The 144,179-nt window shown below is 41.2% G+C and overlaps 2 protein-coding genes across 3 annotated transcripts; one reads left to right on the top strand and one right to left on the bottom strand.

Moving 5' to 3' along the window:
• Positions 1-53,052: 53,052 nt before the first annotated feature.
• On the bottom strand, positions 53,053-71,074 carry cmpk1 (cytidine/uridine monophosphate kinase 1). The gene is made up of 6 exons (XM_033028554.1): positions 70,792-71,074; positions 60,400-60,546; positions 58,111-58,263; positions 56,175-56,251; positions 55,939-56,035; positions 53,053-55,183 (listed from the first exon to the last, which is right to left on the bottom strand). The coding sequence occupies exons 1-6, from the start codon at positions 70,909-70,911 to the stop codon at positions 55,127-55,129; spliced, it is 651 nt and encodes a 216-aa protein (XP_032884445.1). The 5' UTR covers positions 70,912-71,074; the 3' UTR covers positions 53,053-55,126.
• Positions 71,058-122,550, top strand: stil (STIL centriolar assembly protein). 2 transcript variants are annotated; one of them, XM_033028553.1, is made up of 18 exons: positions 71,058-71,170; positions 74,175-74,241; positions 90,402-90,486; positions 90,582-90,689; positions 93,338-93,453; positions 95,241-95,428; positions 97,742-97,989; positions 100,080-100,163; positions 100,926-101,012; positions 105,520-105,670; positions 107,096-107,205; positions 109,379-109,493; positions 110,138-111,229; positions 113,148-113,325; positions 116,310-116,502; positions 117,838-118,027; positions 120,207-120,457; positions 120,735-122,550. In XM_033028553.1, the coding sequence occupies exons 3-18, from the start codon at positions 90,446-90,448 to the stop codon at positions 121,507-121,509; spliced, it is 3,927 nt and encodes a 1,308-aa protein (XP_032884444.1). In that variant the 5' UTR covers positions 71,058-71,170; positions 74,175-74,241; positions 90,402-90,445; the 3' UTR covers positions 121,510-122,550. The 2 variants fall into 2 exon arrangements, with proteins under 2 accessions (XP_032884444.1, XP_032884443.1); XM_033028552.1 differs by lacking the exons at positions 71,058-71,170; positions 74,175-74,241 and adding an exon at positions 81,720-81,922.
• Positions 122,551-144,179: the final 21,629 nt, after the last annotated feature.

Genomic DNA, 144,179 nt, shown 5'->3' with positions numbered 1-144,179 from the left:
CCTCATATCTTCTTTTAGCTTTTCTAATTTCTTTCTTAAGATTCTCAATGCATCATTCTGGTAAACCTCCTCTGCACCCTTTCCAAAGCCTCCCCAACCTTCCTGTAATGGGGCGACCAGAACTGCATACAATACTCCAACTGTGGCCTAACCAAAATCCTATAAAGCCGCATCATGGCTTCCTGAAACTTGCACTCAATGCCCCAACTTATGAAAGCAAACATACCATATGACTTCTTTACCTCTCTATCTACCTGTGTTGCCATTTTCAGGGAGCTATGGCCCCATGACCCCTCTGTAATTCAATGCCATTAAGGTCATGCCATTAATTGTATATTTTCCCCTTACATTTGACCTCACACTTGCTCGGATTAAACTCTTCTGCTATTTCTCCACCCAATTCTGGAGCTAACCTACACAATACACAATACACAATACACAATACAATTTATTTGTCACTTGAACCTCATAGAGGCTCAAATGAAATGTTGTTTCTGCAGTCATACACACATGAAAAAAAAGACCCAAGACACAACACAATTTACACAGACATCCATCACAGCGCATCTCCTCCTCGCTGTGATGGAAGGCAAAAAAACTTATCTCTCCCCTGCACTCCCCATTCCCCTCCCGATGTCAGAGTCAAAGAGTCAAAGCCCCCGGCGGGCGATGGCAATTGTCCCGCGGACATTAAAGCCACGCCGGGCAATGATGTAAGGCCCCGCTCCAGGCACTCCACGACCCCGCTACTCGGGCGGGAGAAGTCGCCGTTGCAGAAGCCTCGAAAAGCGGTCTCCCACCAGGGACCCGCGGGCTCCCGATATTACTGTCTGCCAGACCTGCGGTAAGCCTCCGAATCTCCGGGGGTCGGGTCGCAGCAGCGCGCCACCACAGCTCCACCCGCTCCGGAATCGGCCAGCTCCATGATGGTGAGTAGCTCCGCAGCTCCGTGACTGGAGCCCCAGGCCGTTCCTGCTGGAGGCCGCTCCACGTTGCAGCCCCAACGACAACGGAGACCCGACAGGGAAAAGGTCGGGTTCTCCGTGCAGGGGAAAGATTTTAAAAGTTTCCCCCCCCCCCCCCCCCCCCCCCCCACACACACACACATACCCCATCAAAAAAATAATAAAAACTACATTAAAACGGGATAAAAAATAACAAAAAGACAGACGGACTGCAGAGGCCGCTGCGACGTGAGTCGTGCCGCCCACCTATATCCCACTGTATACTTTGACAGCCTTCCTCACAATCCGGGACCCCAGCAATCAAAGTATCATCTGCAAACTCACTAACCAAACCATCCACATTTTGGTCCAAGTCATTTATACATCACAAACAGCAAAGGTCCCAGTACAGAACACAGTCGAACTAATGACCGACACAAAAAGCTGGAACTGGAGTAACTCAGCGGGATATTCCTCTCTCCAGAGATGCTGCCTGTCCTGCTGAGTTACTCCAGATTTTTGTGTCTATCTTCGGTTTAAACCAGTATCTGCAGTTCCTTCTTACACACACCCTGTAGAACTATACTGTTCACAGACCTCCAGCCTGAATATTGTTCCTTCCACCACAACCCTGTCTTCTATGAACGATACAGTTATGAATCCATTCAACCAGATCATTGTTAGTCATGTACATGTAAATCTTGTGTATCAGTCTCCCATTGCGACTTATTCCAATGTCTTACTAAAATCCATGTAAACAGCATCCCCATCCTATCCTCTTTGTTAACTCCTCAAATAACTCAATCAAGTTAGGAAGACACAAGTTGCCATCTACAAAGCCATGCTGACTGTTCCTAATTAACTCGATCTCTTCCAAATGGAAGTGAATCCTATCCCAAAGATTTATCTCCAATAGCTTCCCTACTACTGATGAAAGGCTCATCAGCTAACAACTCCCTGGATTCACTCTACGTACAAAGGAACAGCATTAGCTACTCTCCAGTCCTCCAGGACATTGACTGTGTCTGAAGAAAGTGCAGAACTTTGTCAAGTTGCAGAACTTTAACAAGATCCTGCAACCTCCTCACTTGCCTCTCTCAATAAGCTGGGATAGATCTCATCAGGTCCCGGAGATTAAACCACCTTAAAGCTCTTCAAGAACACCCACACCTTCATCTTAATGACAACCTGTCCTTGCATATTAGTATTCTCCACACTGATCTCACTGTCCTCCTTGGTAAGAACAGATGCAGAGTGTCTGTTTAGTAATTCACCTACATCCCCAGAATCTAAGTGGAAATTCCCTCCTTTATCTTTGACTAACCCTACCTTCTCCCTGGTTACCCTCTCATTTTCCAACACAAGGTCTGGAAGACTCCATTCTCAGGTTGGACTCCACATACTGTTTTAAGAAACTTTGTTGGTTACACCTTGCAAATTCTGCTCCATCTAAGCCATTGGAACCGAGCAAATCCCAGTCAGTATTGTGGAAGTTAAAGCCACCCACTAAGACAATCCTGTTGCTTTGGCATCTTTCTATAGTCTGTCTACATATCTGTTCCTCGATCTTCTGCTTGCTATTGGGGGGCCTATAGCAAAATTCCATTCGAGTGCTTTCACATTTCTTATTTCTAAGCTCTACCCATACCGCCTCAGCAGACGAGCCCTCTATTATGTGCTCTCTGAGTGCCGCTGTGACCGGACCAGTAACGCAACCCCTCCACCTCTTTTGCCCCCCACTCGATCACGTCTGAAACATCAAAACCTCTAAACATGGACCTGCCAGTCATGTCCCTCCTAATGTTTCCGCAATGGCCACAACATCATAGTCCCAAGCACCTATCCAGGCTCTGAGTCCACAATACTCCTTGCATTGAAATAAACACACCAGCTCATCAGAATCACTATATTCCTTCACATCTCCCTGCCCTACCTGTGAGACTTACTGGTCCCAACCTCTACCCTCTCATTACTCCTTCCCATTTCTGACCTATCACTCTGGTTCCCACTCCCTAGCCTCTCTAGTTTAAACCCTCCTGAGCCAAACAAGCATCTGCTTTTTAAATGTCCCTCCTTCCGTTGAAAAACTCATTTTTCACAAATAATTATTTCTCTCAACTTTCCCCCCGATTTTTCAAAATGGCTTTCTCTCCTCTCAAAATGGTTGCTCACCAAATCTCTCTTTGACTTAGAAGCATAGATAGGGAAGACTGTCAGAATCTTTTTCACAGGGTGGAAATGTCAAGGATTAACAGGCATATTTTAAGGAAAGAGGGACAAAGCTTAAAGGAGAAATATGGGACAAGGTTTTTAAACAGAGAGTGGTGGGTGCCTGGAAATTGCTTCAAGGGGTGATGGGAATGTGGGGATATGGATCATGTGTAGGCGGAGTGGATTAGTTTAATTTGACATCATGTTTGACACAGACATTGTGGCTGAAGGGCCTGTGCTGAACTGTTCTATGTTCTATCTAGAAGACATACTGTAGGTTAAGATGAAAGGGAAACAAATTATAATGGACCCAAGGGGCAACCTTTTCACACAGAAGGTGGCATGTATGGAACATGTTGCCAGAGGAAGTCCCATATGTCCTTGGGACTCCTTTCAAATATGTTAAATATATCTCAGCTGATAATGCACATGTGAGAATTTCATAAATATGGGTTCAAGTGTCAACCCAAAAGCATGAAATACTTCATTTAGGCTGACACTCGTGTACATTAGCAAGTGAGTGCTGTGCTGCTGGAGAGGCTGTTTTCAGGTCAGTTATTAAACTGAGGGTAGTTGGATATAAAAGAGATTATCCGGCTACTGATGCATTCCTGCATGTGGGACTTGATTGCCATGTTTCTAACATTACAACAAGGTCTAGAGTTCAAACATATTTCATGGCTGTAGAAAGTTAAGATGTTGAAGGCTATGAAAAGCTCTATGTCTTTTTATTCTGGGTGAAGGCTTTCAGATTAATCCCATGCTTTTAAGGAGCAATATGCCAATGGGGACACAACGGTTCAGCAATACATGAAAAGGCCAGGCTTCACCTCAAGGCCCATATTGTCAGCGGGTATCAAGCAAATGCAAACATACCAAAGTGGAGTAGCACAAAGCAAATCTCCGCCACAGCATCTGGAATGCAGAAGAATATGAGAAATCGACAAAGTCAGCAAATTAAGTTCATACAAACAGCATGAAAGACCAGTAAGGCCATCGAGCCTGCTCCCCACGGTGATGGCTGAGTATCACAACTAAATACTTCTTCCCTTCCTTCTCAGAAAATTATAGAAATGACTTAATTGTTTAATTTACCTCACCAGAATAGAAACACTGAGCCACAGCTTTCTGTGGGTTTCATGTATTGGGACAGTCAATGTTTAGTGCAATGCTCAGCACCAGAAGCTTTGTACCTAGTGCATCCAGTTTAGACCTGCTCCAGCATCATTTCTTTCACAGGCAATCATTCTTCCTGTGCTCATCAATCTTTTGCAGATTAAATACTTTATTGATCAATAATCAGCAAAATGAGAGCTACTGCTCTCACAGCCATGTCCCTTCATGGTCCTTCCCATCAGACACACACTTTGATCTCCTCAACCAAGGGCAAAAGGTAGATTAAGGGCATAATAAGATTTTATTGCTCTTGCCCCATGTGCTTCTTGAGCTCAGAGTTAGGATTATATATGCAGAGGAAAGAAACAATGGAGATTTCTGCTGATCCATTAAAATCAGTGCTTTGGTAATAATGGATTTGCCCTACTCTGGCTCAAATGAAGCATCAAGAGAACTTGTAATGCCAGCATCATTCCATTTATTATTCTATATATATTATCAGCATTTGTTTTAGATTCTTTCATTTATTTGTTTTTCAGGGTGGGGGCATTGCTGACAAGGCCAACGTTTATTGCCATCACTAAATGCCCTTAATGAGGATGGGCTGCAAGGACACTTCAGAGGACAATTAGAATTCAATCACACTGCTCTGGATCTGCAGGAGTCACAAAGCAGGCAGACTCTAGGAAAGGATGAAGATATCTCAGCACAAGATGAAGTCCTCCATCAAAAAAGCTTGTTTAACAAAAAATCATATATTTCTATTTCAAATACTCAGCTCATGGTTTTTCTCTCTCCGCTCCACATTCCATCACCTTCCTTTTAATTGTGAAAGCTAGGTGGAAAGATATCACTTTAATTCAAAACATCACAAAGTAATAGATTTGATAAAAACTGGAGAATTCAATTGTTTTGGGTTATACACTACCCAAGCAGAATATGAGGTGCTGTTCCTGTAGTTTGCATGTGGCTTCATTCCAGCAATGGAGGAGGCCGTGGACAGATAGGTCAGAATGCGAATGGTAAGAGGAGATAAAATAGTTAGAAAACTGGTTATCCAGCAGATCCCCCTTCCATTCCATTTATATTCCATCCTCTGGCTTCATAATTTGCAGCTTTTCAATCCTTATCTCACACCTTATGTCTTTTTATCTCTGGGCTTTCTCCAACCATCTGTCTATACCCTCCCCCCACCACCCCCTCACCTGTATCCCTCCTCTTTTCAAGCTTTCTTCTCCCCCTTCCACAATCAGTTTGAAGAAGGGTCCCAACTCAAAATGACACCAATGCATGCTCTGCCGAGATGCTGCCTGACCATCGAGCTACCTCAGCATTTTATGCCTTTTGTGTAAACCAGCATCTGCATTTCCTTGTTTCTACAACGCAATGGACAATGTGTGTACGAATATCAAGTATATAAAGTCAAATATTCATTACGTTGAAAATCAACAAAAGGAAAAATTGTTAATTACTCTGCATCAATATATTACATTTTGAACAGTTCATTGTGGAAAAACAAAATATTATCAACCAATAAAGTCACCACATTTTTTCTTTCAGTGTTACTTTGTGATATTACTGTCCTAATTATGAAATTACTGAGCTAATTATTAGCAAATTATGAAGTGTCACCAGTAACCATTTCTTATGCACTGTTTTAACCAGCCAACGGTTTTGCCAATTTAGTTTAACTATACCTTGACAAAATTTTCATAATCAATGAAACTAATTAAAATCAGATATTGGACAAATTGTTGCAAATCAGGCATGTCCAGACTAAGCAGTCATGTAATTAGTTTTGTTTAGAAATACAGCATGGAAACAGGCCCTTCGGCCCACTGAGTCCACGCCGACCAAAGATCACCCTTTCACACTAGTTCTATATTACCCCACTTTCTTCACACATAAGGGACATTTTGTTTTACTGAGGTCAATTAACCTACAAACCTGCACGCATTTGGGATGTGGGAGGAAGCCTGAACACCTGGAGGTTCCCACATGGTTACAGAGAGAAGATGCAAACTCCATACAGACAGCACCCAAGGTCAGGATCGTGTCTGGGCCTCTGACATTGTGAGGCAGCATCTCTACCAGCTGCACCACTATGTTACACAACAATTATAAACATGTCTTTAGATCTGCACAGAATTCTTGTGTCATCTGTTGAATTTTCTGTGTCCAAAACTCAGTTTTCGGCATAATCTCCATCATCAATAACAAAAACTCGATGAGAGACTTTTAGATAAGAACATAAACATACAGGGAAGAAAAGGATATGGACCAAGTGCGGGCAGATTAGATTAGTTTATCTTGTCATTATGTTTGACACAGACATTGTGGATCAAGGAGCCTATTCCTGTGCAGTACTTATCTGTATTTTATGTTCATGGTAGGGAATAAGATATCTTAGTTTTCATTGACAATGTCTCTTAAAATAGAATGAGCTTTTTATTCAACTATTCAACTTGATAAGGTGCTAAACAGATAGGAGCCAATGGTATTAAAATTATTACTTGATAGATTGGCTGTCTGGCTGAAGGCAAAAGAGTAGGAATAAAGGGGACCTTTTCTGGTTGAATACAGGTGACTAGAGGTATTCCATAGTCGTTGGTGTTGGGTCCACTACTCTTCACATTACATGTTAATGATCTAGATGATGGAATTGATGGCGTTGTGGCTAGGTTTGCAGATGATAGGTGGAGGGGCAGTTAGTATTGAGGGAGCAGGGAATCTGCAGAAGAACTTGAACAGATTTGGAGAGTAGGCAAAGAAGTGGCAAATAGAATACAGCGTAGCAAAGTATACGGTCATGCACTTTGGTGAAGGAATAAAGGCGGAGTCTACTTTCTAATAGAAAGGAGAGAGAAATTCAGAAATTGGAGGTACAAAGGGACTTGGGAGTGCTGGTGCAGGATTCCCAAAAGATTAATTTGCAGATTGAGTCGGTGGTAAGGAAGGCAAATACTAACATTCATTTTGAGAGAACTAGAATATAAAAGCAAGGATGTAATATGAGACTTTATAAGGCCACATTTGGAATCTTGTGAGCAGTTTTGGCTCCACATCTGAAGAAGGATGTGCTGGCATTGGAGCGGGTCCAGAGGATGTTTACGAGAATGATCCTGGGAATCATTGGGTTAACGTATGAGGAGCGTTTGATGGCTCTCGGCCTGTACTCACTGGAGTTTAGAAGGATGAGGTGGGAATCTCAATGAAACCAAATAATGAATGGCTTAGATCGGGTGGATGTGGACAGGATGTTCCCAATAGGGGAAAATCAGATTGCACAGGCTCAGAATAAAAGGATGTACCTTTAGAATGAAGATAAGGAGGAATTTAGCCAAAGGGTGGTGAATCTGTGGAATTCATTACTATAGACAGTGGTGGAGGCTAAGACATTGGCTGTTTTAAAGCAGAGATCGATAGGTTCTTGATTAGTAAGGCTATCAAAGGTTACGGGGAGGAGAATAGGGTTGGTAGGGAAAAATATATCAGTCATGATCGAATGGAAGAGTAGACTCGATGGGGCATAATTTTATTCTATTGTCTGTGGTGTTATTCCGTAGAATATTAGTTTATTAATCAATTTTAAGTAGTTTATTTCAAAGTTGCGTTCATTGACATAAATGATTTGCACAGAAATTCTTAAAGTAAGTATTTGTGTTGAATGATCCCCACATATCAATCTTTGTTTGTGAATTTCATAAGCATTTCAACTCTCAAGACTTAATTTGTAACCATACTATAATCTTTACAATAGATTTTGCTTTCTTTTTTTTCCCTTGTACATTAATCATTGTATTATAGGTAGACAAAAATGCTGGTGAAACTCAACGGGTGAGGTAGCATCTATGGGGACAAAAATGCTGGAGAAACTCAGCAGGTGAGGCAGCATCTATGGGGAGAATAAAAGGATATACTTAATCATTATATTATGTTCGTTTGCATTGTAGGGACATTCCTGCGCTGCGAATACTCAAGGTAAAAGAAAACAAAATATGATTATAAACATGCAATCATTCTCAGTGGTTCTGCATGGTGACTTCAAGTTTCAGCTTCGTACTCACTATTAACAGAGCGTTGTTTTATTACCAAAGAAAAATCTCCGTACATAAGAATCTACCTGTGATGATATGTAGATCAGCTGCTTCAATTCATTTGAAATATTTTGCTGGAAGATTGTTTTAAAATATAATCTTAGCAACGCTGTTTTTTTAATTACTTCTGCCTTTAATACATTGCAAATATGGCACTTAAAATAAATACTGCAGAGTATATTGAAATTATTAATTACAATTCAGACTGTGGCACGAGACTGTGGCCATCTCTGTCTAACCAGCTCCATCAGCACTGAGGTGGGTCCGGTTAAAAATAATCTCAGTTAATCCCTATTCTCTGGTGGATAACTCCTAGGACGCCCGTTTGTAAAGGAAAACAGGTTTGGAAGCTTTAACATATTCAGCATGTCATTCACCTTTAAGTGCTCTGTTGACTCAGCTCCCCATATTTTATCTTAACTGTGATTGTCATTTGTCAGCTGTCATATATCGTGAGCAGTTTTTTTCAAGTACAGTGAATATCAGACATGTCATTTTGTAAGAAGATGGTGCTTCTAATCCTTCCTTATTTACCATAGAGCATCTTTTCAATGTATGCAAAAAATGCCAAATAAGATTTGTAAATTAAGTGACTGCCACACTGGGTTCATCATGATCTACCACATTGCTAAAGTTAGTTTTGAAATTTGTATTATAGCATTTTATTTATAATTATTTAAAATAAATGTGTTTTCTTTGGCAGAATTATAACACAATGGATTAGTTCGTTAGGGTACGGTAATTCCTCACATTTTAAACTCATTTTCACCATGAAAAAAGCAACTAATTTACAAAGGAACACGAGTGAAGGAAGTTCAATCTCCAGACTGAAAAGTAAAGGAAATAATTGAAAAGAAGCTCAACCCATTTATGTTCTAGCTATTGGGTAAATAATGGCGTGGATAAGGGACATCTGAGTCTATTTTGTTCAAGAAAACCTGCAGAGGAAAACCCGTACAAAACTGGAATTAGAAATAAAGTAAAATTTATGTTCAGATTACTAGGAATTATACAATTTAAAATGGCATATGAAGCTATCTTGTTTCGATGGAGAATCTTCTACAATAATGAAACTAAATGACAATGCTGCAGCTTCACTCATTGTAATCATCTCTGCAGGAACTACCTTCTGAGTCTTCAATCAAAGCAGGTTTATCAAAACATTTATTCATAAACTGAGAGAAGTCTATTTCGTTAAACTTCAGTCGCTGCACGGAATTAAAATCCAATCAATCTTACAATACTTGCTAAACTGATTGCAAAAACTAAGATAAAGGGTAAATGGAGAAATTTAGACAAGTGGGGTAACTCAAAGATGACCTGACTGGAGAGTTTTCAACTGGAATGCACTGAGGGCTATTCTAGCTAATTTTGTCAACTGATATTTTTTTAATACCAGTATACATGCTGCATTCAAAGTCTTCCATTATGCCAACTACAGGGAAAGTATTTAATTAAAGAAACTGTTTTAACAAATTTTGCATGTAGTTTATTTTCTGGTAATGATGGCATGTTAAATATTAATTTTCTTTTTCTGATTACTTGTTTGCACTTAAGTTATTCCATTCACATTATTCACATGCAGCTAATACTAAGCTTAATCTGAACAAGATCAATTTGTGGATCTATCCAGCATTGGTGACCCGGTTGCATTTTCAAAATGAATATAACAGTGACAGTGGGAACATAGGAATTTTTGTCATTCAAATGTTAATATTTTTAGTTTTATGGATACAGTGTGGAAACAGGTCCTTCAACCCACTTAGTCAATATTGACCATGAATGCCTGTACACTAGTTCTATGTTCTCCCAGTTTTGCATCCTACACACTAGGAGCAATTTACAGAAGACAACTAACCTACAAAACTGCACGTTGTTGGAGTGTGGGAGGAAACCGGAGCACCCGGAGAAACCCCAGATGGTCATATGTAAAACGTACAAACTCTGCACAGACAGCACCCAAGATCAGGATCGAACCTGATCCAGGTCTCCGGAGCTGTAAGGCGCAAATCTACCACTGTACCACTCTGCGCCACGGAACACTGGAACGCCTTCCAAGAAAATGGAAGGTGAGTTTGCGGACCACTCTCCTTCGCATTCCACTGCCGCCATCTTGGAATAGTCTCTTGTGTGTCCAGTATCCAGGTATTACTTATTAATAATGAACGAGGTCTGAACTAGGAATTTATTTTTATCATTGGTACACAGGCCAACACAAATGTTTACAACCTTAGCGTCTTTACGTCAATTTTATATTATGTTCAGTAAATTAGGAAACACTTAGCAAAGGGAAAACCAAAATTAAGACTTGGGTTACATGAACATTACCACATTCCTACGCAGATTACTTGCTGCCAGTATTTTCTATTTTTATTTAAGCTTCCTTCTTAATGAGCGTTGGGGTAATGCATGTTATCTCAAATTGGCACTATTCATTCTAAAGCCCAAGAGAACAAAATATATACCTGTAGGATTCTTAGCAGGAAACCACAATCCACACCACATATCCACATCACTGAAATCGTACAAGGCCAAAAGAAGAAGAATACATGGGATGTTTTTGGTTTGTTCACAGGTAACTTATTGCAGAAACGATCAGGACAAAGGTTAATAACCATGACAGAAATGGGAAACTGAATGTCATTGTGAACTTTTTCACCCTGAAGGGGTAAAAATCAACTTCCTACCTGTCAAGTCTACTAAAGGTAATGGGGCTAGCTGTTGGTTAATTTTCTTGGAAAGCAGTCTTTTCTTATTAGGCACGGTCACAGTCTGATAAGAGGTACGAAGGAAATTTAACTCGCCTTAACAAAAGCTTGTGCACATACAGAAGCTTAAGCATGGTGACTTTTCCAAGATTAAAAGATTAATGCATGCTTTACACATGAACAATAAATGCCTGGGAATGATTGTGTCTAATTGAGTTGTTGAGAAAGCATGGTAAACCATGCTGGAAAACAAAGGGCTTTTTGAGCGTCAATTATTGACTGGAAGAATGTGTTCCAAAATATCAGTTAATGTCCAAATGCGTATCATTTCAAATTTATGTTTTATTATGATTTTGGTCAGTTTTGAATTGACAGAAAACTCATGCAGACATGATTTTGATCCATGATGGTGTTAATCTGAGAAATCTAACAGTATATTGCAATGTGTTGAATTATTTTGAAAGGTAAGCGGAAGAATACGTGGAATTGCAGAAGATGGTTTAAAAAAAAAGACATAACGTCTGAAGAAGGGTCCCGACCCAAAGCGTCACCTATCCATGTTCTCCAGAGATGCTGTCTGACGCGCTGAGTTACTCCAGCATTTTGTGTTTTTTCCTGCTTACTGCGAAATTTGTCTCAAGTTTATTCCGTTGCATTAAGCATTCCACAGGTTTAAATGCAGTGGATATTGTGGAGGATTTCACTTTCAAAACACAAAAGGTAATTTTTTTTTAATGATCCATTCAAACATAGAACAAATCTAACTAATGTTTATGTTGAAATATTTCACATTAATAATTGGATTCTCAAATTCAAAAATAAAATAATTGTGATATCAAGGAATATTGCATCATGTACTATAAGGAATACTGAGCAGAGGATGGTGATATGGAAAACCATGTGTGTGATATTGATAGTAATGACAATCACCTCTCTTGAAAGACTGCGAAGATCGGTGGGAATTTGGGTTGGCTACTCAACCTAGTCACTGGTAGACATCGACATTTTTCACAAAGTTGTTCATAACTTGATATGTACTCAGTCTCGGAGGAGATTTGATGTGAGGGAGTGTGTTGTTGGAGTGACCTTTTGAGATTAGGGTGCAGTAACATAGAGTTTTTGATTGCCTGCCTCCAAAGGTCAAATCTGATGATTGCCATTCTGCCCTGCACTACATCAATCTGCATGTGGATGTAACAATTACATCAGAAGCCTGCAGATAATGATATTAACAAGAACCCCTATGTTTTAAAAGTTTTATTTAATTTACAAATTCCTGGCACCACTGCAAGTATAATACCAATTCATCTACCTTTTAATTTAGAATGAAGTTCAAAGTTCTCAATTCTTACCAAAGTGGATCTATTTAACCTAATAAAAGGATTTGGGGGCACTCTTTTTAGTTTATTTTACCTGAGCTACTTATCATATCAGGTATCTTTCTGTGACGTACTGGATCACCTTTTGACAATTTCAAGGTATTCTTAGAGATAGACCACGCATGCAAACAGTTTATGCCCATTCTAACAACACCCACATCTGTGTCAACGGACAGTGGTACACTTTCACCTGTCACAACTGCAGATCCAAGAACATTACTGAAAGATTATCAAGAGATAATGCTGTTGGGAAACCTCATTGTGCACACCATGGCCCTCACATTCCCTTAAATTACAAAAGATACTGCACATCAACAGTATTTAATTGGCTGAAAATCACTTTAGAATATCTTTTCATCATATGCATGCAATTACTTCCCATTTCATGTGATTTGCTGACGACTTTAGATTTATTTATAAAATTAAATATGTCTAATTTATAGTAAACTTGTGTGTACACTTGAGATCACGCAATGACAATGCTTTATGTAAAATGTTCATGACTAAAACATTCTCCTTAAACTTCACAAGACAAAAGGTGGGTTATGGCCACTCATACATTCTAAAAAGCAGCATGGCATGGTTGCACAGCAGTAAAGATACTGCCTTGCAGTACCAGAGACCCAGGGTCGATCCTGACGGGAAGCTCCAGTTTCCTCCCGCATTCCAAAGATGTACAAGTTTGTAGGTATAAACATAAATTATCCCAAGTGTTGGACTGCAGGATTGCTGGTTGGTGTGGACTCGATGGGCCGAAGGGCCTGTTTCCACACTGTATCTCTAAACTAAACTAAACTATGCACAAAGGGTGATTGGGAGAAAGTCATTTTATTGAAAGTGTCACTCATTGATCCTTGATGTAAATTTCAACTTGGATCACTCCTGGGCTTCGGAGTGTGCAGGTGTTTGGCTTAGATTTATGAGGAAGATGTTGATATGTTTCTGCAGTAAATGCCAAGGTTACCAGTCAAAGTCTCTTTAACAGGATCATCACTGCTAAGAATTCTTAAGATCAGAGCAACCATCATTTTTATCCTTTGATGATTGTTCTGTATTACCACTCGAGGATGAGCAACATAAAACATCATCTCCCCTCAGATGTAAAAAATAGTTGAATGATACCTTATCAATCGAGGAAGCAATTTCCTTTGCAAGATAAGAGGCTGGATAATTTTATAGAGTGCCAATTTCCCGAAGGTCTGGCCAGGCTATAGATTTTGCATTTGTTAGCACTCAGATGAAATGTTCTCAATTTGAAAATCTCATTGCATTAACAATTCCATTTACTCCTTCCCCATGTGTTCTGCTAATTTTCCTTCAGAGGGCTCAATGCAATAATTTCTAAAAAGAGAATCAAGTTTGATCCAATACCATCCACTACTGAATGATGCATGGAACATCTAATGATACCCTCCCTCACTCTCTGGTAGAATTGAACAATGATCAATAATATAAGAAAGTATTAGACAGTAAGCAAGGAACATCCCTTAACTGACAACACAATGGCAGGCAGTTGTTCATCAACTACAGCTCAGCATTCAATACTTGCATCCCCTCCAAACCAACAGACACAGCAAACTGGATTTCTGCTCATTTCTATGTAATTGGAACCTCAGCTTCCTCTTCAGCGAACCACGGTCAGTATGAATTGACAACATTTTCTCCTTGATAACTATCACCAAAGGACCACCTCAAGGGAGTATGCTCTGTTCCTGCTGTACTCGCTCTATATTTATGAGTATAACCAGACAGAGCCTTGACGCCATCTTTACATTTTCCAACAAAACCGCCATTGTTGGATGAATAAAGGATAATAATGAATCAGAGTACAGAGGGAGATTAATAATCTGACTGCATGGTGCCATAGCAACAAACTTATTTAATTCAGGAAGGGAAAGCTAGGGATCCACGGACCTGTCTTCATCGATGGGACAAAGGTGGAGAGAATAACAGCTCCAAGTTCCTGGGCTTGCCTACTGTACCTCTGAAGATCTGTCCTGGGCCCAGCACATTGTTGCAATTGCAAAATAAAGCTAATCAATGCCTCTACTTCCTTAGAAGATTGAGGAGATTCTTCAGTACGTCAATGAATGCTCGATTAAACTTCGACAAGTAGGGAGCATCCTGACTGGTTAGATTACAGCCTGGTTCAGCAATTTGAAAACCCAGGAACGAAGGAGACTACAGAGCATGGTAGACATTTCCCAGTCCGTCACAGGCATAGACCTCCAAACCATCAATGGGATCAATAGGAATTCAGTGATGATAGTCCCATTGAACGTGAGGGAGCTGGATTTTCTCTCGTTCGAAATCGTCATTGTGGCGCAGCAGTAGAGTTGCTGACTTACAGCGCCAGAGACCCGGGTTCAATCCAGACTAAGAGCTATGTCTGCATGGAGTTTGTACGTTCTCCCTGTGAGTTTTCTCCGAGTGCTACGGTTTCCTGCCACATTCCAATGACATGCAGGTTTGTAGGTTATTCGGCCTCTGTAAAATTGTCCCTAGTGTGCAGGATACAACTAGTGTATGGTTGTTCATTAGTCAATGCAGACTCTGTGGGTTGACGGGCGTTTCCACACCATCTCTAAAGCAAATTAATATCTCCTCACTTGTGTGGCGCGAATGTTTCTTGCTACCAGTGATGGAAATGGGGGGTAAGCAGGGGTACGGCATTCCCCTAGTTTTCAATTTCCAGCTCGGGTTTAATGAGTACTGCAGAAAGATTCGAGCCGTTTCTCACTTTATTCAACTCAGACGAAAACGATTTGTTAACTGCCACTGTTAGCATTTGTTAACAGCCAGTAGTTAACAGTAGTTATACAATGAGTCATCAATACATCGATCCACATTCCTCAGTAAATGTAATTGTGTTTTAACACCGTGTTCCTTTGAATAAAATTCAAGGGAGAATTTCTTAAACTCACTGTCAGGGCTACCGGATCGCAAGCATGGGCCAAGGTAAAGTCACGTTATTTTATTATTCCACGTTATTTTATTTGCCTCCCTGCCTCTCTGCCTCCGTGCCTCTCCCCCGCTCTCCACTACATTCTCCGCTCTCTCCCCCACTCTCTCCCCCGCTCTCCGCTCTCCCCCCGGCTCTCCGCTCTCCCCCCCGCTCTCCGTGCTCCCCCCCGCTCTCCGCTCTCCCCCCCCCCACGCTCTCCTCTCCTCCTCCCCCCCCCTCTCCCTCTCCCCCCCGCTCCCGCTCTCCCCGCTCTCCGCTCTCACCCCCCCGATCCTCCGCTCGCCCCCCCTCTCCTCCGCTCTCCCCCCCCCGCTCTCCTCTCTCCCCCTCTCCCTCCCCTCGCTCTCCCCCTCTCCCTCTCTCCCCCCCCCGCTCCTCGCCTCCCCCCCCCTCTCTCCCTGCTCCCCCCCCCCTCTCCCGCCGCCTCCCCCCCCTCCGCGCTCCCCCCCTCGCTCCTCCCCGCCTCTCCGCTCCCCGCATCTCCTCTCTCTCTCCCCCGCTCTCCGCGCTCCCCCCCGCTCTCCCCCCCCCCCCCCCCCCCCCCCCCCCCCCCCCCCCCCCCCCCCCCCCCCCCCCCCCCCCCCCCCCCCCCCCCCCCCCCCCCCCCCCCCCCCCCCCCCCCCCCCCCCCCCCCCCCCCCCCCCCCCCCCCCCCCCCCCCCCCCCCCCCCCCCCCCCCCCTCCCCCCCCCCCCCCCCCCCCCCCCCCCCCCCCCCCCCCCCCCCCCCCCCCCCCCCCCCCCCCCCCCCCCCCCCCCCCCCCCCCCCCCCCCCCCCCCCCCCCCCCCCCCCCCCCCCACCCCGCCCCCCCCCCCCCCCCCCCCCCCCCCCCCCCCCCCCCCCCCCCCCCCCCCCCCCCCCCCCCCCCCCCCCCCCCCCCCCCCCCCCCCCCCCCCCCCCCCCCCCCCCCCCCCCCCCCCCCCCCCCCCCCCCCCCCCCCCCCCCCCCCCCCCGCGCTCCCCCCGCTCTCCGCGCTTCCCCCCGCTCTCCGCTCTCTCCCCCGCTCTCCGCGCCCCCCCCCCCCGCTCCCCCCCCCCGCTCTCCGCTCTCCCCCCCGCTCTCCGCTCTCCCCCCCGCTCTCCGCTCTCCCCCCCCGCTCTCCGCTCTCCCCCCGCTCTCCGCTCTCCCCCCCGCTCTCCGCTCTCTCCCCCGCTCTCCGCTCTCCCCCCCGCTCTCCGCTCTCTCCCCCGCTCTCCGCTCTCTCCCCCGCTCTCCGCGCTCCCCCCAGCTCTCCGCGCTCTCCCCCGCTCTGCCCGCTCTCGAAAATGCGATGATGTATTTTGGTAGGTATTTTGGAGAAAGGAGATGCATAAGATGTGCACATTTAAAAAATTAGGGTTCAGATATACAAACCTTCAAAAGTAAATGAAATGCTACATTTTCAAATGGGAAATAATGCTTAAGAAGCTAATAAAAAACTTGTATAAATCATTGGTTGTGCCATAGTTAGAATATTGTGTTCAATTTTTCTGGAACTATATTTCCTTCAGCTAACAAAAATAATGAATAATTAGTCTGTTAGTCAATTAGTTAATGGTGCAGTAACACTTGGCCAACAGTCACCGTTGAATGGTATTCGATATACTAGTTAAGAGGGAGAAGGATGAGTCAGAAAACAAGGCTCTAAATTTAAGTAAACTTTGGGAAAGTGAGGCAGAAGTGTAGACTATGCAGAGCATTGACAAACAATGTGAAATGTTCCAAGATCTTCTTGGTAATAGACCTATTTTGAATTGAATTGAAATTATTTGTCATTCAAAAATGAATGAAAAGAAATGAATGTTATCCCTAACAACTAAGTTCAGGTAGACGGTAACATGGATAAGGGAGAGCCAGCGGATGTAGTGTACCTGGACTTTCAGAAAACCTTTGATAAGGTCCCACACAGGAGATTGGATAAAATCCCAGAAATGGGCCAAATCGGAGCACATGGTATTGGGGGTAGGGTATTGACATGGATAGAAAATTGGTTGGCAGACAGGAAACAAAGAGTAGGAATTAACGGTTCCCTTTCAGAATGGCAGATAATGACTAGTGGGGTGCCTCAAGGCTCGGTGCTGGGACCGCAGCTATTCACAATATTTATTAATGATTTAGATGCAGGATTTAAAAATAACATTAGCAAATTTGCAGATGACACAAAGCTGGATGGCAGTGTGAACTGTGAAGTGGATGCTATGAGGATGCAGGGTGACTTGGATCGGTTGGGTGAGTGGGAAAATGCATGGCAGATGCAGTATAATGTGGATAAATGTGAGGTTATCCACTTTAGTGGCAAGAACAAGAGACAAATTATCATCTGAATGGCAGGTAGACACAATGCTGGAGTAACTCAGCGGGTCAAGCAGCATCTCGGGGCAAAGGAATGGGTGATGTTTCGGGTCGAGACCCTTCTTCTGTATGGTGTCACATTAGGAAAAGGGGAAGTGCAACGAGACCTGGATGTACTTGTACATCAGTTACTGAAAGTAAGCATGCAAGAAACAGCAGGCAGTGAAGAAAACTAATGGCATGTTGGCCTTCATAATGATAGGATTTGATTATAGGAGCAAAGAGATCCTTCTGCAGTTGTGCAGTTCCCTGGTGAGACCACACCTGGAGTATTGTGTGCAGTTTTGGTCTCCTAATTTGAGGAAGGACATTCTTGCTATTGAGGGAGTGCAGCGTAGGTTCACGAGGTTAATTCCCGGGATGGCAGAAATGTCATAGGATGAAAGAATGGAATGACTGGGCTTGTATCCACTGGAATTTAGAAGGACATGAGGGGATCTTATAGAAACATAAAATTATTAAAGGATTGGACACGCTAGATGCAGGAAACATGTTCCCGATATTGGAGGAGTCCAGAACCAAGGGCCACAGTTTAGTAATATGGGATAGGCCATTTAGAACTGAGATGAGGAAAAATCTTCTCACCCAGAGTGTTGTGAATTTATGGAATGATCTGCCTCAGAAGGTAGTGGAGGCCGACTCATTGGATGCATTCAAAATAAAGTTAGATAGAGCTCTTAGGGCTAGTGGAATCAAGGGATATGGGGAGAAGGCAGGAATGGGGTACTGATTGTGGATGATCAGCCATGAACACATTGAATGGCTCGAAGGGCCGAATGGCCTACTCCTGCACCTATTTTCTATGTATCTATGTAAAATGCTGGAATAACTCAACGGAATAGGCAGCATCTCTGGAGAGACAAATGAGTGACGTTTCGGATCGAGACCCTTTTTCATACTGATGTCAGGGATGAGTGGGACAGAGATAGAATGCAGTTGGAGATAGTAAGACTGGTGGGAGAACTGGGAAGGGGGAGGGGATGGAGAGAGAGGGAAAGCAAGGGCTATTTGAAGTTAGAGAAGTCAATGTTCATACCGCTGGGGTGTAAGCTACCCAAGCGAAATATGAGGTGCTGTTCCTCCAATTTGCACTGGGCCTCACTCTGACAATGGAGGAGGCCCAGGATAGAAAGGTCAGATTGGGAATGGGAGGGGAATGTCGTGAATTCACAGCTTTATCCTGCGCTACTTAATCCAAGGGCGAGCGAACGAGCAGACAGACGGCCGAAAGCAACGATCATAGAGCGGAATAGATGACATTTCGGGTCGAGACCCTTCCTCAGACTGAGTCAGGGGAAAGGGGAAAGGGAGCGGAGTGGGCGGCGCCGACTTCAACATCGGGAGCCTGGGAGCTCCAAACCGGCGCGGCCTTGTCGGCTTCGGAAGCCGCGGTCTCCAGCTAGATAGCGGCCGTTCCAGGTGGCCCAGCCGCTGAGAGGACTCTCCCGACGCCGGGGCATGACCACCCGGTGAGAACGGCCAGGAACATCGGGCCTCCGTAGAGGCAATTGCGGTGGCCTCAATAGGCCTGACTTTGGGGTGAACTTGGGATAGGGACTGGACATTGTGCCTTCCCCCACAGTGGTGTCCATTGTGGGGGGATGATTTTTTGTCTGTAAGGTAATCCTGTTAGTCTTTGTCCAAGATGGCTGCCGTGAAGGGAGAGTGGACGCTGACGTGCTTTAGCTGCCGCTGCTCTCTCTTCACATTGTGTTTTTGATTTTTGTTTTTGGACTAAATTCTGTTTTTAATTTGTGTTTCTGTGATGTCTTTATTATTTATTTTATTCTGATTATATGTTTATATTTCCTGTTAACCTATGTAAGGTGTCCTTGAGATGTCTGAAAGGCGCCCAATAAATAAAATGTATTATTATTATTATTACTAAGGACAAATGAATGCCTATATCTCCCGTTTCCCTTTCCCTTGACTCTCAGCCCCCCCCCCCCCCCCCCCCCCCCCCCCTCCTTCCTTCCAATCTCAGCCTCACGGACCATAGAGTACCCCTAGTTCCTAAAACCCATTTCCATCACTGCTTGCTACCTAAAAGCCGCGGCATGGATATTGACATTCAAGCCTCCTGTGACTAAATATCTGCCTTTGGGGTTCCATTGGAGTCCCGCTGGAGTTACTGTATAACATGAAATGGATTCAATGACTGGGGAACTTTGGACACTTCTGTTCCTAATTTTTTTTTACACTTTTGAAAAGCTCCTATTTTTTTCAAATTTATTACATGTTATTCTTGTATTCGTTCAGGTATATGGAACAATAGCATTGCAGGCCAATTTAAAATATATGCCTTCCATCATCTGAGTTTTGTCATGCATCATCTAAACAAAATATGTTTGTTACTGTTTTAGCTGTGTAAAGAGGACTCCATTCAGAATTATGCCTGATCTCTGGCAGCCTGGCAGTAAATAGCAGCAAGTGAAAATTAGGAGATTTTTTTTGACAGACTAAATTGAAAGACAATCCACGAAAGACACAACAAATAATTGTTGACTATTAGGAATGCCTCGACAAAACTTCTTAAACAGACCTTTTTTAACATAATTTATGCCAGAGCAGGAATTTTTTTTTTACAAATATGGAGCATATCAAATATGTGCTGAGTATCTTTCAATATTAGTTGAGATGCATTTCTGATTATTTTCCTGGAGGCATGTCTAACTCAAGGATTATACAGATCTCTCTGTGACATTTTCAAATTGCCAGACTAATAGCTGTCACAGCATATCACATCAGACTGTAAAGGGCTTATAGTTGTCAAAGATAACATAAGTCTCACTGATACTTCATTCCTATTGTTCATGAGAATAGTGCAGAAAGGATGGACTATTGCAAATATCAAAGTAACTGGACATTTGTTTTCATCATATACTTTATGATAGGTATGACTAACAATACTCTGTGTTTGGAGTGCATTGGTCTCCTGCATTACTAGGTGGTCCTAGGTTGGGCTCACCTTGAAATGAAGGAAGAAAGCATTACATAGTGTGGCAGTCACTTCAGAGTCAGGGTCAGTGATCCATAGATTTTTTTGTCTGATTTGTCTGTTGATAAGAATTCTAACTTACATACCAGACATCTAGATAAAGCATCTGATAGAGCCTAATGTGGTGTCACTTTGATTTTCCACCAAACAGGCAATCACTATGGTGAATGAAAGGATTTAAAAAAGATGTTTAAGTTTTATCTCATTTCTGCACTATTATACTGCAGAACATGTGTTGGAATAATAAAATATATATTCATTAGCCAATCAATATCTAAATATAAATGGCATTACACTGAAACTTATGAGTTTTAACGATGTGATTTAGATTTTTTTTGTAGTGTCCCTTTTTTTAGTGTATCTCACACATACAAGTAAAAATCAAGTACCCCGGCTTGCCCCGAATAATAGTGCTTTGGTCAACACCCTTGAAAACTTTGCATTTTCTTAGTAGAGACTGAATATCAGATACAATTCTGGGGCAAATGGGGCAAAATATGAGGAAAATCCCTCCCTGATATCTTTTGAGATTCAGAGCGGATCCAAAAACCACTCAAACTAATGCATAGAAAACAAACTTCATAAATGCCATAGATCTATTAGCAATTCTGATCAATATTTTGTACATTTTACATCTTGTAGAAGATGATCCTTACCCCAGTCAAGATCAGGTCCAAAGAGTTACCATTCGCCACATAAATCATAGATTCACTATTCCCTCATATACGACCCATTTCCAAATATCTAACCGAGTTCAGTCTTCACAAGATTATGACCTCTGGTCCTTCCTAAACTATTTTTCTTAAACAAACTATCCACAGAAACCCCATCCCCACTCCAATTTTTGGCTTTTGCATTGTTCCAATGTAATCTCACACAAACTTGAGGAATAGTACCTCATTTTCTGTCAACGCCCACAGGACTCAATATTGAATTTAATGATTTCAAAAAGTTAACCTTTCCATTTAGTATCAGAACTGACCATTTCTGATGTAAGGATCTCAATCTGCAACATTAACTCATTTATTCTCCCTCCAGGCGTGTTGGGTAGCTGATGGGTATTTCCAGTATTCCTTTCTATTCTATCCATTTAATTCTTATATAGCCCGAGAAGGTTTTTGATTTCCAGTTTATGTGAACTGCCATTCTGCTTTCATTCCCCCGTAACCTAACCACCTTGCTGCAATGTGTCATGCAGCTAATTAAACGGAGCATGCAAACATTAATCTTTACATAATGGATCATGTGGACTACTGCTTTGACTTGGCACAGCTAAAATTTTGTGACATGGTCATGAAGATTTGAAATGGCCTTTTTTTGTGAACTGCCACTCTGTTTTTGTCTATTTTTACCATTTTTATTTTCTTCTTGTTTTCTCCTGCAAGTTTTGTGTTCAGTCTGATTTTCACAGGGATCAGGCACTTGTTTTGTCCCTCCTCTCCCACAAATGTTGGTCTCTATGTCCCTCCTCATTAAAGAGCCCTTGGTTTTAGTTCATCTATATTTCCCTCTTGTGGAAATGTACTTGAAATACCTCAATTTTAAAGTCAACCATTGTAATTGTTCCTGTCAATCCCTGGTTACAATTTAATCTGCCTAGTCTTCTTTTTATCCCACAGAAGTTAGCTGTCTTCCAATTTTGAACTTCTACTTTGCATTATTCTTAGCATCAATATTTCCTGATTATTCACGAATTGCAAGCCATAGGTGTCACAGGCCTCATCATGATCTTATAACAATGCTGCTCCTTCCTTTATAATCAAATCCAACTGAATAATTATAATTAATGTCTTGTTACATATATCATACTTTAGTTCTAACTCAGAAAACTGTAAAGCTCATCAACTAATTGATTACCACGTCACTATGTTGGTCGATCAGATTTGTTTTCTCCTCATACTGATGCTGCCCGATCTGTTGATATTTCAAGCATTTTTGACGACCAGCATCTGCGCTAGTAACAATGCTAAGGAAGGGCCAGTGAAAGGACACTGAAGTTGTACATTAAAGAAAGTAAACACCTCTGTATTCTCCCTTACTTTCTATTCAAAATCTTACTTACGTACTTACTGTTCAAAAGTTCACGATAAAGAATTACATCTCTAAACCTCAGCTGCCATGCTTATATTTCTTTTCACTTTATCATCATAAAGAATGTATGGAAACTATTGAAAAGCCAAATTGTAACGTATTTTCCAGCCAGGTTCATAAGTGCCATGTCAGTGCTGTCAGAGAGGATAAAAAGCCTGAAAGTGCACTCTCATGGCCAGAGCTTCATGCCTGTTGAGTGCACAGTGAAGCAGGCAATGGTTTGAACTAAGTACACATTCGAACCCTATAATCAAACATAGTTAGGAACTTGTAGACCAGGAAGAGAGCTGCAAGAACACTTTATGGAAAGTAACACATCAGTGATATTCTGAGCCTCATTACAATCTCTAAAGGAGAGTATTGAAAGGTAAGGTTTTATTCTGTACGAATGGGCCAAGTTTGATCTTTGCAAGACTATCACAGATGCTAAGAAAGAATTCCGAAACAGGTTAGAGGCTCAAATCAATCAAGCGGATGCCATCTATGGCAGGGCCTGAATAACATCGCAGGCTGTTAGCCGAAATCAGCCATGATCTCTAGCAATGACACATCTCAGCTGGATGAGCTCAATACCTTTTAAGCACTTTCTGAACAGGCAAACAAAGCTCCTTTTAGGTGCAGGTCCCATCCCCCGCCAGTGTTGTTCCGAACAGCTCAGTGGCGGAAGTTGGGTGTGCTTTCACAAAGGTAAACTCTTGGAAAGCCGTCAGCTCAGAGTCCATGAACAGGTTCTGAAACTACACACCAATAAACTGGCTACTGTTTTTGCCTGCATCTCAATGTTTAACTTCAAAAGTCTATTATCCTCGACTGCTTCAAGGAAACCTTTCCAGTCCTGAAGCAAAATGAAGCGACCTATCTCAATCACTACCACCCAGCAGCTCAATTATCAACCATAACGAAGTGCTTTAAAAGTTTAGCAATTAAGTTGTTTAAGATGGTTTCAAAGCTTGGACCCAGGATCATTAGCAAACAAGATACTGTTTGAAAGTATTCCCTTTTAAAAGTCAAGATACAAAACCCTCAAACAGTAATTATTTTCCATAATTCTTAATCATTGTTCAAATGCAACAAAAACATAAATTTGGCTTAAGACATAGTCATTGGGTCATAGAGTCATACAGCACAGAAATAGGCTCTTCTGCCCAATCTGGCTAAAAGTGTGCATTTACCCTATATCTACTCCCCTCATGATCTAATGCACCTCTAAATCACGCCTCATGCTCCAAGCTACAAGAAATAAAATCCTAGCCTGCCCAACTTCTCCCTGTAGCTCAGTCAGGCACTCAAGTCCTGACAACATCCTCGTAAAATCTTATCTGCACTCTTTCCAGCTTAACGACATCCTTCCTATAGCAGGTGACCAAAACCAGACACAATATTGCAAACATGGCCTCACCAGAATTTTGTACACTGTAAAATAAAATTCCAACTTCCAAACTCAATATCCTGACTGACTGACCAATATACCTAAAGTCTTCTTGAACACCCTATCTAACTCTGACGCCACTTCCTTGGAACTATGTGCAGTACCTGCACTTCTGCTGTTTTGGTCTCCTAATCTGAGGAAAGACATTCGTGCCATAGAGGGAGTACAGAGAAGGTTCACCAGACTGATTCCTGGGATGTCAGGACTTTCATATGAAGAAAGACTGGATAGACTCGGCTTGTACTCGCTAGAATTTAGAAGATTGAGGGGGGATCTTATAGAAACTTACAAAATTCTTATGGGGTTGGACAGGCTAGATGCAGGAAGGTTGTTCCCGATGTTGGGGAAGTCCAGAACAAGGGGTCACAGTTTAAGGATAAGGGGAAAATCTTTTAGGACCGAGATGAGAAAAACATTTTTCACTCTCTGCCACAGAAGGTAATTGAGGCCAGTTCATTGGCTATATTTCAATTCAATTCAATTCAATTCAACTTTAATGTCATTGCACAGATACAAGTATGGGTACAACGAAATGCAGTTTAGCGTCAGTCCGTAGTAATAGTGCAATATAGAAATAAAAATACAGAATAAGCAAACAATGTGGACGGAGAGACTGGAGAAATCTATCGGCGGGACTCCGAGTTCAACAATGTGATAGTGTTGTTGTAGAAGCTGTTCCTCATCCTACTAGTACGAGACCTGAGGCTCCTGTACCGCCTCCCTGATGGGAGGAGGGCAAACAGTCCATGGTTGGGGTGGGAGGGGTCTTTGATGATCTTCCCGGCCCGTCTCAGACACCGTTTTCGGTGGAGGGCATCCATGGCAGGGAGCGGGGCACCGATGATGTACTGAGCGTTTTTCACCACCCTTTGTAGTGCCTTCCTGTCCGCTACGGTGCAACTGCTGTACCATACCGTGAAGCAGGTGGTCAGGTTGCTTTCGATGGTACAGTGGTAAAAGTTAGTCAGGATCTGGGGGGACAGGTGAGCTTTCTTGAGCCTCCTCAGGAAGTAAAGGCGCTGCTGCGCCTTTTTGATCAGCTTGGAGGTGTTGAGGGACCAGGACAGATCCTCCGAGATGTGTATCCCGAGGAATTTGTAGTTGGAGACGCGCTCCACCTCAGTCCCGTTTATATGGATGGGGGTATGTCTGCCCCCTCTGTTCATCCTGAAGTCAACAATAATTTCCTTAGTCTTCTTGGAGTTGAGGACGAGGTTATTGTTGGCACACCAGGTTGTCAGGTGCTGGACCTCCTCCCTGTAGGCTGACTCGTCGTTGTCACTGATCAGTCCTACCACCGTGGTGTCGTCGGCAAATTTAATGATGGCGTTGGAGCCATTCTTAGGGATGCAGTCATGGGTGAAGAGGGAGTAGAGGAGAGGGCTGAGCACACAGCCCTGTGGCACGCCGGTGTTCAGTGTTCTAGTGGAGGAGGTGAGGTTGTTGACCCTAACAGACTGTGGTCTGTTGGTGAGGAAATCCAGTGTCCAATTGCAGAGGGAGGTGGAGATGCCAAGTCCACTGAGTTTGGTGATCAAGCTAGCGGGGATGACAGTGTTAAAGGCAGAGCTGAAATCAATGAACAGCATCCTGATGTAGGTGTTATTGCTGTCCAGGTGGGTCAGGGCAGAGTGTAGGGCCGCCGATATGGCATCCTCTGTAGACCTGTTGGTCCGGTAGGCAAACTGATGGGGGTCCAGTGTGGGGGGGAGGCTGGCTTTGAGGTGAGCCAAGATCAGCCGCTCAAAGCACTTTGCAATGACAGGGGTGAGTGCCACTGGGCGGACGTCATTGAGACTCCCTGTAGCTGATTGTTTGGGCACTGGCACGATGGTTGATGTCTTGAGGCAAGTGGGGACAACACCCTGGGCCAGTGACAGATTGAAAATGTCAGTGAAGACCACCGACTGCATCGATTTAAGAGGGAGTTAGATGTGGCCCTTGTGGCTAAAGGGATCAGGGGGTATGGAGAGAAGGCAGGTACAGGATACTGAGTTGGATGATCAGCCATGATCATATTGAATGGCGGTGCAGGCTCGAAGGGCCGAATGGCCTACTCCTGCACCTATTTTCTATGTTTCTATGTTTCTAGATCCTTCTACGTACGGTATAACACTACCCAGGATCCTGCCATTCACTGTGAAGGTCCTACCCTGGTCTGACCAGTGACCAATGAAATGCCTCGCACATATGTACATTAAATTGCATTAACCATTCCTCGGCCCACTTGCTCAACTGATCAAGATCCTGCCGTAATTTTTGATAACATATAATTTTGTGTAATTTTGTAATTTTTAATTTTGTAATTTTCTTCGCTATGAACAATACCATCAACTTTAGTGTCATCTGCAAACTTACTAATTGTGTCTTCTACACTCATCTAAATCATTGATATACACCACAATTTCCCTGAGGCATGTCACTAATCACACGCCTTCAATCCGAAAAACAACCTTGTACCATCATACTCTGCTTCCATGCATGAAGATGATTCTCTATCCAGTTAGTTAGCTCTCCCTGGATCCCATCTGATCTAAACTTCCAGAGCAGCCTACAATTGGTTCCTTATTAAATGCCTTGCTGAAGTCCATATAGACAATGTCTACGACTTTGCCTTCAACCTTTTTGGTTACTTCTTCGGTAATTTAGTAATTACATTAATACCAAAGAAATTGGTTGATATATTTCACAATTTCACAAAGTTTTATGTACATGCAACAATCAAGCAACATAAAAATATTTAAACCCAATGTTTCATTGCTTTAATTTGTATGTACAACTTGGTGTTGCATTTGGTATGTACAAATTCTGCTGTGCTGCAGCAAGCAAGAATTTCATTGTCCTATCTGGGACACATGACTATAAAACTCTCTTGACTTGACTTGACTTGACTTGTCTTGATGCTACAGAGTGTGGGAATAAAAATATAATATTGTGAACATTTTTGAAAGTCATTTGGAGGTGATACAGGCTACAGCTTAGTCAAAGCAATGGGCATTAAAATGTTTGCAAGTTGGAGAAACATGTGCAAACCTTGAATCAATTGATTGGGTCACCAAGAGCTCATGGAGATTGACATGTGAAAACATCTTGGAAAGTTTGGGATGGGAGTGTGTAGAAATGTGTTGAATTAAGACAGAAAGCAAACTTCTGAAAAGTAATATCATGTAATATAAAATTATAAGAAGTCAAACAACTTAAAAATGAAAATCACACTCAATCTATTGGCTTTCAATTTAAGACTACTTTCATTGCATTATAATGCAATTTAATTTAAACCTCCGTCTATTCTTCCTAAAGAATTGTTGAAATCCATTGGGGCTCCCATCAGATGGTAGATTTCATAAGTTAACAAGAACTTCATTGATCCATGTCTGGAGCTTGCTGTTTCTTCCACACAACTGTGTCTTTCATTAAAAACTTTGAGTGACTATAATGATTTCATGTGACCCAAGATGTGTCCTAAAATAATCTAATGACCTAATGCTCAATACTGGTAGTTCAATTTTTATTACGCAAAGCACGCAGGCAGCATTCAAAAGCTTAAAGGATTTTAGAAAGTGATGACAGATAGTGCTAGAGAAAGAAACAGTATGAGGCGACAATGTAAGTCCTCATAGAAATATTTGAACTTCAGGTGTATGCTAGAAATATTGTCAATAAAGGTCAACACAACAGTCAAAGCATCACGATGTCTACTGTTTAGAAAAACACTGGTATTCATGGTGTGAGCTATATAATTTGCATGTATATCATGTTAACCCCCCAAAATTTATTTAATTATGACAACTTTTATTATAAGGCCTTGGAATTCACCTTCGTAAATAAAAATAGCATTTTGTTTTTTTGTTCTGGAAACAATTGCAGGACACGTTCACAGTCATATTCTCAGTCAAACCAATGTCAGTTTGACTTATTAGAACTCAACTTAGCTTGAGAAAATATTAGGGAATTAATAGACTGTCAGTCCTCACTCATTTGGTAAACAAAGTTACATTTATTTATCGTCATGTACTGTATACCGAAGTACAGTGAAAAGCCTTTTATTGCATGCTAACCAGTCAACAGAAACACTATACATGATCACAATCGAGCCATCCACAGTGTACAGATTCATGATAAAAGGAATAACATTTAGCGCGAGATAAAGTCCAGTAAAGTCAGATTAAAGATAGTCTGTGGGACTCCAATGAGCTATGTAGCAGCACACGACTGCTCTCTAGGTTGATAGGGTGGCTCAGTTGCCCGATTACAGCTGGGAAAAAAACTGCCTCTGAATCTGGAGGTGTGCGTTTTTACACTTCTGTGTCTTTTGCCTGATGGGGGAGGGGAGAAGAGGGAGTGACCGGGGTAGACTCTTCCTTGATTATGCTGGTGGTTTTGCCGAGGCAGCGTAAAGTGTAGATGTAGTCAATGGACGGGAAGTTGGTTTGTGTGATGGTCTGGGCTGCACCTACAGTACTCTGCAATTTCATGTGATCTTGGATGGAGCTGTACCCAAACCATGCTGTGATGCATCCTGATATAATGCTTTCTATGGCACATCGGTAGATGTTAGTGAAAGTTGTTGGGGACATGCCGAACTTCCTAATCCTTCTAAGGAAGTAGAGGGGTTGATGTGCTTTCTTGGCCAGTGCTTCAATATGGCTAGTCCAGGACAAGTTGCTGGTGATATCCATCAGTTTGAAGTTTCAGTTTCCCAGGATTCTGAGGCAAGTGGGACTTTCAACAATAGCAAAAGGAAACCATCCAAAGATGAAAAGAACTGATTTTAACTTTCTTACAGGCAATGACGTGTGTGTCTTTGTGTGTGTATATATCGCGGCCGGCGATGAGACTGAGAGAGAGAGAGAGAGAGAGAGAGAGAGAGAGAGAGACACACACCCACACACCCACACACCCACACACCCACACACCCACACACCCACACACACACACACACACACACACACACACACACACACACACACACACACACACACACACACACACACACACACACACCCACAAGGGCCATATCTAACTCCCTCTTAAATAGAGCCAATGAACTGGCCTCAACTACATTCTGTGGCAGAAAAATCCAGAGATTCACCACTCTCTGTGTAAAAAATGTTTTTCTCATCTCAGTCCTAAAAGATTTCCCCTTTATCCTTAAACTGTGACCCCTTGTTCTGGACTTCCCCAACATCGGGAACAATCTTCCTGCATCTAGCCTGTCCAACCCCTTAAGAATTTTGTAAGTTTCTTTAAGATCCCCCCTCAATCTTCTAAATTCTAGCGAGTACAAGCCGAGTCTATCCAGACTTTCTTCATATGAAAGTCCAGTCTTTCTAACATATTTACATCAGTCTTTATCAAGGAAGATGATGTCTCTGCAAAGAAAGATGTAGCTGAGATTTTAGACAGGCTAAAAATTGATAAAAGAGAGATTCTAGAAATGCTCGAGCTCGATGTCAATGTCAGGGTGCGTGCGCCCCTCCCCTCCCACCGGCTCTCTCGGGTAAATAGCGGGAGCGGGAAAGAGGCGGTGATTAGTCGAGGTGCGGATTAGGTGTGAGGTGGAGTTTAGTCGTGAGATGGGAGGTTTAGTTAATTTGAGGTGGGGTTAAGGTGTGAGGTAAGTTTATTTGAGGGGCAAGGTTTAGTGAGCTACGGTTTAGTCGAGCAAGGTTTAGGTGTGAGGAGAAGTTTGGTAGTGAGGTATCGTCGAGGCGAGGGGTTTAATGCGGCAAGGGGTTTAGTTGAGGTGTAGGTGTGCAGGTGAGGGGAAGTGAGCGTAAGTGAGGTGAGGAGAAGTGGATGTCTGCGCTCAGGAAGGGAGACCGAGGTGCTGCTGAAGGAGACGAACCACGGCTTTCTGTGGCAGAGAATTCAACAAATTCACAACTCTGGGTGAAAAAGTGTTTCCTCATCTCAGTGCTAGGCAGAGACACTTCAGGTAGCATATATTTTGTAAAGATTTTTTTAGCTGTACGAGGCCATTTGTTGAAACATATAAGATTATTAAGGGTTCGGACACACTAGAGGTAGAAAACATGTTCCTGATGTTGGGGGGAGTCCAGAACCAGGGACCACAGTTTAAAAATAAGGTGTAGGCCATTTAGAACGGAGATGAGGAAATACTTTTTCAAAAAGAGAGTTGTGAATCTGTGGAATTCTCTGCCTCAGAAGGCAGTGGAGGCCAATTCTCTGGAGGCTTTCAAGAGAGAGATAGATAGAGCTCTTATAGATAGTGGAGTCAAGGGCTATGGGGAGAAGGCAGGAATGGGGTACTGATTGTGGATGATCAGCCATGATCAGAGTGAATGGTGGTGCTGGCTCGAAGGGCCGAATGGCATACTCCTGCACCTATTGTCTATTTTCTATTTCAATGAAATATATATTTTTTGGGGTTATTTTACTGTTTATAATTTAGAAAAATTCTAAGCTTCTGTTATGTAAACTACCAACAGAAAGCTTGAGAATTACTTTAACTTTCAGCGTTGCCCCCTGAACCCCAACCGGGGCGCTGCCCCTGGAACCCGCCAGGGGCCTAGCCAGCCTTCTGGACCCTGGCCAATACTTCCTACTTTTTTCTGGAGGTGAAAATCATGCTTAGTCCACATTGCTTAAAAATTTTGGGTCTACTGTATGAGAAGGGGTTTTAATAAAATATATTAATAATATAGTGTAATTCAATACAAAATAATAGTTTAAATAAAAATTTAAATATTATTAAAGTATCATGTAGGCTAGCCGTGAATGAAAAAACGTTCAAATTAAGGATGTTTCATTCTAAATATATTTAATAAAAAATTATTATAAATAATTAAAAAAAACTATTAACATTTATGACAGAAATTAAAATTTGTGGTGATCTGCCATGGAACAACCCCTTTGAAGAAGATAACATTGGTTACCCAAACCTCGTTGCTGGTTGCGAAGGGGTCCCCATAACAGTTCAAGCTTCAGGACCCCAAAAATGTAGGTCCGCCACTGCTTTTGGGCAGAAGGGCTCATTGACATATCTCACAAACAAGCACCAAGACCTTGTTCCATGGTGCAGAAGTACATATTGATACAGCTTGATACAGCCACCACAAAAGCTCTTTGGGGAATGACCATAGTCGAGGATCCAATCTCCAATAAGGACTTGGCCCTATGCACCAGTCTCTCATTCACCTGATGAGTGTTTAAGGGGGAAACAGGGGTGGCATTGATGTATTGATGCAGAATATGCATTTAATTGATGCTACAATGACAGGGAAAATATTTAAAATGAATGTATTTACTGGATATAATATGAATAAAGTGCATGCTTAGAAAAAGTGTATCTTTGTCAAACTGGGGTTTCAAAGGTGCTGCTGTTTTGAGGAAAATTACATTTCCATACATTCGTTATCAACAGTGATAAAGTTTAGTAATATATTATTTGAAATGTGCCAAAATCTTGGTTATAGTAGTGTAACAGTGTTGCCTGCAGTGTTAACCCTGCAGTGTTAATTATTATATTATGCTGAATCATACAGACATTTTCTGTCAAGATTATACTCGAGAATAAAATATGAGGTCTTACACTAAAATTAAAAGTTCCTGACAGACCAAGTAAGAATATTTCAACCATCTTCATTTATCAATCAGTCAAACGTTACTTCTCATTAAAGTTCTTTTTAGGGATGTCTATCAGAAACCTTTTTATTTCTATTCATTCCTTTATATAGTGTATATGTGGTTTTGATTTCCATGATGCACTACGTTGAGACCAGGTATCTGTTCATTAAATGTTTAGCATTCATTTCACTTAAAGAACAAGACATGGTTCCAATGCAGCCTTTGTTGATTTTAATTCTTGTGTGGGGGTTTTGCTGAAGTTAATAAGGTGTATCTTTTTACAATATCTTCTGTGAAAGGTCACTTGAGAAACTAAATTTGTTCACTATGTGACATCTTACCTTCTCTGTAAAGGGCAAATATCACTTTGAATATGTCTTCAAAGGTCACAACAAAAAATCTACTCTATCTTGAATTAATTACCTGCTAAATTTAATAGTGGGGCTGTGTCATTGTGCAAGCATGTATCACAACCCTTTAACATTGACAGTGGTTCTCTAGTTTTACCTTACAGCTTAAAGTTAAATAATGCAAATTTCCATACGGCAAGTGCAATATAATATTGTTTGTAAATTCAACAACTGTACCAAACAGATGAACATTTTAAATGTACAAAACTTTTTTTCATATCCTATTAGACTACTTTTGATGTGTTTTCTTTTAAGTAGCGATGTTACAATACTTACCTTCAGCGGCGCTGCAGTTCTGACACTGGCCGTGCGCGCGACTTTGGCGCCTTTGGGGGGGGGGGCGGGATTAAAATGCCATTTTGTACTGCCTATCAAGGCAGACTTCCTCGGGCTGCTAGCTGCTGAAGAATAATCGATCCGCCTCCCGTTCGTGCTATATGTATATATATTTTTTAATCACTGGACAATTTAATATTTGGATTAAAATAAAAAGTGACTTCGAATGCCCTCAACGCCTACAACGTGACGGATCGCAAGAACGGGACGAAACAAAGTGTAAGTCGTTTATTTTACATATAATCTTGTTTCTTGGGATGGCTTTAATCTAATTTTACATTGCGAAAATGTGATTTGGGCCTCATACGAACCAGCAGTGATTTTCCTGCCGATATGGGTTCAAATTCACCGCAAATGCAACGTTCCAATGGATTGAGTTCCAGAACCAAAATTATTAAAATGCCAAATTTGTTTTGAGATAAGCCGTCTAAATTGTCTATATTTTGTGTTATTGTCTCTCTCCATGATCATTATTTTTAAACTAAATATTCACAACAGTTTGAGTCACATGTATTGTGCAAAAAAACAATAATTTGATTATATTTTGGGTGGATGTTTCTAGATTAATTTATGGGAATTAAGCATTAAATTCCTTCCATCTGGGATATAAATTCATGACTGAGATTTAAAAATCATATTATATTGTGAATTCTTGTGTGAATGGGATTAGTTTGTTATTTGGATACTTAGGCTATTTAAAAAAATTATCCTTTTCTTAAGAAATGGAATCTACAGGACATTGTTAATGGGAAAGTAGTGGGCAGAAAGGCATGTCATGTGTGGTTTGAAGAGTAAAAACCTGTAGTTTACAATGCCAAAATTGAAAAGTTGAGGAAAAACAAGGTGTACAGAGTTGTTTATTGGTTACAATCTGAGGAGTATGATGATGCTACTGATTATGATATGCCAATGTACCAGCTAGCAACTGATCTTCTCCATAAAGACTTGGTCTATTGCTAGAAATTGTAATCTGTTACGGACTTACAGCATATTATACAATAATATTAAAGTTCTGATCTTGAGAATATCACATTTTTGAATTTTCAAGGCAGTCTGGGTGTTTATTACTATTTCCATCACAACGGTCAATTTTGTAATTAGCTACAATTAGGTAATTAACTAATTATATGCTTTAATTTCAGGTAATCCAAGTAAGATGTTTTATATTTGTTTCAGAATATAATAACTGAAAATTTCATTCAGTTCTCTTAATATGGGCTTTTGACTGTCCTCGATCACAGCTTTTGTGTTAATTCAATGGAAAAGCAATAGGGAACAAGATGCTAATTTCCGAGTATGAAAATGGCCATAACTTTTTTTAATACTGAAGATATGAAAGTGAATTAGGTGTCAAATTAAACTTCTTTTTATGCTTTATCTGATTAGATAAATTGCAGACTTGATTTTTAAAATCTCAAAATTTTGTAACATTGCTATTTTAAGTAGAGAATTTTGAAAAGAATAATCAAGAAAGGTTGTTATCACATTGAGGCAAGAAGGGTGAATGAAAACATACAGTTAAAATGAAGGTAGTAATACTTATTCTGTCACTCTTCAATTTATTTGTTTGGATTTTCTAATTGGCGTATTTTAACCAGGACTAACCAATCTTTTTATTTTCCAGAGTGAGATTGATTAAAATCGATTTCTTTCTATTAATTAGAAATGAATTGGAATAACGTATAAAGGCACGAAGGAAAAAAATCAACATGAAGAAAATATTTTTTTCTTAGTATTGTGTGAAGAAGATTGTTGCTATTATATTTTCTAGTAGTCTTTTCCCCAACTGTGATATTTAGGCAGACTTCAACTAATAGTTTAGAAAAGAAGTTCAATTTTTAATAGACAATAGACAATAGGTGCAGGAGTAGGCCATTCGGCCCTTCGAGCCAGCACCGCCATTCAATGTGATCATGGCTGATCATCCCCAATCAGTACCCCGTTCCTGACGAGCCTGCTGAGCCTTGCATTGTGGCTTGGTTCGGCAACTTGAGTGCCCAGGTGATTAAGAGACTACAAAAAGTAGTAAACACTGCCCAGTCCATCATCGGCTCTGACCTTCCTTCCATCGAGGGGATTTATCGCAGTCGCTGCCTCAAAAAGGCTGGCAGTATCATCAAAGACCCACACCATCCTGGCCACACACTCATCTCCCTGCTACCTTCAGGTAGAAGGTACAGGAGCCTGAAGACTGCAACGACCAGGTTCAGGAATAGCTACTTCCCCACAGCCATCAGCCTATTAAACCTGACTCGGACAAAACTCTGAACATTAATAACCCATTATTTGTTATTTGCACTTTATCAGTTAATTTATTCATGTGTTTTGTAGTCAATGCCTATTATGTTCTGAAGCAAAGCAAGAATTTCATTCTCCCACATGACAATAAACTCTCTTGAACTCTTGAACTTGACTTCTCCCTATATTACCTGACTCTGCTATCTTTAAGAGCCCTATCTAGCTCTCTCTTGAAAGTATCCCGAGAACCGGCCTCTGAGGCAGAGAATTCCACATACTCTCTGTGAGAAAAAGTGTTTCCTCGTCTCCGCTCTAAATGGCTTACCACTTATTCATAAACTGTGGCCCCTGGTTCTGGACTCCCCCAACATCGGGAACATGTTTCCTGCCTCTAGCTTGCCCAAACCCTTAATGATCTTATATGTTTCAATAAGATCCCCTCTCATCCTTCTAAACTCCAGAGTATACAAGCCCAGCCCCTCCATTCTCTCAGCATATGACAGTCAGGCCATCCCGGAAATTAACCTTGTAAAACTCCCTCAATAGCAAGAATGTCCTTCCTCAAATTAGGGGACCAAAACTGCACTAATCTCACACTTCAAAAAGGAAAACCATATTGTCTGATAAATAGCCTCCCGATCTTCATGGGAATACACAGCTATGCTTACAATTAGATCAACAACGATCTTGTTATATAACAATGCAGGCTCAAGGGGCCGAATGACCACCTCTAGGTCTTAATTCTTACGTTCATAGCAGCTAACACATTCTGGAAAAGAGCTTTGGAGCTCCATTAGACTGCAAGTACCTTCTCCTCATGTCTTATGTCAATTTGCAGCACTCTACCACCCCACCTATCCAGCCTGCTCAAATTGGATCTTAGCTTTACATTGAGTGTAGTTGAACATTAGCTCTGCGATAAATGCAAAAAGCTGGTGACTCAATGGGTCTGGCAGCTTCTCTGGAGAAAAGGAATAGGTGACGTTTCGGGTCTAGACCCTTCTTCAGACTGAGAATATGGGGATAGAGAAACATGAGACGTAGAAGGTACATGGAACAAATGATTGAAAGATATGCAAAAAGCAACTGTAATTGAGCCCACAATGGTCCATTGTTGGCTGCGGGGAAGATGATAATGAATGATGCAAACAGTAAAACTCACCAGGACAACAATGAGGGAGGGGTGGGATGGAGAGAGAGGGGATGCAAGTGTTACTTGAAGTTAGAGAAATCAAGATTAATACCACTGGGTTGTAAGCTGCCCAAGCGAAATATGAGATGCTTTGGAAAGAAGTTGAAAGTGAATTTCTGTGGACATAAATTCCACCGTTTTATGTAAAAATCTCTGCTACATTTGCCAAAATTTAAAGTGGCCACACAGGAGAAGCTGCAAGGAGGTTCAGTTGCTTCCAACAACCTATAAAATGGCTTCGAAAATAGGCTGAGTTATACTCATCTTCCAGTAGAAGATGTATAATAGAACAAAATTGAGTGAGACCTTTAGGCAATCAAATCATACTTTAGTGAGGCTCAATGCAACCAGTGTTCCACACCTCATCCTGGATATTAGTTAGAATGAATAAGACTATTTACCTCAAAGGAGCGAGTTGCCATCACAATAACCTTGACAATTACTGCCAGGCTCACTCAACTTTGTCTCACCACAGGGCATGCCTGAGGGCCACTGCTGACATCACTGTTGGACCTCATTAGAATGGAGGACATCATCTGCAAAGATTGCAGTTCTCTCCGCTCTGACATGCAAGTTAAACATCTTGGTAATCTTGTAGCCAAAAGCAGACACACTTCTCTTCTGAAATGTTGACAATATGTATTATTGAGAGTTGCTACATGGTAAAAATGGCACAGAATGTTAATATAAATCTATAGCTCATTTCCAGAATGTTCTGCAATCTCCCTTCCTAGAATGTAATGTTTTTATTTTACAAGGAAGCTGTTCGAATTTAGTGAGCTGCTGCTTCCTTCAAATTCTCATGAATTGTCTTCTGCTTGAAAAAAATCATAAAAGGCCTATTATGCTTGAATTTCCTGGTGTGAATCTATATATGGTTTACCTTTAACACAGTGTTAATATTATTTTCATCAAATCATAACTCAAAAGATGAGCCTTAACTGTGGGTTGTGATGTAAATGGAGCCCATCTCAGTTGGACTTTGTTGATTTGGAACTTCACATCTGTAAATTGTACACTTGAATTTCCAAATAATATCTCGATACAGGTAATCCCAGGCCTGGATATGCAGAGTTCCTCATGGCAGCAACCTTGGACCCACCATCTTCAGCTGTTTCATCAGTGACCTGCTTTGCATGATAAGATCACAAGTGGGAAAGTTTATCGATGATAGGACAATTCAATTTCATTTGCAACTCAACAGCAGATTATACAGTCTGAAGAAGGGTTTCGGCCCGAAATGTTACCTATTTCCTTCGCTCCATAGATGCTGCTGCACCCGCTGAGTTTCTCCAGCATTTTTGTGTACCAGCAGATTATACAATCCCTGACTGCTTGAACGAGACATGGACAATATGAAAGCAATGCAAAATAAGTATCAGGGCAACATTTGTGCCACAAATGCATCAGGCAAATACCACGTCAAATAAGAATGAGTCTAACTGATATTTCTTTACATTCAATGGTATTATCATTATCAATTCCACCGTCAGCAACATCCTGGGCATAGCCACTGACCAGAAATTCAACTGGATCAGTCACATAAATGCTGTGGCTACAAGAGCAGATTAGAAACTGGGTATCTTGCAGTAAATGACTCAGCTTCTGACACCCAAAATCTTCCGTTATTTACAAGATACATCAAGTTTCTTCACTTGCTTGCAAGCTCCAACTATGCACAAGAAGCTCATTTGATTATTTGTGTCAGCGATTAACTTGATTGACACATCTTCCTCCATCCTATTTTCAAATTCAGAATTAGTTTATTGTCATATACACCAGGGTTTAGGGTTATTATTGTCATATGTAATAAGGTACAGTGAAAAGCTTTGCTACTCAATCCATATCAAATCAGATAATATTATACATAAATGCAATTAAGCCAAACTCAAGTACAATAGGTAGAGTGAAGGGAAAGATGCAGAGTGCAGAATATATTCTCAGCATTCTATTGCAACAATTCCATAGACAAAGTCCAATGTTCGCAATGAGTTTGATCCTGAGGCCGCGGTCTACGGAGTTTCTAGCCGCGGGAGCGGCGTGGACTTACCATCTGGAGCCTGGGTTCCTTCGCCGGGGACAGCTAGAGAAGAGCTCCGACCGCCAGCCTGTGGCCTATAACATTCTGAAGCCGCGGGCTCCAGTAGGGAAGCGCCAATTTGGGAATTGCCGTCCGCAGCGGCGACTGCGGAGGTTTATGACCCAGACCATGGGGGAACAATGGAGGAGGACTGACTGTACTTTGTGCCTTCCACCACAGTGAAGAATGCTGTGCTGGATGTTTGTGTTACATTTTTATTGTGTATTGTGTGCTCTTTTTTGATGGTACCACTGCTGGCAAATTAATTTCACTGCACTTTATCGTGTATGTGATGAATAAAACTGATTGATTGATTGATTGAGAAGCAGACTGTACCCTAGCTTATGCAAGGACTGTTCAGAAGCCTGATAACAGAGGGGAAGAAGTTGCTACTGTCTAATGGTGCACGTTGTCAAGTTTTTAATCTTCTGCCCAATGGGAACAGGTAGAAGAAGAAATGATCAAGGTACGAACAGTCTGATTATGTTGGCTCGTTTTCTGAGGCAGCATGAAATGCCATGGAGGTGGGGGTCTCGGCTGTGTGATGGACTGGACTACATCCACAACTCTCTGCAACTTCTTGCACTGTTGGGAAGAACTATTTCCAAACCCAGTGCAATGAACTTTCTTGTTCACATGAAGTTCATAGACTCACTGTATACATAGAGGAATAATACATACAACAATAAAAACAAAAACAATGCAAAGAAGCAAAATAGTGCAAGATTGTTGTGCAGTCGAAAATAGTACAAAACAAATTAAAGTACAGTAACAGAATAACTGAATGAGGTACAGATAAAAGTGAGAGTATGTGGCAGTACTTCTGGGAAGAGTGTGGGAAAGAGGTGATTGGATCAGGAGCAGAAAACACAAAAGTGCTGGAGTAACTCAGCAGATAAGGTAGTGTATCTGGCGAACATGGATTTGTGACTTTTGGGTCGTGGCCCTTCTTCAGACTTCAGATATCACGTCTGATAGAATTGAGACAGAAGCTGTTCATAAGGCTGGATGTTCAAGCTTTCAAAGTTCAGTATTTTCCAGAAGGTAGAAGAGAGAATAGAGAATGGCCAGGGTGGCAGGCATCCTTGACGATCCTTCTGGCCTTTTGATGTAACGTACTGTGAAGATGGACTGGATGGAATGAAGTAACGAGCCTGTGATGGACTGTGCTGAGTTTAACACTCACCCCAGTTTCAGGCAATCAAGAGCATAATAGTCGCTATATCAGGCTGAGATGCATCCTATCAGAAGACTCTCTGTAGTACATCTATAGAAGTTCAAGAAAATCCTTGTGCATGTCTTCTAAATATGCTGATATGCTATATTCACCCTACCATTGGTGCACAGAGGCTGCATTGTGGAACATCTACAGATTTTCTCCTTGTCGTACATCGTCCTGTCTTGCTCCTACATCATCATTAGGTGTAAATCCTGGACAACCTTCTTCTTAAATTTGGGGAATATTTTCATCTGAAAGACTGAATTAACAGGCAGATGGTTCACCACATTCTTCTGAAGTACAAGTAGCAATAGACAATACATAGGTTCCTTGCTTGAAATGATCAAACCCCAAAAATGAAATGAACAAATCTTTTCTGCAGATTTGATACAGACACTCGGTCATACAGAATGAAGAAATGTAACCACCTGAGTGCAAATTTGAGTCATGGATGGAAAATTAAGTTATCAGTGCTGGCATGACAAATTGAACACCTTTGTCATAAAGTCATAAGACTTTCTGCCCATCAAGTCTACTCCACCATTCAATCATGGCTGATCTATCTCTCCCCCCAACCACATTCTCCTGCCTTCTCCTCATTACTCCTGACACGTGTAATAATCATGAATCTATCTATCTCTGCCTTAAAAATATCAATTGACTTGGCCTCCACTGCCTTCTGTGGCAAAGAATTCCACAGATTCCCCACCCTCTGACTAAATAAATTCCCACTCATCCTCCTTCCTAAATTCCTTTAATTTTGAGGTTTTATCTCAGAGTATGTATTTGACCAATATACATTTAGAATCAAAATTTATTGACAATAATAAAGGTAACTTTAGGGCACACAATTTGTGAAACTGGAAAAGATTTCAGGAAGACACAATCAATTAGTATGTGTATAAAAAAAACATGGGAAAAGGGAGACATCTAGGGGTGTAAATACATACTTCACTGAGAGAGTTAGTGTAACTGGACTATTTTTTAAATGTTAATGACACTGTGGGACATTCAATGTTATTCTGTTATGCACATTGAGTAAATGGTAGATGGAGTGATTGGTATCTCAACAGCCTTAACCAATATGGTACCTCTGCTTAAGGTAATTGACCTGAATTTCTTGCATTTTTCCACTGTTGATAGGCAAGGACAGTCTGCCCTCCTTCCGAGTTCCAACAAAGGATCCATAAATGTTAGAATCTGACTAGATATGATAAGAAAGCATTCAGGAGAATTTTTGCAAAACCGGCACAAGGGAAACAGTTATGCCACCAGTAATCTCACTGTTATTGTTAGCGGAGCCATTTTCAATTGAGGTTCTTGATGTGGGCACAATTTTTTTTTTAACCAGAGTTAATCGTAATCATCAAATTTGATTCTGAGCCTTTAATATGAATAGATGCCTCATATGTTGTTAAATAATTGGAAAATCTTTGTCAACGTTTTTAAGACATGATAAAAAATAAACTAAACCTTTCACTTGTGACATTATACTTTCAAGTGCGGTCCAATGGTACAATTAAAGAATGCATTATTGGTACAATAACTTAAAAGTCTTAAAATGCTTGTACATAAATGCTTCTCTTCCTTTGTGTTGAAAAAACAGGGATATTACCTTGCTGAACTGCCCAACTAGAACCTAGAACAGATGATCTGCGTTAATTTCAATTTGTGGGATAATAGAAAGCACTTAAGATGTTTTACATTTCGAGAACCGTAAGCTTGTCACAAAGAATGTTGGGACGATAATTTCAAAAAGGAAGAGTAAGGTTAAAAAGTTTCCAGCTACTCAGATATGTGGGATTAATATGTCAGATTAACATATCTAATGATTTGGTCAACACTCCTAGAAAGCATCTGACAATAACGATTCCAGAATGGTGAATGGCAGAAACTGTTCAATTTTGTTTAATAACCTTCCAACCTAAGATGTGCTCAAAAGTAGGTGGATCCTTCAGTAAATCCTGCCTAAAAGATCAAATATCGAAATATCCTGATGTAGGAAGAGTAGAAGAGTAGAAAACATAGGTATTTTTTCAAAATTCTGAAATTTATAAAAGGTTTCTCATTCCAAAGAGATGTTGCCTTAAAACACAACCACAGTGCAATCAATTATTTAGTTATTGTACAGACAATTCTAACCGTCAACACGAGGAGGAGACTGACAAAGAGAATATGAGCCTGTAAGTCCACCTAGTGGTGAAGCTGAAAATGATCACATTATCAAAAATGTTATTGAATTTTCTCTACAACGTATGCAACAAAGCAATATCAAATGATTGAAGTTTAAACATTTACTCTTTTTTGTCAATTTACGGGCGAAATATTATTTGACATCATAAGCATATTCTGAAAACCTTTAGCCGAAAACCTTCGACCTTCTTGACATTTCTTCCTATCATTTTATTCTCATACATTTCCACCACCTTCAATGTAATTCCCCCCACGTCAAACCTTCCCGTCCCCGCCCCTTTCATTTTCTGTAGTGACCACTCCCTCTGCAACTCTTTGGTACACTGATCTGCTCCCACTAGGGTTGCCAACTGTCCCGTATTACTCGGGACATCCCGTATATTGGGCTAAATTGGTTTGTCCCATGAGGGACCGCCCTTGTCCTGTATTTGACTGCTACTCCTCGGGTCGAGGGGACTGTCGGGTCGGATCGCCGCGTCCGGTCCCGCCTCACCCGTCCCGATGAAGTGCAGCCCATGGAGCGCAGCAGCAGCTCCTCGCCTGTGGGCCCGTCAGTCGTCAACGCAGCTAGCTGTCAGACCTTCGGACCATCGCTTACCGCCAACGCCACCACCCCTCCTTCTCATGGCCGATTCATGAGTTAGATGCGACATTGCGAGTTACGTCGCTCGCAAAGTCAGGCACCCGGGCCAAAACTCCTCAGCTGCCCCACTGGCTGGGCTTTGTGTGCAGTCCAGCACCCGGATCAACTCATCATTCACCCAGCCACAGCCGAGTCGGTTAACAAATTGCCATCAGGAATTTGTCCTTATTTTCACCTTTTGTCCCTTATTTGGGAGTGAGAAAGTTGGCAACTGTAGCTCCCATCCATCTTACCCACTCCCAAGGTACTTTCCCCTGCAACTGCAGATGTAACACCTGTTCCTCCATTCAGGAGCCCTTCCAGGTGAAACAGAAGTTCATGGGTACCTCTTCGAAACTTATTTACTCCATTCCATGCTCCCGATGTGGCCTCCTTTACATTACCGAGAACAAGGATAGATTAGCGAACCGTTTCATTGATTCGTGCTGGATCTTCCGGTTACTAACCATTTTAATTCCCCTTCCCATTCCCATTCAGCTCTTTCTGTCATTGGTTTCCTCCATAGCCAGAGTGAGGACACACGCAAACTGAAGGAATCGCACCTCATTTTCCACTTGTGTAACTTACATCCAATGGTATAAACATTGTGCTCTCTAACTTCATGTAATACCCCATTTCTCTCTCTTATTCCCCATTGCCCTTAAACCCAGCACTCTCAACTCTCCCACCCACTCCCCTGGGTTACTCTGCTTCTTTCTGCTCCTTCTCACCTCCTATCCAAGATTCCCATTTTCCTTTTTCCCCTACTCTCCACTCCTCCATGTCTCCTTCAACCCACGTCCCTTTCTCTGGTTTTACACTTCACTCCTCCTCTCTTCTCCTTATCGCCTCATTTTCACCTCTAACCTTTGGCACTAACTCCACACATCTGCTAACCACAACCTCACCACACCTGTATCCACCCATCATTTGCCAGGCTTGGTCCCGCCTCCACCTATCTTTTTCAGCTTTCTGTCCTCTACTCCAATTATTATGAAGGGTATTGACCCAAAACGTTGCTTGTTCATTTCCACCGCAAATGCTGCCTGATTTGCTGAGTTTTTACAGCACTTTGATTTTGCTCAACATTCCAGCATGTGCAGTCACTGTCTTCATTTCTCAGGAGATTCTTATTGGTCTGCCTGTTATAATTCTGCACCACCTGTGCCTTTGTGCCAGCTATTGCAGTACTTCACTGCACCTATATGTCCTTTCTCATTGAGCTATAGTCAAGAATCCAAAATGTTAACAGCTAATGGGAAAATTATAATGGTAGGATGGCTTGGATCAGACTGGAAATAAGCAGGTTTAAAAGGCCATGACAAATCGTGAAACGCACAACACAGAAACAGGCCCATTCAGCCTAATTTGTCCATACTGACCATAATGCCCAAACTACACTATTTCCATTTGCTTGTATTAACCCCCTATCACTCTATTCCTTTCCAATCTACATATCGGTCCAAATGTCTTTTGCACATTGCAATTGTATCGGCTTACATTACCTCCTCTGTTAGCTCGTTCGAGATATTCACCATGCCTGTGTGAAAAAAATAGCCCTCAGTTGTCCTTGAAATTTGTCCCCTCTCATTGTAAACCTGTGCCCCAAGTTCTAGATTCTCCTGCGCTGGGACAAAAGCTTTAGCTGCCTATTCTATCTATGAGCCTCACAATTTCACTAGCCTCGATATGATCACCCCTCAGCCTCCTATATTCCAGTGAGAACTACAACCCTCCATTCCAGGTAGCACCCTGGTTTATTCACTTTTGCACTCTCTCCATTGCCACCACATCTTTCAGATAGTGCGATGATGATTGTGCACAAGGGCAAATGGCGTAGAAAAGTGAAGCAGTACAGGGGGTAAACTATAAAAGTGTGTGACAAACATGAAGCCAAGGAATAAATTAAAAAAAGAGTAATTAATATTCAAGAAGGAAAACCAATAATCAAGTAAAGATCAAGACATACATCAGTCAATGTCATTTGGGCACCTACACCATGCTGGAAGTGACCAAGATCAGGAGTGTTTTGAGAGTGTGAACAGTAGGAGGGAAAGGGCCTTACATTATGCTGCTGCCAATTTAGGTCCAACAAGATAATTAAACATTAAAGACTGATGTAGGTGCCATAGTGGATATTGTAGAAGTAAAAGCTATATTGAAGGAATACTTCCTTCTTGTTTTCATGATCGAAGACAAAGATACCAATTGCATGAACCCATCTAAAATTAAATTGAAAAGAGTAATTTGGTAGAGCAGTACAGTACAGAGATCAAACAGCAACCCGAGGTGTCAGGGGTTATGGGGAGAAAGCAGGTTAGGGTTAGGAGGGAGGTATAGATCAGCCATGATTGAATGGTGGAATAGACTTGATGGCCTAATTCTGCTCCTATCACTTATGATCTTATGATGCAGTTGGTTATAAGTTTACTAAGCTCAATTAATAAGCAAAATATAAATATCAAAATAAAAAAGCTATCTTTCTCTTTTAAGTTTAAAGCAATTTGCAACTATTCAAGCCAAGTTCAATGTAATGCATTTACTTTGCTTCACATGTAACCCAAATTAGTTTAACTAAAGGAAATCAGTGACGTCTTCTATGAAAACAAAGGAGTGCTCTAACGGGATCTGTATAGGAAAATAAAGTAATAAAACAAATGGGGTCATGGTGCAAAAAAAGTTTCAAGGTTATAGTAAGACAAATAAATAGGTGCTGTACTCAAAAATGAGAAATGTTTGTGACAAAGTGGACAAATTAAAACGGCCAATATATGGATACACAATAATTGTAATCTTGAGCCATGGTTGAAGATTGACCACGGCTGGGAGCTGACTATCCAAGAATATTCAATATTTAGGGAGGACTAGAACAAGTGTGGGCCAGTTGGGCCCCGTCCCCCAACAAAATATTCCACCACTGACCCATTGCCTCCAACTGCACAGGAACGGCTGAGGGGTTCCCGTTGTGACGTCAGAGATCCCCCGACGCGGCTCACGGCAACCCTCCCCAACTGCGCCGTACCATCCCTCTTCCTACCCCTATCCTCCTCCATTCCCTCGCATCCCCAGCACTCCCTCCCCCTCCTCTTCACCCTCCCTCTTTTCACCTCTCCTCCCCCCCTCCCTCTCCTTTCCCTACCCTCAGTCTCTCCCTCCCTCCCTGCATAACTCCTCTCCCTTCCCTACACCCCTCTTCTCCCTTTACCTCCCTGCTCCACCACTCCTCACCTGCCCCCTATCCCCCCCCCCCCCCCCAACAATGAAAATTGCGATATTTTTTGTTTATGAAACCTCGCCCTTATCCCACCACCCCCCCCCAAAGAAAATCTTAATTCTTCTTTAAAATAACCTAAACACAATGTTAGCTGTTAATGAAAACGGAAGAATTTGATTAAAACTGCATTTTTTTGAAAATCGCGATAATTTTAAGGTAAATGAGATTTGGGATCCCATTGTGACGTTATTGTGATATTGAACTCTGCTGACAGGCAGGGCAAGTGGAAAAGTGATTAGAAAATTGTTTTTTTTTAGCTTAAAATGTCAATAACTTGTAAAATATGACATAAATCCGAACGAAACCTGTTTCTTTTACATGCCAGGACAATGGTGAGTAAAGTAGGCCAAAAATTGTAGTTGTGCACCGTTTTGGCAGGGTTTTGGAATATCGCGCACATGCACGCACGCATACATACAAACAAGATGAGTGTTTTAGTAATATATAGATAAATGATAACAAGGAAAAGGTATTTCCTAGTTCAGGATGAAATTATAGCAACAATGAGAAAGCTTAATGCCTCAAAATCAAAATAAGGAATGAGGAAAGGATGAGCTAAGAAGCATTGGAAGGCAGTTGGTGGAAGTTTTCTGTGAACTCCCAAGGGACTGGTGGAATGATCAAGCAGGAAATTAGAGATGCATGTCCATAAAAAGAATGTGTTAGGGGACATCATAAAATATTACCATATTATATAAAATCAACATAAAATTTATGAAAATGTAATCATGTTTGACAAACCTACTGTCATTTTTTTTTAGGATGTTACCAGTAAACAAGAACAAGCCAATGGTTACAATCTATTTGGATTTTCAGGATGCCATTTAGGTCCCACATAAAAGGTGTACAATTATCTTGAAAGAAACGGAGGTTACCTATCGGTATGGAATGAGAATTGGTTGACAGACAACCAATCAGGTGGCACGGTGGCACAGTAGTAGAGTTGCTGCCTTACAGCGCCAGAGACCCGGCTTTGATCCCGACCGCGGGTGCTGGCTGTACGGAGTTTGTACGTTCTCCCCGTGACCGTGTGGGTTGTCTCCAAGATCTTCAGTTTACTCCCGCACCCCAAAGAAGTACAGGTTTGTAGGTTAATTGGCTTGGGTTTGTATACTTGGTATAAGTAAAAATTGTCCCTCATGTGTGTGGGCTGTTTCCGCGCTGTATCTCTAAACTAAACTAAAATAAGAAACAGAACAAAAAATATAGGAGGGAACAGTGTCTTGTGGGATGTCACAGGAATTCATGTTTTGGGCCCAGATATTATAATACATCTTGTTTGAGAGAAATGAATGTAAAATTTCTACGTCTGCCCTTAACACATACACTGTAACTGGGTTGCGACTGCAACTTGCAAGAACGCAAACCTTTAAGTTGAAATGAGTGCACAAATACATCGCAGATGCACTATAATGTGCATAAATGTGCAGGAAAACAGAATGGCATGTGATAAATATTTAAGTGATAGATTGGGAAATGTTGATGTTCAGAGATTTACATGTCTTCCAAAAACAACCAGCAAGTGTAAAAATCTAGACGAGAAGTGTGTTGCCCTTTGTCAGAAGAGAACCAAGGATATATTTCTACAATTTATACTGGGTTGTGATAATATAACACCTGAAGTATTGTTTGCAGTTCTGGTCTCCTTATCAAAGAAAGGATATTTTTGCCAAAGAACAAATGCAGTGAAGACACATCAAACTAATTTTCAACAAATGAGTTTGTTGAAAATCAATGAAGGCTCATCAAACATTCAACCTTCTGGCTGGCGCTGATGATGGCTGTCACGGCGTACTGCTCCTTGCTGTTTTGTATGTGTTGTATGTATTTGTTTGTTTGCGTCGTCTGTGAAAACCCAACAAAGATCACTTTCATGAGAGAGGTGCTCATTAACAACAGACATTCAGTAACTCCAAACGTCGTTCCGGATTTCTCTCACTCGCTGGATTATTTGGACATACTCGTCGGCGGGGCTGTGGCTGTGTTCAAGGTCTTGAGACGGAGGAAGACCGTGGGAAACGCTCTGGATTACCCGATTGAGGCAATGAGGATTACCCACACCGCTCCGGAGTATATTCCTTGCAAATCTATGTTCTCTCAACAACAAAATGGATGGACTGCAACTCCTGTGCCAAACAAACGAGGACTTCTCTCGAGCCGCTGCGCTGTGCTTCACTGAGACCTGGCTGTGTGAGTTGACCCCGGATAACATGCTGCAACTGGATGGCTTTCAACTACATAGAGCAGACTGCAAAGCAGAGGGAGCGGAAAAATCAAGAGGTGGTGGAATATGCTTCTATACTTTGGATCGGTCTTCACTAAGGAGGACACAAATAATCTTCCTGATGTACTACCCAGAGGATCTGGGATGACGGAGGAACGGTGGGAAACACACATTAGGCAGGAAATGGTGTTGGGTAGCCTGATGGGACTGAAGGCTGATAAATCCCCAGGGCCTGGTGGTCTGCATCCCAGGGTACTTAAGGAGGTGGCTCTAGAAATCGTGGACGCATTGGTGATCATTTTCCAATTTTCTGTAGATTCAGGATCAGTTCCTGTGGATTAGAGGGTAGCTAATGTTATCCCACTTTTTAAGAAAGGCAGGAGAGAGAAAACAGGGAATTATAGACCAGTTAGCCTGACATCGGTGGTGGGGAAGATGCTGGAGTCAATCATAAAAGATGAAATAGCAGCACATTTTGATAGCAGCAACAAGATCGGTCCGAGTAGCATTGATTTGCGAAGGGCAAATCATGCTTGATTAATCTTCTGGAATTTTTTGAGGATGTAACTAGGAAAATGGACAAGGGAGAGCCAGTAGATGTAGTGTACCTGGACTTTCAGAAAGAATTTGATAAGGTCACACATAGGAGATTAGTGGGCAAAATTAGGGCACATGGTATTGGGGGTAGAGTGCCGACATGGATAAAAAATTGGTTGGCCATCAGGAAACAAGTTCAAGTGAGTTTATTGTCATGTGTCCCTGTATAGGACAATGACATTCTTGCTTTGCGTAAGCACACAGAAAATAGTAGGCATTTACTACAAAACACATAAATGTGTCCATATACCATGATATAAATATATACACACATGAATAAATAAACTGGTAGTGCAAATAACAGAAAGTGGTTGCGAATAATCAGAGTTTTGTCCGAGCCAGGTTTAATAGCCTGATGGCTGAGGGGAAGTAGCTATTCCTGAACCTGGTTGTTGCAGTCTTCAGGCTCCTGTACCTTCTACCTGAAGGTAGCAGGGAGATGAGTGTGTGGCCAGGATGGTGTGGGTCTTTGATGATACTGCCAGCCTTTTTGAGGCAGCGACTGCGATAAATCCCCTCGATGGAAGGAAGGTCAGAGCCGATGATGGACTGGGCAGTGTTTACTACTTTTTGTAGTAACCCGCAACGAGTTACGGGTCCCTTTCAGAATGGCAGGTAGTGACTAGTGGGGTACCGCAAAGCTCAGTGTTGGGACCGCAGCTATTTACAATATAATTTAATGATTTAGATGAAGGGATTACAAGTAACATTAGCAAATTTGCAGATGACACAAAGCTGGGTGGCAGTGTGCACTGTGAGGAGGATGCTATGAGAATTGGACCGGTTGGGTGAGTGGGCAGATGCATGGCAGATGCAGTTTGATGTGGATAAATGTGAGGTTATCCACTTTGGGAGCAAAAACAGGAAGGAAGATTATTATCTAAATTATGTCAAGTTGGGAAAATGGGAAGTACAACAGGATCTCGGTGCCCTTGTTCATCAGTCAATGAAAGTAAGCATGCAGGTGCAGCAGGCAGTGAAGAAAGCGAATGGTATATTGACCTTCATAACAAGAGGAGTTGAGTACAGGAGTAAAGAGGTCCTTCTGCAGTTGTACAGAGCCCTAATGAGATCACACCTGGAGTATTGTGTGCAGTTTTGGTCTCCAAATTTGAGGAAGGACATTCTTGCTATTGAGGGAGTGCAGCATAGGTTCACAAGGTTAATTCTCAGGATGGTGGGACTGTCATATGCTGAGAGATTGGAGCGGCTGGGCTTGTATACTCTGGAATTTAGGATGAGAGGATCATATTGAAACAAATAAGCTTATTAAGGGTTTAGACACGCTAGAGGCAGGAAGCATGTTCCTGATGTTGGGGGAGTCCAGAACCAGGGGCCACAGTGGAAGAATAAGGGGTAAGCCATTTAGAACAGAGATGAGGAAACACTTTTTCACACACAGAGTTGTGAGTCTGTGGAATTCTCTGCCTCATAGGGCGGTGGAGGCTGGTTCCCAGGAAACTTTCAAGGGAGTGCTAGATAGGGCTCTTGAAGATAGCGGAGTCAGGGGATATGGGGAGAAGGCAGGAACTGATTGTGGATGATCAGCCATGATCACATTGAATGGCGATGCTGGCTTGAAGGGCCGTATGGCCTACTCCTGCACCTATTGTCTATACTAAGCAGGATTGGTGCAGCAACATCACAGTATTGACTAACTTCTGTTCTCCCAATCTAGGAATCCTTCTTTGCAAAGAATGACCCTTCCCCATCCACTCCTACCCAACCACCACTTCACACCTACTTACAGCCTGACTCCAGTCTGCAAAGACTGGACCATTGTCCATCACCCACCCCCTCCTTGCTGCCCAACATCAGTCTGGCAACTTCTCCATCACTATCAATGGAAATTGAGGAGGTGGAGAGGCTGTTCAGAAGACAGAAAAGCTGGATATTTTCAGGATCGGACAATGTTTCCCTGTCTACTCTCAAGCTCTGTGCCGAACTAGACATTTTCAGCCAGTCCCTGCAAACCTGTACTGTCCCTACCTGCTTCAAAGTCACTATTGTCCCTGTACCCAAAAAGACAAGGATTACTGGTCTTAATGACTACAGGCCTGTCGCACTGACCTCTGCAGTCATTAAGACCCTTGAAAGACTTGTGCTGGCCAAGCTGAAAAATATCACAAACCCCTGCTGGACCCACTGCAGTTTGCATACTGGGCCAATAGATCGATGGATGACGCAGTCAACGTAGGCCTGCACTCATCCGGCACCGAGACCGCCAGGGGACCTATGCAAGGATTTTGTTTGTAGATTTTAGCTCTGCATTCAACACCATTGTGCCAGAGCTACTACACTCCAAACTCTCCAAGTTGAATGTGCCTGAACCCCATATCAGTGGGTCACCAACTTCCTGACAAACAGAAAGCAGCATGTGAGGCTGGACCAGCAGCATAGGAGCGCCGCAAGGCTGCGTACTATCCTCTTCTTTATAGACAATAGGTGCAGGAGTAGGCCATTTGGCCCTTCGAGCCTGATCATGGCTGATGATCCACAATCAGTATCCCCTTCCTGCCTTCTCTCCATATCCCTTAACTCCTCCATCCCAAAGAGCTCTAACTAATCCTTTACTCTCCCTACACCAACGACTGCACCTCCACAGACTCCTCTGTCAAGCTTCTCAAGTTTGCGGATGACACAACCCTGATTGGATTCATCCAGGATGGGGAGGAATCTACCTAGACAGGAAGTGACACAGCTGGTGTCCTGGTGCCATCGTACCAACCTGGAGCTCAATGCTCTTAAAACAGTGGATTTGATGTTGACTTTAGGAGAGCTCCCCCTCCCCTCCCCCCACTCACCATCAACAACACCACAGTCACATCTGTGGTCTTTTAATTTGCTTGGAACCATCATCGCCAAGGACCTTAAATGGGGGGCCACCATCGACTCATCATAAAGGCCCAACAGAGGATGTACTTCCTGTGGCAGCTGAGGAAATACAATCTGCCATTGGTAATGATGGTCCAATTCTATACGGCCATCATAGCGCATGTCCTCACCTTCGCCATCTTGGTCTGGTTTGGCTCAGCCACCAAGCACAACATCTGGAGGCTGCAGCGAATCATCCGATATGCTGAAAAGGTTGTTGGCTGCAACCTTACCCCCATTGAAGAACTGTACACTGCCAGGGTCAGGAAGCGAGCAGGTAAGATCATCTTTGACCCCTCTCATCCTGCCCACAAACTCTTTGAAGCGCTTCCCTCTGAAAGGCGACTCCAGACTGTCAAAGCCGCCACAATCAGACATAAAAACAGCTTCCCCCCCCCCCCCCCCACCAGTAGCAGCTCTTTCAGTAACCAAAAGTCTGTAGCCTCATTTTGCTCTGGTATTTTATTTCATTCACATGTTTAAACTGAAATGTTTTATGATTGCTTCATGTTTTGTGTCTTTCTTAATTGTTACTGTATGTCATGTTGTTACTTGCGACCGGAACCCCAAGGCAAAATTCTTGTATGTGTGCATATTTGGCCAACTTATTCATTCATTCAAGACAATCATGCGAGAATAGATTGGGTGCCCTAGGCTTGTATTTATTGGAGTTCAAAAGAATATGACAAGACTCGATTGAACCATTCAAAATATTAACATGACTCAAGGCTGTATGCAGGGCCTAGAACAAGGTGTCACATCAAGTTATATAGTACCTGTATGACATTTAGGAATGAGATGTTTCTTCACTGATAGTGGTGAATCTGTGGAATACTATATCATGGAATGCTGCGTGATTAAGTCCCTAAATATATTTAAGAAGGCAATAGATTTATGGGCACAAAAGGCATCAAATAAGCATAAAGAGATAATCAGCAATTATTCTATCAATTTGCAGAGATGGATAAAGGCCAAGAAGCCTACTTTTAGTTTTAGTTTAGTTTAGATAAAGCGTGGAAATAGGCCCTTTGGCCCATGGAGTTCACGTCGACCAGCGGCAATTTACAATTTTACCAAGCCAATTAGCCTACAAACCAGTACATCTTCGTAATGTGGGAGGAAACTGGAGATGCCGTAGAAAACCTCCACGCAGGTCACAGGGAGAGCATGCAAACTACAATTTTAGTATTTACAAATTTCAAAATCCTGCTGCCATGTCAGCGAGAAAAGTATCAGTTGCCCTTCTACTTTGCAAACTAGGTGACTGAAGTGCAGATGAGGAGGCACAATCTCTGCTTCCCTCATCAACCAAAAATATTGCACTCATACAGCTTCTCCCACATCCTTTTCATACCGTCCCGACATGCTTTACAGTCCACAAAGCAGTGTGATGCAAGAAACACTGAAAAAGCCTCCATCAACTCTGCATTCTAACAGATACGTTATTATATTCCACTGAAAAACCCTAGCAAAGAGCAGAAAAATAAAGAATGGATCGAAGATATGGAAGAGATAAGGTGAATGACAAAACAGAGTCTTATACCCAGAGAAGAGGAATCAAGAACCAGAGGACAGGTTTAAGAGGAGAGGGGAATGATTTGATAGGGAAATCTCAGGGAAAACTTTTTCTACACAGAGAGTGGTTTTTGTATGGAACAAGATGTCAGGGGAGGCAGGTACAATAACAACATTTAAAAGACATTTGGACAGGTACCTGTACATGGATAGGCAATGTTTAGAGGGACTGGCATAGATGGGACGCCTTGGTGGGCATGAGCACGTTGGGACGAAGGGCTTGTTTCTATACTGTATGGCTATACATGGAGCTGAATATAAAAATAAATAATATAGTCCATAAAGAAAATTACAGATTTAAGCTAAGAGAAGCTACAACATGACTTCTGCATAAACGTAAATTATGAATTAAAAATTCAAATCAAGCAATCAATTTTTCTTTATTTTTTTTAATCTGCGGTGCTACGAAGCAAAAAGGCCCCACATCCAAAGGTAGTCTACCTTTATACTGAAATGTGATGTTGCTGAAGGTCTGAAAATGGTTTCATTGTAAAATAGTCAGAAGTGACCAGTTTTAAAAAGCTAACAATGCTGTAGTGAGGTACAGTTATACCGACAGAGATAAATAAGTGGAATGAATTGTAATTACTCAATATCACATCGGCTTATAAATCATAAAATACAGACTATGAGCATTTTCCAAGCCTTGGCACTTCCAAATACATGTCGGCAGTACACCATTAATTATCCTTGTTTATAACAGTATTTGCTGCACAATAAGCAAAAGCCCTGATTTTAATAATATTTCAGCAATATAGCTATCAAATATAATTGAAAACAAAGGTATGATTTTAATTAAGAAAAAAACAATAAGAAACCGCGCCAAAGCAGAAACTCTCTCAATCAAATTAAATGAAAGTAGGTACTCTGGTCAATTTTCATCTTGAATAAAGGGATAAAGTTCTCAGAATTCAATGTTCAGATCAGAAAGATTGGAATTAGAGATTGAAGTAAAACAATTGGTCATGATAGGCTCAAACTCAAGAATTAATGATGTGCTGAATATATCAGCATCCGTTAAATGCAAAGAAAGATAAATCATTAGGGGGACTGATCTCACAGAATAGGAATGCAAATCCTGTCACCTTGCAGTGCTGACTGAACTGCTCTATGTTTCCAGCATTTACAATCTAACCAGAAGCATTGAACCTGGCTCGATTTTAGAAAGCATCCTTCAATGTCCTTTAAATGTACTTAGTGCAAAATGATCATTGTTTATTACAACTGCACTAGATGGGCAATGCAGCAGGGTGCTCACCATTGTTTCAGTTGTGGCCCCACCTTGCTACCACTGGAATTAGTCATTAGATATTTCATATATAATGGAAAGGGAAAGGTGGAAGGTCAGTGATGTGGTCAGGGCCAGCAATGAGGCAAATACTAGAAAATGGAAATCAGAATTTCCATTGTGGGGTTGGGATGTAGGGGAAAACTGTGAAAGATATGTTGGGAAGAACTTATTGTCTGGTGAATGAAGTATCCAACAATGGCCTCTCACTGGACAATTGTCCAAATTCCCTTGCAAAGCTCCAAAGGAACTGCTGCTCTGGGAGCATTGCAGAAATTGGTTTGAGACTCAATGGTGACTTGTACTGGAAATGTACTATTAAAGTTCCAGAATGATACAAAAATGCCCATTATTGTTATTAACACCAAACAATGGTTTGCTGCACGACTTTGGTGAGAAAAACTCTGGTTACATCAATGCACTTCCAGATCTACTAATTCTTGAAAGTCATCTTTAAACACAACATACATAATATTGGCCTGTAGCAGTTTCTCAGCTATCTATTCCAGAATCAACCCGATTCACTTTAAAAATATTAATCCTGTGGGATACTATACTGCAAAGTGCATTAAAAATACAGGTGTTAAACTTTTTGCACATTAAATATTCTATAGCATGAATTGTTTTTACATGTACACAAACAAAATGAACAAGTGCAAACATAGTTTCAAAGAAAACTTTTTCTAATTTAGTTGCTGCTCCATAAAAAAATATTAAGGATTCATGAACAATATTATTTAACAATACTTCGCTATGTATTGCTTTAATTCCGGTCAATTTGCTTTTAGATTTACAAATACGGTATAAGCTGATATTTACTAATCCAATTAAATTGCACAAGTTAATTTGAAAATATGCAAGTGTGCACCAGCTTCATGTTAAAAATTAAACATTTGGTATGAAAAAAATCAGCCACAAGAGCATTTAGATATATCCTTAAGCAAGGACATGTTTCAAATGAATATTTCTAATCCACATACAAGGAGTTCTAGTTGTAGCCCATCTTCATTGCACTTAACAAAAAATATCTTACAAAAGTAATGAGTGCACTAAACGTGCACTCAAAAAAAACCCAGTAACTTAAAATAAACAAAGAAAAGTATATAATAGTTATTCCAGCTAAGGAAAACACTAGATTTGTAGATCATCAAACATTTTCAATCCCATTTTCAGCATCAAAGATTTTCTGGACCTCAACAAAAACCTGAAAAGAAGGACAAAATGTTTTTGAAACTGACAAAGAACATTTTCAAATATTACCTATCAACCATATGCAAGATAGGATTTCTCCTACATGGATTTTTCCATAGAAAAGAACTATTAGTATATTCAAGATTTTTTTTTTAAATCAATGATTATTTTCAAAGCAACATAAAAACACTTTTATTTTTAAAATTTGCAGTCAACAGCCACATTTATGTCCTGTTCACAAAGTAATTCAGCGCAAATGGACTCCGAATCCAAGAAAGATGTTAGATTTTGTTTTATTCTTTGTATGTTGACTGGATAGCAACAGATAAGATATGAATTTAAAATTGCTGCTTAAAAAGTTGATACATTTATCACCAAATTTCAATCCTATGCTCTAGCAATTGGAAAGTTACCATGCGTTCAAGATTTGAGTGGCTCATTGTTCTTCAGGGAAGGGAACCTGCTGCCTCGACATAGTTTTAGTCGTTTACTACTTGGTTATCTCATGTCAACAAAGAACAATAAAGTGCCTTGTAATGGCTGCTCGAATATCAAGAACAATGGCAGAATTATAATCTTAAGGAATCAATTTCTGATGTGTTTTTTTTTTTAAAAAGAGTCTGATACAATAAAAAAAACGGGACATAATATGGAGTGGTCAGCTGTTTGACGAACGATATCAAGGTTTCGTCATAAATATTTACAATACTTGTTCCATATCAAGGAGTGATTGCATGAAAGCTTTGGCCCCGATTGCACATTACACACCTCATCAACACTTTTTGCTCCATCAACTCTTCTTACTTTTCCTTCTTTTGCATATAGATCGATAATGGGTTTTGTAGACTGCAAATATGTCTGAATTCTGAAGGAGATACAATAAATAGATACGAATAGCACAGTAAGGTATTAAAAAAACAAAAAAACAAACATGGATAAAATTAGCCAAATTCTCTCATTCATTTGATACAATTCAATGTTTATGAAATTAATTTCATGTCTACCTTTTCTGCAGACTTAAGACATTGTCATCTGTTCTTCCACTACCTTTTCCTCGTTCAAGGCAGCGTTCCACGCATGTCTTTGCAAACAAAAGAATTTAGGATTAATTTCCTGTAATACAGAATGCTGAGAAAGATTAAAATGAGGGAAGAACTTAAAAAACGGGGAAGCCATCTTTCTAATTCTTTGCTTGCTATCTATTTTTCCTTCCAGCTACTGTAACGAGTGATCAATTGCAGGCTGGTAAACACAGTGGAAAAAGTCCTGGCTTAGAGTCAATGTTTAAAGTACAAAGTGTTCTGGATTTGAACTCATATATGTACATGCTGCACAGTGATACTGAAAATATTTTGTTTTGTTCAATTTAATATTAATCTATTTCAATGAAATAAGTTTCAAAACATTTTAATGTCAATATCCAATTTCAATTTCATTTAATTTTGTGATTTTCTTTTTATTAGAAGCATTGTACATACATCTGAACAATGAACAAGAGATTAGGCAATTGTCAACACATTCATACGATGTAACTTTACGTAAATCCTCCTCAAATGCAAGGAATGTAAATTTCTGGGCGAGGTAAGTACTGAATTTCAGAACAAGAAACCAGGGCAATTCATTCCAAATCCATATGGACCTCAAAGAAGTGCCAGATAACCATGTAAGGATTGTGCACTAAGGGGACCTTAGATTCCTGGGACACTGGGACCAGAACATGAAGAGATGGAACCAGTAGAGGCCCAACAAATTAGTCATCTATTGTTGGGGTTTCAAAGACCTTATAAGAACATTCGCTGGACAATGGCTGAGGTTCCAACTTAGAAGGCGTGGATTGAAGCAATGGAAGGTCGCTTTAAGAGGGGAATAGTTGCAAAGGGGATTGGGAAAGATAAACTGAACAATAAGAAATTTGTCGATAGAACCAGACAGAGAGAATACCAGAAATTCCACAATTGTTTTACAATGTGCTTATTAAGTGTACTAACCAGTCTGCAGATACAAATAACACCATTACAGTGCAGTGCCAATAACAAAGACATGACTAAATAGAAGGCAATTTGATGAATTATAATTATTCCTGGATATAAACCACTGAACAAAGAGAGACAAAAGGTTGCATTGCTTAAAAAGAACATACTACAGGAGAGAGAGGATGTTCTAAATTGATCATGTTCAGAATTTATTTACCGGTATTTATAAGTTTAAAGCAGAGGTACAATTACACAACTGCAGTTATTCTACAGGTTGCTACATATTGGGAAGGGTGTTGAGGAGCACATTTGCAGAGAAATTGCAAGGCTGCGTAAAAGCCACAATGTAATGGTGGTCCCTTACTATGCAATTATACACAGGAAAAGCAAAAGCTTCGGACAAAGAGGGGGGAATTTCTGTAGGTTTTCTGGAGAAAGTTCTCAACCAATGGTTTTGACCTATTTGGACATTGTTCTGGGCAATAAGCCAGTCCAAGTGGACCAAATATCAGTCAGGGTAAATCTAGTAATCAATGATACTTTATTGTCACATGTACCTAGGTACAGTGAAATGCTTTGTTTTGCATACATACCGGTAAAATCATATAGCAAACCTCACCTAGGCAGTACACAAGTGTCGCCATGTTTCTGGTGCTGTTAAAGTTACAAAAGTTCAATGAACAGTCCTCTGTGCCTGAACAATCATCACTGTGCCTCTGTCCAAAAATGTCACTTGATATTTAAAAAATGGTACTTGGTGTGTAGTGTATTTCCAACGTTTTCAACGTTTTATTCCAGATTAACAGCACCTGCAACACCTTGCTAAATTCACAATGTAGAATTCTGCTATTATTTTAATAAGAATCAAGGGAACAGGCAGAAAAATGCTGCAGAGATCATTTATGCATTCATCCATTGATAAACAATCACCACCAGGATCATTTCTTTCCAATAACTATTCAGTTACCTCATTGTTACAGTCAAAGAAAAGGACAAATTTTACATCAGCATCATTATCCATAAACTTGTTCCAGCCTTCAAGATTGTTTGTATTTCTGGGAAATCCATCAATAAGAAACTTGTTCTTTGCCGCATCTTTAGCCATTGTGTCATCCATTGCCTGCAAAATAAGCCAGAAATGCAATACAAATATTTTCCAGATAAAATGAACAACAGCACATTTATATTCACCATAATTTTTTGGGCTAAATTTTGGGACATGGACAGGATAGCAAGAGCCAAAGCATAATTGTGTACTTTGGATACTGTGCCTTTCATGAGCTCGCTCATCTTTTCACAGAACTCTTTAAGCCCTATACAAAACAATGATGGGTGTAAACCAGCAAATATGAATTATTGCAAAAGCAAACAACATCAGTACTCTGGACGCTCAAATTGGGGTCAATGAATCAACATATTTCCACAAATTGTAGTTTTGTGCCTAATTTTGATTCAAAGAAGAACAGTGATCTCAAAAATATTTTTGTATTTTGAAATTATTTTCAAGACAATAATGTAGGTATGTTGCAAAACCTACCTTAAGCGTCGCTGAAGATCTGTCCCAGCCCGTGTGTGCGATTATGGCGCCGTTTAGAGGGGGGCGGGTTTAAAACGCGATTTTACCTAGGCTGTTCAAATCAAGCTTGTTCAGCCTACTAAGTTGTTGACGAAAAATCGCTTCGAGTTTCGCTCGTTGGAGCTATTTTTACATTTTACTGGTTTATTTAATTATTATAGTAAGTTAAAAATTAACCTCTAAACCCGCGACCGCCGACAACGGGCCGGATGTCATACAGGGGACAACGGAAGGTAGGTTGTTTATTTTTACATTAAAAAGGGCTTCTTAAGATCCCTTTATACAAAGTTTTATGTTGCGAGTGGCTAATTTGGGGCCGCATTAAATCCCGCAGTATTTTTCTGGGCATTTGGGGCACAAATCTACCGCAATGTGAACGTTCTAAACCAGCGCGTTCCACAGGATCCCACTCGAAAGCTGATTTAAATGGCCATTAATTTACAGCAATTGAACACTAAATTCCTTCCATGTGGCCTATAAATTAATGTAAATGAGATTTTAAAATCATGTTTTATCGTGAATTCTTTGTGAATGTTATTTGGACACTTAGGCTATTTAAAAATGTTAATCTTTTCTTAAGAAATGGATAGATGTTTAGATCTAGTAATTGAAGTTTGGAATTAGCTACAATTGGGTAACTAACTAATTATATGCTTTAATTTCAGGTCATCCAAGTAAGATTGTTTTATATTTGTTTCAGAATGCTTCAATCTATGATAACTGAAAATTTCATTCAGTTCTCTTAATTTTTAAGAAAGTTATGGGCTTTTGACTGTCCCCGATCACAGGTTTTTTGTTATGTCCATAGAAAATCAATAGGAAACAAGATGCTAATTTCCGAGTATGAAAATAGTCATAACTTTTTAATACTTGAGATATGAAAGTGAATTAGGTGTCAAATTAAACTTCTTTTTATGCTTTATCTGATGGGATAAATTGCAGACTTGATTTTTAAAATCTCAAAATTTTGTAACATTGCTAAATAATGGTGCACTAAACATAAATTACAACTTACAATATTTTTTTGGTCCTTATAAAATATTAGTGAATTCCAATTCCTCATTTCAGAATATAGTGGATTTTTAAAATGACAGCATTTATTTTTTTTTAAAGTACGTGCTATTTCAGACCAGTTTATCTTATTTCTCATTTTGAATTCCTACTGCAATTTTTTTTAATATTAGCTGAAAATTATGCTTCTTTTAGGTTTAAGCACAATGATTCTTCAATATATTTACTGCTCAATCAATTTGACGTATGCCAGAGATAGCCTCCAAATGACTTCAATGTCAGGAAAAACTGCAAAGCACCCCACAACCAGAATCAAGCAATTAATGTTATACACTCCCAAAAGATAGTAATTGTTTTAATATGTAGATATTACAAATGGGCTGCACCATATGTATCCAACAAAGTAAAAATGCCTTTAATTGTTATTTCAGTCGCAATATATTTTGGGATAACCTTCTCGAAACCGATTTTGGACAGGACACTTAGTAAAGCAAACTCCATCACAGTACACCAACTAATCTGCCATGTAATTAAAGACAAATGCTGCAAATTTGTAATAACATTCTTCCAAGGCTCCTGTAAAATCCACAATATGGTAATTTAAAATGATTTTAGGAAGTGCGAACACAGAAACCTTACCCTTCTAGAGGATGATGAAAGTTGTCTTACCCTTTTAAGGAGATTAATAGTTATTTCCACTGGTACAATTTTTCCTTCCTTTATGTGAATGTCAATAAGTTCTCCATATTGAGTGCCTTCTTTGTTTCGCTCCGCACGAAGTAGATCACCAGCAGAGATGTGAGTATATCCATATTTCTGGTGAACATTAAAGAAAGGTACTGAATTACCGGTAATTTCCATTCAGAGGGAAGTTACTAGCATGGATAGCAGGTTGGCTGGACAGCAGAAGGCAGAGTGGCAAAAAAGGGGGCCTTTTCTGGTTGGCTGCCAGTGACTAGCAGTGTTCCGCAGGGGTCGGTGCTTTGGGGCCGCTAATCTTCACAATGTATGTCATTGATTTGGATGAGGAAATTGTAGACTTTGTGGCCAGGTTTGCAGCTGTTACGAAGATAGATGAAGGGGCAGGTAATGTAGAGAAAGCAGGGACTCCGCAAAAGGACTTGGACAGGTTGAGAGAGTGGGCTAAGAAGTAGCAGATGGAATACCGCGCAGCAAAGTGTGGAGCCATGCATTTTGGTAGAAGAAAAAAAGTCGTAGTCTATTTTCTAAATGGGGAGAGAATTCAGAAATCCGAGGTGCAAAGAGACTTAGGATGCTGGTGCAGAATTCCCAAAAAGGTTAATTTGCAAGTCGAATATGTGGTAGAGAAGGCAAATGTTATGTTAGCATGTATTTTGAGAGGGGCAGAACACAAAAACAGGGATGTAATGCTGAGGCTTTATAAGGTACTGGTCACCCCGCATTTGAAGTATTGTGAGCAGTTTTGGGCCCCATATCTGAGGAAGAACGTGCTGCCTTTGGAGGTTTACAAGAATTATCCCAGGAATGATTGGGTTAACATACGATGAGCGTCGGAAGACACTGGATGCTGGAGTTTAGAAAGATGAGGGGGGGGGGGGGGGCCTCATTGAAACTTACCGAATAGTGAAAGGCCTGGATAGAGTGAATTTGGAATGTTTCCACTGGTGGGAGAGTCTAGGACCAGAGGCCATAGCTTCAGAATAAATGGACGCTCCTTCAGAAATGAGGTGTGGAGGAATCTCTTTCCTCAGAGGGTGTTGAATCTGTGGAATTCATTGCCACAGATGGCTGTGGAGGACCTCAATGGATATTTTCAAGACGGAGATCGACAGATTCTTGATTAGTAGGGGTGTCCGGGGTTATGGGGAGAAGGCAGGAGAATGGGGTTGAGAGGGAAAGAGGGAAAGATAGATCAGCCATGATTGAATGGAATAGTAGATTTGGTGGGCCGAATCTTCTGCTCCTAGAATTTATGAATTACAGTTAATAATTTATGCAATTTTGAGATGAGGTAAACATAACTGAGATTAGCTGAATTATATGTGCTGGAAACATTGCAAAACTCACAAACATTACGACAACGAATGGCATAAAAGTATAATACGTGCCACACCCATGATTCAGTTGTGGCCCAAAATTTACTCACAACAGCACTTTATATCAATGTTTAGATATAACCTTAGTTTGTCATTAAAATGAATCAGTTTCAATTATAATACAAACAACCTCTATGGGTGTTCCACATGGGCAGCAGTGATTACATGGTTGTAGTTAAATCAAGCAGAATTAGAGAACAAGGATAATTGTGTTACGAAGTGAGGACTAAAATATCTCTGTATTTAAATTCCTCATGTATTGCCGAGTTGCTTCGCAACTTGGTTTGGGAACACCTCTGCCGAAGACTGCAAGAAATTGAAGAGAGTTGTGGATGTAGCCCAGTCCATCAGACAGACCAGACACCCCACCATTGACTCCATCATATTTCACACTGCCTCGGAAAACCAGCCTACGTAATCAAAACCTTATCCCACACCAGTCATTCCGTTTTCAACCCACTCCCTTTGGGCAGAAGATACTGAAGCTTGAAAGTGCCAATCACCAGACTTAGGAACAGCTTTTTCCCCTCTGTTTTCAGGCTTCTAAATAGTTTGTCCATAAGCTAGGGTACTGTCTGATTCACCTCCATCCCATTGCTGACATTGGACTTTGCCTACAGAATTAGTGTGCCACAATGGGGAGGCCTGTATTCTGTATATTCCTCCTTTGCTCCTCCTATTGTACTCGAGTTTGACTTGATTGTATTTAAATATTGTATTACCTGATCTGATTGGATAACATACAAAACAAAGCTTTTCACTGTACCTCGGTACACATGACAATAATAAACCTAATCTTTATATTTGCATTATAAGATTCTACTCATCTGATCTGAACATCCATTTCAATAAACAGTGGATCAAACCTGTGAGGTTTGCTACCCTGTAGAGCCAAGTGAAAAACAAGTATTGTAATAATATCAAATGTTAATGTTACTTTGAGGTAGAAATTTAAACGTTACATTAAATGCAGTAGTTCCAAATTATTAACTTTGCTACTTTAATTCTCTAAAATTTCAATAAAGTACTCTCAAATACTTCTCTTCCTTGACTCATACTAACTATCTTTCTGCAGAAAAGAGAAATGAATTTAGCTGGTCAATTAACTATGTCTGATAAGGGCACAAGGATTTCTTAATTAATACACAAATTAATTGATGGGATTAACATGAAATTAATCATTTTAAAAAAAAACATTTTTTTCTAGTACTCTTAGTATGTTTAAGTTCGGAAAATGAATATGCAATCATAGATAACTATTTTTTTAAATAGGCATATTTCATCCATCCAGCTGAAAGACAGATCTTACCAACGACTTGCAAAATCACTGCTCAATTTTCATAAATTGGAAAACATGTCAACAAAATTCTACCTAAAATAATAATAATTAATGGTGCAGATACAATGCAAACACGTGATTTCAAAAGAACTGCTGAATGAAAATGTGAGAATAGTGACAACGCTTTCACGTTCAAACATTCAAAAAAGTAATTAAAAAGTTCAATACAAAGAAGGCATCTAAATTGAGGGGGGAAAAAAAGCTAACCAGTTTAATTACAGCTCATGTTTAAGAAGGAACTGCAGATGCTGGAAAATCGAAGCTAGACAAAAATGTATGGCCTGAAACGTTGCCTATTTCCGTCTCTCCATAGATGCTGCCTCACCCGCTGAGTTTCTCCAGCATTTTTGTCTAATTACAGTTCATAGTTGTGTATAGAATTTTTCAGGACAGAAACAGGTTAAGCCAGCCATTATACGTTTCACTTACTCACATTTGTCCTCACCTACCTATGACTTGGCTATTCAGGTGTTTATCAAGATGCTTCCGAAAGAGCCTGTCCCACTTTGGCTATTTTTAGGCGACTGTCATAGTCACAGCAGGTCGCCAAAAAAACAGCGACTGGACCCCCCCTTCGCCATAAAATATGAAATAGAATCATTACTTTAACAAAAAGAAAAAACTGAAGTCAGCACCAGCGACAACCTACATCACCTGGCGACAACCTACGTTAACCTGGCGACAATTACGACTGCACCGACGTCAGGAGAAGTCAAGCTACGCTCATTGGCGTCAAACCCACTGTCGCCGACCGTCTCCGAAAAATTTTCAACACGTTGAAAATCCTGCGGCGACCAGAAAGACGCTATGACTGAGGAGACTACTCGTGACCATACAGGCGACGCGCCGGCGACCATGTGGCGACAGCCTAGTCGCCTGTAGTCGCCTAAAAAAATCGCCTAAGTGGGACAGGCCCTTAATTTACTCCCTGTTTTACACCTCCTGTTTTAAACACTCCCACCAATGGAGAAATATTCTTACCATCTACCCTCCTTATAATTTTATACGTTTCTATTTGGTCTGCAGCCTTTCAGGCTGGGGGTTTTCAAGTATCCATGTAACTTTTAAATGTGATGAGGGTTTGTACCATTCTTACTCTTTCAAGGACCGAGTTTCAGGCCACTGCCATCCTCTGGGTAAAATAACTTTTCCTTATCTCCCCTCTAATTCTTCTACCAATTTCTTTAAATATATATCTCCCTGATTTTTCTCCTCTCTAAGAGGAATGTCTTTCCTATTACTAGGCCCATCAAATTTATACTCCGTGATTAAATATGTCATCAGCCTTCTGTGTTCCAAACAAAAAAAAACTTCTAGTCAATTGTTCAGCATGCCTAATATTACCCAGTCTGCTACAAATCTATATTACTAAAACTCTGTGTGCGCGTGCGAGCGTGTGTGTGTCAGTCATCTGGGCACAATCCAGTTAATTCCTATTTTCTTCCAAACGCCAGGCCACAGCTTTCCCATTTTCACACATTCTACTCACATTTTTCCCATCGAGGCGATAAACATTTTCCCGTCACATTCACACCTATAATTCGAATCTTTTAATTTGTTTAAAGTTTTAAGAACAGCCCGAAAATTCACTCATTACGGGGAAGAAAACAGGACGGGACACTCCAGCGCTCGCTTGTCGGCTGCTGCCGGCACCCGACGGCCGGTGGGAAGGGTGGTGCTGGAGCTGGATTGAGGGCCGAGCCCGGGGCTTGGGATGGGGCCGAAAAAGAAGCCGCCACTGGAACCAAGGAAGAGCCTGGGTCAGTGGTCAGGGACGAGCCCCGAGATGAAGTTGTAGCCTGCACTATAGACCAGGCGGCGGCCGAGCTGACAGCTGGAATCTACAGGCAGGGACGGGCCGAGTACAAGAACCAGGCTGAGTTCCAGGCCCTGGCGCTGCTCTACGACCTGGGTAGGTCCTGGGGCAGGGAATGGGAGTTTGGGGAGGATGAGGGAAATGAGGAAGGAGATGGGGTGGGGAGTGGGGAGGTAGAGGGAGATGGGGGGGAGGGGTATGGAGGAGGGAGATGGGGAGGGGTGGAGGGAGATGCCCCCTCCCTATCTACCCTCATTCCCACCCTCTCTACCCCCTCTTGCCCTCTCCACCCCCTTCCCCCTCCCCTCTCTACTTTCCCCTCCCTCTCTACACCCCATCCCCCTCCCTGTCTACCCCCCCCCCCCCCCCCCCCCCACCTCGCCACCACATCCCCCTCCCTCTCTACCCCTCCTCTCTCTAGGGATTGAAGAGGGAGGGTGAAGAGGAGGAGGAAGGAGTGCTGGGGGATGAGGAGAAATGAGCTGCACCTGTGCAGTTGGAGGCTATGTGTGAGTGGTGCAATATTGCATTGGGGGAACGGTTTGCGTTGGGGGAACGGGTGAGCGGTGGAATCTTGTGTTGGGGGAGCAGACCCAACGGGTTTGCACTTGGTCTAGTATCCTTTAAAATTCCTCCAGTACAATCATATTTTTCTTGTCATGTGTGGCAAAAAACTGTTTAGAGTACTGTGCACAGTTCTTGTCATCCTGCTGTGGGAAATATTTCACTAAAGTGGAAATGGTTCAAAGTACATTTATGAGGATGCTCCTAGGTCTGGGGTGTTTGAATTATGAGAGGCTGGGCCCTTGTTCTCTGGAATATAGGAGGCTGAGGAGTGAACGTGCAAGTTAATAAAATTATGAGGGGTATGGATAACATGAACAGCCATACAGTATTTTTCCCAGGGAGGGGGGCTCTAAAAAAAGAAGACAGTGATTTTAGGTGAGAGATGAAAGATAAACAAGGGGCCGAGGGACAATATTTTTGCACATGGAGGATGGTGCATGTAAAGAACAAGGTGCCACAGGAAGTACTCGAGGCAGGTACAATTATGACATCTAAAAGACACTTGGACAGATACATGGATTGGAAAGGGCTGGAGGGATATGGGCCACTTGGTAGCATGGAGAAAATTGGGGCCCAGTCCTGTGCTGCATGCCCATACCTCTGCTTGTGCTGCAGATCTTTCCAGCTGTGCATGTAATTCGACTCAAATATCCCTGTCCTTACACGCTCACTGCTTCGGAAATTTTTTTTTTAAACAGCCTTTTTAATCTTCTTATTGACCTATTATGCTATGTGTAACAATCTGTGGATGTACACAATAGGGTCCTTGCAAATGGCTAAACTACTGGGCATTCACACATTTATTGCACATTTATTCACCCTGTTACACCTCTCCCAACGCATTACCAAAAATGACCACACCTTCCATATTCTCCTGCAGTCCAAAGCGTTTCTCCTCAGTCAAAATCACACAATCAAGAATGAAAAGCAAGGAAACATAAAATGCTAGGTACACAAAAATGCTGGAGAAACTCAGCGGGTGCAGCAGCATCTATGGAGCGAAGGAAATAGGCGACGTTTCGGGCCAAAACCCTTCTTCAGACTGATAGGGGGTGGGGGGGGGGGGGGGGAGAAGGAAGGAAAAAGGGAGGAGGAGGAGCCCGAGGGCGGGGGGATGGGAGGAGACAGCTCGAGGGTTAAGGAAGGGGAGGAGACAGCAAGGGCTAGCAAAACTGGGAGAATTCAACGTTCATGCCATCGGGACGCAAACAACCCAGGCGGAATATGAGGTGCTGTTCCTCCAATTTCCGGTGTTGCTCACTCTGGCAATGGAGGAGACCCAGGACAGAGAGGTCGGATTGGGAATGGGAGGGGGAGTTGAAGTGCTGAGCCACCGGGAGTTCAGGTAGGTTATTGCGGACTGTTGCCTTGCTAACCTCAGTGGCTGCTCCACTGACTCTCCCCCATCCCCCTCCAACTATGTCACCCCCGCTCTTCCCCACCCACATTACAGCCCTCTCACCCCCCACCCCCTGACCACCCACCACCCCTCCAACACCCACAACCCCCCCCCCCCTACACATCGCTCCGTCGCCAGTCCACCCACCTGCCTTCCTCTGGCCCCAACTCCCATCCCTGCCGGGTGTTCACCATCCCCCCCGACCTCCCCCTCTCCCACACCGAACGGTCTGTCCTCAGCAGAGGTCTCACCTTTGTCCCCCTCCGTCCCCATCTCAATGAATTCCGCGCCCACCATGACTTGGAGCGCTTCTACCGTCGCCTCCGCCTCACAGCGCACTTCCATGGGAAGGAGTCCTCGCCCCCCAATGATGACCCTTTTTCACGTCTCCAACGCACCCCCTCCTCGTGGAACCCCTCTCGTAAAGTCCCGGCTCTGGAACTCTTTATCCAGAACTGCCGCCGTGACGTCAACCGCCTCAACTTCTCCACTCCCGTCTCACTCCAATCTCTCCCCCCCTGAACGCACTGCCATCGAATCACTCCGCAAAAACCCAGATTGGGTTATCAAACCAGCCGACAAGGGACGTGCCATGGTAGTCTGGCGCGTCGATCTCTACAAAGCTGAGGCCACGCGCCAACTCTCGGACACCTCCTCCTACTTACCCTTGGACCATGACCCCACTGACGAGCACCAGGCCACCATATCTAGCACCATCACCGACTTCATCAACTCCCACGCCCTGCCCGACCAAGCTTCCAACCTCATCGTTCCCCAGCCCCGCACGGCCCGTTTTTACCTTCTCCCCAAAATCCACAAACCCGGCTCTCCCGGCAGACCCATTGTCTCTGCTTGTTCGTGCCCCACCGAACTCATCTCCACATACCTTGACTCCATACTATCCCCCCTGGTCAAATCCCTTCCCACCTATGTTCTAGACACCTCAGACACCCTCCGCCACCTCCGCGCATTCCACTCTCTAGGCCCTCACCCCCTCATCTTCACCATGGATGTCCAGTCACTCTACACCTCCATCCCCCACCACGATGGCCTCAAAGCCCTCCGGTTCTTCCTCGACCAGAGGAGCAACCTATACCCAGCCACTGACACCCTCCTCCGCCTAGCGGAGTTGGTCCTCACCCTCAACAACTTTACGTTTGACTCCTCCCATTTCCTCCAAACACAAGGCGTAGCTATGGGCACACGCATGGGTCCCAGCTACGCCTGCCTCTTTGTCGGGTACGTTGAACAATCCTTGTTCGAGACGTACCAGGGCCCCATCCCCGACCTCTACCTCCGTTACATTGACGACTGCTTTGGGGCCACCTCCTGCACCCACACACAACTGACTGACTTTATCCACTTCACCACCAACTTCCATCCGGCACTCCAATACACCTGGACCATTTCCGACACTTCCCTACCATTCCTTGACCTCACCATCTCCATCGCAGGGGACAGACTTCTGACCGACATACACTACAAACCAACTGACTCACATGGCTATCTGGACTACACGTCTTCCCACCCTGCCCCCTGTAAAGACTCCATCCCCTACTCCCAATTCCTCCGCCTACGCCGCATCTGCTCCCAGGATGAGACGTTCCACACCAGGGCATCAGAAATGTCCTCGTTCTTCAGGGAACGGTAATTCCCCTCCGCCACCATAGATGAGGCTCGCACCAGGGTCTCATCCATACCCCGCAAAACTGCTCTCTCTCCCCATCCCCGCACTCGCAACAAGGGCAGAGTCCCCCTAGTCCTCACCTTTCACCCCACCAGCCGGCAAATACAACACATAATCCTCCGCCACCTCCAACGTGACCCCACCACTCGCCACATCTTCCCATCTCCCCCTATGTCTGCCTTCCGCAAAGACCGCTCCCTCCGCAACTCCCTTGTCAATTCTTCCCTTCCCTCCCGTACCACCCCCTCCCCGGGCACTTTCCGTTGCAACCGCAAGAAATGCAACACCTGTCCCTTCACCTCCCCCCTCGACTCCATTCAAGGACCCAAGCAGTCGTTCCAGGTACGACAAAGGTTCACCTGCATCTCCTCCAACCTCATCTACTGCATCCGCTGCTCTAGATGTCAGCTGATTTACATCGGGGAGACTAAGCGGAGGTTGGGCGATCGTTTCGCCGAACACCTCCGCTCAGTCCACAATAACCTACCTGAACTCCCGGTGGCTCAGCACTTCAACTCCCCCTCCCATTCCCAATCCGACCTCTCTGTCCTGGGTCTCCTCCATTGCCAGAGTGAGCAACACCGGAAATTGGAGGAACAGCACCTCATATTCCGCCTGGGTTGTTTGCGTCCCGATGGCATGAACGTTGAATTCTCCCAGTTTTGCTAGCCCTTGCTGTCTCCTCCCCTTCCTTAACCCTCGAGCTGTCTCCTCCCATCCCCCCCGCCCTCGGGCTCCTCCTCCTCCCTTTTTCCTTCCTTCTCCCCCACCCCCTATCAGTCTGAAGAAGGGTTTCGGCCCGAAACGTTACCTATTTCCTCCGCTCCATAGATGCTGCTGCACCCGCTGAGTTTCTCCAGCATTTTTGTGTACCTTCGATCTTCCAGCATCTGCAGTTCCTTCTTGAACAACATAAAATGCTATATATCTTTGAATTCCTAGTAATGTTCAGCAGATCAGATAGCATCTGTGTACAGACATTGACTTAAATACAGGCAATGGTGATTAAAAATAAATCGTCTGATGAAACGTCATAACTCTGAAACTCTCCACAAATATTGCCTGACCTGCTGAGTATTTAATGCTTTCTCTCCTTTTTTCTGTTCAGCAAGTTTTGCCGTATCTTCAAACCTTATCAGTTCCACCTAATTTTAAGTCTGTATCATTAAGATCAACAAGAGGCTTTTAGTGTCCCACAGGTAAATAGCCTAATAAAAACACAGGTCAACTACCTCCTGCTTCCTGCCACGGAGCCATTTCTAGATATAATCTGACACTCCCAAGGATCTCATGGGCTTTCACTTTTTGACCAGCCTGCCACGTGTGTACACCGTACAAATACCTGCCAAAACCATAAGTATTCAAAAGGGAACTGCAGATGCTGGAATATCGAAGGTACACAAAATTTCTGGGGAAACTCAGCGGGTGCAGCAGCATCTATGGAGCGAAGGAAATAGGCGACGTTTCGGGCCGAAACCCTTCTTCAGACTGATGGGGGGGGGGGGGGGGGGGGGGGAAGAAAGAAGGAAAAGGGGAGGAGGAGGAGGAGCCCGAGGGCTGGCGGATGGGAGGGTGGGAGGAGACAGCTAGAGGGTTAAGGAAGGGGAGGGGACAGCAAGGGCTAGCCAAATTGGGAGAATTCAATGTTAATGCCATAAGGACGCAAGGTCCCCAGACGGAATATGAGGTGCTGTTCCTCCAATTTCCGCTGTTGCTCACTCTGGCAATGGAGGAGACCCAGGACAGAGAGGTCGGATTGGGAATGGGAGGGGGAGTTGAAGTGCTAGACCATAAGTAACCTGCCTAGTTACTTCCTCAAAAACAATCAATCCAGTCACACACGAACTTGCTATTTCGTCTCGAAAATGTAAGCCAGTTTGTAACTTGTATAAGGCAAATTTTGTGATTAAAATAAAATCTAGCAGCCCACACAATTGGGATCCGAACTGGTGAGACATGACTGGCATGGGCCTTAAAAAGTACTGCAGGCTCGCACCGACCTCGGGTTCTCTTTGAGGGCCGAGGCACCGGGAGATCAGACCGGTTCCTCGATCAGTCTGTCAGCAGCTATACCCAGTGTTCAGCGTGGCCCAGTCCTCAGCTTCTCCTGGCTGGGTGACTGCAATCCCTCCCTCCCTCCCTCCCTCCCTCCGGCTCCAGCTGCCTCCCACCCACCTTGACGATGTTTGTACACTGGGTCCCTTTGCCGGCTCCTGGCCCGCCGAGCACAAACACCACCTTCGGCTTCATCCGCAGCAGCTTCTGGACCAAAGATCCCAAATAGCTAATGACCATACGTCGAGAGCCAACGCAGCTTCACCTCGCTTCACCCGCCGGTAAACGGGAAATGCAGTCGTCCAAACACAATCTCCGAGCGACCTCCTTTCCTCCACGTCCCCTGGTCCACAGCCGGGCCGCCTCCTGACAACTCACCCGAGGAACGACTGCTTCCGGGTGTGAGCTGCACGCCTGCAAATCTTTGTTCAGCTCAATGCAACGGGAAGGCTACCGTTAGAACGCTTTTGATATTTGAATGTGAAATCTAAAGTCATCAGTAAGTTCGCCACCTTGAAATAAATATTAACGTTATTGCTTATTCCCCAAAATGTGAGCATATTGATTTTCATGGGACACAGCCTCGTGCACCTATTAGTGAAACACTTTCCCTTCTCTCGGCCTTTGTTTCTAAACTGGCCACCTCCTCAGCCACGCCTTTGTTTGCCGTGGTAGGTTCCACGTTATCGTTATTATGTGGATAAATAGATTTCCACAGAAGATCCCACTGGATTACATGGCGATGACCATACACTGATTTTCTTGCCTATGAATGGGAAGATTCCCTCCGTCTTCACTCCATCAAAGTCTTTCACAATTAAGATTTTTTAAATTATCCTTCAATGGTCTTTTCTCAAGAGAAAGGAGTTAAACGTCATTTTTATCGCCTTTCCGTATAACCTCACTTCTGCAATATCAACCTTGTAAAATCTCTGCTATACCCATCACTGATGATGTGTTCAGGACCATCAATAGATGTTTTTTTTAATGAATCTCTATCGTGGTGATTTAAATTGTATACAGTACCACGGTTCAGTACAGGTTTTAGAGATATTTCCCTATCTTTTTCACTTGTTCCCTTCCAGCGTTAAATTCTCATACTTTATATGGCAGATGCTAAGAATGCAATTTATCGGGTTCTGACGACGTTCATTGGCTCAGAACATTAACCCTTTTTTTGCTTCCCTGGGTGCTATCAAACCTACTGAATGTTTCAAGCATTTTTAGTTTTTAGCACAACTTAGCATCCCATTTGTCTCTTTATCCCATTACATCCTCCATGTTCTTGCTATTGGAAAGCACTGTACTACCTCACAAATATAATTGGACTTCATTTATCAATTACTAGCCCATTCTGCAAGTTTATTAATATCCTTCTGTAATTTGTTGCAGTTCTTCTTGGTTCTCACTATCCTCTCTAGTTTGGTATATCACCACTAATCTTCTTGTGAATATTTAATCTTTATTCTAGCTTTCGGTCTTGAAGCCTGCATGAAATCCACTGCTTCTTGTTCATTGACTCTCCATTTGCTGCCATTATTGATTGGTCTGTTTTGGGTACTTTATCAGAGGCTCCTTGAAAATCTATAAAATTACAGCTATGACTTTACCGTGTTTGCTTTCTCAGGTATCCCATCAAACATTCATTAAGGTTGGTCAACAAAGATTTTCTTTTTTTGAAATCAACACGATGATAACAAAGCATCCCCATAGATGCTGCTGCACCTGCTGAGTTCCTCCAGCAATTTTGTGTACCTTCGATGATAACAAAGGACTGGCAGCATTTTCAAGTCAATATGACATGTGACTTGACAGGGAAATTAGAGACATTGCTGTTCTCATGAACCTGCTGCCAGGTATTTGATAAGCTTTGTTGAAGGGACCTTGGTGAGTTACCACAGTGCATCATGTAGATGATTCTCCTGCCAACCACTTTGGATCAAATTTTGATTGAGCTGGATGTTCAGAGCAGTCAGTATCATCTCACATAATTCAGTACAATTTACTTATTTAGTCTAAGTTTGGACTAAATCTCTAATGAGTTCATCCTGACTGATTAAAATCAACTGTCTGTAAAAAAACAGAAAGTAGAGATAAACTGGACACAGTATTTTTTTCTGAGACTCAAGCAAAGTCTTATACAAGCACAAAACAGTTAAGTGTTGCTCATAGTGAATTGTCCAATAAACATACCCAGCATTCCTTTCTTTCTAGTCACTGGATTACTGCATTGGAGATCAAATGTAATGGACAAACAGCTCTGAATCACCAGTGTTTTTTTTCTTTAACTACCAAGATATGTTCAGCTTTTAATAATAATACCAGGAATTGCCTTAAATGGCAATTCAATGTCAAAGCCCCATGATTCCTGAAATCTAACTCAGGAGCAGGAGTGTGGCAGAGTCAAGGAACAAGAACTCCTCACTTACCAACGATTGAGCTCCTGTGAGTCCGTACTCCATATTTTCAGAGTTAAGCTCTTTATCATATTGGGTCTGTTAAATCGTTGAGGGACATGCCTCAATCCACATCAAAACAGCCTCAAGGAGTTGTTGGGCTGTAGTTCAAGGATATTCCTTTGCTTAATTTATTCCCAGTATTTCTTTTGCCAGTATTTGTTTTCCCATCTTCTAGAGAATTAAAAACTTTAATTGTAAACTAAATAATTACTTTTTTCACACTCACTACAGTAAAACTGTGAAACTCCACCATTTTGGGGATTTTGCTTGTGTTGACTAATAGATTATGTGGATAGATTTTACATTTGTATTCAAAAATACTTTTATTTTTACATATTACAGAATAGTACTATAAACTTTCTAGTAAGAAAAATGAGTTTAAAGGGAGCAGGAAATCTATAAGCCTCTGGTCCCCAGCTCCAGCTCAAACCTATCCACATTCCTGACTCCTGGTATTCTGGACTCCTATCCTGGCTCCCTCCACGCATCTGGTCCACAGTATAGACCCCAGCCCCTTATGCCCCATTTGTAATATAGACCATATCAAATTCCAGAATAATGAGCGGGCCGGATACCACCTTCAGTATTTCTGAACCATCATAGCCTTATTATCTGAGTTTTATGGATTGGGATTTTTACAGGGCCCTAATTCCCCATCTTTTAGTTGTTTGAAGCTCCATGGGGTCATAAATAACAAGCCTAGGTATTTCCTATTTGTTATATTGTAGAGTAAGCAGATGACCAACGGCATATATAAGACCTTGTGTGGCTAATATGTGTTGATACAATTCTCCAAAACAATTGAAGGAGAATCAGCAATTCCTTTTTTTTAAATGGATTGATACAACATAAATGGCACATTCTTAACAAAAACATGCATAGCAAACCTATCATTTGTTTTTAAACAGAATTTGCAAATACTTAATTATGTTCCATGAAGCTACATCATAAGGAAACATGTTGTCCAGCTTTTAAAACAAAGTTATGTTAAAATGAAAATAATTATTTTTTACAATTATCATGGTGTAGCATTTACATTATTAGAGGCAGGATTGACATCATAACCACAGAGCCCTACCTCAGCCAACATTGCGGACATCTCAGAAATAGAGTAAGTTAATGTACATTCTGAGTATCTTTGCACAAATTTCTTGTTAGTGACCACTTTAAACTTTAGAAATACAACATGGAAACACGCCCTTTGGCCCACCGAGTCTGTGCAGACCAGCGATCACCTCATACACTAACATTATCTTACATACTAGGGACAATTTACATAGGCCAATTAACCTACAAACCTGCACATCTTTGGAGTATGGGAGGAAACCGGAGCACCTGGAGAAAACCTATGAGGACATAGGGAGAACATACAAACTCCGTACAGACAGCACCCGTAGTCAGGTTTGAACCTGGGTCCCATGTGCTGTAAGGCAGCAACTCTACCGCTGCGCCACTGTGCCATCCGCAGAGATTGGCATATATGCACTGAAACTGTCACTTTGTTATTGCAGTGCACTAGGAAATAATCTTCAGTAACTTTGGGGTCTACAACAGATAATGTCGTCTCTGAACAGTTAGAAAGTTGGAAACCAATGTTAAAATCTGTATACAACACTCAAAACAGTTCCGTGTAGATACTGCCAAGTCAAACACAAGCCATTCAGAAGTGGACCATTTAGAAATAAAGAACTGCAGATGCTGGAGAAGCGTCTCGACCCGAAACGACACCTATTCTTTTTTATTTTTTATTTCAAAATATACTTTATTCGAGAAATAAATATATACAATAGATGATCCTTACAAAAATCCATCTGACATTCATGGAGACATTCATTAAATACATACATTCAATACTGTTTACACAAATTACATAATTTTACCCCCAACCCTTGCCACTCATGTGGCCCACTGCCATGGAATCCCTTCCCTTATTTTGAGAGGCATCTCCACCGCACCCTGCCGCATGTCCAGCAGCAGAAGGACCCTAGAATGTGGTCCTCCCCCACAGAGCCTTGGCGTTGGCTGCACCGAGCTTCAGTGCGTCCCTCAGCACGTACTCCTGCAGTCTGCAGCGGGCCAGTCGGCAACATTCCCCGATGGTCATACCGCTCCACTGGGAGGTCAACAAAGCTCGGGCAGATCAAAGAGCGTCTTTCACCGAGTTGATGAGCTTCCAGCAGCATTCGATGTCAGTCTGTGAATGTGTCCCTGGGAACAGTCCGTAAATCACAGAGTCCTCTGTGACGAAGCTGTTTGCAATAAATCGTGACAGGGACCCTTGCAAACCTCTCCAGAATCTATTTGCAAATCCACACTCTGGCAAAGAGGTGGGCAACTGTCTCCCCTCCATAGCGGCCGTCCCGAGAGCAGTGTGCGCTGGTAGTGAGTTTCCGGCAGTGCAGGAAGGATCTGACTGGGAGGGGCTCCCCTCACCACCAGCCAAGCCAGGTCTTGGTGCTTGTTGGTGAGTTCTGGCAATGAGGCATTGCGCCAGACAAGCTGGGCATTCTGCTCTGGGAACCACGCCACAGGATCCATGGTGTCAGCACAGGTTTTCCCGTCAGGTACAGAACCTGTCCTAGAGCAGACTTGACCGGGTTGGTGATGGCCTTAGACAGGATCTTGTAATCTACATTCAACAATGTGATGGGTCTCCAATTCCTTATATCATTTATCTCCCACTTCTGCTTATAGATTAGGGTGATGCTGCCATTTCTCATAGAGTCTGACATGCTGCCGGCTAGAAGCATGTCATTGTACACTTCCAGCAGGTCCAGGCTCACCCAGTCCCACAGAGCCGAATACAATTTGGCCGGTAAGCCATCACTTCCAGGAGTTTTACTCGAGTCATAGGAACTGATGGAGCGAGTCAGCTCCTCTAGGGTCAGTGGTTGATCCAGAACTTCACCTGTTCATGTCCTCCAGAGATGCTGCCTCACCTGTTGAGTTACTCCAGCACTTTGTGTCCTTTAGAGATGTACTATGTTAACTTAGCTGTTGGGAAGAGTGACCCTGAGTTTCTCAACATTAACTCTGGGCAGCATTACAATTACACAGGAAAATAATTTGTTCACTGATTACGCTTCCTTAGATCAACCTTTCTCTATGTTGAGCATCTTCTACTAAATTTGCCTGGTTGTATATTCAATAATGGCCTCGCCCTGTATGGCTAGAGTTAAAATAGTTGGGTCACAATCATTATATCACATCCTGCTCTGCATAAAAAGAAGGGGCCCTTCAACTTTTTGCATGTGCTCCTTTGGCTGCATATAAGAGAGCTAAGAGTACAACATGGAAACAAACATTGGTGAGTATTTTAATTAATAGGCGAGATAACATTTTGTTTAATTGGTTATTTTACCTAACTGAGACAATATAGAACAATTAGTCTAGGTCTTATTGTTGTAATTACATTATCGGTTTCTGTAAGTTTACACCTGTTTTTGTTTGATTCAAACCTTTTTAATTCACAACATAATTTCTGTGCTATTAATCTTTGATCCCATTTGAAAAAGATGAAACCACTCATGTATATGTAGAATTAATCTTTCTGTGATGTTTTCTATCCTGTTTACATCCCATTCACTTTTTAAAAAAAAGAGCTATATAAACAACTATAGGTAACTTGCAAATGATTAGAAACACTTATCTAAAAGCGGGTTCAGAATCCAACAAGATTAGACTATCGTCCTAAAGTTAACCCGTTATTTTATACAATAAATATATTAGTAATCTCTTGAGTTTGAGCAAGAATTGGTGGACTTTCTTGAATTTTTTTTGTGCTAGAAATAGTGAGTGGGTGTCCATTCCCAGTAAGTTTGCACCAATTCATTGTTAGGCGTTCGAGCACTAAAACTCTCACTTTATTATTGCAGTGCACTAGGAAATAATCTTCAGTAACCTTTGCGTCTACAACAGATAATGTTAAGTCTCTGAACAGTTAGAAAGTTGTAATTAAATGTTAAAATATGTATACAATGCTCAAACAGTTCCACGTAGATGCTGCTAAGTTGTGAAATATGTCCCGATAGTATGAGACTGGCAGGTTGGGTGGAGGCGGGAGAGAAGTTGATTAATTGGCAATATTAACACTTTTAAGTCTAGTTTTAAAAAAACCTGCTGTAGTTAATCTTTCTTGAAGTCCTCCTACAACTGGTGTATTTGTAAGACATTGTAAGACATTCCCCTCAGCCATCAGGCTATTAAACCTGGCCCGGACAAAACTGATTATTAACAACCACTTTCTGTTATTTGCACTTTACCAGTTTATTTATTCATGTGTGTATATATTTATATCATGGTATATGGACACATTTATCTGTTTTGTAGTAAATGCCTACTATTTTCTGTGTGCTTAAGCAAAGCAAGAATTTCATTGTCCTATACAGGGACACATGACAATAAACTCACTTGAACTTGAACTTGTAGCATAGACAAGAGGAAGATCTTGTGGCATATCCACTTAACCAACCAGGTGGCTGAGATATTAATGTTAAGTCAAGGAAAAACAAATGTTTCTCTCCTATCATAACCAAGCAGCGAGACACTCAGGAAAAAGTGCACCCAGTAAAACATAGCCAAATATTAAGATACAGATTCACAAATTGAGCATTTTCTTGTGAGGGTTTGGCAGTCAATTAAATCAGTTCAGTCCACTGATGTTGCTGGATCTGCTGAGTATTTACACAAAGAAAACAGGATCAGAGTAAGATACTGGCCAATTGAGCCTGCTCCTCTATTCATTAAATCATGATTGATTTTCTAATTTAGCACAATTTTCCAGCACTGTCCCCATATTCCTTGATTCCTTTAATGTCCAGGTACCTAATTATCGATGTTTTCAAGAAGCATAGGTTCCTCTCCCATACTGACCATTATGTCCTGGGCCTCCTCCACTGTCAGAAGCAAATTGGAGGAACAGCATCTCAAATTTCACCTGGGCAACTTACAATCCAGCGGAATGAACACAACTAACGATGGCCTGTTTCCTTTATCGTTGTTACTTTTTTTGCATATCTTTCATTCATTTGTTCTATATCTCTCGTTTCCCTTTCCCCTGACTCTCAGTCTGAAGAAGTCTCGACCCAAAATGTCACCTATTTCTTTTCTCCAGAGATGCTGTCTGACCCACTGAGTTACTCCAGCTTTTTGTGTCCATTTCAGAATGAATATTGATTTCTCTAACTCAAGTAACCCTTGCTTCCCCTCTCCGTCCCTTCCCCACCCTAGTTCTCCTACTAGTTTCACTGTCCTGCTGATTAATTTTACTGTTTGTGTGCCTTGTTGTCACCTTCCCCTCAACCGACAATTAACCATTGGACTTATTTGATTAGCATCCACTTTGATCTGTCCTTTAAATATAATAAAATAAAATAAAAGAGTTGTTTGTTGGTTAGTTACCTAAAATTGGAGAATGCAATGTTCATACCATTAAGTTGTAAGCTATCCAAGTGGAATATGAGGTGTTGTTCCTCCAGTTTGCATGTGGAGTAGGCCCAGGACAGAAGATGGGAAGGGGTGTTAAAATTATTTGCAACTGGGAGATCCGGTACGTCTTGGCAGACTGAATGCAAGTATTCAGCAAAAAGTTTGCTTAGTCGAGGCTTGGTCCCAGCGATCTAAAGGAGGCCACAACGGGACCACTGAATACAGTAGATGGGGTTAGAAGAGGTGCAAGTGTCATGGTGGTGCAGCGGTAGAGTTGCAGCCTGACAGCGAATGCAGCGCCGGAGACCCGGGTTCGATCCCGACTACGGGCGCTGTCTGTACGGAGTTTGTACGTTCTCTCCGTGGGTTTTCTCCAAGATCTTTGGTTTCCTCCCACACCCCAAAGACATACAGCTCTGTAGGTTAATTGGCTTGGTAAATGTAAAAATTGACCCTAGTGGGTGTAGGATAGTGTAAATGCGCGGGGATCGCTGGTTGGTGCGGTGGGCCGAAGGGCCTGTTTTCACGCCATATCACTAAAGTGAAACTCTCTCTCATCTGGAAGGACTGTTGGGGTCCCTGGGTGAGGGTGTAGGAGGAGGTATAGGGACAGGTGTTACATCTCCTGAGGTTCCAAGGGAAAATACCTGGGACGGGGATTGTTTGGGTCAGAAGGAATCAGTGACCCAAGGAGTTGCGTGGTTTCTGTGGAAGGTAGAAGGAAGGGGGAATGGGAAGACTTGACTCGTGGTGGGAACATGTTGAAGGTGGTGGAAATGTTTGAGAATGACGTGTTGAATGTAGAGGTTGGTGGAGTGAAAGGCAAGGACCAGACAAACTCTATCCTTGTTCCTTCTGGGGCAAGGGCAGAATTACGAGACTCACGACGAGATACGGGCGAGGGGCCCATATATAACAGCAGGGTGAAACCACGTTAACTAGAGAAAGTTGACATCTTGGATGTATGGATATTAGAAGAATCATGAGGTATGCCAGGAAAGTGGGCAAAGTAAAGAATCTGTTATGGTCCTATCAAATGATGGGAGAGATTCAATGGACAGTATGGCCAAACCCCCCCCCCCCCCCCCCCCCCCTGTTTCTTTGGCTCTTAAAGCTACAGGTTTCCCCAAACCTCTTATCATTCTTATTTTAAATAAAGACACAAACCAATGTAAATATTTATATTGGGCAACATCTGAAGACAAAAGAACAGCATCTCTGCATTTCTTTAGGGCGTTAACAGCCACGTGTTACACGGAGCCGAAGAGTATGCAAGCTATCCTTTTCCTACAACCATTAATTTCCTGTTTTAGATAACCCACTATTTTGTAACAAGTACAGCTGTGTTTGTGTTTCTCATTTCATGCTGGCAATATTAATAAACTGCATGACAATTACAGATCAAATGGACAATACTTTTCACTGCCTTACCCTGGACAGATGAGCGCATACACACAACAACCAGTCATTTAGCAACAAGGAACTGCAGATGCTGGTTTACAAAGATAGACAAAATAACTCAGCAGGTCAGGCAGTATCTCTGGAGAACATGGATCGGTGACATTTTGTGTAGCCTTCCTCAAACTGATTGGGGGGGGGGGTCAGAAACTGGATGAGAAAATGGGCAGGACAAAGCTTGACAAATAATAGGTGGATACAGGTGAGGGGGGGGGGGGGCGCGAGTTGGATAGGCAGGTGACTGGACAAAGATCAGAGATGAAGACATAAGGTGTGGGGCAAAAGGATTAACGAGTTGCAACTTATGAAGCTAGGGAGAGGCATGTTGATGTAGGTGGAAAAGGGAGGGGAGAAATAAGTGTGAATCCAGGTGGTACACGGGAAAAAGGGGGTGGAGGGAGGGGTTGGTGTAAGTTACCTAAAATTGGAAAATTCAATGTTTATTCCGTTGAGTTGTAGGCTGAAAATGAGGTGTTGTTTCTCCAGTGTGTATGTGGCCCCATTCTGGCAATGGAGGAAGACCCAGGACAGATCTCGTCAATATGGAAGAGGAGTTAAAATGATTAGCAACTAGGAAATTGGGTGGGTGCATGTGGTCCGGCACAATGCTAGGCTTGCCAATGTACAGAGGGCAAAATTGGGAACACTGGATGTAGACCAGTGGAGGTATACATGTACCTCACCTGGAAGGTGGAATGGGGACAGTTTCCTGTGGTTGCAGGAGAAAGTACTTTCTTCAGACTGTACTTGGGGAGGGGGTAGTGTGGGTGGGGAGGAATGAGTGAAGCAAGACGTTGCAGAGGTGAGAGCTCTGAGACCTCGGTCTCAGGTTGTAAGACCTCTATCTCACCAGTTATGTAGATGTTTGGCTAAAATTAAGTGCGAGAGAGTGGTGAGTAATTAGACAATAAAGGGGGAAAATATTTATCCGTGATTGCTGTGCAGTCGACTGGACAGTAGTTTAGTTTAAACTACTGTCCAGTAGTTTAAACTAAACCTCGCCCGCCGGGGGCTTTGACTTTGACTCTGACATCGGGGGGAGAGTGCAGTGGAGAGATAAGTTTTTTGGCCTTCCATCACAGCAATGTGATGGATGTTTATGTAAATTATGTTGTGTCTTGGGTCTATTTGTTTGTAATGTATGGCTGCAGAAACGACATTTCGTTTGGACCTCACGGGGTCCAAATGACAATAAATTGAATTGTATTGTATTGTATTTAGAGATACAATGTTGAAACATACCCTTCGCCTCAAACGAGTCCACACCGACCATCGATTGCCCACCCGTACCCACTAGTTCTATGTCATCCCGCATTTCAATCCTACAGACCAGGAGGTAATTAAAAGAAGCCAATTAACCTACAAACCTGCACGTCTTTGGAATGTGGGAGTAAACCCGTGCAGTCAAAGGTTCTAACTCCGTGCGGAGAGCACCCGAGGTCAGGATCGAACCCATGTCTCTGGCGCTGGCCAGGAAGGGGGGAACTGACCTGCCCCTGACACCGAGCAGAGCGGGAGAAGCGGCGCGCGATTGGAGCTGGCGGGAGAAGCGGCGCGCGATTGGAGCTGGCGGGAGAAGCGGCGCGCGATTGGAGCTGGCGGGAGAGGCGGCGCGCGATTGGAGCGGGCGGGAGAGGAGGCGCGCGATTGGAGCTGGCGGGAGAGGAGGCGCGCGATTGGTTCTCGCGCGTCCTGGATGGAAGGTGGCGCCATATTTACTTTTGAACGAGAGCGGCGGGGAAGTGGGAGCAACAGTGGAGGCAGAGGTCTGGGGAGAGACTGGACGTCTGCCGCAGTTACTGTCCTTGGAAATGTTGTCCATGGTCTTCGACTGAGGTTTACGTTAAATTGCGAGTGATCGTGTTCGTTTAGGCGAGTGGCAGTGAGTCCGGAAGGAAGCTGTTGGGGTAGGAGCGGCCGCGGTTCGTGTGGCTATTTTAATGAAGCCGAGTGTTTCACGCTGTGACCCCCGCTGCAATCTGTTGTTTATCTCCTCCTGAACCAGTTAACTGAAACAAAGCTACTTTGGTTTATTGCCCATGTGTTGCACTGGCCACTGGCGAGTGTCTATTTAAATGCGTTGCATTAAGCAGCGAATGTTCTGATCTGTCTACGGGGTTAAAGAGACCAGAGCGACAGCTCTGCTGGTTTCTAGGAGCACATCGGGTTCTCTTTCGGATTGACTTTAAATGTACACAATTTCTGGAATTTTAGACTCAAGATTATATATTGTCTTCCTCAAATGTTTTAAATAATTTCGAATTCAATCGCAACCAATCAGTCTTTTCAAGAGAAAGCGGTGATTGATTGTCATGTTACAATGGAATAATGTAATTCTTGCATGCTACAGCTGTACAGGCCCATGCACGTAATATCAAATTAATATACAACAATCAATAATAATATATATTCATAATCTGTAATTAACTAGACCATAACAGTACAAAACTGAAGTACGTACTAGTGCAACCAAATCAAAGTCCTTCATAGATCATCGTTACTGAAGTAGACGTAGCTTGTATTGTGCAGAGTTCAAGAATCTGATATTTGCTGGGGAAAAAACAGTTCTTGAACATGAACTTCACGGTTTTCAGGCTCCAGCAACTTTGGCCTGATAATAATAGCAAGATGAGAGCATAGCCAGGAGAATGTGGGTCTTTGGTGATAAGTTTCCTTTGTGAGTTAGCACTTATAGATCCCTCTGATGATGGGAGAGATTAATATCCCTGATGGGCCAGGTCACTGCAACTACTTTCTGCAGGTTCTTATGTTCCTGAGAGTTTGACTTGCTGAACCAGATCATGATACATCCAGTTAGTATGTTCTCTACCATACACCTGTAGAAGATCAATAGAGTATTTGGCGAAATACCAAAACTCCCCAATCTTCAAAGCTGGAAGGTAACAGTGGGTTAGTCATCAATTCTCGAGAACATGGATAGGTGATGTTTCAGGTCGGTAACCTTTAGACTGATCGTAGGCAGGGGGGGGGGGGGGGGGGTTGGTAGATGAAACGCTGGGTGACAGGGACAGGTAATAGGTGAGTGCAAGCTGAGGGGGGGGGGGGGGGGGGGTGATAGGCAGATGGTTGGACAAAAGCCAGTGATTAAAACGGAGGGTGTGAGATAAGGTTTGAAGAGTTGCGAAGCATGTAGCCAGAAGAAGGAATGTGGTTTGAGGGAGAGGGGAGATATAAGTGCAAGTAAAGGTGGGTGTGGGGGAGAAAAGGGAGGGGTGGGTGGTTGTTGGAGGCTACATAACATTGGAGAAATCAATATTCATACCATTTGGTTTTAAGCTCCCCAAGTGGAACATGGGGTACTGTTCCTCCAGTTTGTGTGTGACCTCACTTTTGCTATCGAGGAGTTCCAGGATAGAAAGGTCAGAATGGGAAAGGGAATTAAAATGATCAGCAAATGGGAGATTCAGTAGGCCTTGGCAGACTGCTCGCGTGTTCATTGAAATAGTCGCTGAGTCAATGCTCGGTCTTGTCGATCTGAGCATCAAATGCAGTAGAGGAGGTCCATATGAACCTCTGTCTCATCTGGAAGGACTGCTGGGATCCCTGGATGGAGGCGAGGGAGGAGGTACGAGGACAGAGTTGTTGATGAGCTGTTATTATGCTGGGCTAGGTTTGCACACCCAGGTACTTGAAGATGTTAACTCGCTCAATGAGGATGGATTTGTGACCATCCCTTCCTGACGTCAACAACATCTTCTTGGTCTTACTAATATTGAGAGCAAGATTGTTATTTTGGCACCATTCAATGGGGTTATCAATTTCTCTCCTGTACTCAATATTCGTTCACCAGTGGGGGTATCATTTGCAAATTAAAAAATCGCGTTGGAGCCGTGTTTGGCTATGCAATCATGCGTACAGAATGAGTAAAGCAGGGAACTGCGTACACAGCCTTGTACTACTGAGAATATTCTGCACTCTGTATCTTTCCCTTTACCTATTGTGTGGAAAAAAAACTGTCTGATGTACCTGTTCTTATTGTCCAAGTAGTTTCATAAAGAGTGGAGAGCCAGTAAGACCACATCTCCTGTTGATCTTTTGTGGCTAGTTGTAGTGAGGTCCGTCCTTACTAAGGCAGGAGTTGATATTTGTCATAACCAACCTCTCATCCCAGACCATTGATTAAGACTGAGGGGTATCTAAGGCAAAACCTCTGCCCCATTTATTTAATCAGCCCATTTACATCATTTCCTGAATGTTTATTTCTGTCGTAAAGGCCATTCGACCCGTAAGTCTATGTCGGCTTCTAAAACAAATCATGAATCCTAATCTTCATTTATTTTCCTTTACAACATATTCTCTTGCACATGCCTAATAACCAATCCTCTAACCTCCTCACCTCCATCCCACATTCTACCACCAGTTATCTATACCGAAGATAACTACCCCTGTGAATTACCTGACACCTTGTACTTTAGGATGTGGGAGATACTCAAGTAGTCACAAGAAGAATGTGCAAACTGCACATAGACAGCACCTGGGATCAGGATTGAATCCTGTGCTTTTGTGTAGTGACTTTACCAACTGTACTACAGTGGTGACATTGATCTGTATTTGCAGGGGTTTACCAAGCTTAACCTAATTCTGTAATTTAATCAAATATGATGAAATATTTAGATCATGGGGATCTTAAAGAGCTATGAATCCCGAATGCAATATGCGGTAAGTGTATATTGTGGTAAATAAGTTAATTGAATGAACTGAAAATCAAAAGTTAAATAGAACCATTTTTGGATTGTATTTGGCACGTAAGCAGCCTTTATATTATAGATTATTCTATTACGCATTATCCTTTTAAATCCATCTGTTTTTACCTTAATACGGTCCAGTTTGCACTGTTAATAGCAACTGTTTTATAAATTATGGACTGACTTTCAGTTGGCAAACTGAGCTTGCTATCATTGTGCATAAAATCAACAATACCTTCAGCGCACTACTGATTTGTTGCCCTGATTCTCTTTTGTTTAATATATAGTGGGATCTATTGGATGCAAGCTTTTTTTTTGTTTTGTTTTTTTGAAGTAATTTAAATTGCTGTTAGTGCCATGGCCTGATGTTGAGGAGCATTCCTCTCCTTTGTTAAAATCAAAAACGGTTGCACTGAAATATTAATTAGTCTAAAGCGATTTGAAGTATCCTCAAGATGTCTTTTCCTTTCTATTCATCTTTGCATCAGATATGAATCCAATATTTCATTAGCCACATATTCCTTTTGATATGCCTTTTTCTCTGTTCCTCATAACAATCAGCACCATTCTTTCAAAGCTGTATATCATGGAGAAATGCAGCACAGAAATAAGCTCTTTGGCCACTGGGCCCGTGGCGACCTTCAGCCAAACATTCACTGTTATTCTCCCACATCCTCACCATCTCCCTACGGAATCTGCCAATTACTTGCACACAAACGGCAATTTACAATGGCCTATTAGAACAACAGCCTATCCCTCAGTGTCAGCAAGATGAAGCTAGTTATTCATGTCGGGAAGCGTGGTGGAATACATGCAATACATACAATGAAGATTGTTAAGGGATTGGACACGCTAGAGGCAGGAAACGTGTTCCCAATGTTAGGGGAGTCCAGAACCAGGGGCCACAGTTTAAGAATAAGGAGTAAGTCATTTAGAACGGAGATGAGGAAATGCTTTTTCTCACAGAGTGGTGAGTCTGTAGAATTCTCTGCCTCGGAGGGCAGTGGAGGCATGTTCTCTGCATGCTTTCAAGAGAGAGCTAGATAGGGCTCTTAAAAATAGCGGAGTCAGGGGATATGGAGAGAAGGCAGGAACGGGGTACCGATTGGGGATGATCAGCCATGATCATATTGAATGGTGGTGCTGGCTCGAAGGGCCGAATGGCCTACTCCTGCACCTGTTGTCTATTGTCTAATCAGCAGTAATGGTGCTGAAGTGGAAATAGTTGAGAGTTTTGGGTTTCTTGGCGTAAATATTATCAAAGATCTGTCATTGACCATATTAAAGCAGGCACACCAATTCCTTCTATCACCTATTCCTTCACTCCAGAGATGCTGCTTCTCCCGCTGAGTTACTCCAGCATTTTGTGTCTACACATCAACACTAATACTTCTTCAGGGTACAATGGATATTTATTGTCACATATGCTATTAAACATGACATCGTGAAATTCATTTTGCATGTAATGCCGCCGTGTTTTTTGCACCATTTCATCGTTCACAGTGTCAGCCTAGCAGAGCATAACCGTGGTGTCCTCCGTCACTGCTCCACCGCTGTAGGTCGCGTCCGGTCCATGCCCCCGGTCTCTTGGAGCGGCACCTGGTCTAGCCACACCTTGAGCTATTGTAGGGCCTCCAGTGGACAACTCCACCATCGAGGCAGTGCCCTGCCTCCCACGGCCGGCCAGCTTACCGGCCCTCCGTCTGACTTTTTCCACTCTGGGCGGGCCTCCAGCTGGGTTCCCAGTCCGTGACATGGGTCCTCGATCTGGCGGGCGAGGTGGACCTTCTGGGTGGGTTCTAATCCTCCGTCCATGGCGGGTGAGTTGGGCCTACCGGGTGGGTCCCTGGTCTCCAGCTGGCGAGTCGGGCCTATTGGGCGGGTCTTCGGCCTGCAGCTCCTCTGGATACTCCCACCGCACTCGGCTCCTCGGGATACTAAAATTTTACATGTCTCCAATGAGTCTTACAAGCGTCTCCAGATGCACCATAGAACGCATACTGTTGGGTTGTATCACAGCTTAGTTTGGGAACAGCTTTGCCCAATACAAAAAATTGCAGATATTTGTGAATGTAGCCTGGTCCATCACACAGACGAGGCTCCCCACCGACCAAAAATACAACATAATCAATTTCCTCCTTCCTTTCATTCCTGCTCCCATTGGGCAGAAGATAAAATAACATGAAAGCACATATTCCATTGTCTCTGTATCTGGAACTGTTGCATTTATAGTACTGAGAACTATATTTTCTGTTCTGTATCTTTCCCATTACTTGGTTTTCAGCAATTTTCAGGCATGCTCTCTTCACTGTCTTTTTCTTTGTCATCTGGGTAGTACCAGTAGTGACACATTTTTGCCTCTGAAGGTATTCTTGGTTCGCTGGTATTTTCATAACTTTTTGTCTTTTCCCATTCCTGTTGTACATTGATATTGCCCTGATATCTGTTTGTTTTTCTTTCTGATCAGTTTTACATTACTATGAATTTTACCCACTGATTTGCTCTTCCATATCTCATTATTCTGTGGTATATTGTAAACTCCAGCAATATAATGGACTAGAGGCAGAGTTGTACAGCACAGAAATGAGCCCTTTAGTCCAATACATTCATACCAACTTTTTTTCCCCATCTGCACTAACCTATTTTGCCCACATTAAGACCATGCATTGATTATGTAAATGTCTGTCTAAATGCCTCTTAAATGAATGAATCGTGTCTGATCACCACCTCTAGCAGTGTTCCAAACACCAACCACTCTGTGTATATAAAACACACACTATTTGGCCCTTGAAAACCCCATCAAATTTCATACCTCATCTTAAAAATATGCCTCTTGTTTTTGATACCACTACCACAGGCAAAAGATTTTCTTTATCTATGCCTCTCATAATTTTCTATACTTTTATCGTCACCTCAGCCGCCTTCATGCTATGGAAAACAAGCCTAGCCTATCCAATCTCTCTGCATAACTAAAGTCCGCCAATCCAGGCAATATTTCGATGAATTTCTTCTGCACTCTCTCCATTGCAAACACATCCTTCCTGTAGAGTTATGACCAGAATGCACGTAACACTCCAAAGTGCAGTCTGACTGGTATTTTGTAAAATTGCATAATGCCTGTCCTAACGAAAGCAAGCATTCCATGTGATTTCTTAACCACCCTATCCACTAGTGTCGCTGCTTTCGTGGAACTATGGATTTGCACTCCGATCTCTGCTTATCAATATTCTTTTGTGCCTTTTTGTTTACTGTATGTCCCTCCCCTATTTGATGTCCTAAAAAGCCTCACCTTGGATTTTTTAGGAATAAATTCCATTTGCCAATGCTCAGTCCAACTTTCCAATTACTCTATATCCTGCTGTAGTTTTAGACCACCAATTTCTGTATCATTTGTAAATGTACTAATTATTTCTCTGACATTTACGTCCAAGTCGTTAATATTTATTATAAACCGTAAAGATCCTAGTACTGATCCCTGTGGTCCACCGCAATTCTCAAACTTCGAATAAGGGAAAAATATCCTTCCACCACTATCCTCAGCATCTAATCATAAAGCTAATTTTGGATCCTTTGTCAAAACATTTACCTCCACATATTCTGCATGGCCTGCTGAGTTCCTCCATCACTTTTTTTGCTTAGGATCCAGTTGGCGCATTGGATCCAATGTGCTTTAAATACATTATTATAGATCAATACTGCCAGGCCACATGTTCTGCCCTCCAGCAAACATTGCAGTTTAAAGTATGGTTCAGTCTTACTCTGCACATGTTTATTCTCATCTCTGTTTTAACTGCTGATAGAGATTCACATGGAAATTTGCGACAGTACTTAGTCAGCCTTATTTGCAATATCAATGCATTCATACCACAACACGGTAGATCACTTTGGTTTGTCTATATTCTAATACCTGTTATTCTAACAAGTTGATTTGGTTTTCTTTGTTTCAGAGTGCCATATGTTTTCTAAATTTTAAAAATTTGCCATCATAAAATAGGGGAAAATTGCTGTTCATTTGGTAGAATGATTGGAATGCTGAAAATCGGAAACGAATTGCTGGAAGCTCTCAGCGGGTATGGCAGCACCTGTGAAAAGAGAAACAGTGTAAACATTATCTTTTGTGTCTCCTTCTACAGATGTTGCCTGACCTATTGAGTGTTGTGCATTTTCTGGTTTGGGAAAATTTGGTTTAATATTATGACAGGTTTTGAATCATAGAGCATGGAACCAGGCACTTCGGCCCAACTTGTCCATGCCAACCAACATGCCCCAACTACACTAGTCCCACCTGCCTGCTTGGTCTATAACTCTTTAAACCTATCCTATCCATGTACTTGCCCAAATGTCTCTTAAGTGTTATGAAAGTACCTGCCTCAACTATCTCCTCCGGCAACATTTTTTTAAATCTTTACTGCCTCACCTTAAACCAATGCCCTCTTTTTCTCGATTTCCCCAACTCCGGGCAAAATAGTCTGCATTTACCCAATCTATTCTTCTCTTGATCTTGTACACTTCTATGAGATCACCCCTTATCCTCCTGTGCTCCAAGGAATAAATTCCTCGCCTGCCCAACCTCTCCCTATAGCTCAGCCCCTCGAGTCCTGGCAACATACTCGCGATCACGGTGGCGCAGTGGTAGAGTTGCTGCCTTACAGTGAATGCAGCGCCGGAGACCTAGGTTCGATCCCGACTATGGGTGCTCTCTGTACAGAGTTTGTACGTTCTCCCCGTGACCTGCGTGGGTTTTCTCCGAGATCTTCCTCCCGCACTCCAAAGACGTACAGGTTTGTAGGTTAATTGGCTTGGTAAATGTAAAAATTGTCCCTAGTGGGTGTAGGATAGTGTTAATGTGCGGGGATCGCTGGTCGGCGTGGACTCGTGGGCCAAAGGGCCAGTTTCCGCACTACATCTCTGAGATAAACTAAATCACCCTTTCAAGCTTGACTGAATTTCCTTCAACATGGTTACAAAACCGAACACAATCCTCTAAATGAGGCCTTACCAATGTCTTATACGACTGTAATATGACCTCCCAACTTCTATGGCTCTCAGTCAATACCCTGACTGAAGAAGGCCAATGTGCCGAAAACCTTTGACCACCTTAACACCTTTGATGCCACTCTCAAGAAACAATGTACCAATACTCCTAAGATCCCTTTGCTCTACAGCACTCCGAGAGCTTTCCCATTCACTGTGTAGGTCCTACCGTTGTTAGACTGCCCAAAAAGCACCATCTCGCACTTTTCTGTATTAAATTTCATCAACCATTCCTCAGCCCACCTTCCCAACCGATCAAGATCCTGCTCCCATTTTTGACAGCCTTCTTCACTATCTACAATACCACCTACTTTATTGTCGGTCGGTAGCTATATAATTATTGCTAACTGAATATTGTTTTGTGGGAGAGTTTTGAAAGAATATGTGAAAGAATGCCTGCAAATTGGAATAGATTACTGCAAGTGACTACCTTCATTAATGAGACAAACCAATCTGAAAAGAACATGGTTATGATATTTTGGGTATTTGTACTCCATCAAACTTAGTTACTACTTTCTTCATAGATGTTCCTCAGTTTTGTAAAGTTGGTATCAATCAATGTGTCACTTTTTGTTTGTCAAGCATTTTTGGTTTCATCAATCGATTAAAGCATTTAATTTACCTTGAAATTATTGCTTGATTTCAGAATAAAAATTGAAGTTAAGTGTGACAAATTTCCCGATTCACTTAATGGAATTCTCATATAAAGCTGAAAGCCATTGGACCCAAAAGTAAGTCATACAAATTTATAATAATTTAAACAGATATTTTGATAGGGCTTTTTTGTGGTGCATGATTTCTCAAAGATGCTTCATGGTTTTTACAGGCCTCTGGAAAATGGAGTAACACCCTTTACCTTTCCCAAGGCAAAGTTAGCATTATGGGATCCAACGCCACTTGGAGATGTAGTAAGCCTGCAACTTGCATATTATAGGTACAAATCTCTGATTCTATTCATGTTCCTGTGTATATGTCTCAATTTTGCCAATTCTTTCCTTACGAGTTGCAAACTGATGTTGTGTGGCATTGTATCATTTCAATGTTTTTTTTACATTGCTTTCTGTAATAGGCTATCAGGAGCAAAGCTTTGTAGTCACCAGGAAAGTTTAATGCATACAAACAAAAAGGGTATAAAATCATGAAATCACATATGCATTCTGAGTTATTTTTGTTTTAAATTTCTAGCAATTATTATGGATTCTACTAATATATAATATCCACTTTAAAAAAATTAAGAAGTAAAAAATAAGTGAATGAAGCAGTGCGATTAAAATCAAAGTCTGCGAAAGATGCTGCAGTTTGATCCAGATGTTTGTGAGTACTTGGAATGGCACAGAATGAAATATAGAAACATAGAAAATGGGTGCAGGAGGAGGCCATTCGGCCCTTCGAGCCAGCATCGCCTTTCATTGTGATCATGGCTGATCGTCCCCTATCAATAACCCGTGCCTGCCTTCTCCCCATATCCCTTGACTCCACTAGCCCCTAGAGCTCTATCTAACTCTCTCTTAAATCCATCCAGTGATTTGGCCTCCACTGCCCTCTGTGGCAGGGAATTCCATAAATTCACAACTCTCTGGGTGAAAAAGTTTTTGTTTTTTTATCACCTCGGTCTTAAATGACCTCCCGTATATTCTAAGACTGTGGCCCCTGGTTCTGGACTCGCCCCACATTGGGAACATTTTTTCTGCATCTAGCTTGTCCAGTCCTTTTATAATTTTATATGTTTCTATAAGATCTCCCCTCATCCTTCTAAACTCCAGTGCATACAAGCCTAGTCTTTTCAATCTTTCCTCGTATGACAGTCCCGCCATCCCAGGGATCAATCTCGTGAACCTACACTGCACTGCTTTAATCACAAGGATGTCCTTCCTCAAATTAGGAGACCAAAACTGTACACAATACTCCAAATGTGGTCTCACCAGAGCCCTATACAACTGCAGAAGAACCTCTTTACTCCTATACTGAAATCCTCTTGTTATGAAGGCCAACATTCCATTAGCTTTCTTCACTGCCTGCTGTACCTGTAAGCCAACTTTCAGTGACCGGTGTACAAGGATGCCCAGGTCTCGCTGCACCTCCCCCTTACCTAACCCCATTGAGATAATAATCTGCCCCCTTGTTTTTGCCGCCAAAGTGGATAACCTCACATTTATCTATATTATACTGCATCTGCCACGCATCTGCCCACTCACTCAACCTGTCCAGGTCACCCTGCAACCTCTTAACATCCTCTTCACAGTTCACACTGCCACCCAGCTTTGTGTCATCTGCAAACTTGCTAGTGTTGCTCCTAATTCCCTCTTCCAAATCATTAATATATATGATAAACAGTTGCGGCCCCAACACCGAGCCTTGTGGCACTCCACTCGCCACTGCCTGCCATTCTGAAAAGGACCCGTTCACTCCTACTCTTTGCTTCCGGTCTGCCAACCAATTTTCTATCCATGTCAACACCCTACCCCCAATTCCATGTGCTCTAATTTTAGTCACCAGTCTCCCGTGCGGGACCCTATCAAAGGCTTTCTGAAAGTCTAGATACACCTCATCCACTGGCACCCCTTCATCCATTTTACTTGTCACATCCTCAAAAAATTCCAGAAGATTAGTCAAGCATGATTTCCTTTTCATAAATCCATGTCTAATCCTTTTACTGCTATCCAAATGCCCCATTATTACCTCTTTAATAATTGACTCCAGCATCTTTCCCGCCACCGAAGTCAGACTAACTGGTCTGTAATTCCCCGTTTTCTCTCTCACTCCTTTCTTGAAAAGTGGGATAACATTAGCTATCCTCCAATCCACAGAAACTGATCCTGAATCTATTGAACATTGGAAAATGATCACCAATGCGTCCACTATTTCTAGAGCCACCTCCCTGAGGACCCTGGGATGTACAAATTAAGATAAGAAATTAAAGAAGGAAGTCATGGAAGTGACAAGATAGAGCTTTCAGGAATAGTTCCTTAAATATTTAAAGAACTCTTATGACTTTCATGATATAGGGTTGTAAATTGGAAGAACTGCGTGCAATTTATTCCACATAGTTAATAATTGATAATCTTGGACTGGGTTTTAAAGTATTGTGTTATGTCAAAATCATTTTTTCAGAAATTAGTATTTTTCAAATTCCAATCTGTGTTATGACATAGTATAAAAGATTATTTAGTGGTGGGTACGGAGAGATTAGTATTGTACTCAAAAACAATGTTGTGTCTCCTGACGTAGACCGTTTCAAAATATAGTATTAAATAGCAATCAGTTAAGTAGCTGATGTCTTCACAACTTGAAGTAAGCAAATTCAACGCTTGTTATTATTCAAACTCTAGATAGTTTTGGCACACTTAACATTTTCACCAGATTTATGGAAAATATAAAATGCAAGTCGAAATTGTTTGCTTGAAGACTTGTACTTTCTAAGGTGTGTATAATATTTTCTATTGTTAATCCTTTAAGGGCCTTCAATGTTTTTTTAATTTTAGAAAAGTAAGTATTTGTGCCAGAAATGGATTGTGTCAGTAAATTATTTACAGAGGTAAGCTTCTTTTGCTTTTCTAATTCTATTTGTAATCCATTCCACAGAAACCCAAAGTTGCGTGTCTTAGAGAAAACCTTGCGTCTGGTTCATCGCCATGCTAAGCAGAGTGAAAACAAAATTTTCTCCTGTTTCCTCATTGGATCAGCTGTAATTGATGATGGTAAGTTCACTAAAACTGATTTCAAAAAGAAAAATACATTTTTTTTTCTCTTTGTAATTTTTGGAATCCAGTGCCAGTATTAGATTTTCTTATCAATTCAATATCATTTAATTCCTTGATATCCAAAAATCTCTTGATCGACCTTGAATATTATTAGCAACTGATCATCATTTTATGTTCAGCGGGACAGGCACAGCATTTTGTGTCTCCATTCAATTTAAACCAGCATCTGCAGTTCTTTCCTAATCATTTAATGTTCTGGCTGTATCTTCCTGTCTGCATCTTCTTCCCAACCCACGCTGGAGTTCTGTTTGGAATCTTCAACAAACTTGGATATTGTACTTGGTCTCTTCCTGCAAATCGCAGATGTAGATTGTGACCAGTTGGGGCTCCAGCACAATCCATTTAGCATTGCCAATTAAAAATGACCGGTCCGATCCTGAAAAAGACAGGAATAAACATATCATCAATTCACAGGTCTTCTGAAATTCGAAATTGATAAGTGTTTTTTTTCTCTTAGCTATGTTATTAATTACAAATTTGTCAAAAAGCTCCAGAATTACTTAAAACACTATTTTGAAAATCGTTTCAAAGGCTGCCCAATTGTATTAATGACAAAATTAAAATATTAAACTTTTAAAATAATTCTACAGTTTGTGTGAGGGGAAAAAAGGTCAGAAAGAAGCTGTTGTATGATTTGTTTTTAATGAGGAATTTCAACAATAGATGCATTTCTTTTCAACAAGAGGCCAATCGTTTTAAAAACCAGATCTCACCAAGTATTTTTAGAACTATTATTTTGGCAGATTTCTAATTTTTTTTCATTAATGTAAGTTTAGTGCTTTTGCTACTTTTCTATTAGACAAAAAATGCATCAATTTCTAAAGTACATTTTAATGAACAGTTCTTGCTGGTTAGGAAATGGCAAAAGGAGGAATGCCAGATGGTACAAAAGGAATTGTGTGTGCAGTGGGGTAGATCCTGATATTCAGGATGATAGATTTGAGTTGCATGCTTCAGACTCCCGTTAAACATCTGCCACACTTCTTCTGAATTCCTACCACACTCCTGTGACTGCTTTCTATTTCTTCATGATCTAACTGACTACATCATCCACATTGTATCTGATTCCAGTTTTCCCCACCACATTATGGTTGCATGTGATTGATTCCAGGATCTTGCTGTTCCCGTGCACAATTGCTTGCTTCCTTGGGGCTCACATTCACTTCTTGGTAATCAATGATGCTTAGTGCACAATACTGTAAAACTCCCCTCAATGCTTTCAAATTCTGGGATGACCTAAAATTGCAGAGTCCAGACCTTTATTCCTTTGAAAAATATTTAATATGATTTAATATAATTCTGCATCTTCCTCTCTATTATGTTTCTCATTTTCTCACACTGCATTGTTGTAAGTGGATCTTTATCATTTTCCCAGTTGTGGTTTTCACATCATTGACTTGCTTTGGGTTGTTACTTCTACGCATTGTTTCTTTTGTAGACCTAAAGTTACTGGTGCATATATTCTTTGTCTATTGATGTCTATGGCTGAATGTTATCCTATAGGCTGTTTAAGGGCCTGACTACCTAATTTAATAACATTATTTATTAAACATTAATCATCTTTTTGTAATAATTCAAAAATCTAGGTTTTCAAAGGTGGGGATGTGCATAGGTATGGTCACAAAATGACAGTCTAAACAAGTCTCTTGTACAGCTTTTATTCAAACAACAGTTTGTAAAAATATTTACTTGGTTGAGTGAGTATAATTTATCTCTCAATGCAGATGATGAAGGTGTTACACTAACTATAGATCGCTTTGATCCTGGGCGAGAAGTTACTGGGCATTCTGACAAAATTCCAACAGCACTTCTTCCAGGTGATTTTCTCATTCCGTGCACAGTTGATAATCAAGGACCTGTTTCTAAACGCATCAACGTCTATGCACCTGAGGATTTCAGCGCTGCATTTAAGGTAATTACAGAAGATAGACCGCAAAATGTGGATATTCTCTGCAATAACAATATTTTTCTTTCCCTCTTTGTTCCAATCTTGTTAATTTGCCTGCTATCATGTTAGTCTGGTGTTGGCTATTCGTACAAACTTTATTTTCTAAAATGTGAGAGAAAACTATTCGGACTTTTTTTGTTTCTTTAGTAGAATCTATTAAACTTTTTTATTACTGAATTTTCTTGTGGTGTCTAATTTGTATGTTTATTTTCCACGCACAGTTGTTAGATTGTGGTTAAGTTCATGTTGGTGAAAATAAAAATACAAAATAGCACACTATTGAATCAAACATTAATAGGTGATTGATCTACAGATGGTGTTTGACTTGCTATTTCCAGTTTTTTGTTGGTATTCCTTGGAATAAGATTTGTTTTCGAAGCGCAGCGATCTTCCATTCTGTCATTTTCACAATGATCTTGTTTCTGCTAGCAGGAGGATGCAATCAACTGTTGTAGTTTAGGGCAACACTGACCACAATATTTTCTTGTCCTTGTGAATGTTCCATTTATTTTGTGATTTGGGATGCCCTGCTTATTCCAGTATTTATTACCCATTCCAAGTTGCACATGAGAATGGTGGCACATTACCATCTTGAACTGTTGCAGTCTTTCTGTTAAAGGTATTGCCAAATATTTTTCAGTAAAGAATTTAGACCCACCAACAATGAAGGAAACCCCGAGTGCTTCGAAGTGAGTGTTGTGCTGACTTGATAGAAACCTGTAGATAGTGACCTTCCCAGTCCTCATTGGTATAGGTCAGGATTTGGGACATATGGAGTTTTGCAAATATTTGGAGTTGTATGAAATAGTGGCGTGGAAGTGGGATTGTCAACTCCAATCATCCATGCTGACCAAGATACCCATTTAAGCTAGTCCCATATGACTGCTTTTGCCCTGTGCCTTCTGAGCCTATCCTGTCCCTATCCAAATAACTTTTAAATATGTCTCAACCATTTCTTCTGTAAGCTGGATCCATGTACATACCACTCTCGGTAAGCAGTTGCCCCTCACATCCATTTGTCATATACTCATTTGTGTATGTGACAAATAAACTTGACTTGACATCCTTTTTAAATCTTAGCTTAGCTAATCTAAGCTTAAACCTGTATAGTCTAGTCTTTGTTTCCCTTCCCTGGGGAAAAAGACTGTTCTTATCTATGCCCTTTATAATTTTAACACCTGTATAAGGTCACACCACCTAATGTAGTCCTATCCTTCCTCTCCCTATAATTTGTGCCCTCAATTCCTAGCAACATTGTCAAAAATTATCTTTGTACTCTTTCCAGCACAATGACAACTTTCCTATAGCAGGATAACTAAAACTGTACACAATACTGTAGGTACGTCCTCCCAGTGTCTTGTTCATCTGCAACGTAACATCCCACTCCAATACTCAATCGCTGATGAAGGCCAGCATGCCAAATGCTTTCTTCACCATGTTTTGTCTACGTATGATGCTACTTTCAGTGAACTATGTACTTGTACTCCTTAATCCCACTGTTTTACAACACTTCCCAAGACCCTGCTGTGAAAATCCTACCCAAGTTTGCCATCCCAAAATGAAGGTCTGAATTGAACTTAATTTGCCATTCCTTGGACTACTGACCTAGCTGATCAATACCCCACTATAATTGTTTATATCCTTCTTCACTATCTATAATATCACTTTTTTTAATGTCATTTGCAAACTTACTACCTAAGCCATGTACATTCTTGTCCAAATTGTTTAAATAAATTGCAAACAACAATGAGCCAAGCACCAATCCCTGTGGCACACCATTCGCACAAGCCTCCAGTCTAATTAAACAACTGTTCACCATCACTCACTGCTTCCTAGCATCAAGCCAATTATAATAATAATAATAATAAATTTTATTTAATGGGCGCCTTTCATACATCTCAAGGACACCTTGCATAGTAATCGAAATAAAACATATAATCGGAATAAAACAAGTAATTAAAGACATCACAGTGACACAAATTAAAAACAGAATTCAATCCAAAAACAGAATGAATTATGCATACAATTAGCTGGCTCTCCCTGGATTCCATGCAATCTAAACTTCCAGACCAGCCTACCATACGAGTTAATATTTGTTTATCTCATAAATGTATTACTAGAGTCGGTGTTACCAACCAGACTTTCTCTGGATGAAATGGTCCTTGCTCAGAATGATTTTGATTGTTCATGTTTTTGAACTATTCTTTCTTTTGTGTTAGATTGATAATATAGAGATCAACATGCATGTCAGTAATTGTATTTGATTTAATTTTCTAGATGCTACATCACTATTGCAGTAGCAAGGAATCGATCGACTCTTCTAAACTTCTTACAATGAGAGGACACATTACTTGCATTGAGAAATTGGATAACTTAACCCTAGAACTTCGCTGGGCAGCTGTTACTGTATCAATAATTTTTGATGCCACTCCAATCAATCCAATTCCCATAATACCAACAGCTTTGGCAAGAAATTTAAGCAGCCCCAATAATATTGCTCAGATTCAGGGGACACATAAATTCGGGTGAGTTGGACAAGAAAATATTTAATGGTTTTTGAACTTTTACCATGTTGAAATTTGTCCAATAGCCATCCAAATGTGATTACCTCTGAAATCATATTTTTAATTAAGAAAAAAAAACTTGCTGTTAAAAACACTATCTCAGCATCTGTTTAAGAAAGAACTGCAGATTTTGGAAAAACCGAAAGTTTTCCAGCTTTTATATCTAAGCATCTGAATGTGTTTCGCACCAAGCCATTAATATGGATATTGGGTCAACAGTTTTAAGACGGAGGGAAGGAGGTTTTGCAAGATGGATATGTCTGTGAATTATAGAGTTATACAGCACGGAAACAGGCTCTTCAGCCCAACTTGTCTATGCCAAACAAAATGCCCCATCTACGCTAGTCCCACTTGCCCACATTTGGTCCATATGCCGCCTGAACCTTTCCTATCTACAGTGCCCTCCATAATGTTTGGGACAAAGACCCATCATTTATTTATTTGCCAATGTCATGTGAATGAAAGTAGTCATGTTTAGTATTTTGTTGCATATCCTTTCCATGCAATGACTGCTTGAAATCTGCGATTCATGAACATCACCAATTGCTGGGTGTCTTCTTGGTGATGCTCTGTCAGGCCTGTATTGCAGCCATCTTTAGCTTATGCTTGTTTTGGGGCTAGTCCCCTTCAGTTTTCTCTTCAGCATATAAAAGGCGTGTTCAATTGGATTCAGATCGGGTGATTGATTTCGCCCCTCAAGAATTGACCATTTTTTAACTTTGGAAAAACTCCTTTGTTGCTTTAGTAGTTTGTTTGAGATCATTGTCTTGCTGTAGAATGAACCGCCGGCCAATGAGTTTTGAGGCATTTATTTGAACTTGAGCAGATAGTGAATTCTGAAGTGAATAGACTATGCTACTACCATCAGAGGTTGTATCATCAATGAAGATAAGTGAGCCAGTACCTTCAGCAGCCATACATGCCCAGGCCATAACATCCCCACCACCGCGTTTCACAGATGAGGTGGTATGCTTTGGAACTTGGGCAGTTCCTTCACTCCTCCATACTTTACTCTTGCCATCACTCTGATATAAGTTAACCTTCGTCTCATCAGTCCACAAGACCTTTTTCCAGAACTGTGGTTGCTGTAAGTACTTTTTGGCAAACTGTAATCCGGCCATCCTATTTTTGCAGCTAACCAGTGGTTTGCATCTTGCAGTGTAGCCTCTGTATTTCTGTTTATGAAGTCTTCTGCGGAAAGTGGTCATTGACAAATCCACACCTGACTCCTGAAGTGTGTTTCTGATTTGTCGGACAGGTGTTTGGGGGGTTTTCTTTATTATAGAGAGAATTCTTCTGTCATCAGCTGTGGAGGTCTTCTTTGGCCTGTCAGTCCCTTGGCCATTAGTAAGCTCACCAGTGCTCTCTTTCTTCTTAATGATGTTCTAAACAGTTTTGGTAAGCCTAAGGTTTGGCTGATCTCTATATCAGTTTTATTCTTGTTTCTCAGTCTCCTAAAGGCTTCTTTGACTTTCATTGGCGCAACTTTGGTCCTCATGTTGATAAACAGCAATAAAAGTTTCCAAAGGTGATGGAAAGACTGGAGGAAAGACTAGGCTGAGAGCTCTCATTAAGGAGGCAATTAAACACACCTGAGCAATTACAAACGCCTGTGAAGCCAAGTGTCCCAAACATTATGGTGCCCTGAAATGGGGGAAACTATGTATAAACACAGCTGTAATTTCTACACGGTGAAACCAAAATGTAGAAATATACACTTTAATAAAATCAAACAATATGCACTTTAACCACTTCCCCCCCCATTTACAAATCTCAAATTGTGCCGTACAGAGGCAAATAAATAAATGATGGGTCTTTGTCGAAAACATTATGGAAGTCACTGAATTTCTCTTGAATGACCGCAATCTTCCTCAACCTCTATTTTTGCAGTAATTTTTTTTTCTAGTTATTTATGCATATTTGGAGGATTGTAATGACTTTTTAGTATTTGGTATCAGTTGGGAGGTGTGATGATTATGATGATTCATGGCTTTTTAAATGTTTTTCATATTGACACTTGGTGAAAAGATAATGAATTGTTTTAATTGCAGATACCTTACAATGGATCAGACGCGCAAGCTTCTATTAATACTCGAATCTGATCCAAAAGTGCTCACTTTGCCTCTTGTAGGAATGTAAGTATAATATGATGACATGTCGAGATTTTTAAGTTCCATTTAAAATTTAGCTTATAACTAGTAGGTTTATTTCAATGCAATTGTAATATTCCAGCAAGGGAAACAATTCTAAACACAAGCTTCTTAGCCAATTGTGTAAAAGGCCCTAGTTATCCCCATAAGCAATACTTCATTCAATTAAAGGAATAGGTACTGGCAGTAGCAAGATACGAGGGACTGGAACATGTAAGCAATACAAGTAGGAGGAGAAGGGGAAGAGAAAGATGAATAGATGGAAGTAGACAATTGCTACTTGAGGCACTGCAATGATTGCTCCTGCAGATGTGGTGGGTAGGTGCTGAGCTTTTGCTGCCTGGAATAGATGCATTGAGTTGGCGGTGAACCTATTGGGGGGCGTAAACTTGGTCTTTATTCAATGGACGATTAACAGGCAGGTGCTTTGTGCTGGGGGGAGTGGTAAAATTGGAAGTTGGCCTTTAGTTTTAACATAGTATACAATACATTTTCTGAGCTATCTAAATTCTTTCATACTAAGGTTTTTTTCCCTGCTAATCTTCAAGCAGATCTATTGAGTGAATCAAATTTATTTGGATTTTTTTTATTTTGGTGCTGCGTTCTTGAAATAATTTTCGTTCAATGGCTCAACATTGGCATTTTGTTGTACCAAAAATTATTAATATATAGAGTATAATCTCTGTCAATGGTGCAATTTTATGTACTTGAAATGTTGCTTTAACTCTACATCTTGATATATTACAGCTGGTTGAGTGGTGTTACTCATGTACATAACCCCCAGGTCTGGGCCTGCTGCTTGAGGTATCTTTTCAGTTCTTCGATTCATGAAAGGTGAGATTCAGTCTTTTTTGTAAAAAAAAAAGCCTGTGATTGAAGTACAATTTACATTGCTGTTGTAATATCACAAGTTTAAGATAAATTAATATTCTTATTGAATGCTGCCTATGGTTGCCAGATTATCTATTGGTTGTCACTGCATAATTCCATGTCATGTTTCGTTTCTGCTACTGAATATCAAACTCCAACGGTGATGTACAATAGATATATTTATCATCAATGGGGTAGTCTGCAGCATTTGTGCCTGTGTTACTTTGATCATGCTTCGCTGGCCCACAATAATTAACATTGACAATTTAATCCTGCCAGCAGTTCCACAAGGGATGCCAGCTAAACTGTTTAGTTTATTGTCACGTGTACCGAGGTACAGTGAAAAGCTTTTGTTGCGTACTATCCAGTCAGCGGAAAGACAATACATGATTGCGTCCGGTCGTCTTGGACTCCATGCTACTGGATCCTGACCCAGATCTGTCAAGAGCCGTGTGGTGGCAGTCTGTGCACCAGTCTCCCCATGTTAAACAAAGTCACACACAGGCGTCCTCCGTATAGGGAATCCACCTAACACCCTGGATTAAGTCCTATGGCGATCAGTAAGTAGCGAAGGGGGCAGGATTGTGAGATCTGGAAGCCCCTAGTCATGAGCTGGCACATCAGGCAGTGGGTGCTAGATTCAGTCGCTGGACTCTTTGAACGAGGCAGAAGAGCCCTCCGGCAGCTGCACCCACGACTGAGCAGTCTTCTTTAGGATCCACTCTGCTCACCCCACTTGGGGAAAGAGCTAGAAAAGGTGCCCTAAAAATAGCCTGCCTTAAACTTACCGACTGGATTACCGCGTCCAGGGGTATCACCACACACGGTCAGAAACACAGAATGTGCGCACATTGATGCATAGTGCAACCTGTAACAGACCAGGAGGAGAACCGCGATCATTGCAAGAGAACTGCGAAGATGCAAGTTTGACATTGTTGCCCTTTCTGAAACCCGGCGGGCAAACTAAGGACAACTGAAGGATATCTACACTTTCATCTGGAAGGGAAAAGCTGCAGATGAGCCCAGGATCCATGGTGTTGTGTTTGCCATCAGGAGCCAGCTCATCAGCCACCTCTCTGAGCTTCCTGTGGGAATCAGTGAGCGTCTCATGACCGCCCGTCTAGTGCTTGCCAACGACCAGCTGGCAACAGTTATGAGTGCTTTAGACTCTGAAGAGGAAGTAAAAGAGACCTTCTGCGCCTGCTTGGCGAGACACTGTCTAAAGTCCCCAGGGAGGATAAGATTATTCTCCTAGGAGACTTCAACGCCAGGGTCAGCCGGGACCAACACCTCTGGAAGGGTACCGTAGGAAAGGAAGGCATCGGAAACATCAACTCCAATGGAGCTCTGCTTTTCAGCAAATGTGCTCAGCACAACCTCATTATCACTAACACCCTCATTCACCAGTAAAACAAACTGAAGGCATCTTGGAGACACTCATGCTCCAAACAGTGGCATCTCATTGACTATGTAATTGTACGAGCCAGGGCCATGATCGATGCAGATGACTGCTGGACAGATCATCGCCTCATCTGCTCCATGATGTCCATCAAACTCAAGAGGAAGAGGAGGATTTAAACGAAGCAGATCTGGCCAAGGCTGAACCTTGAAAGCCTGGAGGAAACTGCCACCCAGCAGTGATTTCAGGCTTCTCTTGGGGAAAGCTTCCAACAGGAATATCCTGATGATATTGAAGGGCACTGGAGCCGGCTCAAATCCACCATCCTTGAAACCTGTAAAAACATCCTTGGGTGCAAGTCCAGAAAACACCAAGACTGGTTTGACGAGAACAACACAGAGATAGAACAGCTCATCTCCAAGAAAAGGAAAGCCTATCATGCCTGGCAAAATGATGTAACCTGCATGGCTAAAAGAGCGTCTCACTCCAGAGCCAAGGTGGACGTCCAGAGCTGGGTAAGGGAGCTTAAGAACTCTTGGTGGACAGATAAGGCTCTGGAAATCCAGAGACTGGCTGACTCGGGTGACACCAGAGGCTGCTTCTTATTAAGGCCTTCTATGGTCCAAGTTACCGTGGCTTAACCCACCTGCGCTCAAAAGGCTGACAAGAACTGCTGAAGCACAATGAGCCCATTAACGCCCAGGGACTCCTCAACCATGACAGCACAACTGAACCAGACATTACCCACCGCATCCCCCCCAGAGTCCCATCAGAGAAGACATGGAATAACCTCCCACTATGACAGAGGTTCAAGATGCCATCAAGAGCCTTAAGAACAACAAGGCCTCCGGTCCAGATGGGATCCCAGCTGAGATCTTAAAGGAAGGTGGACCTGAGCACCTGTATCACATTCATGCCCTACTCCTCACAGTCTGGGGAAAAAGAAGAACTTCCCTCAGAACTCAGGGATGCTCTAATAGTGACAATTTTCAAGAAGGGGGACAAGGCTGAATGTGGAAACTACAGGGGCATCTCGTTCCTGTCAACAACAGGCAAAGTCCTAGCCCGTGTCCTTGCAAACCGACTTCTACCACTGTCTGCGGAGGTACTCCCAGAATCGCAGTGTGGCTTCTGCCCATCCAGAGGTCCAGCAGACATGATATTCACAGCACCTCAACTCCAGGAAAAATGTAGTGAACAAAGGCAGCCTTTGTACATGGCCTTCATAGACCTGACAAAGGCTTTTGACTCGGTAGACTGCCAGGCTATTTGGAGCATACTATCAAGGTACAGTTGTCACAACAAGTACATCAGAATATTGGGGCTTCTACATGATGACATGTCGGTCACAGTGCTCAGCAACTGCAGGTCTGAGTCCGAACCCTTCACTGTGGAAACGGGGGTCAAACAGAGATGCATCATCGCACCCACCCTGTTTGTCGTCTTCATTGCTGCCATACCTCACCTCATTGATAAAGAGCTGCCACAGGGGATCCCAATCCTCTACAGAACTGACGGTGGGCTCTTCAACCTTAATAGATTGAAGACCAAGAGCAAAGTCAGTAACACCGTCATCATGGAGCTTCGGTACCCAGACGACTGTGCCATTGCAGCACACTCTGCAGAAGACCTCCAGGGCATCCTGAATGCCTTTGCCAAGGGATACAGAGCCATTAATACAAAGTCTTAAATATCAAGAAGACCCAGGTCCTACATCAACCTCCACCCAACCAGCCGTCTACCCAGCCCACTATAAAATGGACAACACCACTCTTGAAAACGTTGACCACTTCCCCTACCTTGGCAGCATTCTTTCCTCAAAAGCTGACATCGACTCTGAGGTCAACCATCGTCTAAGTTGTGCCAGCGGACCCTACGCCAGACTCACGAAAAGAGTCTTTGAAGACCGAGACCTAAAGGCTCAAACAAAACTGCTGGTCTACAGAGCCGTTGTCCTCTCCACCCTGTTGTATGGAGATGAGTCATGGACCACCTGCAGCAGGCACCTGAGAGCCCTGGAACAATACCATCAAATATCCTTACGAAAGATTCTGAGGATCAGCTCGGAGGACAAAGGCACCAACATCAGCGTTTTGGAGGAAGCCAACATCAGCACCACCACTATAATGCAGCACCAACGTCTGGACTGGCCATGTCATCCGCATGTCTAACACACGTCTCCCTAAACAAATCCTGTATTCTCAATTGAAGGAAGGTTGGCGAGCCCCCGGCGGGCCAAAGAAACGCTTCAAGGCCAACATCAAGAACAGTCTGAAGAAATTCCACATCGCATCAAGCAAACTGGGAGCACATTGCACTGGACAGGCGCTCCTGGAGGAAATCCGTGCAGGAAGGAGCTGCACTTCAAGAAATGGAACTAAGCTATGTCGCAGAGACAAAGTGACAGCACTGTAATGAGAGAGAGAAGGTGGCTTGACGACTACCAACCATCTACAGTCTATAGATAGTAGTTCAGGACTGCTCTCTAGTGGTAGGATGGTTCAGTTGCCTGAATCTGGAGGTGTGCATTTTCACACTTCTATACCATTTTTTCAATGGGAGAGGTGTGAAGAGGGATTGGCCAGGGTGCGATGTCTTTGATTATGTTGCTGACCTTGCCGAGGCAGCGTGAGATATAAGTGGAGTCAATGGATTTGTATGATAATATATGCTGAATTTCAGTGCTTGGACTATAACAGTAAATTGCCAAATTAAGGAATTGGAGAGGTAAATCGTGTTTCGATATCCCCCATTGTGGTGCTGGCGATTCTCCTCTTGCTATAGATATTTGATTAGTTAATTTTTATTATATGTGTGTTTTATGTTAATTGTTTTAATCATTTACTATTCTAGTCGATTGTGCATGTTTCAAAGTAAGTGATATTAAAACAAAACTAAAATTACCATTGGCTTTTACAACTGGGGGAGGTGGATGCTTCTGTTGAAGGCTTTCTTGGTTGTTGTAGAGACAGGGCCTCTTTAATGACCTGGTTGATGCTCCAAATACACTGCTAGGTTATGCCAATGTGTTGGTTGTTTCATACAATATTTTTCAATTTGTTTTCATTGCAGAGTTTTTGCAACTGAGCAAAAAAGTTTCCTTCTAGTTCTATACTCCCTTACACACAGGCAGCCAGAATTCTATGAATGCCATCCCTGCAGTGAGCATCGAAAATTGGATTTCCAACTGCTTACCAGTACTGAAGTATTAAATCTTTGTACAGTAAGTACATGAGTTTGTTCAAAGAGAGCATACCACTCTTTAACATTTGAAAATGTGTTTTTTTTAATAGTATAAGCTAAAATTAGAATAATAGTTTTTTTTTAACCAATAAGCGAGTTCGGTATTCCGACTGTGCATGCCCAGGTCATAGGTCACTGGAGATAAACATTGGAGGGTGTGGATCTGCTTTGTGTTATCTTTGGTTATCAGACCTTCGTTTTAGTGAGTGCTTTATGCTTCATGCTGCTCCGCGGGGTCGCGGCCGGGGTTGGGCGCGGTTCTCTGGCACCGCCGAAGGAGGAAGAGGAACGGGGCGGTCCAGCGTCGGCTCGGCAGCGCCAGGGACACGGGCTCGACCCGGGCTGAGGATGAGACGCGGTTCTGTGCGCACTCTCCTCTGTATCCCACTGGCATCTGCCCCCTCTCTCTCGCTGTTACACCAGCTCTTCCGCTACACTGGCACCCCTGTTCCTCCAATTAAATATATTTTTACACATAAATCATGAATAAAGATAAGAATTTACATACAGTTAATGCAGCCAGAGCTTCGTTCGCTTTATCTTTATAGCGAGTGACCTTTGACAAATCCCATGATCTCGCTTATTCTTGGTATATCCCATTTAAACCTGAAACTCACCTGATGAGAAACTGATACAATTGCATTGACTTTTTTGCACCACGCCCAGTTTTAATTTCAGTTGTCCATTCAATGATGAGACAAGTTGAGATATCTTAATCCTTGTTTGTCTTATAGATTTATTTCCTTTCTTAGTTTTTGAAAAGGTGCTGTCAAAACCTGCTCGCTCTTAGACAGCACTGCTGAGCCATTTGGTTTCTACCTACAACTGTTCACCATCCTACTGAAACATTGTACTTAGTTTGATTTCTAACTTTTTTCACTTCAGTGTGCTGAAATGTAAATATGTTTCTCTCTACAGTTGCTGATAACCTCCTGAGTAGTTCTAGAAGATTCAGTTTTTGTTTTAATTGTTTCAAGATGGAAGTTGTAGGAATTAATGGGTAACTTATTGAAGGAGGATATTTTTTCTTTTTTCAAATGTCTGTGCAACAGTTAAGGCCAACATTTATCCACAGATAGTTCAAATACCTTTGTCTCTGACTTTCATGTCTTTTTGGCATTGTAAAAGTTATTGACTGAAGTGAGTTTCTCTGCATGTCCAGCTAGTTCTGGATGCTAACAGAGAATGTATCACTTGTAAACTAACACCATCTTCCCCCCCCCCCCCCCCCCCCCCCCCCCCCCCCCCAACTCTTTTCTTAAAAAGCATCTCTTTGTTGGAATTTTACCCACTTTCCTAAGCGCAATGAAAGTGGTTTAAAGTGTTCTATTTAAAGTCTACCCAATCACCTTAACACTTCATTTGTCGGAGTTAAAATTAACTAATTAATTCAACATTTTTTCAGAGCTCTGAGTCTTCAGGAAAACGATCAATTGAATTTGAGCTTTGTGATGGAGATAAAACTTCAGAGAGTGATTTCTTTAAGGAGATGGTTAACAACATCGGTGGAAACTCGTAAGTTTTGCTCAGTATAATCTACACTCAAAAGTGACAATTTGGAAGATTATTTCCATTTCATATGAACATCTAAATACCAACAATAAGCGCTTGAGCTACCATCTCTCCTCTTAGTAATCTGCTTCTCAGTAGATAACTTTATAACTTGATTCTATTGTACAAGGATTTTTTTTTAATGGTGTATTATGTGATTTCCCTCATTGACTAGACTATGTACTTGCAATTTTCATAGCTTCAGCTGTGCCAATGTGGCAGAGATTGAATGCAGTGGAATCTGAGAATTTATTAGCAAAAACCCTATGCCATGATCATGCACACATGAATCCATCCAAAGATGGACTGAGTTAACAGAAGGCTGCTAATGTCCAGTTAGATGAGTAATCTGCCTTTTTTATAGTAGGTACATTTATTGTGATAAACGTTTGGTACAGTCTAAATTCTGTTTGCATGGTATTGCAAGATAACGTTCATCCTTGGGTTATGGAGCCTCAAGAAAGGCCAGCGTTTATTTCCATCCCTGGTTGACCTTTTTTTAAGCACCAACAGTTAACATGGGGTTCAAGGATTTTAACCGGTGACTTTAATGAAATGGTGGTGTTTTCTCAAGGCATAGAGTATGCGATATGGAAGTAATCATGTTCCGATGTTTTTTTGAGCACCTCTCCAGGAAGTATTTATGAACTGTATGGTGCGTGGCAACGTCTGAATAATCAGTCTTACTTTCCAGCTTTGTCCAAAGCAAGTCATCAAACCCAAGTAGAATAATATTGTAACTACACATTAGGAGGCTTTTAGATTAGATAGGTACATGGAAGTGCGGAGAATAGAGGGATATAGACTTTGTATCGACAGATGAGATCAGTTTAACTTGGCAGTGTGGTTGGTGTAGACTTTGGGCCGAAGGGCCCATTCCTGTACTGTAATGTTTTATGTAACACGCCCTGAGTCTAAGCATGTTCATCCTTCAAAGATTTGTATTTCAGTCTGCTATCTTTTTTAATAGAGACCAACTTTATTGGGGGAAAAACTGTGTGTGTGTTCCAAAATTAGGCCAATGAAACATCTGATTTCATCTCTGGATTTGATTCTTTTTCACATAGAATCACAACTATCAATTTCTTAGTGTACATCTTTAAATTATTTGTGACCAAGATATTGTCCCCCTCTGGAGAAAAAAGCTCAAACCATGAAAAATCCTTTAAGCATAGAATCATCAAGTAAAAAGATATCATTGGGTAATAAGGTGTCCTGAGTTCTCCATAATTAGAAAATGTTTGTCATTACTCATTTGTTGAGTACAGACCTCCCTGAGTTACGAATGATCTGGCCTACAGAAATCAGACTTTACATAAGTTCACCCATGCCTTTTTTTTCCAAGCTAACAATTAATGAACAATGTTTCATGGTATTCATTAATGACTGGATACAGTATATCCATTAATTTAATTACAAGTAATGTTGGGTTGATGTATTCAATAAAATGAAGGAATAAAACAAGTGTATGCAGAGTGTTGTGATCTGGGTCATTACAGTAACCAGACTTATAGAAAATTTAGCATACATACAATTCTCAGGAACATAACCCTGTATAGTGATTTTTGTAAGATCTACCTTTAGAAAACTGTATTGATTACTGAATGTTCAAATTGGGTTATTTATTGGCATTTTTCAGGTTGGCTGTTTCCTTTTTTTTAGCTGCAGGAATTATAATAATTGAAAATGAAACTTTGAACATTGGTTTTTAGGTAGCAATTAAAGTATTTTGATCATATGGGGAAGGGAGAAGTTTAAGAATGCGATCACTTATAATGGATAAATGGTTTGATTTGGTAAAAGGTATCTGGGGGAGAGCAAAATGCTATCATTTTTATTAAGTTCATTTTTTATATTTTGATTAACAAATTGTAGTTATGCAAGCATAAATAAGATTTGTAAACTTTCATCAAATTTAAAGAAATAAATGAGAATTTATATAAATAAACCACAATGTTTAAAGAGTTTGAGGATGGACAAGATGGCCAAAAAGGCCCATTTCTCTGCAGCATGATTTTATGATGAATTGAATTATAGGCTGAGGTTGATGCATGTCAATTGTTAAGTAGATCCATGAGTAGAAATAGCCCACTGTTGCAAACGTTCGTGGTCAGTCAACTTTTAAATTCTTTTACAGACTTGATTGTGGATTATTTTCAAACAAAGTTGCTTTTGGAGGCAATTACTCTAGTGTGGAGGAAGAGGACCTCTCTCCAAGGCCAACACCAAGTCCACATCCAGTTGGACAAAAGGTCTCGTTACCATATATTGAAGGAGGGCCATTTAAGTATTTAAGAGTATATTAATAATCATGACTGCATGGATTATTTGAAACACAATATTGTTACAGCCTAAATATAATTTGCAAGCAAAGTTCAGTATTACTAAAATTATTGTCATCTCTCAGACTTTTTTTCCAAGGACTTCAGTAACTGGTTGATTTAAAAAGATTGATTACTGAAATTAATTGATTACTTAAATCGCATGCTTTTGCAAAATATTTAGATCTAATCTTTTTCATTTTTTTGACTATCTACCTAAAGAGAAATGCTTGCAGTGAAATATTTGAAGTTTGTTCATTCCTGTATTTTAAAGAATTGGGGCTTGGACAAGTGTTCATCTGTTTACTTTTTACCATAATTCCTTGTAATCCTGTGCAAAACAGGCCTCTACGGTTGAGTAATGATAAAGTAATGTGCTGTAAATTGCTGTACAATTTAACATGATTTTTAACTGGCACTGTATAACTTATGCTTGCATATTCTGTTAACAATTTGGAATAATGGTTTCGTTTCTGTCTTAGAATTTTTTTTTAATTCTGCATCTATTATTATTATTATTGAATTTCTCAGCTTCAAATTAACCTCAACATTAATTTAATATTCTTTTACCTTAGTTTCCAAGAGTTTATCCGTCTGTACCTGAGCTCTCGCTTGTATTTGATGGCAGTTTTATAGACTCAAAAAATGCTCCAACAGGACTACAACTAAATAAGTCTTTCCTAATGAAGTCACAACAGACGGTCAGAATATGTGAAACATCTGGAAACATTAACTCGACAAAACAATATTCTGAAAATGGACAACCTGGACTGGCATGCCAAGATATATCTCCTACTGTAAAACAAAATGTGACCCTTTCACATGGATCTCCACTACCACCTAAGTCTGGTAAAGAAAAATCGGCACTTGAGTATCGGAAAGGAAGTCATTTTGCGAGGAAGAGTTCTGGATCATCGTCCTCTTCTTCCTCTACTCCACCAAATGGGCCATCACCTGATACTTCCATAGACCAGCCTCAAATGGGTATTCCAACTGAAGTAGTTGGTTCAAAGAAAAACATTGTTTTTGGTAAAGGAGGAGTTTCTCCTAGAGGTCAGCAATCTATATCCAACTCAAAACAGCCTCAAGAACTATCATTGTCTCCCAACAAGTCCAGCAGGCATTCACATCAGCACTCTCTTAGTTTTCCACCTCCTCCATCTGAAATGCAATTGTTGGGACATCCAGCACATTTTCACACAATGTATCCAACTAGATATTGTAACTGTTGCCAACATCATGGGCCCTGCTGTGGATCTTCACTGAATTCTAATTGGCAAGGAAGTATTCCTGCTTTTGGTTCCAAAGATGTCCACTCGTCTAATTGTCATGACTGTAGCACTGCAACATGCCAACAAACTCTGGGATATTTATCAAATTCTCATTGTAGTGCTCGGTGTTTGAACACCAGTGCAATAAACCAGTGTTTACCTGAACAGAGAGATGGTGCTTCCCCTCCAAACAGCAGTTTAATAAAATCACCTGGAGGCTCCCACACCTCACCATCAAATTGGTGTAAAATGTGTATAGGACCATCAGCAGGTTTGCACGTTCCTCTGAACAGACTGGAGCATGACCGAGAGGGAGTTGGAACAATGGGATTGCCTGTTGATGCTTATAAGATTCTCGTCGAACAGGATAAGCAACTAAAACTCTTGCAGGCTCAGGTAAGTAATGACAAAAAAATCCTTCTTATTGTCTACTTTCCCCTTTTATGTAAGCTTTGTATATGCTGCCACCATACATGAGCAACAATTTTTATCGGTGTTAATCTTGTGCATTTAGGTAAGAAGCTGTTTTAAGAATATTACAAAACAGGATCATGTCACTTAAGGGCTTGTCCCACTTGCATGTGATTGCGTGCGTTTGGCGTGACCAAACGGAAGCGGAGTTCACGCGACGTTCGTGCTGCGTACGACCTGTGTTGCCTGCGTTGGCGCACAAAGATTTCGGCCACTGCCAGAATTTCGGAGCCCCGCGCGATGTCGGGACCAGCCCCGCACAACTCCGCGCTTCTACGTGGGACCGGCCCCGCGCGCCCATGAGGTCGCGTAATTTGCGAGCCAAGGTCGCGTAAGTGGGACAGGCCCTTTAGTCCATTAAGTCTGCCATTGCCATTCCATATGATTATAGCTGATTGTCCCCAGATTTTGTCTCCTGTACATTCCCCATTGAAAATGAAGATTTCAGCACCATTTTGAACATATAAATATGAGAGCGATGCAAAGATTTAGCTTCACATGTCTGAAACTTTGATAATTCATTTGAGAAAGCTTTATAGTTTAAAGCTTTGCACTTATTTTAAAAATCAGCAAACAACCTTTCTGATTTTATGAATCGGGAACATATTTTAATTTGGTAATCTGGTCTGTTTGTGCATATAGTAGGGCAGATTATACAGCATTCCTGAGACTATATAACATGAGCACTGCATTACACATCTATAATAGCCATGTTATTTCACAATCTGAGAAATTCCTTTTGTTTCAGCCATTGATCTCCCCAACCTTCTCTGCTATGTGGATACACTTGTTTCTCTTTTTCTCAGTTCTGATGAAGGACCGCAAACTGGTTCTCTTCTTGCTAATGATGCCTGACCTACTGAGTTCTTGCAGTATTTTCTATTTTTATTTCAGATTTCCAGCATCTGCAGTGCTTTTTTTATTCTTATTGACAATCAGAGCACTGCTGTGAGTGAGCAAATTTAGTTGGTTTATTACATGTTAGTGGAGTACATGTTTGGTACTTGGCAGACTATTTAACTTGTACAATAGAAATCTTCATAAATGTTTGCTCTCCAATATCTCATTGATTTTATTTAGTTACACGTTGAAATAATTTTATTTGCTTTCTCTGTTAAATATGTAATATTTATTTCACAGCAAATTCTTGTTTCCTTGTTATGGTTGCATGAAGTTGCCTTTAATCTGCCTCCCTCCTGGAGTGGATTTGTATTTCTTGCTATCGGTATAAAACGGGTATTGCACCAACGAAGCCAATTGTTCTGTCAATTGCTAAGTATTCAATGGGCAATGCCATAAGGTGCCAGGTGTTCATTATACCATGCTGAGAGATCTCCATCATAGATCTCCAGCACCACATAGAGTTGGACAGTCCTACAAATGTTCCCACTTTCGAGATACAGCATGGAAACAGGCCCTTTGGCCCACCGAGTCCGCGCCGGCCAGCGATTGCACACTAATATTATCCCACACACTAGGGACAATTTACAACTTGCAGAAGCCAATTAACGTACAAACCTGTACGTCTTTGGAGTGTGGGCGAAAACTGGAGCACCCGGGGAAAACCCATGCAGTCACAGGGAGAACATACAAACTCCGTACAGAGAGCACCAGTCGTCGAGGTCGAACAGTATCCTGGTAATCCTGGAAAGGCAGCAACTCTACCACTCTTCTGCCCTAATGTTTACACAATGTTACCGTTTGACCAAAATTACTAAAAAGGATGAATGACTTTTTTGTAGGATTTTGCAATATTTAATTTAGCCAATTTTTTTTAACATTTGAAGTTTAAGGAGACTCAATAGATTATTTGCATTGACAATGTTTATTTTATTATATGCAGATACAACAACTATTGGACACACAGCATTCTGGTGCATCAAGCCCAGTGACCCCTTGCTCTTCAAAAACTGTTGAACCTACACTGCATCCAGAAAGAAAACTGGGATTTGGTGCAATGGAATCCCAGATGACTCCTGGATTTCATGTTAAAAAAAGTGTTAGCATTGCAGTGAGCACAGGTGAGAGACATTATATATGTAACATACTTTAAATAATACCGTTTTTATTTTGTGCAATATGTTTTTCATATAATTGGATATTTAGTAGTCTAATAATCTAATTGAGGGCTGATGTCTGCTCCATCAAAAAGGTTTCGAGTCTTCTCTTACAGCATATCGGATGGTTGATGGTCGGTGTGGACTTGAGTCTTTCGATGCTGCATCTTGTCTAGAGAAAGCAGTCATTGGAGAAAATGTGTTCTCTTGTTTATGGCGTCTACCACTTCAGTAACCAAAGGATAAAAGGGCTATAATTGGTACCTCTGGGGATGTTCCATGCTTAACAGTTACTGTTTGGTGTGGATTTGAAAATGAAATCCAATGGATTGGATTTTCTTAAATAAAAATGCTCTCTTTGCATCTAGGCCTTCTTCAGATTACAGAATACTCTGTTAAATATAAATAGTGCGGTCAAGATTCGTAATGTGAAACAGCACAGAAAGGTTCCTTCAGCCTATCTAGTGCTCGCCAACTGGAGGTCTTCTCCCAGTTCACTCTACGCGGTCTGCTACACCATCACTTTTGTACAGTAGGTCCTTTTGAACAGCAGGGTCCTGCTGGGTCCGCACCCAGTTTGACAGATCCACTCCAGATTATCCTGCACCCTCCACGCTTCTTCCTCGAGCCCACTATTACTGCACCTTGAGGTTTGCTATTGCTCTGGCTTCATATCCGATACATATTTCAAATTGCCTAGGGCTCTTCGCCCTACATCCCTTCAATTGCCCAGTTCACTTCCAAATACATTACCCTCCCTGCTTCATCCCGAGGTGTTTCACTGCCACTTTACTCTCTCCAGTTTGCTTGTGATTCACCATACACGGTCCACCCTATCCACTCCCTTTCAGTTCTGCGTGTGCGCCATCCTGCGAGGTGTGTACTGAGTTTGCCAGACTATTACAATTTGCTTCTGCTTTTTATTTGCCTGGTCCACTGACCCTGTCATGGTGCCAGGACAACATCCACTTTGCTTCTGCTTCACCCTGCTGTGTTTATAACCTGTTGCGTTTGGGGGTCCACAACCACACTCTGGCTGTTTAATGTCGCTATATTCTTGATTAGTTATCCTTTTGTTCTGTCGATCCTTAATCCTTGTTCGCCATCCACAGTCCACTACACCATCCCCCTTGTAGATTGTTTGAGCTTCACCCTGGTGGGTCTGCAACCAGTGTGCCGTATCCACTGTGGATCATCCCATGCTCCCGCCACCCATTTCTTGATTAGTACGGGTGTCAGAGGTTATGAGGAGAATGCAGGAGAATGGGGTTAGGAGGGAGAGATAGATCAGCCATGATTGAATGATGGAGTAGACTTGATTGGCCTAATTCTACTCCTATTCCTTATCATCCCATGGCTATATCATCCCATAACTATCTGGACTACATTTCTTCCCACCCTGCTTCCTGTAGGGACCTATCCCCCCACTCCCAATTCCTCTGTCTATGCTGCATCTGCACCCAGGATGAGGTGTTTCAAACCAGGGCATCGGAGATGTCCTCATTCTTTAGGGAACGGGGGTTCCCCTCTTCGACTATAGATGATGCTCTCACAAGGGTCTCTTCTATATCCCGTACCTCAGCTCTCACTCCCCATTCCCCCCCACTCATAACAAGGACAGAGTCCCCCTTGTCCTCACCTTCCACTCTACCAGCCGCCACAAACAACAGATAATCCTCCGACATTTTCGCCACCTCCAACAGGATCCCACCACTGGCAAAATCTTCCAATCTCATTCATCTCATTCGTTCACCTTGATATGCTCCTACTTCCCCTTACCTGGTACTCTGTCCATCCTTACTCCTGGTTCACCTGCACAGCCTAATACCACATCACCCTTGTAGCTCTTCGTGAGTTTCATTCTGCTTGATTTCTCTGGTATTTTCTCATATCCCGAAAAAACGAGGATAACTTGCAATCTCTACATAGACAGCACGCAAGGTCAGGATTGAACCTAGGTCTTTGTTGCTTCAAAGTAGCGACTCTACTGGCTATACCTCTATCCTGCATACTTTTTTTCAGAATTCTGTGTCTTTACATTTACAGTTCTAATTGTTATTGCACAATGTTCCAGATTCAAGAGGTGTTGTCAGAAGAAAGAATCATGGTGAACAACTTTCATAATTCAGAGCACTTTAGCCTTTGGGAGATGTGGCAATGAGAGACATAAAATAGTGCACTACAGGTTTGGGAAGCTGAAGTCAAAGCTATATCTTTGTACATAAGCTGGCACCATCAGAGGAAAGAATTCAGTTTTGTATGAAAATTCTATATTTCCTTTTATTTGTTGTAGATCAACAGTTAGTTCAGATTATCTGTTATAGAGGCTTGACTGTAGCGAGAGCGAATTTCAATAGTAGAAGCAACAAAATTGGATTGGCATTTGGTAGGTATAGGATAAAAATATTTTTATTGAAACTAAGCTGTTACTTATGAGCCTAAAAAAAATGCTAACATATATCAATCTAATGATGGCTAAATGAAAGTACGAATTGCACTAAATCCTTTGAGCAAAATTTCTTGATGTTAAAATACGCCATTCCACATCCTTGGATTTCCCTCTTGCCTTTTTGTGCTAAACAATTCTGGTACTTTGCCAACATCTTTCAGTTTACTACTGTCGCTAGTATGACAACCCCTTGTGTGTCCTTTAATGACATTATCCTTTTAAAAACATGAATTCATCTATCGCAATACTGTAGTGTGGTTTCCACTAGGTCCCCTTTCATGTATTTTAATCTTTAATGTTATTTTAAGTCTCATTCTAAGAGTGTGTGACATTAGTTAATGTTGAATGATGCTTTTGTGGTGTCCTCCCTTAAACCAAGGCAAATCTGCTTGTGGTAGTTTACATGAAGATTCATGGTGTTGTGATGCAAATAATTGTGCTGTAGAACCTCAGGAAAATAGAAAGATATTGTATCTTTATATTGCATATTCATTACTAGGTGCCAGTTTGTTCTGGAGTCCTGAGAAGCAAGACTCTGAATCATACACTGAAGAAATGACTGCGTCTATAACAACCAAGGATACCAGTCACACCAGCATTGCCTCTTCACTGAATGAAGTGGACATTCACAACTTTGTGGAGGACAGTCATGTTGCAACAAATACTTCTGGCCAAGCGACTGATATTCAGAAGTAAGATTGTAATAAAGACTATTTAACTTACCAATGGTTGTAAATAACACTTCGGGCATCAGATTTGATTTCATTTCCAAATTTACATCAGGAAAAAAATGAATAATTAAAATATGGATACAGGCCAAAATTGTGATTAAAATTTAAACTGAAAAATCTATTTTTGAACTGTATGATACAGTTAATGCCACGTGATACAGATTTACCAAGGATTAAACTGAAGATTTATTTTTTCAAGAAAAGTAATGTGAATACATGTTTAGGCAAGCTTTTACTGATTTGTCTGCTTTGTAAGCTTTTGTTGTTGCGATTGCTTGGCACAAGGGAAATTAACAATTCTTTTAAATCGCTTACATTCTGTATTTGCTGTTGAACTAAAATTATAGCATTTGAAGCAGGGTTTGCAACCATTAGTCAGTGAAGCAATCATAAAATAATTAGTCATTCAAGGTGTGTTTCTGATGGTCTAAACTAAAATATCTTTAATCTGGATTGGGGGTTTTGGGACAATGTAACATATGTTCCCGCCTAGTGAAAGTTAAAGGACATTTATTGTGTCCTCCTATAAATGCATTCATTTTCATTGAAGAATTCATGCATAATAATACAGGACTGCATTCAAATCCATTTGTATCCAAAGTTTTTAGAAATTTAATAATGAGGGGGAAAAGGGGCATTTATTAGTCTCGGTACTTTGCCAACATCTTTCAGTTCACTACCATTGCTAGTAATGACATCCCCTTGTGTGTCCTTCAATGACATTATCCTTTTCATCTTTGCTTTTTTTTAAAACATCAACTTCCAGACTGTGATTGGCATTAACTGCAAGGTGCTCGTGCATTCCACTCTGGAAAACTAGAATGACAATTGAATCTTGCCTGGATATACATGGAAGGGACAAAGCATCAGTATTAATTTTGTTTGTTATTATACAGCTCTTTCCAAAAACGATTTTACAACTTTTTTTGTGAAAACTAAATAGTAATATTGTCATCATGATGATGTGTGGTCATTTGATGTTTGGTATGGGGTACATTAGCAATGAATGCTGAAATTGAATTGTAGAAACTATTGTTTGGGATATTGCAAAAGGACTATGACTCATTAAAATGTCAACTTAGTAATTTGTATAGACATTAATACAGGAAGGCTTCTTCGCATTTGCCTCTGAACTCTGACCTGGCCGATCTGGAATGGTTGGCAAATTGGTGCTGACTTTTTCGATTTTAGGTTTTATTTTGAATATGTCTACACCACTCGTATTAATGATTTACAGATAATCGTGGATATTGTTAGTTTTTTGCTATTTGTCTAATCTTTTTGTTTACCTCTTAGCAGTAAAACTGAATGTACAAAGTACTGCTGGGATCATGATATAAGTTCACAGAGCCCAGTGCTTGGTGAGAGTGCAAGTATGCATTTGAAAACTAGCCAATCTGATGTACTATGTAACATTGTTAATAAAGAAACTGAGGCGCATACCACAGAATCGCATAATGAGCAGATTTTTTACCAGAATTTAATGGTAAGTGTTCAATTAGATTTTATCCATTGTATTTCTTAATGGAATGTATGAATTTTTCACTACATTCTATCTTTTGAAAAGTATTAATTTTTGCTAAAATTATTTATGTGCCAGTAACTGTTGTGCATCCAAGGACGAATGGTCCATAATTACTTTGTATGAACCAGCCAACGTTGGTCTTTGAGAGATACAGCACAAAACCAAGTTTGTTGGCCCACTGAGTCCATGCCAAACCATCAACTTTCCACTTTCACGGTAATTCTGCCCACCATTTTATCCTCCTCAAAGTTCCATCAACTCGTCCTCGGATTCCACCGCACATCTGCACACTAGAGGCAATTTATAGCAAGAAATTTACATGTTTTTGGAAAGTGGACCAAAACCTGAGCATCCTGGGGAAACCCTATCTGATCACAGGAAGAAAGTGCAATTTCTGTACATTGGTGGGGGATTTAGATTTAGATCTGTAATATTTTGACTAGCATCGGGACTAATTTATTTCTCATTTTATATAACTCTTATTTCTGTACAATATTGGAAGACATTTAGCCCATCAAGTCCTTGCTAATTTATCAGCATTCCCAACAATTCAGTCTCACTTTTTTTTTAACCATGTAGTTTATCCTTTCATACATGCCCATTAACTCTCCACCCCATCCCAAATTCTCTTCCACTAAGTGTTAATGCTAGATGTAATTCATAGTAGCTAATTAATAGTCAGCATGTTGGGATGCGAGAAGAAACCAGAAATCAGAGACCCGGTATACATTGATGGTATCAAAGTAGAGATGGTTGATAGCTTCAAGTTCTTGGGAATAGGTATCACCAGCATTTTGTCCTGGACCAACCACATTTGAAGCAATGGCCAAGAAGGCACATCAACCTTAGAAGGCTTGGGAAGTTTGGCATGTCCCCAACTACCCTCATCAACTTCTACAGATGTGCCATAGAAAACATTTTAACGGGATGCATCGCAGCATGGTTTGGGAAAAGCTCCATCCAAGACAGTAAGAAATTGCAGAGAGTTGTAGATGCAGCCCAGTCCATGCAAACCAACTTCCTTTCCATTGACTCTCTATACTTCACGCTACTTCAACAAGCCCACCATTATTATCAAGGACCAGCCTCAATCCAGTCACTCCCGCTTCTCCCCTCTCCCATCAGGTAAGAAGAACATAAGGTGAAAACGCATACCTCCAGATTCAGAAACCATTTCTTCCCAGCTGTTATAAGGCAACTGAACTGTCCTCTCACCAACTAGAGTGGTCATTGGAGACTTTTGAACTATCTTTATTCAGACTTTACTTTATCTTGCACTAAACGTTATACCCTTTATCCGGCATCTGTGTACTGGATGGCTTGAGTGTAATCATGCATAGTCTTTTCGCTGACTGGATAGCACACAACAAAAAAGCTTTGCATTGTACCTCGGTACACACGACAATAATAAACTAAACTTGGGAGAAACATGCAGTTGCAAGGAATGGGTACAAACCTCGCATGTGCAGAAATTCAGGATCAAACCTGGAGTTGTTGAACACATGACTTAGTTACCGTCTTACTCACTGGTTTGAAAAGGGGGGGTAGGGAGTTGCACTGTGATGGGCGATCCATTTATTTATTTATTTATTTTGGTTCAACCATTTGCTTTTGCTAAAATGTCAGTTGGAGGTCCTGTTGTATCAGTCAAGAATTATAAGCATGCATTCTTAAAATGAAATCTGAAGCGATTGGATATCTTCTTTCAGAAGAAGCTAGAATTACATATTTAAGTGAAAAGTTGGTATTTTAAGTATCAGGCATATGAGGCTACATTTTGTGAGAAATTCATTTATTATATTAGGATAAGATTTATTCAGTTATGGAAAGTTTGCTTATTAGAATTTAAGCTTTCTATATAATTCTCTCCTTATAGCAGAAATGGAGCTAAATAGCCAAATGTTATTGGAATGTATGAAATTTAAACAGTGCCTTTCGTTTTGAAAAAGAAATGAAGTAAATTAGCATGATTATTTCAGCACCCTTTTCTCCAAATTACAATTGTGCAAGTATTAAAATTATTATAACACGTGGACACAAAACAATGTATTGAAATCAGTATTAAAATGTATAGGCAGCTTGTAACAATGCAAAGGGCTATTAATAGTTATCTGAATGATAACTTTTCTTTTTCTATAAGGGCCAGGTGAACCAACTCATAGAATCCTGTAATGTAAAAGAAGACCAGGAAATACAGAACAAAGATGCCAGATTAGAATCCTCTCCACAGAATACTGACAGAAGCAGCAAGCATCATGACCTCCAGAACTGTCAGAGGGATGAAAATGATGTACTGAATGCTACCCTGAAACAGCTGAAGAAAATGGGAGTTAAAATTGATCTTGAATCTTCCAATGTGATCAAGACCAAAAGCAAAGTTGAAAATGCAAGGTATTGGCAATTAATTGTGATAATGAAGAAATCTATATTTATTTATTTTTAAAACATGGCTTTTTGTTTGGTTGATGGCATCCATTCTCCCAAAGTAAGAAGCTGTGTCCAGAGAATGCAGGGGAAGTTCTAACTGACCTTGAGCTAATTTATGCCTAAAGTTGCCAAATAAATAATATTTGTTGGGGTGCATGACAATGTGACAGAAAATGTTATCTGAAATGCATGCAATAATGTTTATATAAATATGTAACAACTTTGTTTCCTTGTTCGGAAGCACATTGGCTCGCATAAGCCCGGAAGCTGTTATTCCAAGGCTGAACTACATGTCATTTGTCAACGTTGGCACAAGTGGATATGGAACGAGTGGAGTTGACCTTAGCATGGAAGCCAATGCTATTGCTCTCAAGTACCTGAATGATGCTCAGCTGTCCCAGATGTCTCTCAGCAGGCTTAACAGTAATAGTGAATCCACATTCCTAAATGGTCTATTAGAATTGAACACCGATAGGAGCATGGTAGGTCTGAGCTTGATTTCTCCCAGTAATATGTCGTTTGCCACACGCAAATACATGAAGAGATATGGACTTGTGGAGGATTGCTGTAGCAGTGACGATGAAGAATTGCCAGATACTGGTGTTCAGACAATAAAAGCTGATTCAGAAATTCCTTCCTTTGGAAAAGAAAGAAATGAAAAAGTAGTTGAAAGACACATGAATACTAAAACATACAGTGCTTCTCAGTCCCCCTCAAAGCTGGATGGGAATATCCTAAGAAACATTACCAATGAAGTTACTTCCTCAATACCACAGAATATGAATGCTCGGGGTCAAGACCATCAGCAGATTTTAAAGAATTCAAAACCAAATATTAAGGTGATTGCTGAAGAAATTGGTTACACTGAGCATTCTGACAAGGAAAATGAAATTCAAGACTTTTCTCAAAAGTTTATAACAAATGCTCCTGAAAAGAAAAGAGTAACAGAAAGCAGTGATACAATGGGTAACATTCTGGATGTAAATAGGCTCCGACAACTACCTAAACTATTTTAACTGACGGTGATTCGTAGCACAGATATTATCCATGCTTCTAGATACAGATTTTTTTTGTAAGCAGTGCCATATTTTACATTAGTAAATTAAATAATATAATGTTTTATTGTGGCGGTCAATTTAAATCATTTGGTTCAATGCTGCGACAAGTTATCAATTGTCTTAACTAAACGTTATTTGTAAAAGTTTTATACAGCTAATGCTGAATTCATTATGGGTCATGCAATTGTTTTCATTGGCAAAGGTTTTGTGATATGACTGTCTTAGAATTACAATTGAATGATAACTGCACAAGCAAGTATACTCATTCTGGCTTTCAAACAATGAGCTACCCCAATCAATAAACCGGTAGCACATATTTAGAATCAAGCTAATTTCTTAGTCTTCGTTATTAATCAAGCATTCCGAATAGCCATCTTTGTTCCAAGTTGATATTTAAATCTTGTCATCTATTGGGACGATAATTAGAAATGGTTCGTCTTTTTGAGCTGAGTGCTTTTTAAATTTAATGAAGCTTAGAAAATGTCACTACTGCATTTCGTTTGGTGAGTGTTTTTAATGATTAGTTTTCAAACATTCATAATCTGGAAATTCCAATTTAGTGTGAAGTATCATAGTGTGTTCTAATGTTTCAACAATATTCCGTGAGGGGAGGGGTTTCATTTGTTTGGTAGGCTACAAGCAAATGGAAGATGGAGCTTGGGGTGGGAAAGTATAGAGAAATTATAAAAGCGTACAAAAATGGTATAGATGCAATAAGAAAGATTGTGCTAGTTCCACTGTCCAATCCCTTACAAAAAACATATGGTTTTTCTCAACCGATTCTTTAGATTTGTTATTTTACACACAGGAAAATCGTTTACAGATATTTTGGATGTATTGATTTTTATTTCCTAAGCTGTTTACAAGTATTTCTTTTTGAAATGTGATCTGTTGTCATCTTGCCATTAATGTCATTCAATATTTGGCTTTTGCACAGTTTTTGACTATTTAATCACTTTTTTGTGAACAGTTTATAAATAAAACACTAGCACAATCTCTAATTTGTTGCTTCATTTTGAGGTTTTCAACATTCACATGGCATTTTTGTAGTTGAAGTTTACTGTACGTTCATTTTTGACCACCTCAGTAGATTTCTCTAGCATAGAATATTCAGTATCCTTAGTTTAGCTGAATCACTATTTTAGTAATTCAACATACAGCATGAAACCAAAACTAACAATTCTACTTTCACAATTTTAAAATGTTTATCGATTATGATAAACAATAAATCCAAGTTTACCATTTGGATAATTAAAAACTGTAAAATTGGAAGTAAACTTTAAAGCATCATAAAGAAGTAAACATGTTTTTTGAAAACAAGGACTGTTCTCCCCCCTCCCCCCCCCAATGTTACGAGTAACTTAATTTCCAGTTGAAATGTGGTTGGACTGATGAAATGGTTGCCAATTGCTGAGCTGTTCATCTTCCATTGTCCTTCTTCCTAATGATGTTGCCTCTTTGGCATTGAGAAGCTAAATTCTTAAAATCCTGTAAAAATCTGCATGATTGAGTGGTGAGGTGCTTCTGGGTGAGCAAGATCCCAGCCCTTGCTGGCATTTGTTGAAAAGTTGGTAGGTTTGAAGCCTGCGCTAATATAGAGATATTTTAGGCAAAGAACATGCGTACTATCTTCTGTTTTCATTATTAATTTTCCAATTTTGCTGAGTTGATTGGCACTGAAAACTCATTTTTCTCATGTTTTTGGAGGATGGGACAGGCAAAATCCCACCACAATGTAGAACACAGATGAATGAAACAATTTGCATAGTTTCCATGCATGACACCTGTGAAATGACTTTTACCAACAATGGCATTTTGAGGGAGTGCCGCAGCTATGACTGAGAGTAGTTTTGGCCTCAAGGCACATGTTTGTACTTGAGTTTCATGCCAGAGACTGGAGTGCAGCTGATGGAACACTCCACTGTCACCCATGATGTTAAAACTGGGGTGCAGAATAACATTCCATTCTTTCCTTATCTGACTCCCTTTTATCTCCTTTTCATTTCTAGCCTTTATCACCGTATCTACCATTCACTCCCTTCACATGCATCCTATCGCTTGCTGGATTTTGCTCAACCCTTACATAGCTTTTCCAGCTTTGTCTTCCCTACTCCATTAGTCTGTAGAAGGGTCCCCATACGAAATGTTTGTCCATTTTCCTCCATGCTCCCTGACCTGCTGCGTTCCCCCAGCATGTGTCCACACCACCGATGTTGGTGTTTTTACTCATTTAACACAAAATGCTTTTTCATAAGTTTAAATCTTAGCAAGATCTTGTGTATTAATAGATTAGGTCAATTTAATATCAGGCTTCTGTGCCCATAGTAAATACAGTGCCTTCCATAATGTTTGGGACAAAGACCTATCATTTATTTATTTGTCTCTGTACTCCACAATTTGAGATTTGTATTAGAAAAAATCACGTGGTTAATGTGGTAATAGGGGTAACATGAGGAGGAACATCTTTACTCGGAGAGTGGTAGCTGTGTGGAATGAGCTTCCAGTGGAAATGGTGGAGGCAGGTTCGATTTTATCATTTAAAAATAAATTGGATAGGTATATGGATGGAAAAGGAATGGAGGGTTATGGTCTGAGTGCAGGTAGATGGGACTAGGTGAGAGTAAGTGTTCGGCCTAGAAGGGCCGAGATGGCCTGTTTCCGTGCTGTAATTGTTATATGGTTAAAGTGCACATTGTCAGATTTTAATAAAGACCACTTTAATACATTTTGGTTTCACCATGTAGAAATTACAGCAGTGTTTATACATTCATTTCAGGGCACCATATTGTTGGGACACAGCAATGTCATGTAAATGAAAGTAGTCATGTTTAGTATTTTGTTGCATATCCTTTGCATGCAATGACTGCTTGACGTCTGTGATTCATGGACATTGCCAGTTGCTGGGTGTCTTTTCTGGTAATGCTTTGCCAGGCCTGTATTGCAGCCATCTTTAGCTTGTGCTTGTGCTTGTGCTGAGAGCTTTCTTATACCTGCATTGAGGCAATTAAACACACCTGAGCAATTACAAGCACCCGTGAAGCCATGTGTCCCAAACATTATGGCGCCCTGAAGTGGGGGGGACTATGTATAAACACAGCTGTAATTTCTACATGGTCTTAATTAAAATCTGACAATGTGCACTTTAAGATCCACTGGGTGGTGCCAGCAGTCTGTCATGTCCCTTCTCTATTTTTATTATTTTAAATGCGTGTTTCAATGTTTCTAGGTTAGTGTATGAGGAGGTCGGGGAACAGGGGGAAACTTTTTTTCAGTCACTTACCCCGACGGAGATGCGACTTTCTCAGTGTCTCATCTCCCCCCCCCAGGATTGGTGCGGCCTTTCCTGTAGCTTCAAGCCACTGACGCGGTGCGGTCTTTAACTTTGCAGAGCTGCGATCCTTTGCCGCGGATCGCCAGAAGAAGTGCTACGACCGTAGGGCCTGTAGACTTTTAACATTGTGAAACCGCGGTCTCCGATAAGAAGCGGCAGACTCGGTAACTCCGATCCGTCCCGATGTCGGAGTTTCGAGCATCCTGATGAGAGTAACATCGGACTGTCTGTAGCGGCAAACTGCAGAGGGCTCAAGGCCCCGACCATGGGTGAACAAAGGAGGAAGATGACCAAACTTTATTGCCTTCCATCACAGAGAGGAATGTTGATTCCACTGTGGTGGATGTTTATGTTAATAAAAAAATATGCGTGTATTGTGTTCTTTTCACTTAGTATGGCTGTATGGTAACTCAAATTTCACTGTACCATAATTGGTTAAGTGACAATAAATGCGAACTTGAACTTTAACCACATCTTTTTTTTTTTTCCTATTATAAATCTCAAATTGTGGAGTACAGAGGCAAAAGAATAAATTATGGGTCTTTGTCCCAAACATGGAGGGCACTGTATGATCTTTGCCCAGTACATCACGTGATGTTGCACAACATCTGATATTGTTCAAGGCTGACGTTGTGTTCTGCTTCCAAAACTTCACCAACTTTTTGCTAAGATAAACCAATTTTAACCAAAATAGGCCAAATAAATGATTTCTCCCAAAATATAAATTTTCTGACAAATTTATGTACAAGAAATTCGGAAAACATTTTCACTATTAATTTGGAGTAACTTTCTTATTAACGGGAGGGGGGGGGGGGAAATGAATAAATGTTGTCTCTGGAATCCCTTACAGCAATTTGGTTGTCAAACTTGTAATATGCTGTAGTTTCCCTGCAGCTCAAAGGATCCTTTAGAGAAATATTCCAGTTAATCATTTGGTAAGTTCCGATAAAATCCACTGCAGTTTTAACAAGATTACCATTTAAGAGGGAGCATATGGTCACAAACTGTTTCAAACAACACTCGCATGATGTGTGCAGGTTCCATCCACATGAAAATGGGATGACAATAGAAACTGAATTATACAAACTTAAAATAAGTGAAGCCATTCTATCAATAGCCACCAGGGGGAAACCTGCCTCTTATTTCCAGCTGAGTTTTTACCTTTTGGCATTGCTGTTCTATGCATTAAAAATACAATATGGGGTTAATAACATCAAATAGGGATAGACTATGAAGTATAATTGCCTTTTTTTATGCTGATGAAATTTTGTCAAAATTTTCCACATTCACATCAAGTTACTGAAGTCCTATACAAATTAATTCCTATTTTACTATTGAATAATATTTGATTTGGAATGTAAATGGAGTTATTCAATTTTGTAAAAATTACCACTTCTTGCAAACACTTGGGATTTTGAAAGAAAATGCTTGAGCTCTATAATAAAGTAAGGTGATGCAAATATGCCTTTGTTAAAATTCAAAATTAAGAATCATGTTTTATTGTTACAGATTATAACAATTCTGTTCTTTCAGCTAAAGAAAGTAGAATAGAATTAATTTAGTCAGAGACCAATTATCTTGCAATAATCTCCATTAATTTTAAACGCTTCTGCCTTCAAGCAAAACAAATCCCAATGCGCCCCAACACGGGGTTCCCGCGCTCCCTCACTGTCCCATCTTATCCCTCCCACCACTCACCTATCGACAATCCAGCAACAGTTTATTTTGTCCTCCAATAGCATTCCTGTTCACAGAAAACCCATTCCAGCCTGCTGTTTTCCTTATACTTGCTGCAGGTATTGCCGAGAGACCAATGGGAATAGTGCAGATGGTGGCCAGCACATAATGTGTCCTGATCCTTGCCCTACAGAAAGATGAGCAGCCTGTTATTCATCTCCTCCCACCATGCACTACATTACAGTTGAAGAGTTAGGCAACATTCTATATAATGGCTGTGGTAATGTCGAGCTTCTGCCTTTTATGTGCTTTACCAATTGTTATTCATTTAATAACGGCAAAAAAACTTATACTTAAATTTTGGAAAAATGCGTCAACACCAATGCTCAAAATGTGGATTTCAAATATGTCGAAACGGCACATCTTGAATAAATGCGACTCCAAGCAGGTAAAGCAGACCAATTCTTAGTGATTTGGTTTCCTTTTATCGACTTTTTACAAGCATATGGGTCAACACAACCGTAGAAATCAAATGTTTCAGAATCAGGTGACGGGTGGCCAAGAACATCAAATAGGTATATCTCCCTCAATCTCCTTTTTTCTACAACGTTTCTTTCTCTTTCTCTCTTTCTTCTTTTCTATCTCTTTCTTTTCTCCATTCTTCTGTACCTTTTCGTGTACTTCTTTCGGGCTACCTTTATCTCACGCACAAATCTCTATGATAATCTCTCTTTTTCTACTCTTTTCTCCCTTATTAAATTTAATTTTTTTAATTAATTTTTATTAATTTATTAAATTTAATTATTAAATTAAAAATAAGAAGTTGTATATGAAATGTAATATGTCAATGAGTATTAGGTATTGTGGTACCACATTATTGTACGTACTTCTAACAAAAATAAATAAAAATAAAAAATAAAAACAATTGTTATTCCAAATATATTTACTTTTCATTTTGACGGCTTAGTTTTAATTTAATTTCGTTTCTGGCGGTTTCCTTTTAACTTCAACTCCCACCACTCTTTAAAACACTGCTCTGTTGCTCAAGTTTTCCTGGTCTGTTTTTTTCTAATCTGGCTTTTAGAGGGTTATTTTTAGCAACGTTTCCACTGTTTCTGTTTTTAAATGCCATTACTGCTCTACTATTTCCTTTTAAACTCTCCTCCGTGTATGTACTTTTAAGTCTGTATTTTTACTTTTCAAATTCACTATCGGCATTTGGTTTCCTGATTTTGCTTTTCAATTTCCTGACATACGTTGTTAAAGTTCCTAGGATTTCTGTTTTGGTTAATAATAGATGTAGTAGGCTAGAAACTCACATCTCCACTCTCATGACATTGTGGAGTAAGTATAGAAGTGTAAATAAATTGTCTGAGCTGGAGAATATTTAGATTTAGAAGGACGAAGATCACACAACGCATGTGCAATAAGCGAGTTCTGTATTCCGAAAAACAGAAGGACTACGTACGAAACGCAAGCCTGCACACAATGCAGCATCACTGTTGCCAAGACTGTTTTATAGCTAGTGGCCTATGACCTGGGCATGCGCAGTCGGAATACCGAACTAGCTTATTGCAGAGACATTGAGAGATATTTATACACAGATGAACTGCAAGAGAAAGGAGAAAAATAATCAGACAAAGGCAAGTATGGAGAAGACAAAGCAAGTGAAAGAGCTGACAGATTAAAGAGGGAGAAAAGCAGATTGGTAGAAGGAAAAAAAATGGGAGTATCGTGCACACATGATATACACACAGCATCCCGTTAATTTTTTGCTATGTGGGGGAAATACAAAATGTGTAGCACGATAACGCAGCTGATAGAGCTGCTGCCTCACAGTGCCAGGTATAATCCCGACCTCAGGTGTTGTCAGTGTGGTGTTTCCACGTTCTCCCAGTGACCAAGTGGGTTTCCTCCCACATCCAAAAGATCCCAAAAGTTAATTGGCCTCTGACTTGCTCCAAGAGTGGAGAGAGTGGGATAGCGTAGTACTAGCGTAAATTAGTGGGTCGAAAGGCCTCAAAAATCCTGCATCCTTCAATCAATCAAACCCCAACCGTACTAAACGATCATTGGGTAAATCATGCTCTGGGTACAGCACAGGAAGTGTTTAAGTTGATCCTTGACAACACACATGAATACATTAGTAATAATATGAATCACTCTTGGCTCTGTTCTGAAACAACACTATCAAAAATGTGAATAAAATAAATATTACTTTTAAACCAATTGGTCTTAATTAAATTGATATTAGATATGTACAAAAAGGCAAGAACACTTCATTATGTTTTCTAAATACAAGATATGAAGATGGGATTTAAAAATCTTTTAATGAATATATTAAAAACATAGAAATATAGAAAATAGGTGCAGGAGGAGGCCATTTGGCCCTTCGAGCCTGCACCGCCATTCATTGTGATCATGGCTGATCATCCACAATCAGTAACCCGTGCATGCATTCTTACCATATCCCTTGATTCCGCTAGCCCCTAGAACTCTATTATACTCTCTTTTAAATTCATCCAGTGGATTGGCCTCTACTGCCTTCTGTGGCAGAGAATTCCACAAATTCACAACTCTCTGGGTGAAAAAGTGTTTTCTCATCTCAATTGTAAAAGGCCTCCCTTATATTCTTAGACTGTGTCCCCTGGTTCTGGACTCATCCAACATTGGGAACATTTTTCCTGCATCTAGCTTGGCCAGCTCTTTTATAATACAACCTGCTTCTCAACATCAGTAACTTTGGTAGGGGAAAGATGAGGACCCACAATCCTGTTCACCCCACCGTCAAAGGGATCTATCGTAGTCGCTGCCTCAAAAAGGCAGCCAAAATCATCAAAGACACACACCATCCTGGCCACACACTAATTTCACCATTGACAGCGGGAAGAAGGTACAGGAGCCTGAAAACTGTAACGTCCAGGTTCAGGAACAGCTTCTTCCCTACAGCCATCAGGCTATTAAACACGTAAACAAATAAGCTCTGAGCTCTGAACTACAAAATACTTTATTATTACTGCACTATATTTGTTATTTATTGAACTTTTTTCTCTTCCCCCATTATGTACTATGTTTACATATTCACATATTCTGTTGTGCTGCAGCAAGTAAGAATTTCATTGTCCCATTTGGGACATATGACAATAAAACACTCCTGAATCTTGATTTTATACATTTCTATAAGATTGTCTCTCATCCTTCTAAATTCCAGTGAATACAAGCCCAGTCTTTCCAATCTTTCCTCGTGACAGTCCCGCCATCCTGGGGATTAACCTCATGAACCTACGCTGCACTGCCTCAATAGCAGGGATGTCCTTGCTATTGATTAAGAATTATGGTTTCTTGTCAATGATTAGTCAATTTTATGTCTACCGGCGACTCTATCTGCAATTGATTTCATTGGTTTTCAATCAAATTGCGCTTTGCCCAATTCATTGCGAAAATTACCGGTATGTTATACAATTTTTTTCTCTTCCTTTTCAAAGTTTCCTGAAGTCAAATTCTTTTCAAAATTAACAGGAACTTGCTTTACTTTTGTTACATAATACTGTGTAAATTGTCAACTAACTTTGGTGAAAGGAGTTTAGGCAGTTATTTCAAACACTATCTCAGAGAAAGATGATTACACAATAAACAACAGTATAGATTTAAAAAAAAGGTGAGAACCTAAGCTAATACTTTAAGAGCTTCACAAGAAAGTCAAAAGCTTTTCTGATATCCACAACTGGAATGACACTTTAATTATAGAGAGTGCTTGTAAGATTTTAGTTTTGTATAAATTTGTCAGTAGGCCTGTGACGAGCATAAATTAAATAAATAAAACAATCTTCTTTCCAGGTGAAGTAATCACTTGCATTGTCTGTTTTGTGCATGGTTGTACTGATGAGCAAATTAGAATAACATTTTGGAGTAAGCCAGATACACACACACAAAACAAGTGAAGAGTTGTTTATGATTATGGACAAATGCAAGTCCCGTGCAGTCAAGAAGCAAGATACTCCCCAGCATTAAAAAAGTGTGACTGAAATATGTAATCCTCTCACTAATGTCAGGTTTCTGCACAAATAGTAAGTAGGATCTTCGACCAGTACTTCACTTGATCTTGCGCAACCTTTGTGATATTGCTGCCAGGCTGCCTTGTGTCATTGCAGGGGAATTGGGTTAGGAGCGAGAGATAGATCAGCCATGATTGAATGGCAGAGTAGACTTGATGGGCCAAATGGCCAAATCCTGCTCCTATCACTTATTATCTTATGTTCTTATTGCAAAGAGAAAAATATATAAATGTTGGCCCCTGCTACAAAATCCATTTCCCACTGCTCCTTCCTACTCCAACTATTTATGAGGTTGAATCAGACCTAATATGAAAACTGATATCATGTAAATATTGGCAACCTGCAGGCTTTACTATTAATTTGGAAATACAATATTTTCTGAGAGATCAACGCAGGATCTCTTTTAAAAGTCCAAGTAAGAATCAAGACCATATTTTCTGTTCGGGTCAAGCAAATTGCAGATCCTCCCCATCAAGGTTGTGAAGAGAAGAGGGATGAGGTGAATAAAGGAAGGGCGACAAAGTGAGAGTAGAAAGGAAAGTTGCAGGGATGAAATGTTCAATTTAGAGTACAGATAGAGCATGGAAACAGGCCCTTCAGCCCACCGAGTCCATGCCGCTACTGACAATGCGTGTTAATTATGAGAGGATTCCAAGGAATGAGAAGACCCTAAATCAGATTGGGTAGACACAGATCTCTTGCCCAGAGTATGGGGAATCAAGAACCAGTGGACATAGGTTAAGGTGAGGAGGGGAAGATTTAATAGGAACCTGAGGACTAACTTTTTCACACAAAGGTTGGTGGGTGAATGGAACGAGCTGCCAGAGGAGGTAGTTGAGGCAGGTAGAATTGCAACATTTAAGAAATGTTTGGACAGGTACATGGATAGGACAGGTTTAGAGGGATATGGGCCAAACGCAGGCAGGCGGGACTAGTGCAGATGTGACATGTTGGTCGGTGTGAGATACCCCTAATGAGCCCCTATTATTTCAAATACACATAAATCCTCTTCTTTAGAATGTTCTCCAATATTTTTTACAAGAATTCTGCAAGTATACTAATATTCCATAATATGGAATTAATGGTTAATCAAATTGCATCATTGATACATTTAAAATCTATACCCTTAAAATTGAAAGTAGGAGTTGTAATGGGGGCTTATGTAAGTGGACAAACTCAGGGTTTTATTGGGTTCAAGCTCATTGCCTGGAATAGTAAGGGAATGAATGATCAGATTAACATTTGTGGGAGTATGGTGGTGAATGGAGAACTAAAACTAAACATTTCATCATTTTTTTAACCTGAATTTAAGAGTCTATGATTAAGGCTTACATATTCAAGTGTTGCCACCCAGTGGCCGTGTAGTAGAACTACAATCGTACACACCCACTTATCTATGGCCACATACAGCACCAGAACAGAAACGGCAGTTGACATTATGTACAGGTCTTACACTATTCAAAACACTTGTTATTGTGTTACTTATACTTATAACCAGATCAGCAGGTAAACATTAACAGTTTTATTCTGGATATATATATAAAGCCTGGCACAGAGGATTTGCTATATTTGGAGACATAATGCTATCTGCCCCTTCAGTATTTCTGTCATATAATATCTGGACGCAAGTAGGTATAGTGGTCCTCCTGGAACCAGGTTAGCCAGCTTTATCTTGCAGGGAATGGAGACACCCCAAGCAGTTCTCATTATGCTGAGCCAGGAATGCTCCCACTGGCTTCAGTGTCACTGGAAACCTTTTAAATCCCATTGTTATATATTAGAAATTAGAGTGATTAACATTCAATGCTGCTCTATTTCTATTCATAACAAGTACTTGAATTGTTCTAATAATTCTCATGGAACACTTCATCAAATTGTTTCTGAATGTTCAATTATCCTACATCTTAATGCATTTCTTTTATGTACTGTATTCCACCCAACTTCTTTTGTGTGTACATTCTCCCTGTGAACGCATGGGGTTTCTCTGGGTGCTCCGGTTTCCTCCCACATTCCAAAGATGTGCAGGTTTGTAGGTTAATTGGTTTCTGTAAATTGTCGCCAGTGTGTGTGTAGGATAGAACGAGTGTACAAGTGAACGTTGGGCTGCACGGGCTCGGTGGGCGGAAGGGCCTGTTTCCACGCTGTATCTCTAAAACTAAAATAAACAAACTAAAACATTTGTGAAACATTTTTATATTTAGCAGCGTTCATTGAGTTACATTCTCTAATACAGCACTCACCAAATGCATCATGAATCACGTATTGGAAGTGTTGACCACTACTGACATTACACTAGTTTATAACTACACAGTGAATCCTTCTCACTTATTCCAAACATTGGTTTAGTGACAATTACCATGTACCTATTCAGATCGACTAATAGGTGCACTGTAATTATCCATTTAATCCATGATTGACAAAAGAGACAAAATTGAGATGGGCATTATTATAATCATTATGTACTAATTTAAATTTACACCTAGCCCTGGTGTCTAAATCCTAAATTCCAAATGACTAATCAAAAGCAGATGAATGAAAAGGGATTCAGCATATGAATTAGAAGGGTTTCGGCCCGAAACGTTGCCTATTCCTTCGCTCCATAGATGCTGCATCACCCGCTGAGTTTCTCCAGCATTTTTGTCTACCTCAGCATATGGATTTCTTATTTGGAGGAGTCCACCTTACACCTGAAAAGCAGGTGTTCTGGATGTAATGTCCAGGTTTTCTTTGGCTGTCACCACCAGTCAAATTCCAACCTCGCCTTATGTACAGGCGAATGTTGATCATTTTGGACGAATTATAAAATAAAGACAACTGGCAGATTTCACCCTCTAATGGATTAGTTTTCTTTCACTTGGTCGTGATTACCACAAGGTAAAGTTAAGGGCCAGTATATGGAGGAAAAGACTGTATATTTGGGAGCATAGCAGCCTCAAGAGGCAAGGTCACTTTCAATTGGTGTAAAAAGGTACCTGTATTTGTTTTGTCAGAATTGGTCCGGTCAAGGGAAATTCTTATTCTGTTCCATTCCTACTTGATGGCACCAATGTAAATATGAATTACTCTAGGGGGAGCTGATGGAGCAGATATGTTGTTCCAAACTTCATAATGTAATCCAGATGACTGGACCACCTCAACCACAAATCCCATTTGCCTTGCTCGTCTGTGCTGGCCAAGTGATAAAAAGCTTAAGTCGAGAAAGCTTTATTGATCCATTTTGTTTTCACCAGCCAATGTGGAAGATCACAATCACAATTGTTAATCCTGGCCAGATTGATGAGGCTGGGACTTCAAAATGGGGTAAAAGCTTCAGGGCTGCTGGGATATTTGGTCAATTTGCAATTGCTCTCTGCAGAGCTGGGACAAGCTGCAGAGTGGTGCCAGGGTGTCAAGAGCCTATATACAATTTGTAAGAAAAGAATAAGAACATCTGCAGACCCTGTCAATTAGGTGCATAATGCATAGAATGGATTGGTTGGCGGCAAACAGACATACACCTTGTAAATAATTGTAAATAATGTTGCAGAGTTCTATGTTGCCGATTGTTGATTGGATGAAGTATTGAGCCTTGTCTGGCTTTCTGGCAGATCAGGGTAAATATTTCTGTTGGCTTCCTTGCGAAGTCTGGTTTGAATACAATGTATTGAGCTGCTGTGTTATTGAGTTAGTAAAATGTCTGTTATGTATGGGGTTAATCGATATCTGTAATTGGATTATTAAGAGACCACCCCCATGTGGTTCGGCCCCTCGAGGTCCCGGGACATATAAAAGTCCGTGTGAACTTCTGGAGTGTCTCTGTTTGAGCCACGCCTAGAGGGCTTGATCAGGCAGATACGAGGATCGAACCCGCGGTGGGATAGGTACAGTAGTTGAACTGTAATGCGCTTTTGTTAAAATAAGATTAGTTGTTTCAAGTGCTTGATTCAGTATTTTTACTGAAACTGGACAGGGGGGAAGCTTAGAAACAAACAATTTACATTGGTGGTCGTTCTAGGATCTCAAAAGACCCCCAAACACAAGTTTGCGATCAAGGATCTTGAGCTGTTTCGATCACGAGTGCAGAAATCGGGCCCACGGTGCGGTTTTCGCATTGATTTTCGGCACTTCGTTAGTCAGAGCAGATCGATCATTCGCGGGCTTGGGAAAGGGTCTAATTGAGATTATTAGAACAGTCTAGCAAGCACGGGGGAGTGGTTAGCACGCCTTTGGGTTAGGGGCCCTACTGGGGTTGGGTTAGAGGCCCTTTCCTAGGTTAGAGGCCCTAAATTTGGTTGTAGTTGGCAGACTGCAACTGCTTTAACGAGAGCCAAATGCGCTTCATCGGGCGAGCAGTGGCCCAGGGTTAGACTTGGTATCCAATTGATGGGGTATTAAAATACAGGTCACTCCTTCGATCGGATCGTTGCTGGGAGCGCGAATTGAAAAGGTGCGCTCTGAAAATTGGCATAGATAATTCACAGCGCGAAGCGGCTAGGCGCTGGATCCTCAGTGCCCAGCAGAGAGGAGTATCTGCGTGAAGGTATCTGAGTTTCTCCCTGAAGTGACGGACGAAGAACCTCGTAAAAGTACTGGGCTTGGAAGGACAAAGTATAGATTGGCCGGAATACTCCAGTCCATTCAAGAATTCAACTGGGCAATTTTAGTTTGATTCGAGTGCCTGCATAGTAGAAGAGATACGCACTAAAATTAGGATTTCGAGTTCGAGTCTATATTTGCAAAGCCAAATTTTCAAATACTGAATTTCATATTGAAGTTCTTCCAGTAAAGTGGAATTCGAATTCCTGTATATAGAACTTCGGAGTTGGTACATGTCCGTGATTGATTCTGAATAGCGGCTAATCAACAGTGAATAGTAACCCTCTGGTCAATCAGCTCCCCCACGCCGGACGATCGGAATCCGTGTCGGGGCTGGTCGAGCCTCCGTGTCGTTGGAGCTTCCCGAATAGCCTCTCCCGAGACTGCAAGCTCTTGATGGTAAGCCCACAGGCCGCGGTTGGAGTGATCCCAGGCAAGAGATCATCCGTTGTAAGTCTACGCCCCGCGGTGAGGCCCAAAGTCAGTCCGAGGAGGCCTCCAACTCCATCGATGGTAGGCCGCAGAGCGCCCGGAGATGTAATCCGAAAATTAATCGCATCTCCGGCAAGGTAAGTAACTGAAAAAAAAAAGGTTTCCCCCGACCCCGACCCCGACCCCGACCCCGACCCCGACCCCCACATAAAACAAACCGGAGAACATTTACACTTTTAACACACAATAAAAAAATTAAAAAGACAAGAAAACACACAGACTGTTGGTGGGGCTGCCAATCGTGTGGTGCCTCCTGATGCCCCCTGGTTCAAACTCATGGCCAAATCACAAGGATGGACATCAATGAATAGCGCACTTGAAAAGTCAAAATTGGTTACACTGAGACTGAGAAAGTGAATCACCACAGCCAGATCCACTTCCGTAACAAAAGCTGGGAAATAAGCCCTGCTGCTTTTTACAGCATTGGTTGATACTCAACCAGTCTATACTTAAGTAAGTCATCAGTATAACAAGCGATATTAAATGCAGACAACATTCATAATTTGTCTATCCATTCACATTATTGTGAGCAGCTATAATAATTTACTAAAGGAAAAATATGCACAAACATGAAAGAACAATCCCACAGAGTATTACAGATAATCAAAAGCACAGTAATAATTACATTGACAGTCAATACCTCCAGTCACACATGAGTAGTCAAGCTACTTTTACAGTTTCACTGCTCTAATCACTCCTGTGTAAAAATATCCCCACTATTAACTAGACAGCTGCCTTAAATAGATGCTAAAATCTATTTTCTCTTTGGTTTCCTTCAGATTAGCTCGGTAACATATAAATGTGCCGGAAATATCTTAAACTGGAGAACACTACACAGACTGTAAAACATCTGTATGACAATAATAACTAAAAATGAACAATGACTTTAAGATATTCTTCCAAAAACATGTTTTAAAAGTGTATATTTTTAGTTGAATGAAAACAGCCAAAAGAACAATAATTATTTTACAGTAGATTAAACCCTAAAACAAAAAGCAGCCTCTGGTTTACATTGAATATACATGAGAAAATGTCACAAATATTTGATATATTCTCCATTAATTTAAGATTGGTTCAACCTGATTGTATCTTCATTTTCTTAATATTTATTATATGCACTGAAATGTTCAATGAACGCTTGTAGGAGTTGTGGTCATTCACAAATCTGTTGGGTCAAAAGGCTCAAGGACAATGTTATTTCTTGAAGACAGTTCAGATTTGTCATATTGGATATTACTTTAAGATAATCTGTCCAACATCAATCAAATATTTTTGTACTGCAATCCAGAAGAATCTGCATCCGCAGTTCCTTCTTGAAGAAGAATTTTTGCACAAATTTTTTTTTGTTATTCTGCTCATAGATTACTTTAACAGTACCTTCTTCTGTATATTCACACTTCTGCTGCCAACGGGGAGGCTTCTCCAAGACCTTGTTACAAAACTTCCAATCAATGTGAATTGTTGACCAGACTGGACTAACTTGGGGAATCTTCCCTTCACTGGGAAATACAGCAGACAACACTTAATATTGCCACTGCTCATGCAACTCAGACCAAAGACTGTGCATTCTCCAACTAAGCATCAGCATTTCAGCATCATACTGGTTTATCAGTATTAATTGTTTAGAATGTTATCAAACTTTTATCACGGTAATTAAAAGAAAGGTTACAACTTTTTATTTAATGAATATACCTCATTCCCCTATTTCGAGTTACGAAACCCAAAATGCAAAACCTTTGAATGGCGAAATATAAGGGTTTACTCTAAATTGTGTAACTGTAACATCTTTCAGAATTGCTTATGATGTGCAAATGTGAGGTTCTGCAATTTTTAGTTAGCAGAAATATACAGAAAAGACATTGTGATCAAACATATTAATAAACATAACATTTTTGCTAGCAGATTAAAATGAATAATTTCCAGCAAGAAAACCATAGGATCTCACTTTGCTTTATTGATATGATAGCCATGGTAGCTACAGTCACATAAATCCAGTCCAACCCTATCCCCTTCTGCAATTTGTGTGAATTATGCCACACTTTCTTTTATTTCTAATCTTGGAATATCAGCCCCTAAACCGAGTAACATAAGATCAAAGGTGATCAATTCACTGATGGTGTTGGCAAATCGAAAGCATTCCTTCTAGGATGCTTTGGACCATTTTAGCTTCATGCCTTCATCCATCCATTTTCTGTGAAAGTTCTTTGTGTTAACAATTGCTAACTACAGGATTGTTGACTGGGGATACAGAATTATTGCATGTCAAATGAAGAATAATACATCATTCTGACCCCACTCTTTATTTTATATCTAAACCTTGCCAATTCCACATGTACAGTGACACTAATTGTCAAATAAAGCCATTTGCGTTCACACAAGGGAATTTGCACCTTATCTCAAAAAACAGCTGCAATAAGTATTGAAGAATACTTAATTTAAGACAACAGGTGGGAATGCTGAATTTTAGCAGCTTATTAGTTATTCATAACATATTTAGAGACAAACATTAATTAAATTCACCAGTAAGTGAGGCTCTCAGAAACCAACAGTTCATTTGCTTTATCTGCCTCAAGTTTAGAATGCAGAGGTTTAGGTTTAGGCTGACATACCAGATTAGAACTGAGAGATTCTGGCAATGCCAGAGGTACTGATTTTTGGATGAACCACTAAGCGACACCGTTTGCTCTCTCAGGTAGATGTAAAAGATACCTGGCCTAATGTTGAAGAAGAGCAGTAGTGCTTTCCCTTATCTCCTCCCCTTTAAAGAAAAATCCTCACTCAAAATTACCAAAACAAGTTATCTGGTCATTTTCACTTTGCTGTTTGTGGATATTTGCTTTGTTGACGGCTACAATCCCTACCTTCCAAGTGACGATACATGTACAAAGGCACAAAGATGTTTCAACCTAACATTCTGAAAGAGAGGCGTAGGATCCCCATTCGCTTTATTGATGTGGGGTTAACACTGGAAGAAGTTAAAGCCCAATTTGTATCAGTCTAGCCTTCTGATCTATCAACCTCAGTCTCACCATCGAAATAAACAGAATGATTAATATATGTTCCCCTTGTATCCCATCTTACTCCCAATCCCTTCAGTTATGGCGTCTTGAAACTTGAAGTAGTCTCTACTTTTGCTTCCAGTTTCTGGGAAGGGATGATGATGATGAGAGAAACAGAGCTTCCTCAGATCTTCCAAGAGAATTCATGACATTTTTGTGCACAAGCTATGACAGACCCTGACCAATAAAACAGCCATTTTCAGAGAGCTTTTTACTGATTCTGATTTTTATTTCCTGAGAATTTAATCTTAAAATTTCAGCGACTTTGCAAGAATAATTATATTAGCATTTCAGAAAAACTAACAAAATCAATTAGAAAGGTACGTTAAGCAGCTCACAATAATTAATTTTGAAATATATTAAACAATTTCGACACCATGATATTGTCTCCACAAATACTCCAAATTGACTGGCTGAATATGCAAACCAATGTCGGCATCATTCTCGGAGCAATGCTCCAGCACAGTATCTCTTATTTGGCTACATTAGGGAGATCATGTGGTTCACCTGCCCAACACCTGATACCCAAAACTGACCTTTACTCCACTCTATTCACTCTATTTTAACTTCATCTACTGCATACCATGTTCATGATGTTGCCTATTGTACATCAGCAAGACCAAGAGTTGTCTCAGCGACTGTTTGCAAAACATTTGTCAAGGCCTACTGGATCTCTCGATTGTTAACCATTCCTCTTCCCATTCCCATACTGACCTTTCTGTCCTGTGCCTCTTCCATTGCCAGAGTGAGGCCAAAAGCAAACTGGATGAGCAGCATCTCATATTTTCACTTGGGTAGCTTACAAACCAATCGTATGAACAATGAATTAGCCAATTTTAGGTAATTAACTCAGACCTTCATTCCTTCTTTCTCCCTGCTCTTTTATTCCCTCTTTACTTCCCCCTCCCCTTTGTGCCCAACCTGGACTCGCACCCATCTCTCCCATCTCGCCCATCCCCCTCCTCTTCCACCTGCTTTCTCTGGCTTCACAATTTGCAACTCATCTATCCTTGCCTCACACCTTTTGTATTTTCATCACTAGCCTTTGTCCAACCATCTGCATATAACCTCCCGCCCCCCTCCCTCACCTGTATCCACCTATATCCTGCCAGGATAGACACAAAAAGCTGGAGTAACTCAGCAGGACAGGAAGCATCTCTGGAGAAAAGGAACGGATGACGTTTTGGGTCGAGACCCTTCTTCAGACTATCACATGCTAGGTTTTGTCTCTCCAGCAGCTGTGTGCCCCTCTTTTCTTCCAGCTTTCTCAATAGCCCCACCCCACACTACAATGAGTCTGAAGAAGGGTCCCGACCTGAAATGTCACCTATCCATGTTTTCCAGAGTTTCTGCCTCACCCACCAAGTTACTTCAGCATTTTATGTCTTTTATGGAAACCAGCATTTGCAGTTTCTTGTTTCTACTCTATTCCAGACTTTGTTGTGGGAGGAGATTACCAGTCAATAAAAGGAAAAGATTAGGATATTCTCAAAGTTTCCTTCTGGAAGTGCACCATCCATGCCAACTCCTGAGAACCTTGATGCATGGTTTGGGGGCATACAGAAGCCTTGCATAAGTGATGGAACAAGTTGCTCCACCTCACAAACTATCCATCTACCTGCCCTGTCAGCCATCTCCAACCAATTGTGGAAGAACATGTGGTTTCCACATTGGTCTCATCAGCTACAATGGAAACCACAAAATCTGAATGGAAGCAAATGATCCTTGTCCTTGAGGGATTGATTGAGAAGACGTTTTAGGTGGCACCAGAGCTTTTACACATCAATTTGCAAAAGTTAGTCAGGTGGTAGTATTCAGGTGCGTGCTTACAGTTGCTCTAATTCCTAAATTAATTGTTTCTGAAAGTAACTCATACCTGTGAAATATTAATACCGTAAACCCTTGTAAAAACAGACCACGGGGGGGGGGGGGGGGGGTCCATTATTGGCTATTGGTCACTATAACCGAGCAAGGGATTATCATTGTACAGTATGTGGTAGAAACAAAGAACCTCTGCGGTCCATCTCTTCAAGATCTGTAGGATACTAGCAGATAGGAAGTTACAGTGCTTTGACCTAGCAAGGATGAAGTAATGTTACATCCGAGTCAGGACGATGAATGATATGGAAAATAAATGAAGGTGGCTTGGTTCTCAGTTGCCTGCTGCCTTTCACTTTCTCGGTGATGAAATTGTGTACTTGAAATATATCGTGAAGACGTTTTGTTGAGTTGCACCAGTGTGTTTTGTAGGTGATGTGCATTTTAGCCACCATGAACAGATCACGGTGAGAATGGAGACTTAAGGCAAATAGGTTCCGGCTAAGGAGGCACAAGAGACTACAGAATCTTTAGCAAAAAACAAAGTGCAAAGAGGGCAAAGAGAGGGGAATAAAATGGAAATGGAGGACTTGGGAAGAATGGGAAATGCACATAAGGAGTAGGGGAATGCAATAGGCTGACAGGGGTGGTGGTAGGAATGTGTGTGCACCAGGGGAGAGAAGGTGGGTGCTGATTGAAATTGGAGAATTCATTGTTCATACTGCTGGGTTTCTCGTTTGCCATATACTATGTTTGCATATTCTGTTGTGCTGCAGCAAGTAAGAATTTCATTGTCTATCTGGGACATATGACAATAAAACACTCTTGACTGCTGTGTTATATGATGCCCAAATGGAATAAGAGGTGCTGTTCTTCCACCTCATTCCAGCTCAAGTGGAATTGTCCTGGATGGTGTCAAATTTCCTGTTGGCGCAGTTAAACAGTTCCAACCAGCTGTAAGTTATTTCATTCTACTCGTGACATGTATCCCTTGGGTGATGGTGAGCCCATCACTACATGAACCCATCATTACAGTATACACAACCTCTGACATGCCCCAATAGCTACTGTATTAATTGGGCTAGCCAAGCTGAGTTTGAGGTCAAATTAATGTGTAGAATGTTGAGTTGGACAATGCAAGTATCATTGAACGCCATGAGGAAAGAGTTCCCCAGATTACTTTTTGGAGATGGTATTGCCTGCCACTTACTTGACAGTGAGCATTATTCACTATTTTTCAACTGCAGTTGTCTAGCTCTTACAATAAATATGAGAACCAAAGTTGAGCATTTTTGGGTGATGAGAGAGGCAGAGAATATGATAAAACAAAGAAAATGCAGGGAATGTGATGAATGTCAGGTAAATTTTACATGTAGAACCAATCAAGAAAGGAGGTGGAAAGTAAAATGACAACATTAAACAGAATACACATTAACATATAAAGGGAACTCAAAAACATTTTGCAGGCATTACTTAGGGTGCAATAAGAGGCAAAGACATATATAGGGACATAAAAGTAATCCCTGCTTGGAGGTGCAGGCCAAAAAGGATAGGATATTTAATAAGTTTATGCATCTGTTTTCTAAGAACATAACGGTGGAGGAGGAGATGGTACAATTGATGGATGAAGTGCAAATGGATAAACAGGATGTTCTGGAAAGATTAGCTATACTAAAAGTACATATATTGCCCAGTGCAGATGTCTGAAGAAGGATCTTGACCCGAAGTGTCACCCATTCCTTCTCTCCAGAGATGCTGCCTGTTCCGCTGAGTTACTCTAGCATTTTGTGTCTATCTTCGGCTTGTATCGAAGATTGCTGAGCAAAGAAGTCCTTCTAGAGTTGTACAGGGCCCTAGTGAGACCACACCTGGAGTGCTATGTGCAGGTTTGGTCTCCAAATTTGAGGAAGGACATTCTTACTTTTGAGGGAGTGCAGCGTAGGTTCACAAGGTTAATTCCCGGGATGGCCAGACTGTCATATGTTGAAAGAATGGAGCGACTGGGCTTGTATACACTGGAATTTAGAAGGATGAGAGGTAATCTTATTGAAACATATAAGATTATTAACGTATTGGACACGCTAGAGGCAGGAAACATGTTCCCGATGCTGGGGGAGTCCAGAACTAAGGGCCACAGTTTAAGAATAAGGGGTAGGCCATTTAGAACAGAGATGAGGAAAACATTTTGCACCCAGAGAGTTGCGAATTTGTGGAATTCTCTGCCTCAGAAGGAGGTGGAGGCCAATTATCTGGATGCTTTCAAGAGAGAATTAGATAGAGCTTTTAAAGATAGCGGAATCAAGGGATATGGGGAGAAGGCAGGAACGGGGTGCTGATTGTGGATGATCAGCCATGATCACAGTGAATGGCGGTGCTGGCTCGAAGGGCCGAATGGCCTACTCCAATAGACAATTGTCTATTGTCTATTGTCTATTGTCTATTGTCTATTGTCTATTGAGATGGAGATGCAGAGAGCAGAAGGACATGCCCGAATCTTCCAATCTTCTATATAAACAAGGAAGATGCCTGTACTTGCTGGAGTTTAGAAGGATGTGGGGGGATCTAATTGTAACCTACAGAATAATGAAAGGCCTAGATAGAGTTGATGTGGTGAAAATGTGTTGAGTAGTGGATGAGTCTGGGACTAGAGGGCACAGCCTCAAAATAAAAGGATGTAACTATAGAATGAAGATGAGGAGGAATTTATTTTGCCAGAGGGTGGTGAATTTGTGGAATTCATTGCCACAGATATCTGTGTATTTTTAAAGCGGACATTGATAGGTTCATGATTAGTAAGGGGTTATGGGGAGAAGGCATGTGAATGAGGTTGAGAGGGAAAATCACATCAGCCATGATCGAATGGTGGAGCGAACTTGATGTACTAAATGGCCCAATTCTACTCCTGTGTCTTATGCCAAGCAGTTGTAAAGTGATGTACATGAAATTCTCATTTTGCCAGTCTTCTGAAGCCTCGCTTGATATTGCAATTACTTATCTCCACCCCATTGTTGTGAGTTTTCAAGTGGCTAATGGACAAATTGGGAAGCATAGATTCTTGGGCAAAAAGGTTTAGGCTTGATCTCTGATTTGCTTTTAGTTTTAGGTTTTAGTTTTAGAGACATGACATGGAAACAAGCCCTTTGGCCCACTTAGTCCAAGCTGACCATCAATCACCCGTTCACAAATATCCTATTTTCTCAACTGGCCCATTCTTAGTCACGCGTGTGACCAAAAAGATGAAAAATTGTGTAATACATCTCTTCTAATTCTGAAAGCATGACAGGTATATTGTTTTATACTGTATATATGATTCATATATTTTTGGGTTTATCAAGTTAAATTTTTACATGTTATGCTGACAATGTTTGTTTAGGGTCAGAGGTCAAATATTACTAGTCACGTGTGTGACAGCACACGGAAGCATTTTACAAACCGAATTTTAAAAAGCTAGAATTTTCTTTTTTTTTTTTGCATTATAGTTCTGTAGGTAGGAAAATAGCAATGAATAAGATTAATCTCTTACAATAATTGTTTAATGTTTTACTTTATGTGATTACATCTGGTCATGTGTGTGCCATTTTGGTTCACTTTCCAAAGAATGGCCCAAGTACTCCCTACACA

This window comes from Amblyraja radiata, chromosome 10 (genome assembly GCF_010909765.2).
Source record: "Amblyraja radiata isolate CabotCenter1 chromosome 10, sAmbRad1.1.pri, whole genome shotgun sequence".
Taxonomy (NCBI): Eukaryota; Metazoa; Chordata; class Chondrichthyes; order Rajiformes; family Rajidae; genus Amblyraja; species Amblyraja radiata.
The sequence above is the reverse complement of the archived record's forward strand: the minus strand, read 5'-3'. Positions and strand labels throughout refer to the sequence as shown.

Coding starts and splice junctions, on each gene's coding strand:
- cmpk1 (XM_033028554.1), bottom strand. CDS start 70,911: ATGGTCATTAGCTATTTGGGATCTTTGGTCCAGAAGCTGCTGCGGATG. Junction 60,547..70,791: donor AGTGTACAAACATCGTCAAG/GTGGGTGGGAGG, acceptor AATGTTCACCAG/AAATATGGATATACTCACAT. Junction 56,252..58,110: donor TCTTTGACTGTAACAATGAG/GTAACTGAATAG, acceptor TTGTTTGCAAAG/ACATGCGTGGAACGCTGCCT.
- stil (XM_033028553.1), top strand. CDS start 90,446: ATGGAATTCTCATATAAAGCTGAAAGCCATTGGACCCAAAA. Junction 107,206..109,378: donor AACAACATCGGTGGAAACTC/GTAAGTTTTGCT, acceptor ATTCTTTTACAG/ACTTGATTGTGGATTATTTT. Junction 113,326..116,309: donor TAGCATTGCAGTGAGCACAG/GTGAGAGACATT, acceptor ATTCATTACTAG/GTGCCAGTTTGTTCTGGAGT.